Genomic DNA, 144179 nt, shown 5'->3' on the forward strand with positions numbered 1-144179 from the left:
CACCAACAGAAAAGAGCAGAAAATAGAAACAAAAGTTACTCACTCTTATTGTTAACACTGGCCTTTCAAGAATAGCAATCACAATTAAATCACTTCTTTTACTACATAATAAAATAGAGGTCATAATTAAATTTACTCTGAAGGAGGTTGCTTGTCAAATTATAGCTTCTAAAATATGCAGCAAAAGCCCATAGAGACATGCATTTATTTGGTGCCCCACCACTAGGATTATGGACTATTATAGTAAATTAAAGGAAAATAGAGCTCAGAAGAATAAATATAACAATTACAACCATGAATGTTCTTTCATAATTGATCAGTTTCTACTCTAACCTATCAGTGCTACCTTTCTCCAGAAGTTCTCATTTTGGCCCTCCACTGGGGTCTTGCCTGTCTTTTTGTATTTTGTGCAATGCTGTTGCCTTTATTTCTTGCTGATTCCAGCTACTGACACCAAATGACAGCATGTAGTGAACCGCAATGGGACAACCTCTCCAAGAAGAAGACAGCAGATGGGACACCCTATCTACAATCCAATGAAGAGGCATTTACTTATCCCAGTGCAGTTGGCATCCCTCTGGAGAAATACCATGCACATACTAAACAATTTGATGATTGTAGTAAAGTGGGCCATATTTGCAAAATATAAATACTCTAAATGTCCAATAAGAGATTTTTTTAAAAATGTAATGGGGGAAATTTACCTAAAAATCTACTCCATAAGGCACTGGGTTCAGATTTACAAGTGAGTTATTTCAAGCTTTCAACGAACAGATGTTTCCTTTGAGAGATTACTTTATGAATTAAAACATCATTTGATGTCAGAGCTAACCTGATAAAATAGGAGTATAGTTCAAAAACACTATCCCACAATCTTACATATGAATACCCATAAAAAATTAAATGAAATATCAAGTGTAAAAGTATTCCCAATAAAGTGAAGGACAAAAAAAAAACCCCACTATTTTACTATAGCTACTATTTTACTATAGCTACTATTTTGTAATGTTTTATGAAGGGTTAAACCAGGGACATTATTTATTAAAATGAAAAACATAAATATTAAGAATGAAGAGTAGCACTTTTTATTGATCAGTAATTTTATTCTATGCCTAGGAAAACAAAGTTAATCTGAAAAATTATTGTTCGGTACTTCAAATTTAATGGAAGATACAAGGATTTCCCCTGTAGCCCCTGCTCCCCAACCTCCACACAATCACCCCGTTATTAACATCTCCTATCAGTGTGGTACATTTGTTGCAATTGATGAACTCACACTGACACTCTATTATCATCCAGAGTCCATGGTTTACATTGGGGTTCACTCTTGGTTTTGTATATACTATAGGTTCAGACAAATTTATGACATGTATCCACCATTACAGTACCATGTAGAGTAGGTTCGCTGCCCTAAAAACATTCTGTGCTTGCCTATTCATCCCTACCTCTCCCCAGCCCCTGGCAACCACTAATCTTTTTACAATTTCCACAGTTTTACCTTTTCCAGAATGTCATGGAGTTAGAATCATAGAATATGTAGCCTCTTCAGATTGGTTTCCTTCATTTGGTAATATGTGTTTAAGTTTCCTCAATGTCTTTTCAAGACTTGATCGCTCAGTTTTTAAGCAGTGAATAATATTTCATTGTCTAGACGTGCTGCAGTTTATCTAGTTATACACTGAAGAATATTGTAGCTGTTTTCAAGTTTTGGCAATGATAAATAAAGCTGCTATAATCATTCATGTGCAAATTTTTGTGTGGACATAAGTTTTCAACTTTGAAACCATATTCTTTCCAAATGCTAAGGAATATGATCACTAGATTGTATAACAAGAATGTTTAGTTTTGCACAAGACCACCAAACTGTCTTTCAAGGTGACTATACCATTTTGCATTTCTACCAGAAATGAATGAACTATCAGTATTATTCCATATACTCTCAGCATTTGGTGGTGTCAGTGCTCTGTATTCTTGCCATTCTAATTGGTGATATCTTGTTATTGTTTTAGTTTGTATTTTCTTTTTTTAAAATTTAAACTTGCATCTCATTTATTATGAGTAGGGAGACAATACAATTTATTATTCAAATAGGAAATTTTTGAGACTAACAGGTGACACCAGTCATGATTTTGCTAGAGGAGTACATGTAACAAGTACTTTCTCGGGGAAACAAGGCTATATGGTCACCCCAAAAATGACATTATATATATATATTCAATGGCCATTTGAAAAATGAACCATTTTAAAATGAGCAACTCAGTAGCAATTAGTACATTTACAATGTTGGGCAACCACTACCTCTATCTATTTTCAAAATATTTTATCATCCCCCAAAAAGAAACCCTATACCCATTAAGCATTTGCTGCCATTACTCACCTTAACCCAGCCCCTAGAAACCACCATCTGTATTATGTCCCTATGGATTTACCTATTCTGGATTTTTCTTTTTTTTTTTTCTTTTTAAATTATTTTTTGGATCTTCTTTTATATATTTTTTTTTCAGCATATTACTGGGGCACAAATGCTAAGGTTACATATATTGCCCTTGCCCCCACCTCGAGTCAGAGCTTCAAGCATGTCCATCCCCCAGTTGGTGCTCATTGAACTCATTATGTATGTATATACTCATCCCCTTCCCCCCACCTGCCCAACACTCGATAAATGTTATTCCTATATGTCCACTTAGGTGTTGATCAGTTAATACCAATTTGCTGGTGAGTACATGTGGTGCTTATTTTTCCATTCTTGGGATACTGCACTTAGTAAAATAGGTTCCAGCTCCAGCCAGGAAAACACAAGAGGTGATATATCACTGTTGTTTCTTAGGGCTGAATAGTACTCCATGGTATACATATACCACATTTTATTAATTGTGCCTATCAATGCATGAGTGGATTAATTTGTATTTTCTTGATGACACACAATGTGGAGAATTTTTTCATATGTTATTTGACATCCATATGTCTTCTCCGGTGAGATGTTCATTAAGGTCTTTGACTCATTTTTAACTGTGTTGTTTGTTTCCTTAATATTATATTTTGAGTTCTTTGCATATTTGGGATAACAGTCTTTTCTCAGATTTGTCTTTTGCAAATATTTTCTCCTGGTCTGGGGCTTTTCTCTTTATTTTGTTATTTTTACAGTGTCTTTTGCAGAGAAATTTTTTTTTTAATTTTAATAAAGTGCAGCTCATCAATTCTTTCTTTTGTGGATCATGTCTTTGGTTTTATGTCTAGAAAGTAATCACCAAACCCAAGATCTTCTAGATTTCTCCTATATAATTTTCTAGGAATCTTATAATTTTGCATTTTACATTTAGGTCTGTGACCAATTTTCAATTAATTTTTGTGAAGGATGAAAAAAATCTGTGTTTTGATTTTTTTTTTTTTTTGCATGTAGATGCCCTGTTGTTTCAGTTCCATTTGTTTAAAAGACTATCTATTATTCACCGTATTGCCTTCACTCCTTTGTCAAAGATCAGTTGACTATATTTAAGTGGATTTATTTCTGGACTTTCTTTTCTGTTTCATTGATCTATTTGCCTATTTTCTCACTAATATCACACTGTTTTGATTACTGTGGCTTTATGGTATGTTTTGAAGTCATGTAGTATCAGTCCTCTAACTTTGTTCTTCTTTAATATTGTGTTGACTACCCTGGGTATTTTTCCTCTCTATATAAACTTAAGAATCAATTTGTCAATATTCATAAAATAACTTTTTTGAATTTTATCAGGGATTGCCAAATTGTGAAGAACTGACATCTTATCAATATTGAGTCTTTCTCTCCATAAACATGAGATATCTCTTCATTTATTTAGTTGATCTCTAATTTTTTTCATCAGAGTTTTCTAGTTTTTCTTATAGAGAACTTATACACATTTTGTTACATTTATAGTTACATATTTCATTCCTTAGATGCTAACATAAATAGTATTATATTTTTAATTTCAAATTCCATTTGTTCATTCATTTTATATAGGAAAGCAACTAACTTTTGCATATTAATCTTGAATACTGAAACCTTGATATAATTTCTTATTAGTTCCAGGAATTTTTTATCTGATTTTTTTATTTTTTAGATTTTCCACACACATGACAATGTCATCTGGGAACAAATGATCTGTATACCTTTTATTTCCTTTCTTCTCTTATTGCATTAACTAAGACTCCAGGATGATATGGAAAAGCATTGGTGAGAAGGGGGATGTTTGCCTTCCTCCTGATCTTCTTAGTGGAAAAGCTTCAGGTTTCTCACTATTAAATACAATGTCATCTCTAGGTTTTCTGTAGATAGTATTCATCAACTGAGGTGGTTCCTCTCATTCTAGATTCCTGAGATAGACCAGATTTTAAAATTCAACCACTTATATGATATAAATCTTAAAAAGTATTACATGTAAAAGCTTAAAATAAAGTAATTAAAAAAGATATCCGGAAAAGAATGAAAAAAGAGGCAAAAATATTAACATTGAAATAATTCAAAATAGAACTAACACAAAAAATTAAATGGATGTGAAGTATATGTAATTTGATAAATATCCATTCTGCCAAAAATATGCAATTATCCTGAATTTTCACATAAACTAAATACTTAGTAAACATTAATCATATATTAATATCTAATATAAAATATGCACATGAACATTAGTACCTTTTACCTACAAATTGCAGAATATGTAGATAGTGCAGAAATCAAAGAGAAAAAAAGAAAAGAACTTGAAATGAAGAAACTGAGAACTCATTATTTCTAGACAATGTAATTATTTAAATTAAAAAATGCAAAATAACTTACACATAAATGACTTAAGTAAATTAAAGAACTTAGCAATGTTACTGGAAACAAAACAATATATAAATCATGTCCATATAATAAAAAACAAAAACTATTTTTCAAAATATATGAATATATAGGAACAAAATTAACAAAGTTTACCAAAATAAAGCACAGTAGATGAGACCAGTAGCACAATAGAGGAGACAATGTAAAAAACAGTAACTGAAACATAGAAAAATAAAAATTACTCAATCATGAAAAAGAGATAAAATAGATTGAAAAAGGTAAACAAAGGCTCAAGGACATGAAGGACAATAACAAAAGATATAACATTCTTAATTAGAGCCTTAGAGAAAGGGAGAAAGAGGACAGGGCTGAAAATTACTCAAAGAAATAGTCACTGAAAATTCTCCAAATTTGGCAAGAGAAATAAAGCTACAGATTAAAGAAGCTGAGTAAACACCAAATAAGATAAAACAAAGAAATTCATAACAAGATATATCATAATTAATCTTCTTAAAACTAAAGACCAAGAAAAACTCTGTAAGGCAGCCAGAGAGAACTATACATGATCTAGAGGGAGCAAACTATTCACATGACAGTGGATTGCTTATCAGAATCATGGAGGCCAGAAAGAAGTAGCACAATATTTTAACTACTGAAAAAAAAAAAAAAAAAAAGAAAAGAAAAGAATTGTCAACTCAGAAACTTATATTTAGTAAAAGTTTTCTTCAAGAATAAAAGAAAAATCAAGACATTCTCGGATAAAGGAAAATTAAGAGAATTTTTCACTACCAGACGTACTTTTAAAAAAACACACTTAAAGAAAGTTATCTAAACAAAAAGAAAATTATAAGAGAAGGACATTTGGAACATCAGGAAGGAAGAAAAAACAAGGTAAGAAAAACTATGAATAAATACAATAGGTTTTTCTTTGCCTTTTGAACTTTCTATATTATGCTTCACAGTTGAAGCAAAAATTATAGCACCACCTCATATGCTTCTAAAGGCATGTAGAACAATCGTAGAGTAAAGAGACATAAGATAAGGTTTCTATACTTCAATCGAACTGGTTAAATGACAATATCAGTAGATTGTGAAAAGTTATGTGTATATAATACTTAAAGCAGTCACTTAAAGAACTATGTATAGTGATACATTAAAATTCTAGAGATAAATCATTTTTTGATGTGCTGTTGAATTCAGTTTGCTGGTATTTGACGATCTTTGCATCTATATTCATAAGGGATATTGGTCTGTAGTTTTCTTTTTGTTGTTATGTCATTTCTTGGCTTTGGTATCAAGGCTGGCTTCATAGAATGAGTCGGGGAGGATTCTTTCCTTTCCAATGTTATGGAATAATTAATTCCTGCAGTATAGGTATCAGCTCTTCTTTCTAGGTCTGGTAGAATTTGGCTGTGAATCCATGTGATCTGGAGGTTTTTTGTTGTTGTTTTTGGAAGATTTTTTATTATTGCTTCAATCTTGCTGCTTATTTTTGGTCTGTTTGGGACTTCTATTTTTTCCTGATTGAGTCTTGGGGGTTGTGAAACAAATCAGCAAGAAAAAAACAATCCCATTAAAAAGTGAGCAAAAGACATGAATAAGAGTTTTTCAAAAGAAGATAGAGAGATGGCTAACAAACACATGAAAAATGCTCAACGTCACTAATTGTCAGGGAAATGCTACTTAAACCCAAAATGAGATATCACCTCACCCCAGTTAGAATGGTTTTTATTAAAAAGTCCAAAAACAATAGATTCTGATGTGGATGCAGAGAAAAAGGAATAATTATACACTGTTGGTGGGACTGCAAATTAGTACAAACTCTATGGAAAATAGCATGTATGGAGATTTCTCAAAGAACTAAAAATAGACCTATCTTTTGATCCAGCAATCCTACTGCTGGATATTCACCCAAAGGAAAATAAGTCATTTTATCAAAAAGACACCTTAACTTCAACGTTTATTGCAGCAAAATTCACAATTGCAATGATGTGGAATTAACCCAAGCACCTATCAATTCATGAGTGGATTAACAAAAATGTGGTATGTACACACACACACACACACACACACATACACACACACACACACACCATGGAGTACCTCTCAGCCATAAAAATGATTAATTAATGCTTTTTGCAGAAATGTGGATGGAACTGGCAACAAATATCCTAAGTGAAGTATCTCAAGAATGGAAAAATACATACCACATATACTCTCTAATAAACTGGAACTAACCAAGGGATACACATGTCCACAGAGAGAAGTAAAAGTCACTGGAAACTAAATGGGGGGAGGGGAGTAGGACAAGGCAAAAACCTAGCTAATGGGTACAGTGAATACAATCTGGGTGAGGTGCACACTTATAGTACTGACTCCAGTATTACAAAAGCTATCCACTTAACAAAAACATTTATACCCCCTTGATATTTTGAAATAAAAATTAAAAAAAAAAAACAACTAGAGATACATCCCAAAAGTGCTCAAATAATTCACAGTAAGACAGGGGAAAGAAAACAGAAAAACAAAAATCAGAGAGAAAATGCGAAAACTAAAATAATAGATTTAAGCCCTAACCTATCAATAATTACATTAAATTAGCTAAAGACAGAGACTGGCAATTAGACTAAAAACATGACACAACTACATGCTGTCTACAAAAACCTTACTGTAGACATTCCATTAAAAAGTAAAAGGTTGAAAGGTAAAAAGTAGAAAAATATTTCCTGTATTATTCAAATGAAAGTAGGATGGGTCTATGTATATCATATAAAGACGACTTCAGAGCAAAGAACATTACTAGACAGAAAGGGACGTTATAATGATAAAAATGTCCATCTATCAATGCATAGCTATCCTAAATGTGCTTGCATCAAAAATCAGTGCTGCAAAACATGTGAAGCAAAACCTGGTAGAACGAAAAGGAGAAATAGACAAACACACAAATAAAGATGGAAATTAAAAGACCTCTTTCTCAACAATTAATAGAATAACTAAACATAAAATTAGCAAGGATTTAGAAGAGCTCAATAACATCATTGACTAACAGGATCTAATCACCATTTATAACACTCCAGGCAAGAACAGAAGAGTACACACTCTTTTCAAGTTTCCTTGAAATTTACCAAGATAGACTTTACATGGGGCCCCAAATTTAAAAGAATTCAAATTCATACAGATTGTGTTATTTAAACATAATTGGATTAAAATAAAAATCACAGAGATAATTGAAGAAATCCCCAAATACTTGTAAACTAAAAAACACACTTCTATATAATTCATGGATCAAAGGAAAAGTCTCAAAGGAAATTTTAAAAATAAACATAAATTGACTTGAATAAAAATGAGAATAAAATATATCAAAATTTGTGGGACACAGTTCAAGCAGTGCTGAAAGGAAAATTTATAATACTAAATGCATACATTAAAAAAAAGGCAAGAACTCATCACTAATCTTAGCTTTCATGTCAAGAACCTAGAAAATGTAGAGTAAAATAAACCAAAGGAAGCAAATGGCATAATAACAATGAAGACAGATTCAGTGAAGTTTAAGACAGAAAAACAATAATGTCAATGAAAGAAAATCTGCTTTTATTTCAGATTGATAATATTGACAAACTTCTGGCAAAGCTGGCAAAGAAAAAGTAGACAGAGAGAAAACACAAATTACTAATATCATGAATGGAACAGGGGATAACTATACAGACTCCACAGATATCAAAACTGAAAAAATAAGAAATGTGACACCATAAATTTGACAGCTTAGACTAAATGGACCACCTCCTCAAAAAATACAAACTATTACAATTTATCCAAGATGAAATAGAGAACATGAATAGTCCCATGACTTTTAAGGAAATTGGGTTCATAATTTTAAAACTCCCCTTAACCCTGCTGTCAAATCTCCAGGCCCAGATTGTTTCACCAGAGAATTCTACCAAATGTTAAAGAACTGGTTCTATTGCATCTCCTCCAGAAAATACAAGAGAAGGAAACACTAATCAAATAATTTTATGATGATAATATTACTCTGACACCAAAACACAAAACAAGAGAAGTACAGAATAATATCCCTCAATAGTATAAGCACAAAAAGTCTTTAAGAGAAAATTAGGAAATAGAATTCAGTAATATCTATAAAGAGTTATGCATTATGACCAAGTGGGTTTATTCCAAAGATGAAAGCCTGGTTCAATATCTTTTAAGTTAATAAAATGTGGTATATGTATACCATGGAGTACTATCCAGCTATGAGAAACAATGGTGATATAACACCTCTTGTATTTTCGTAGATAGAGCTGGAACTCATTTTACTAAGTGCAGTATCCCAAGAATGGAAAAATAAGCACCACATGTACTCACCAGCAAATTGATTTAGCTGATCAGCACCTAAGTGCACATATAGGAATAACATTTATTGGGTGTCAGGCAGATGGGAGGGGGGAGGAGGGGATGGGTATATGCATACATCATGAGTGCAATGCACACCATATGGGAAATGGACATGCTTGAAGCTCTGACTGGAGGGGGAGGGGAGGCAACAGCAACATACATAACCTATTTGTACCTCCATAATATGCGGAAATAAAAACTAAATTAATTAAATTAAATTAAGTGAAACAAAATAAAATTAAAATCAAGCAGTGTAATCTACCACATAAAAAAGTGAAAGCATATTCACACGATCATATGAATTAATACAGAAAAGGCATTTGATATAATACCATCACTCACTCATAACAAAACTCTCAAAAAAACAGAAATAAAGGGAGACTGCTTCAACTTGATAAAGAAAATCTACCCAAACCCCTACAGCTAGTGTTACATTTAATGGTGAAAATTTCATTCCTTCCTTCCTTCCTTCCCCAGTTGAGAATTAGGCAAGGATGCCCATTCTCACCAAACACAGTACTTGAAATTGCACCCAGTGTAATAAGGCAAGTAAAGAAAATAACAGAAGAACTGATTGAAAAAAGAAGAAATAAAATAGTCCCTATTTGCAGATAACATGATTGCCATTCTAAGGAGCCTACAAGAAAAAAAAAAAAAAAAAAAAAAAAAAACGTCTAAACTTTATAAGTGAGTTCAGTAAGTTTGCAGAATATAAGACAAACATGCAAAAATCACACGTGTTTCTATGTGCTAGCAATGAACACATGGAGGCCAAAGTTAGAAATGCAATAGCCTGTACAATACACAAAAATACTGCATATGAAATACTTAAATATTAAGCTATGAAAACATGTACAAAACTTTTATGCTAAAAATTACAGTGTTGATGAATGAAGTAAAAAATAATAATCTAATAAATGGAGAGATATACTGTGTTCACTGACTGGAAGACTCAATTTGCGAAAGATGTTAATTTTCCCCAAGCAGATAAGGTTTAACATAATTCATATTAAAATCCAAGCAAAATATTTTCACAAGATCATTGTAAAATTAACATGGAAAGGCACAGGAACCAGAATAGCAAAAACAATAGTGGAAAACAATAAAGTGGGTGGAATCAGTCTATTCAACTTTAAGATATTGAAAGTGTGATATTGGTAGAGGGAGAGACACATAACATTGATATAAAAGAGTATATATAGAAATACAAGAGGTGCTATATCAAGGAACCTAAACATTTGTACCCCCATAATATGCTTAAATTAAAAAAATAAAAATAAGAATATATTCAGAAATAGAATCACAAAAGTAACTGGTTTTTGACAAAAGTGAAAAAGCAATTTAGCAGATGAAATAAAATTTTTTCAACAATTCATACTGGATTCCTGCAGGAACAGTTGTAGGTGTCAAAAAAAAGAAAGAAAAGAAGAAATAAAATAATTAAAAGGATATTATTTAAAAATAAATTAAAAAAAAAACAATTCATACTGGAGCAATTGGGCATCACAGGCAAAACAATGAGCATAAGTATTATACTCCATGTGAAAATTAACTCAAAATGAATTAGAGCTTAAATATTAAAAGTAAAACTATAAACATTTTAGAAAAAGGAAAAGACAAACTTCAGAAGCTAGGATTAAGCAAAGAGTTCTTAGACTTGACACCAAAAGCATGGCCATAAAAGGAAAAATTGATAAATAGAACTCATCAAAATGAAAAACTTTTACTTTCTGACAGCCTATTAAGAGAATATAAAGACTAGTTTCAGAGTAGGAGAAAATATTTGCAAACCATTTATCCAACTAAAGATTAATATCTAGAATACAAAAACAACTCTCAAAACTCAAATACATAAGCATTTCAATTAAAACCGGGCAATTAATATGAAGGAACATTTTATTAAAAATGCACTGATGACCAAAAGCCACATGAAATATTGCTCAACTTCACAGGCATTTGGAAAATGCACATTAAAACCACAGTGAGATATCACCACACACCTATCAGAATGGATAAAGTAAAAAAAGAAATAGTGATATTACCAAACTCCAGTGAAATTGCAGAGAAACTGGATCACATTTCTGGAAAAATTGCAAATTAGAAAATAGTTTAGCAGTTAATAAAAAAAAAAAATCAAATCCCCAGAACAACTAAATGTGCCACTATAACATAACCCAATAATTATATTTCTGGGTATTTATTCCAGAGAAAGAAAAAAACTTATGATTACACAAACATTTGCACATGAATGTTTACAGCCAAAAAATGGAAATAGCCCAGATGTCTTTCAATAGGTGATGGTTAAATGAATTGCAGTACGTATATATCATGGAATATTACTCAGCAATAAAAAGGAACAAACTATTGATAAACATAATAACTTGGATGAATCTACAGAGAATTATGCTGAATGGATAAAGCAAATTTCATGAGATGATATGATAATATTAGATGATTTCATTTACATAACATTCTTAATATGAAAAAATTATGAAGATGGAAAACATATTATATTTATCAGGATTTAAGGAATGGATGAAGGTATAAAGGAAGTTGGTGTGACTACTAAATTGTGACATAAAGGATTGTAGTAGTGAGGAAAATGTTTTCTGTCTTGATGAATCAATGCCAATATTCTGGTGCTGACATTGCAGTATAGTTTTGTAAGATGTTGTCATCGAGAAAAACTAGGTAAATGATACAGGGGATCTCTCTGTATTATTTCTTACAATACAAGTCAATTTATAATTACATCAAAATAAAAAGTTTAATTTAAAAAATATTTCAGACTTCAAAAAAGTAGATGGTGAAAATACAAAACAAGTACTAAGATAGTGAACCAAAGCTAAATTATTAGTCATTACATTTAATGTACTATACTTCATTTAAAAACAAAGATTATAAAGCTAGCTAAAATAAAAACAAAATAATTTATATGCTGCTTCCATTAGACATCTTTAAATGGGATAAAAAAGCCAGAAATTAAAAAAAATAGGATGATGAAAATAATATACTATGAAACACTAACTAAAAGAAAGTTGGTTTAGTTTTCTTATCTTAGACAAAGCAGATTTTAAGGCAAAATGTATTATAATAGAACCAGACACAAACATTTTATATGATAAAAGTGTTAATCTACTGGGAAGACATAACAATCCTAAATGTGTATGCACCTACTAACATAGTCGCAAAATATGGAAAACAAAATTTGACAGGTTTAATAGGAGAAATTGCTAAATCCATCATTGTTGGAGATTTCAAAATACCACTGTAGGTATATGATAAAACTGTTAGTGGGGAAAAAAAAGCAAGTTGCAAAATGTTCATAAATGGTACTATTTTTCTTTAAAGCAATGCACATAGATATACATAAAATCATACACACACCAAAAACTCAAAGGAAAGGAAGGCAGTTAGAGAGGAATTAACTTCTTTGTATACTCTAAAAGGCTAAAATGTTAAAACATTTTAGAACAAGCATGTATTACTTTCATCAAAAGATCTAAATATGATTTTTCATTTTTTCCTATTTAACTCAGTGTTTCAACATTTATAATATGAATGATACAAGAAACAAACAGCAATGAGCACATTCATTGAGTTTCCTTCCCTATTGTTACTCACATCCTCCTAATGTTTGTTTGCACCATGTCTTTGTCCAATTTGTCAATATGCCAACTGAGTCGGAACCATGTCTAATTCTGTAATTGGAGGGCTGTGCGTACCATTATTCATGCCTGGCAAATGTTGTGATACAATCAGAGTAATAAGATGGGTTGTGTTTCCACATCTGTTAACCAGATACAGGGGGATGTTGTGGTTATGTGTTTTCGATACTTTTTAGCATTAATCTGCTATTAGATCAAGGACCTACTTAGACTGGACATACAATGAAAAACAACTTTTCTAATATATGTCAAATCTGGTGAGAAGCTGAATCTGTAGTACAGCACTGGTGTATTGAAAAGTAAGAAATAGCTAGGTGGAAAAATTATGCAAAGAGAAACACCTTTGTAGATATGGAGCCCAAACCTTTTCCCAAAGCAAAGATGGAGGTTATGACCATTATCAGTAGGCTTCCTTTCTTTGTCTTTCTTACTATTGTTTCCTCAGCACCTTAGATATTGCCTATAATATAATTGGTGCTTGTAATGGGTTCAACTGTGTCCTTGAATGAGATATATTGAGGTCCTAAACTCTAGTACCTGTGAGTGTGACCTTATTTATAAAGAAAGGTTTTTTCTAGATGTAATCAAGTTAAAATGAGGTTATTAGGGTTGGCCCTAATCCAATATAATGATGTTCTTATAAGAAAAGAAGAAGGCAGACACACACAGAGGAAAGGTCAGGTAACCAGGGAGGCAGGAATTGGAGTGATGCAGCCTGAAATCAAGGAATGCCAAGGATTGATGGCCACCACTGCAAGCTAGGGTCAGGCAAGAAAAGAGTCTATGAAGAGTTTCACAGGAAATACGGCCCTGATGACCCCTTGATTGCAGATTTCTAGTGCTCAAAAGTGAGGGAATAAATTTCTGTTGCTTAAGTTCCCCAGTTTATGGTCCACTAATCGATTGGTATCTGTCAGGGATTGGTTCCAGGACCCACCATGGATACCAAAATCCCCAGATGCTCAAGTCCCTTACCTAAAATGGTGTATGTAGTATTTGTATATAATCTACACATATCCTACCATATATTTTAAATGATCTCTACATAACTTATACTACTTAACACAATATAAATGCTATGGAAATAGTTGTCATACCATATTGTTTAGAGAATAATGACAAGAAAAAGAAGTCTATATATATTCAGTACAGATGCAGCCAAACATCTTTTTTCCAAATATTTTCAAAGTGAAGTTGCTTGAATGTACAGATGTGGAGCCCACACATATGAAGGGTCAATTGTACTTTATTATGACAGTCTTAGTAAACTAATACAGTGCCCAATAAATAGTTGTTTAGTAAAATATAGAATAAAATTATATTTTCATGTTAAGCCCTCATTCAAAATTTATTAGAATATTATTATCAATAAACACAGAAAAAATCTCCTATGGAGCAAATGAAAGGATTTAAGGAAACCATGCTTTCTCATTTCATTTGTGTCTTAGGGAATCTTTATTTTTTTATAATGCTTCTATAACTGATCTTAAATTATTTCAATACAGCTTCATAGGTGAAATAACTTCATGAATACACACTTTGTGGGCAAGACATAAAAATCTAAACAACACATTTAAAATAATTCTGAGGCCGGGCGCTGTGGCTCACACCTGTAATCCTAGCTCTTGGGAGGCCGAGGCGGGCGGATTGCTCAAGGTCAGGAGTTCAAAACCAGCCTGAGCAAGAGCGAGACCCCGTCTCTACTATAAATAGAAAGAAATTAATTGGCCAACTGATATATATATATAAAAATTAGCCGGGCATGGTGGCACATGCCTGTAGTCCCAGCTACTCGGGAGGCTGAGGCAGAAGGATCACTCAAGCCCAGGAGATTGAGGTTGCTGTGAGCTAGGCTGACGCCACGGTACTCACTCTAGCCTGGACAACAAAGTGAGACTCTGTCACAAAAAAAAAAATAAATAAATAAAAAAAATAAAATAATTCTGAGAGTTTTGTTTGTGTGTCTATTTAAAAGCAGAAACATTAAAATCTTCTTGAAAGGTGTCGTTGGTTTACCAGGCAGCATGGATTGGTCTTTACACATAAGATAGCTCATTTAAATTTTGAAATACTCTGAAATCTAAATCCAAAATTTTTGACTGTTGACATGATGCCATAAGTGGAAAATTTCACACCTGACCTCATGTGATGTGTCACAGTCAAAATGCAGTCAAAACTTTTTTTCATACATGAAATTATCAAATATTTTGTATAAAATCACCTTCAGTCTATAGGCATATATGAAACATAAATAAATTTTGTGTTTAGATTTGGGTCCCCTATCTAAAATTTCTTATTATGTATATATAGATATTCCAAAATTAAAAAAGAAATTGAAATCCCAAACACTTTTGGTTGCAACCATTTTGGACAAGGGATACTCAACCTGTACTTCTGTATACCATTTTGCCATTTTAATTCTAAATGTACAGTGAGTGAAATGAACCTTTTTCACAATTTAGAATGATTCATTCCTACTAATAGATCCTAATGTATTTGGAAATCTGTCCTATTCCTTCTAAGATGCAATAAATACAGGGTTATCCAAGTTTATTCTTGTGTTGTTTTTGTCCCTGGGATTTTTTTTTATTTCATCATATTATTGGTGTAAAAATATTGTTAAGGTTACATATATATATTGCCCTTGCCACCTCTCCCCCCCCACCCCCAGGCAGAGCTTCAAGTGAGTCCATCCCCCAGGTGGTGCACATTGCACTCATTATGTAAGTATACACCCAACTCCTCCTCCCCCCTCCTACCTGCCCGACACCCGATAATTTTTTTTTGACAATTTGGTTACATTTTATATCTTTGCCTCTCCCTAGGAAGGGTTAGAGGTATACCCTTCCCCTCAACAATGCTCACCACATCCCTAAGATGTGGGTCTACTCCCACACACACTAGCCTCCAACATGTATTCCCCAAACCCATTATTGCTAGACATCCTTAAGGCTCGCATTTTCTATAGTCTGCCTGAGCATCCAAAAAATGCAAGTGATGCCAAGAAAAGTAGGCCTTTAGGGACCATGATGCTAAGAAAGTCCTCTTACTGATAACCTGAAATTTTCCTAAAATTTTTCTTTCTATTTCTCTCCATTTCCGTTCAAATATCCAAATCCAGTTTTCTACCCCATGCCTACAGCCATCACTGAACCCATGCCCAAACCACTTGCCTACGGTTTAAGCCAATACCTGGTTTTCAGTGGAATGAATACTGAAGAGCATGTATTTATGGGAATCATTTACAGGTCTTCATTCCTGGTTTGCTGAGATGGATACAACCATAAGAGAAGAAAGAGATGGATTTTTAGGGTTTCATTCTATTTTCCATGAGAGACACTGGAACCTGTTTCTGCCATTCTCTCTGTTGCTAGAGTGCATAATAACATACAGAGGGGTGAAACATTTTGGATTAGAAAACACTGCCTGGGCAACAACTTTGAGTTGGGAAAGCTTGGAGAAGAAACCAAGAAAAGTTTTCATTTCTATTTTCTTGGAATATAGAGGTTCCATAAAGTGAAATATTTCCAAACTTGTTCAAGAAGATAAAAAGGACAATTTTAAAAGAATTATACAACAAATATCAAGATGATTATAGTTTTACTATTGATTGATTTTTATAATGCTGACGGATTATTTACTTGTGATTTAAATAAAAACTCCTAAGCACAATACCTTACATAGAAAAGATGCTTAACAATTCTTTGTTGAAAAAAAATGAGTCAGTAATAAAAAGAGGGAACTGTTCAATATGGGGTTCTTTTCTATCAGCGTCACTCGCCAAATTATAAAACATGTATCTCTTCTGGAATTTCTCACTGAGATTTGTTTTACTTTTTATGTACACCAAAAGTCCTTGAGATCCCTTAATATTTGTAGAGTATTTCAAATGTCATCATGAATACTATTGATAGCATAGAAAAATAAACAGTTGTAAATAGTTCAAAAATTTTAAATAAGAAATCCATTTCCATTATAAAATAAATACATGTTACAATTGGATATAACTGGAAGGCCTTCAGGCTTATCCCAACATCTTATATGTCTAAAGATTGGAAAATTGTCAGATGTTTTATTATATAAAAACTAATACATATTCTATGAATAAAAGCTAAAACATATGGGGACAAGTATTATATTCCTAGTAATAGATATCATGCATGAAAACAAATGCGCTTTAACCATGGATTAATTTGCAGTGGCATACTATAAAACTTAGTGAATTCCTCCCAAACACGAGTGAGTAAATCTTAATCATTTTTTTTACCAAAAATTAATTTACTTTTGAATTGGCAGAACTTTACTTATCTACCATGCTGCTCATTTTAAGAAAACTAGTTTAATAGATATGCTGAAATTTTTTGGAATGTAATCATAACTCTTAAATATCTGGCATGGCATAAAATGTACAACACACATATTAAAAAACAGAGCTATTTTCAGGAATCCATGTGGTACTTTTGAAGCCATATATTGTTGAAGCCTGATGTGGGATTTATAAACGTTGATTTAAATCTCCTAATATTTCTCAACTTCTCAAAGATTTTCTTTAAATTTAGATAGAGATGATTAAAGTCCTCTATGAAAGTAACATTACAATTTGTCAGGCATTTCTGTGATACTAAAAATACCCTTTTGAAATGAATTAATACTAACAGATACAATATTTAAAACTTCCAAATTCCTAATATAACTAAAGCTAAAAAAGTAATTTTCTTACAGACATGATAATTTAAACTTAATCCCCTTCAGGGAAAATAGATTTTAAATGTAGATGTATGAAACAATTGTACTGCCCTTTTAAAAACTCCTGAAGTCTTTCAATGACTGAAAATATTTCTAAGTAGGACAAATCATTAAGTGTTTTTCAACAATTTGATCATTAAAGTATGTATGGGAGGGAAGAATGACTAAAGAATCTGAGGAAACATGTCCTTTGGGGGACAAAAAAATGGGTTGGGTTCAATAGATAGAGCTTGCTGGACAATACATGCCACACTGAGAAGACAGATATAGAGGACTGGCAGCAGCAGGACACTTGGAGCCTTAAGGCAAGAGCTAATGGAAAAAAATAAGTCTGTATGAGTAGAGAGGGCACAGTGAGGAGATGGGCCTTGAAAACCACAGACACTCTTTACTTGCACAGTTGCTATCAGAGATATCATCTGATTTCTTTTATACTTTGAGTCAACAAAGAGACACTATTATCTGTGGTTGTACTTTCCTGCAAAGTTCTTTTCTATCACCTGGAGGAAAAATGCATTAATCAATAAAGTTTCTTTATTATTATTATTATTACTATTTTAAAATGTCTTGTTTTAGTTTTAGAATCTGAGATTCTACATGAGGAGTTAAATAGTACAAGCCTGAGATTTGGACTCTCAACACAGAGTCATAGTAGGTAGCCCCATACCACAGCCACAGTTTCAGGTGCAGCCCCCTCTTTAGTAAATAAAAACTCTAGCCTAATCTCTAGTGTTGATATGCAACCAGTGAGATTTTGCCAACAGACTGTGGGAACTCCCTTATATCAAAGTCTGATGCTATGCTGTTTTTTTTTTTTTTTTCCAAACAGAATGAAGAGAAAACAACTATAAATCAAGCTGTTCTTTGTGAATCTAATTCAAGATTCCCTGTGTGGTGAGAAAGTAGGCATGTTTATGTCTAATGGAGGTTGTAACAGTAACTATATCAGATGTAGACTAGCAGAAATTGTTGGATGAATTCTATGTGGGGGAAAAAAGTACTAAAATTTTGCTTTTTAAATTTGCAAAACAAACAAACAAACAAAAAAAAAACTATTCCAAATCAACACCAATAAACAAAATACTCCAGCAGAAATAAAATTGCAAGTGATGATTAAGATAGTCTTACTTTTTAAAATTTAAATTGTATTTGTTCTTAAGAACTATTGAGATAAATATGTCTATCATGTGTCTGCACAGAAATATAAATAGGTCAGCATGATTTGGAGGCTCTTCAAAGCAGAAAATGCAAAACAATTCTTTTCTCTATCTCCTTCTAACTCACAGTTCTTACCAGACTTAAAGAGAATTGAACTTGAGTAATAGCTCCATTAGAGCTCTTTTCCAGGAGCCAGTTCCCGTGGTCTCCCTGGGTCCAGCTGCTGATGACTCACAGAGGAAGTGGTAGAGATTAGGGTGTATGGGGGAAAAATCAGAACAGCACAGAAATAAAGCAAATCAACCAACCATTACCTTTTGTGCCAAACAGAACAATGGCTTAACTACTGTGGTTCAGAATGATCCGTCTTATTCCACTCATTTATGCTATTCCCGTTGGAAGGACCACCAGGAAACCTGTGAACCACTATGGAACACACACCGGAATCTATGGCACATCTCAATTAATATTCCCTCCTGACTCAACTAGAACAATGAAGAACATCAAGCAGTTTAATCTCCGGCAATAATTCCTTTTGTTAGGTTGAGAGGTTTTCCCCTTGAATTAGGTTTTAAGTTCGGATTTTCAAAATTAGTTAGTTATTGTATGTATTGTAAAGCAGAGAGCCCAGATTTTATAAACACATGCATATGTCTAGGTAGAACATAATGAAGTCTGTGTGTTAGTTGGGGCTTTGCTGCTATCAGTAATTTTTACATTCTCTGAAATAAAATCAGTCTTTTATAGCAAACAATTGTAACTAAACTGCACAGTTGTTAAAACTCTTCTTTCAATTTTCCTTATAGAGTTGGAAATGTAAATGGATCCTTTATATCACCCAGTAGAATTAAATTTGATCAGGAAAATTTTAAAAGGCTACATTACAGACTCTTAGTTACCGATGAATTGAAGTATTTCATAGATTTAAAAAACTGCATGTTCCCAAATATTTATGATTTTATATATATATATCATGCTTTCAAACATTTATGATATATATATATAGAGAGAGAGCGAGCATGCAGTTCATATATATATGTGTGTGTATGTGTGTGTGTGTGTGTGTATATATCTATAGAGAGAGAGACAGACAGAGAGACAGAGAGACAGAGAGAGAGAAAGAGAAGTAAATTTTTTTAGGGGGAGTAAGTATTATTGTCTCATATTTTGTGTTTGACCACAATGGTCTACAAACATTGACTAGTGCAGAGGGCAACTTAACTTCTTATGACTGGTTAAAAATAAACAAATAAATAAGATTAACAGCATTAGTTCTATTCTGAATATCAGCAAATTAGTTATGATTTTGATAATATTTAGAATATTAAGAGACAAATATTTCTATATGATCAGGACCAGAAATGGGGGTGGCTGAGAAATTATCTTCAAATTATAGAAATATTAGAAACTTCAGTTTTAGTTTTTGATGGCTGTTATTGCTCTGAGAAAGTAATAGCAGTTTCCTTATAACATCATATGTTTATATTGCTCCAAATAAATGCTGTAGGATATTTTCTAAAAATTAGTCTCAAAATATACTTTCTTATTTTATAATAATAAATTTTATTGAGGCCCTTATGTAAAAAACAACCTTCTAAATGTGTAAAATCATTTATGAATAAAACATTCTTTAGATTCATTCATTTATTGATATATAGATAAAAGATTCATGTTTTATTGACATAAATAAACTTGAAAGAATATTTCACTTTCTCAATTCTAAAAAATTTTTATATTAAATTTTTTCAAATAATAGTTTTTTGGTCTGATTAAATTTAAGAGATTATTTTACCAAATTCACAAAATGTTAATATTAAGAAATTTTAATATTAGTTTTGTAAAGAACTTTGATTTGTAAATAAATCTGTGTAGGTATTATCATTCAAATGAGTCATTATTCTTTATCATTTTGTCAACATGATTGTTGATTCGTTTTTCTAAGGCTACCTCTAAATACATTGTGAAATCAGAAAAAATGAAAAATTAGACACATCTAATATTGGAAACAGTGTTTATTCCCATTCCCGTAGGCAGTAAAAGCCATTTGATAAATTTTCCAAAATTGAAAAAAACAGCTCAGTTAAATCTGTAGGTAATGTCTGATTTGATCAGTCATGGAGAAACTTTTCCTTACAGTAGTAGAACACTATTCTCTGAAGTTTAAAAATCAGTCAGAGTCTTGATGCTTGTTCTCTGTCTCTGGACTTCCAGTTGTACTCAGTCCAGTGCAAAGCATGGCCCTAATGTTTCTGTGAATTGGTTTACCCAGGTAAATATTCATCAGAATGTTCAAAGTGACATTTACAGAAGTATGTTTAGTCATCCTGATACTCTGTATTTACCAACTGCTTCACAGTATTGGCCTGCTCTGGGTCCCATGAGACCTCACCAAGCTTACTTAGATTCTTTGGCTCTATCTAGTCTGGATTTTCAGTTTTTAATTTGGAGTTTATATGCATTTTGAAGTCCAGTAGTTGAGGCCAGTAACTCACATATGGAGTCTGATAAGCTATAATGGAACATTCCTAAGGGGAAAGGAAATTCACTGTAAATTCTCACATATGGGATCTGATCTGATGAGACTCAGGGGGGAATACACTCCAAGTTCCTACAGCAAAACATGTATCATTCATGTAGCAAACTATATAGGTGTTTGGAATCATATCAACACTACATAACAAGTATATTGAATGAAAGTACATGTCTGCACATGCTTATCTATCAGGAGTATACATTTTTACACATATGTGTATGTGTTTCAGCTCACATACCTTGGTATATTGAATGGGTAAAAGCCCCATTGTCTAAAACAGGGGTCTCTAAATTTTTTTCATCAAGTACTAACTTTGCTTGATTTAGCCAAATGCTTGCAAAAATGAATACTTTTCGTTTTTATACATATATGTCTAATTGTACTAATATGTTCTATTGATGTGTATATTATATTTATTCTGTGAATGTATATAGTATATTCTGAAAGTTAGAATGAAATGAGTCCAGAATAAACAAAATTTTAAAATATGTACTGTATATATTAATGTTACAGACTTTTTTATCACTCAATATTTGATAGAAGCAATGTCATTTATAATTATTCTCTATCTAAAATTTTTAATTTAATAGTTTGAAATATAGGTATTAGAGCTCTAGTTTTAATTTCAACTTATTTTTGTGCCTGCCTACTGATTCTCACCATTGCAACAGATACTTCTCAAAGACAAGTAGTCCCAAATGGAAGAAGTGCATTATTCGTCCCTCTTACTAAATTAGGATGCTAATTTTTCAATCTCATCTCCAATTATGCAAAGATTTTTGTTGAAATTCACTTGTATTTGCACGATGAGTACATTCAGCTGCATTTGTTTTGTAGGAATCTTACAAAGTCACTTGTCAAGTTTGTGATGCCTAGCTTAATTAAAACTAAATAACATAGCCCACAAAGTCACTTAACTACATACTATATGAAAAATACATCAAATGCAAACAAATGCCTTGATGATTCCTCCATTGATACCTCCATGGTGTGACCTTACTCTCTTGCCCTGGGATACATTGCACATTGTATATAACATATGTTCTCTGTGTGGGCTCTTGGCACAGGACAACATGAGAACAAGGATTTCAATTATAAATTAAATATTAGTAAATAATCATATATTTCTTATTTTTAGATAAAATATAAATATAATTTATAGTTTGAATTTTTTGTTATTATACCTAAAAGGATTATCTAGTTTATTTAGGTGGATGCACCCCACTTCAAAGACCATGGACCACAGTCACTGATAATGTCAAACTCACTAGCCAATCAGGTAAATAAACATTAAATTTTTTCTTCATAAAATATAGCAATTTTTGTCAAAACATTTACTTTCATCATTTTAGCGACCTTGGATAGGTTAAAAAATCAGTAAAATTTAAAATGTGTCCGTTTACTATGTCCAATATGTGTACGTATAAATTCATCATGGCATAAGGCATACTCAGTACAATATGAACTGTTAAGTTCTTAAATTGCACTTGTTTATAGTTTGTATTTAATAAGATAGAATTTTAATTGCCAAACTGATTATAAATTGAAGTACTTCTTAATAAAATAATGATTCTCAAATTTGGGGCATTTCTGTACATTTTGCTGAGAAAGAAGTATTAAACTTGTTTCTAATTTCATCACCATATTATATGGCATCCACTGTAGTCAAAACTCACTTGATGTTTGCTTTTCCTGCTTTATAGACAAGATAGTCTCAAAAGGCAGAGTAGGCTAAGATTACTGTTACAATCTTTTTTATTAATATTATTCTTAACTTACAAATGGTGAAGTTGAGATAAAATAATAACTTTCCTCAAGTCTCTCAGCTAAAAATTAAATATTTTACTCCCAACTGGTTTATCTACATATTGTCTTTACAAAACAAAACTCCTACACATTAAATATTTAATTCCTCTAAATTATCATCAATAGCTGCTGTGCTTATTCATGACAATTTCTAATTAATTTTAAATGCCATTTAAAAAGCCGGCCATTGTCTCAATAAGTACAGATGAATTAGGAGACATAATGCATTTATTGTGCAAGAGTGGACTGGGTAAACTCTCAAATTAAACCCACACTGTAGTCGAAGCTCATTTGATGTTTGCATTTCCTACTTTGTAGATGAGATGGTCTCAAAAGGCAGAGTAGGCTAAAGATGTGTTGGACAACTCTATAAGTACTGTCTCAAGACTCTTGTCATCTTAGCTGTCTAAATTACTTCAACGGGACTCAAGGGAATTTAAAGGGGAGAAATGACATGACAAACAATTATATTCTAACACTCTATTTATAACAATGCCCTTTCAGATTATTGTTCTCCAGACTGACACATCACTGTAATCCCAGGGATGAATCAAGGGACTTAGAGTTAGATCACGCACAGCTTGTAGGCACAGAAAAAAAAATACGAATGAAGAGCTGACATTCAGGAAATATAGAGTGACTCAAGGATAAATTCAGCTGGGATGAGCTTAATTTATCAATGTCAATAACAACGGTGAACACATCGCAAGAATACATGCATATTAATTGAAAATAATTCAGATTAAATCACTGCAGTTTGACATTTTGAGATAGGCACTTTATCTTTTCAAGAAAAAGAGCACTATAAAATCTTTAATCTGAAAACACATCTTAATTGCATGTTATCACCTCCTAATTGCTTCTATATTATATTAAACATTTTGCTAATTACTAGCCTGATCATGGTGTAAATAGCTAGAGGCAAGAGCTCACATCAGCTAAAGACTACCAGGCACAGGAGAAGGAAGAAGTTCAACACTCAGTGGATTCATGGACTTGTATCCTCCTCCGGGGCCATAAACCTTTAATGCAGGTCTCTGGTGAGATAAAGAGATAAAGAAACCATGGTGAAGATCAGAGATGTTTTATTCAGCTGTCAGATTCTAATATTATTCTTGGAAAAGGTGGCCTTCTTTCAGATATTACAGATATGCTCTTTCAGATGAAGCATGTGAGTGCCTGCCTTTATGATAAAAATAGGCTCAGTGAAACACAAAGTTACATCTACTTTTAACCTTAATCTTTGAGATTTTGTCAGGACAAGGTGCTGCTAAATATCAATTCCTTATATGGGATCTTTGGCTAATAATATGTGTGGAAAATTCACACATATATTTATATACATATATTAGAATTTAGAGTCCTTTTTCAAAGTTTTGAATCATTTAGAATGGGTAAAATGTCTGTAACTGAATGATGAATTCTTCTCAAAATTAACCAAAATAGTGACCAAATTCTTTATATCATCCAAAATATATGCAAGCAAAAAGGTAATAATAAGCCTTGATGGTAATAAAATTTTTAAAATATTTTGAAGCAATGAAATGGTGGTATTTGATAGTGTGCTTGGCAAAGGCTTTCTCCCTTCTTATTGTCCTCCTCCTCTTCTTAAATAATAGTGCCTAATGTTTCCAAGGACTTAAGAAATTAGGATGATTCTATGATATTTTTCATGAGGAAAATTTGCCAAAACACAATAAAGCCTCAAAATGTTCCAAACCGTTTAAGATCTATTCTATTTCTAAGAATTTTTCTTGTAGAATTCATGATGGAAACATATGTTTCAAAAAGTTTTATATTAATGTAATAATTATTAACACAGATTTATTAACTAGATTAGTTATAAAAACAATAATGCAATAAAAATATACATATTGTGGTATTCATTTGGGATATTTGTCAATATTACAGTTTTTCTCTTTTCAGGAACATGATAGGACTGCATCTTTCCTTCACCCTTGAAGTTACTTATGGTCATGTAACTCTCAAGGCAATTATTACAGACTGAATTATGTCCCCTCCCCAAATTCATATGTTGAAGCCCTAACCCCCAATGTGACTGTATTTGGATATTGGGCCTTTACGGAGGTAATTAAATTAAATGAGTTCATCAAGGGTACCCTAATCTGATAGAACTAGTGTCCAATGTCCTTATACAAAGAGGAGGAGACGTCAGATATCTCTCTCTCTCTCTTCTTTTCTCTCTCTCTCTCCACCTCGGTGTGTGTGTCTCTGTGTGTGTGTATGTGTGTGCATGCAGGGAGGAAAGGCCATGCATGTGAGGACAGGGCAAGAAGTCAGTTGTTTACAAGTCCAGAAGACAGGCCTTACCAGAAACCAACCCTGAAGGCATCTTGATGTTGGATTTCAAGCCTCCAGAATTTGGGGAAAATAAATTTCTGTTATTTAAGCCACTCAGCATGTAGTATTTTGTTATGGCAGCCCAAACAGATGAATGCAGCAACTCACAATTGGCAATAATTGCATAAGTGAGAAAAATAAACCTTGTTTGTTTGGTTGTTTGTTTTAAACTCCTGAGGTTTGAGAATTTTCTGTTGTCATGGCACAATCTTCCCTAGCCTGATTAAACTATAGCTGTTTTTGCTTATCTGTTTTACAGAATATTTGCTATATTATATGTGAAACATATTTTGTAATATAAATACAAAACATTTTATTATCAGTTAAGAATTATTAGGAATAAACCAGATTGTTACTGTAATATGGTGTAATAAAATAAATGACCTAATTAATAGAAAAACTTTTGAGTTAAATTAAGCTACTCTTAATTTCTCCTCTACAGTACTTTACTTCTTCTCTACTTTGTGTGTGTGAGAGACAAAAACTCTATTTTTCCACATAAACTTTTGCTGTGACTACATGTTTTTACTCCCATTATTACTAATATAATTGCCTCTAAACATTTGCTTCATTAATACTTTGCAAAGATTTTTTAAGCGATCCCTCAAATTTCTATTTTCTTCTTTAATCTGGTGATACTCTCTGCATCTGCTCTATTGGCTTGCACACCAGCATTGATCTTTCTTTAACTATCCAGAAAGGACAAAAGATTTTCTTTAACAAAGAAAGAGAAAATATTAAAGGAGGATATAAAGCATTAAGAAGAAATTGATCCTCCTATTTTCGTTGAATGATATTTGCATGAGTTTTTCCAGGTATTTTATTATTTTCTCTCTTTAGTAACAGCTTAGCGTTGTTTCAAAAGATCTTTTTAACATTGGCCTATTTTTCTTGTATTTAGTTGTCCATAATACTTCTTAATTTTATGGGAGAAGAGTACCTAAGATTTCAATTTTTATTTTTTTATCCATTTGTAAGCAATTTGCTGTCGTTACATATGTCCACATGTATCCATGTCTCTGTCTGGTCCTAAGATGTGATTGCCTATGATTTGTATTACATGTAATTTTCTTTTATGTTTCATAAGGTAATTGTAATAATGACATCATTGGGTATTTGTGAAGATTAAATAGAGCCAAGTCCATAGTGGATTTCAGCAGATATCAATACTGTATTCTTCCATTTCTTTTTTTCATTTACCTTAACATTTAAGAAAATACTTTAAAAATTAGTTTTTGCATTCAATAAATGTTATCTACTTAAGTTGTCATTAAATTGTGTTTTTAATACTACCACTTTGTGTTGTTTCTTCAAAGCCACATTTTTCATAGTTGCTCCTCTCTTTTTTCCTTCCTTTTCCCTTTCCTTCATTCCTTTTTTTTTTTAAGCATACTCTCTGAGATTCTATTCTAAGGTTTGACTTTAGGTATTTGATAAAACAAGCATTCAAAAATATTTTCAATTCATATTTCTGCATACTTAATTTTTCATCAAATTTGTCTAAACTAAGAATAGAAATCTTTTTAATATTTAAAAAAATATAAATAATTGCTATTGGATGAGACTTGGACTCATCTTTCAACTTTGCTATTACGTACTGACTCACCATAGAATATGGAACTTTGCAGAATGCTCTATTTAACAAGTTTACTTAGTTTTCCCAGCACCAGTGTAGATAATATTTGCTTGAATATTTTACCCTATCTATATTCAAATGTAATATCACAATAGCTAGTAATTCTTGACAGAAATGATACTAAGTAGTAAATTATGGTCCATTAGCTGTGTTCCATATATATAAATATACGTCTATGTGCATGTAGTAATTTTAATAATATAAATTATATTAACTATGCATAGCAGCAGAAGCTATGCCCTTCTGAATAGATGAATTTTCCTCAGAGGACATGGATTAGTTCATTTTTCCTAATGAAGCTTTCATTTAAGTGTAAGTTACTCTTCCTCCCTTCCTTTCTACTCCCTTTTATAAGAGCTAAAGGTATTGTCTGCCTGTTTGAAGGGAAGGCAATTTTGCTTAGATTAAATAAAAATTCTGAATCTTTTCAATCTGGCCTGAGAGAAAAGTACGTGAAGATTTAGTCAGCACGAGACAATGAAACAATTCTCGAGCAAATATAGTTATTTCTATAGAATCATATCATTTTAAGGTAGAAAATAACTTGGAGATCATCTAGTCATATTTATTTTACACACAATGAGGATGAGACAATGAGAGCATAACTTGTCCAAGACAGTTAAACAGAAATATTTAGGCCAGCTAAATGATTTAGTTAGCAATTGTTTTATTTGTCCTTTACTATGCAAACAGAGGGAAGTGGCCCAATGTTCTTTATTTCCTCTACTTAGACAGGCTGTAGAAAAGCTTTTTAATTTATGTATGAACAGTAATATTCAGAATCAACTCAGAGACCATGAAGTTGACAATCTACATGAAAACAAGATGTTTGCAATTATTCAGAAGTGTTAGGCAACACAGACTAAAAATCAAGAGATATTAGCTTTGTTTCAAGGTAAAGACCTTTTGAGGACCTTAATTAGCAATAGTTTTGTATACCTCTGTAAATTATTCCAAAGTTTTGGGCATTTTTTTTCTTCGAGGTATGTATGTAAATCAGCATGTTAAATGGGATAGATTTGTTTAAAACCTACAATGAAATTTTCTCAATTTTTAAAGCATTGTAACTAATGTTTTCCTACTGCTAAAGTCATTTCTCTTTACTCATAAATTGGAATTTAATCTTCCTAAGACATTACTTTCATTATGTTACACTCCTCTTCTTTAAAAAGTCAGCAGAAGCTCCCCATTACACACAATAGAACCAAAATTTCCTCAGGCCACACCAGCCTGTGGAAGCAAATGAGATCACATTAACATTAATAACTCAAATCTCACTGCCTTATGCCCTAGCATGCATTACACAGGACCTGAGCCTCTTGCAAAGTGCACATCCCACTCAAGTATTTCTGGGAGTCCCCAGCGGGTGTTTCACTCTTGCCCCAAACAAGTTTACTCTCACTGGGAAATGTTGCTGCCCTGCTCTGGTTTGTGGTTCTCCCATTCTACTACTCTTGAGTCCCCCAGGCCCTGGAGGCAGGGTAAGCTCACACTACCTCTAGACACTGCATGAAGCCAAATGCTGTGACAGTAAACCATAGTTCCATTCTCAAATTAGCCCTGCTCCATCATCTCTGCACTATCACCTTTCTCTCCTGCTGGGGATCAATACTGTTTTGAAGGACAGAAAAGTCCCTGTGGTGCATGCAGTCCCACTGATGCTCAAAGGCCACCGTTACTCTCATGGACACTGCCTTTTCTGGGCACCATCACCAATGTCCTAGAGCCACCACCAGCTAAACATTGGGCAAGAATCTACAGTAAAGAATGGCACCTGCTGTAGCCCTCTATGGACTATTAGCAATGCTGCCTCCTTCCCAATTTTCCATAAGATTTTCTTCTTCCTTTTTCAGTTTATTTTTATTTTTTAGGGCAGACAGTGTGGAAAAGAGAGAACAAACTTTTGTTTTATGTCAGTGAAACTGCTCTTTTCCCTGATACTGGCCAATGAGTTGCGTGAGACTTGGTCTAAGAGTGGCATCCCACTGCTTCTGCTAACTAAGGCTGTCCCTGGTAAGGTTCATACTGCAAATTGAGCTCTTTGAAGAAGCTCTTCAGATGAAGCCAACATCTAAAGCCCAAGTCTATATCTCACCTCATTACACAATGAAGCCCACTTATTTTATTGTTATCCACAATTTTACCCAATCCCACCTCTTCATCCCAAAGCCTCAATAAACTACTATATAATCCCTTTTTCTCTCCCAGATAATTGTGGTGGTGGAGGTCTAATTATAAGTCATCCACCAGAGCAGTCTCTGTTTTAGCCTGCAACAAACTTGCCAACCGGTGCAATACTTCTTTGTAGTCTCAAAAATAAATGCACTCACATCCAGGCAAGTAGAGAAATTTCTTATGACAAAGGGTGTGGGCAGGGTCACATGCAAAGCCCTAGCCCCACCTCTCTGCCTCTCCTCTTAGTACTGGGACTCCTCTTTCTCACCCTCCTCCCTTTGGCCTAGCCATCCCAGACATCTGGCTTTCCACATTAAGATTTGTCTTCTGACCTCTAATAACTCATTTATTTCTTATGCAAAGCAATTTAGCTTTTATCTCTTAACTTTTACCTCCAAAGGGGTATATATCTGCTACTCACCATATGCTCAGCATTAGTACTTACCCTTCTTAAAGGGCTGTGTCCTATCTCACTTTGCCCTTAGAAGATTATTTGCCACTCTTCCATTTAACCTTCTGATAAATGTAGAGATACAAAATAACATTTTCGTAGGCAACTTACTTTCTTCCAGTTCTGGAGACTAGAAGTCCAAGATGAGATTCAATAAGGTTCGTTTCTTTTGAGGCCTCTCTCCTTGGCTTGTAGATGGTCATCCTCTTCCTGTGTTTTCATAGGATCTTCACTCTGCCTATATCTTTGCCCTAATCTCTTCCTCTTATAAATAAACAGTCATATTGGATTAGGATCTACCTTAATTACTTCATTTTAACTTAATTATTTCTTCAAATACAGTTTCATTCTAAGTTACTGGGGGTTAGCACTTCAAAATATGAATATTGACGGGTTACAGTTAATATCTCATAACACCAGCTTTCCTGCTTGTCCTGGCTGTTTAGATATTCTCTGCCCTCCCTTCAGGGCATTTCTCCCTCCTCACTATACCCCAGCCAGGCAAGGAGCTTTCTAGCATTAGCTTAAAGAACAGTGATTATTTGGGGCCCTGAGGAAGGAATGGCCATAGTTGGAGTGAGCCCTATCTCTCTAACCCACACTGACTGCAGAAAGATTTTCATGAGGAAGACACTCTGATTCCTTTATTCAACCCCTCTAGTAAATTTTCCTCCTGCAAGGAGAGGGATTGAGAAAACTGCCAATCTTTTTTACTTACAATATCCTAGGAACATAATGATAATTTAAAGACATAGTGTTGAGTATCTTCCAAAGGAAGAATTCTAAAGTTGTTAATCATAAGCCAGTGTATTCTAAATATAGCTAATGCTTTGTAATTGCAAACTGTAGATTTGAATAATCTACAGTTCAGATCTTGCTCCATTTGGGAGAGGACCCACCAAGGCAAATTCTTTGTTGCCTCTCATTCTCTGAAGGAAAGGATCTTGAACAGAATAATTCCAAACATGTGAATAACCTAATTACCACTAAGGATGAGAGTAGTTCTGCCACTTTTGATAATACAGTTTTATCTTCTTTCAATAGTCTGAGTGTGTCATTAGATTTGACACAATCTTAGAGAACATCTAATCCATTATTATAGCCACATTGATATAATAATAGATAATATACCCTAAGTGTTATTGTGTCAGGCATCAGACTCTGTTTTATAGGTGATTTAAAAAACTACACAAATTTGTAATGTAGATGTTATCTAATTTTGCAGTGGGAAAAAATGGTTGCTTAAGGTAGTACATAACTGCACAAGGTCACACAGATCAAGTTTGTGTGTTTGGGCCTGGCTGGGTTAGTCTATACTAAATAACTATATCATCTTCAATGGGTATCTTATCACCATTGCTGGATTATTTCCAGTGACAGGAAGTTCCTATTGCATAAAATGCCAGATGTAAAGGCAATGATGAATTTTAGGATTTTACTTTTAATATTAACTATATATATTTTCTCTTATTTTCAATCATGTTTCTTAAGAGGTCTGTGGAGTTGCACAAACTAATCAATTCACAAAATGAGTTTTTACATTTCTAAAATGTTAATAATATTTTTATAAAATATTGTTTGTTTATTATCCAGTATAGTCATCCTTAATTTTTTCAATCAGTCCTACCATGGCAAAATTTAAGTTCTAGCAAAAATCATATTCTACCCCACTTTTAACATATTCCAGTTCATAAAAATTTTCCTCAAATGTGCTGTCCATATATGAACACAACCTATGAAATAGGGTCTGGATTACTACAGAATTAGGTAAAACTACTGCTTCCTGGTTATGGATTCTTCATGTAACTTAATGAAGCCAAAGACTATATTGGCTTGCTTTACAAACATAGACAATAATGGATTATTTTGAGTATATTGGTTCCCAAATCATCACATCTTTACACATTTATACTTGCTAGATTACATTTTCTTCATAGTAATATTTTGGATCCTGAAATTCTTCCTTTTACTCCAAATGTATTAATATAATGCTGTTTCATTCTGAGAATTATTAACTCTTGATTCTGTCACCTAACATGTTAGTAATTGCTTTTGACTTTGTGCCATCCATGCATCCATAAAGTCTTCTATATATTCATGCAAATTGTTGATAACAATGGTGTTAATTATAATTAACAATAATAAAAGTAATTAAAACAATCATTCTTACTATAGGTAAGTGCTTTTTATATTCCAAGAACTGTTATAATAGTATTTATGCATTACTTCATTTGGTCCTCAAAACATCCCTATGTAGCAGGCTCTATTATTTCTTTTTTTCTTATATTGAGGTGAAATTCAAATAGCATACAGACAGTTAACCATTTTAGAATATATAATTCCGCAGCATTTAGTGCATTGACAGCATTGTGCAGCCACCACCCCTCTCAAGTTTTAAAATTTCTTCACATTAGAATACATCATACCCTTAAAGTAACCATTCCGCAGTCCATCTCCCTCTACTTACTAGTAACCATTAATCTGCTTTCTGTTTCTATGAATTTGTCTATTGTGGATATATTATATAAAAGGAATAATACAATATTTATCATTTTACATCAGGCTTCTTTCACTTAGCACAATCTTTTTAAGGTTCATCCAAGTTGTAGCATGTAAAAGTACTTCAATTTTGTGTGGCTTGATAATATTCCATTTTATGTATATTTCTTTATGTATTTATTCATTAATGGGGATTTGGGCTGATAGGCATGTTTATCCATTATAAATAATGATGCTATAAACATCCACATGCAAATTTCTTTGTGGACGTACATCTTCACTTTTCTTGGATATATACCTAGGAGTGGAATTGGTTGAATTATATTGTAATTTTATATTTAACTGTTTGAGGGACTGGTAAACTCTTTTCCACAATGTCTGTGCCATTTTACATTCTTAACACTAACGTAAGATTCCAATTTGTCAACACATTTACTAACACTTACTATTTTGTTTCTCACCACATCTTCTCCAACACTAATTTCATCCTAGTGGGTATGAAGTAATTTCTCACTGTGTTTTGCTTTGAGTTTTCTTAATGATCAATAAATTTGAACATTTTTTATGTGCTTTTTGGCCATATGTTTATTATCTTTGAAGAAATGTCTATTCAAGTTCATTTCCCATTTTTTATTTGGGTTGTTTATCTTTTTGTTGAGTTGTAAGTGTTCTTTACTTATTCTAATTATTAAACCCTTATAAGATATATGATTTGCAAACATTTTCTACAGTTCTATAGGTTATCTTTTTACATTTTTGATAATGTTCTTCAATGTTCAAAAGTTTTTGATTTTTAAGAAGCTTCATTTATCTATTTTTTCTTTTGGTGCTTGTGCTATTGATGTAAAAACTAAAAATCTATTGTCAAATCTGAGGTCATAAAGATTTATCCCTATGTTATCTTCTCATACTTTTATAGATCTCTTATATTTATGTCATTGATCCATTTTAAGTTAATTTTTGTAGATAGAGGAAGGGATCTGACTTCATTCTTCAGCATGTGGATATCCTGATGTCCTAGCATCAATTTTTGAGAAGACTACACTTTCCACATAGAATGATCTTGATATCCTTGTAAAAAATCAGTTGCTAATAGATATTGGGTCTATTTCTAGAGTCTTAATTCTCTTCCGTTAGTGTATATGTCTATAATTATGCCAGGACGACATTGTTTTGAGTATTGTAGATTTGTAGTAAGTTTTGAAATTCAAAAGTGTTGAGTTCTTCAACTATCTTTTTTTTTTTCAATATTATTTTGGCAGCTTGGGGCTTGTGGCTATTCCATATAACTTTGAGGATAGGTTTTCCAATTTTTGCAGAAAAGGCCACTGGAATTTTAATAGGGATTGTATTGAATTAATAGATTGACAAATATTGCCATTTAATAATTTCCATCCATGAACATGTGATGACCCCTTATATTTAATTATATTTCCCTTAATTTCTTTTAGCACTGTTTTGTAGTTTTCAGTGTACAAATCTTTCACCTTCTTTGTTAAATTATTCCTAGATATTTTATTCTTTTGGATGAAATTTTAGAAGGAATTATTTTCTTAATTTTATTCTTGGATTATTCATTGTTGGTATATAGAAACATATTTGATTTTTGTATACCGATCTTGTACCCTGCAACTTTCTTACCTCTAACAGTATTTTTGTGAATTATTTGGAATTTTCTATGTACAGAATCATATCATCTGAAAATAGAGACAGTTTAACTTCTTCCTTTCCAATTTTAATATCTTTTTGTTGCTGTTATTCTTTACTTAGTGCTCTGGCTAAATCTTCCATTACATTGTTGAATAACAGTGGCAAAATCAGGCATCTTTGTCTTGTTTTTGATCTTAAAGGGGAAGCTTTTTTGCCTTTCATCACTGTGATGTTAGCGGTGAGTTTTTCATAAATGTCGTAAATCATGTTAGGAAATTCCCTTCTATGAATAGTTTGCTGAATGCTTTTATCATAAAAGTGCATTGAAATTTTTCAAATGCTTTTCTGTATCTATTGAAATGATCATGCTTTGTTTCTTTTGTTCTAATTATATGACTTATTACATTAGCTTATTTTCTTATGTTGAACCATCTTTGTATTCCTGAGATGTGTCTCACTTGGTCATGGTATATAATCCCTTTAATGTGATTTTGGGTTTGGCTTGGTAGAATTTTGTTGAGTACTTTTACATCAATATTCATAAGTGATATTGGTTTGCAGTTTTCTTTTTTGTGGTATATTTGTTTTTCTTTGGTATCAGGGTAATGGTCTCAGAATGTATTAGAAAATATCTCCTCCTTATCTACTTTTCTGCAAGAATTTGGGAAGGATTGGTGTTAATGTTTTAAAATGTTTGTTAGAAGTCACCAGTATAGTTATCTGGTTTTGGACTTTTCTTTGTTGAGAGGTTTTGATTACTGCTTCAATCCTTTATTTGTTATATGTTTATTAAGATTTTCTATTTTTTTCCTGAGTCACTTTGGTAATTTGTATGTTTCCAGGAATTTATCTGTTTTATCTTTTTTTTTTTTTTTTTTTTTTTTTTGAGACAGAGTCTCGCTTTGTTGCCTAGGCTAGAGTGAGTGCCCTGGCATTAGCCTAGCTCACAGCAACCTCAAACTCCTGGGCTCAAGCAATCCTTCTGCCTCAGCCTCCCGAGTAGCTGGGACTACGGGCATGCGCCACCATGCCTGGCTAATTTTTTCTATATATATTAGTTGGCCAATTAATTTCTTTCTATTTATAGTAGAGACAGGGTCTTGCTCTTGCTCAGGCTGGTTTTGAACTCCTGACCTCAAGTAATCCTCCCGCCTCGGCCTCCCAGAGAGCTAGGATTACAGGCGTGAGCCACCGCGCTCGGCCTATCTGTTTTATCTTAATTAGTAAATTTGTTAATGTACAATTAATATCCTTTTAATTTCTGTAAAATTAGTAAAGAAGTCTCCACCTTCATTTCTGATTTTAATTATTTGCATCTTCTTTTTCTGTTTCTCTCTCTCTCTCTCTCTCTCTCTCTCTCTCTCTCTCTCTCTCGATAGGGTATTGCTTAGTTGCCAGAGATAAAGAGCAGGGACATCATCATAGCTCACTTCAACCTCAAACTCCTGCCTCGGCCTTCTTCTCTTGGCCCCCCACCAAATAGCTGGGACTGCCAGTGTACACCATCATGCCCAGCTAATTTTTTCCAATTTTTTTGTAAAGATGGTGTCTTGCTCTAGCAAGTCTCAAACTCCTGGCCTCAAATGATCCTCCTGCCTCTGCCTCCTGAAGTGCTAGGATTACAGCTAATATGGTTGGCCTCTTTGATGCTTTCTCTCTCTCTCTCTCTCTCTCAATCATTTTAGTTTAGCTAAAGGATTGTCAATTTTTTTGATCTTCCAAAAAACAAACTTTTGGTTTCATTGATTCTCTCTATTAAAAATTCATTTTGAGGACACTCGAGTGATATCTTTTCCCCAAAAAAGTAAAGAAAACTAAACTCAGGAGGAATTTTTTGGACAACTGTTACATAAATTAATTTAAGATTTGAAGAATATCAATTCTGCAGCTGTAGAGAGTAAGTCAATTACTTCAATAACTGTTCTAACATCTTTGTTAGTGTTTGTAAGTAGTAATTTTCTTCTTTTATTTAAGTCCCCGTCAGCCTCTTTACAACTATGTCAATAGGTTAGAGGACAGTTTAAAATGTTAATGAAGTGGAGATATTATAATTAGATGTACATTGTTATTAAGGGAAGGCCTTAGAGTCTGATGGTGTCAGAAAGATATTATAAAAACTGATGATTTTGCCAGCTCTCTAGTGATTCAGCCAAAATGATATTGTTCTCTTGGATTCTACTCCTTTACCAGAGGTAGATAAAACTATTCTAAATATGTACAATGCTCATAAACACACACACACACAAAAACACTCAAACGCTAGAAAAAGGACCTAAACAAGAAACCAGGCCAGCTGGTAAAGCGAAATGGAAATTGTACTGATGCAAATTCCTTGGTTTCCTTCCAGTTATAATTCTATTTTGCTGCCTTAGGTCTGCGGTTATTGAATATCTTCCAGCTGTCAATCTGAAGTGGAGATGGACAATCCAGTCCCAAATTATGCCAAAATGCAAGTCAAATTAGAATAAAATGTTTTTGGAAACTAAGAGAAAAAATGGAGAGCTATGTTAAAATATGTAGTTTTCATTTCCATGGAAGTTTGTTTTCCTAATTCTCTCTATGGTGGATGTGTTGCGATTCTGAAAGAAAGTATGTTCATATAACACATTTTCCCAAGAAATCTGCAAACCAAAATGCAACCTTGGAAGATGCCAAAATCATTTAAGTGCTCGTTTTTCAAAGTGCTCTTAAAAGACTTCCAGTCTCTGTCTTTTATAACAAAATTCAACTGGTTTTAAGTATTACTTATTGTTGGCCACAATTTTACAAACTTTTAGAAGTTAAACATTTCTAATTTAAGTTTACCAAAGTGTAATAAGCATATTCTTTCAAAAGAAGTCAGGAAAAGTATATAAATCTATGTTCTTTTTCTCTTGTGTGATTTTCTCTATAACTTTTTGCCTCCCTCAATTTATTAAATCCAATAAAACAAGACCAAAAAACCCCCAAAATAAATAGTGCATCTAAAATATAAAAACTTTAGAAAACATTATAGGAAATAATTTGAGAATTGGAAGGAGCCTTACTGATTCATATGTCAAATTTATTTGTTTTATATATGAGAAAACTGAAGTACCAAAAGATCACGACTTAGTCAAGGTCAGCTCAATTGTCAATGACATAATCAATGTAAGAAGTGGATTTGAGGTTTCCCAGACCAGGAAAATTTCTGCTATTCCTAACTGATATTATTGTTATTTCATGTCTTATATTAATAAATCTAGAGCTTTTCTAATTAACAGTTTATTCTATTGCCTCCTTTTTATGTATAGATTATTCTAATGGTGATACAAGTTCAATTAATAAAGTTGATTTCAGCATTCATGCTGTTTAAACTTGTACGTTTTTTGGCATATATGTAGTATTTCTTGTTAGGTATGTGGGGAAGGAAGAGAGACAGAATTCAGGATTATTTTCCTTACAAGTTGATTCTGACATTGGAATTATAAAATAATACAAATTTTTAGGAAGTTGAGAAGTTTAAATGAAAAATGTATATATTTCTAAACAATATCCATTTCACTGAGATCTGTTTACACAAAGCATCAGTCATTGATTTAAAAAATTCCTTCCTTATGTTGGGTTATATCGCCTTTCTCATTCTTTATTTATTTTTTTTTTTTTTACAAAATTGTGCTTATTTATTATGATGTAGTAGGTAATTTGTTTTATTTTATTTCAAAACATTATGGGGGTACAAATGTTTTTGGTTACATGGATCACTTTTATAGTGCCTGAGGCACAGTTTTAAGGGTGCCTGTCACCCAGATAGTGTTCATTGTATTATCTAGTAAGGTTTTTTGCCCAGCCCCTCTACTCTCCTCCCCCTGCTTGATTTATGTTGTTTTACTTCCCTCTATGTACATGTGTGCTCACCTGTTAGTTCCAGTTCAATAATGAGTATATGTATTTATTTTCCATTCATTAGATACTTCACTTAGGATAATGATCCCCAGTTCCATCCAAATTGTTGCAAAAGATATTAAGTCATCCTTCTTTGTGGCTGAGTAATATTCCATGGTATACATATACAACATTTTGTTAATGCACTCATGAATTGATGGGCACATGGGTTGATTCTGCCTCTTTACAATTGTGAATTGTGCTGCAATAAATTTCATTGTTCCTTTTCCTATTATATAATGACTATCTTGTCTTTCTTTACTATTGTTGATTTAAAGTCAATTTTATCTGATAAAAGAATGGCTACACCTGCTTTCTTTTTGTTACCATTTGCATGAAATATTTTTTTCTGTCTCTTTAGTTTGAGTCTAAATGATTCTTTGTGGGTTAGATGTGTTTCCTGGAGACAGCAGATACTTGGCTTGTATTTTTTTTTTATCCATTCAGCCCACTTATTTCTCTTGATTGGGAAATTTAAACTGTTTCACATTGATTGATAGAATGGATATACAGGATGCTTTTCTGTTCATTCAGTTGGGTAGCACTTTGTTGCTTTGTTTTACCTCTTGTATCATTGTTGTTGTGTATGAGCTTTAGCTTTTCTGGTGTGTGACCATTGTGCTGATCTATGTATAATACAATTCTGAGTATTTGCTGCAGGGCAGGTCTGGTCTTGACAAATTCTTTCAGTATTGGTTTGTCTGGAAGGATTTCTGCATTGGGGGGAAGGTAGTATGGATTCTCTCCCAGCTGGCTACATTTCAGAAACCCAGTTTTCTAGCATCAGGTCTGTCCACGTGGGCCTCCTCTCCACCTGAGTCTAGCTCCCTGACTTCCACACTGTGTCCCTAGTAGCAAGTGAGTAGAGTCTTGGGTGTACCAAGTCGGCCTACTTGTCTGATCTGCATGTGTGTGGCTCTGGCAAATGCCAGCGGGCAGGGAGCTCCCAAATCAGGCACCCTGGGTCCACTACAGGCCCCCAAGTGGAAAGGTGTGGCACCCGCTGTCCATTGCAACATCAGCCTGCAGCACACGCCCACTGGGGGAAGCAGCTGCTTGCCAAATTTTCAGCTCAAGCTCCAATCCCTGTTGCAGTGGTTGGGAGAGGAGTCGGGGAGTAAACATCTGAATGGAAGAAAGCCAGCTCTCCGGTCTCTCCTGATGCTTTCCTTGAAGGGAAGCCCCATATGGAATGGCCAAGCTCCAGGATCATGCAAGATCTCACTATTTCATGTTGCCACCATGCCTGGACATGTGGGTGTAGAAAAGCCTTCAAGAAACTTAATAGCGTGCTTGTCTCCAGGGTCTCATGGAAAGGAGAGAGGGATCCCCCCTTACCCTTTCTCTGGATTCTGAGCCTCCCTGGATTTGATCCATGTCAATGTAAGATACTGGGCTATTAGGCTAATGGCCACTTTCAGCTTCTGTTTACTGCTTGTTTGCTAACCACAGGGCATTATGGGTGCATTATGGGATGCAGAGAAAAAAACCGCTGAAACCGGAGCCTCTTGGCTAAGACCCGGAACAAGTTAGAGCCTAACAGCTGCAAGATGAAGTAATAGGCTGGGCAGATGCCGTGATCAGCCTGGGCCCACCAATCACTGTAGAGGGCAAATGCATGATCAGTGCATAAACAGGTTAGGTATAAAGGCTCACTCACATGGGGCGGGGGCGGGGGCGGGTGTCCCTGCCAAAGGAGAGGCCACAGCACAGGCACTCTTGGGCTTGGACTCTAGCTCAAGTTAGATGATAAAACTCCTTTTGATAATTACAGCCTCGGTGACTCTGTCTCTCTGTTCCATGGCCCTGCGGATTCCGGCTCTAACATCAATATCTTTTTTCTTTTATCTTCTTCTTCTTCTTCTTTGCTTTGCAGTTTTCCTCTGTGAGGTCCCTGGCAGGCTCCAGCACCTCTCTCTACAATCTACACCTGATTTACATCTCTTCTCCCCTCTCCTTTATGTGAAATCCGTTCTTCCCACGGGTCCTGTAAGTGATGTCTTTAGTCAGCCATCTTCCTTCTCATTCCTAAACCTGCACTTCTAACTTAAGGCAAGTTCATTCTTTTTAAATTTAATTTAATAAATTAATTTTACATTTTCTTGACAATAAATTTATTCATTGGACTTTAGTGTGACCTTCTGACACAATTCATTATTTATCATTTATGTTTTGCCCACTTCCAAAAAGGATATAAGAAAATTGATGACATTAAAAACACGCAGAGAATGAAAAAATAATACATTATGAGAAACAATAGAAAATCCATGTAGTAAAGATAAAATGTAGAAATAATTATGCCATAAGAAACTAGTCAATTGGAGGCTATTTGAACAAAATTTCAATTTGAGCTTCCTGGGAGCCAGGAGGAAAGAAGAAGCATGATGCTTTTGTAGAGCTTTGATTTGACAAAATGATAATATGTCTCCTTTCATTTTGTTTTAGGAAATTTTCATCTAAAACACGTTTTATCAATGTTTTAATGACTTTACTTTTTTCTTTTATCTGTTTTATTAGCATGAACCTCATAAAAGGAATTAACCATATAAATCATAAGTAAAATATAATAAATAGCATAAGGCATGAAATGCTTTTTTAGTCATTTTATTGTTTGTTTTTATTTTAATGTAAATATTTTATTCATATTTTTATGCATATCCTAGATAAAAGTAGTGACATTTTAAAATCAAATTATTGTATGTAACCCTATAAAGGTAATTTTGTGGAAAGCTATGGTAATAAAATGTGGATTTGTAGCTTTCTGATGGTGTATAATAACAATTAGAATGTAGATAGCAATGAATAATTATGTTTTATAAAATGGATACAAAAGCAGAAGTAAAATACACTTATAATTTCCTGTGAACAAAGAACATTTTTCTGTCTAAACATATAATAAAAACTTTTGTTTGATTTTTAAAAGTAGAAAATTTTTCATTAAGAGCTTAATACTTGCAACTTTCTCTGTGTTAACACATTTAGGTAAATTATTATAAAATGAGAAAATGATTTTTTATAATTCTGTACAACTCAAAATATTCACACAATTTTTCAAAAGTTTAAGACCAATTATCATAGTGGGGGGAAAAAGGATTTTAAATACATTATTTAAATTGTTAAGCCAAAAAAGGAGTTTATGCTTCCGCTATCTGCATTCTCTAAAAGCTGCCATAAGAATAAAACCTCTTCTACCCTCCTAAAATTTCATGTCAATTTCTCACATGTTTTTAGGGGTTGGCTTTGGTGACAGAGCTAGGAAGTTTTCAGTCTTACTACTTCTACTAAACATTCTCTATTTTCTATCCTTCCATTTATTACCCTACTCCTAAAATACAAGCTTTTTGCCATCCTCAGAATCACCAGAGCTGCAGTCCTTACAGGTCACCAGAGCCTTTTTCTAGGAGGGTCTTTCCCAAATCCCAGCTTTACACTTGACTGGTTGATTGCCTGAGTCCCAGAGTAGTCTCCCATGGCCTTCTTGAAACTTTATCTTCCTACCTCCTCCTCTCTACCTCCATACACGTTTTTCTTTCCTTATACTGCTGCCTCTCCACCCATTATGGAAACCCACATTTCTGTTCTTGATAACTGCCATTTGAACTTAGTAGCTTTATTAAACCATCTACTTTTATTTCTTTTCCTGATTATTTCTAAATGTAGAACTCCATTCATGAGTTCTTCTTTGTCTCTGTGTCTGTTCTTAGCAGCTTATGAGATAATTCTAAATAAGGTGAGCTGGTATTCAATGTATCCAACAGTGAAATTACCTCTTTCCTTCCAAAACAAACACTTCTTTCAAACAGCTTCATTTCAATCAGAGGTATCAGCATTATCAATCTCTTAAACTAGAAAGCCCAGATTATTTTTTTCATCTCTTATTTAAAACTCAGTTTAATATTGACATCAATTCTTTCAAATGTATCAGAATAAAATTCATACAACCTAATTTAAACCAAATCACCACAGTTGAGCTCAGAATTTATATCTCAAATGCAATAAAAACTAGCTCATTAACATCCAATTTACCCTTTTATTTCATTTTATAGAAATTCTATTCACATTCCTGTAGAGGTTATTTAGGATTTTTTTCTCTATATATAATCTTATAATCTTCATTCTACTCTATTTGTTAGTGGATGATCTCAGGTACTACTATACAGAGAAGATGGACATATGGGACCATAAAAGAAGCAATGGCCTTGACTCTCTCAGGCACTCATCAGGGTTTATTGGTCAAAGACTGGACTTTGGAATAAGACCATGTTATATTTAAATACTACAAGTTATGGAAGCTTAAGCATTCTTATTCCCCAAATGAGTATATTTTCAGTGGTATTCCTCTTACCTGCAGTATTATGTAGTTGCTCTTATCTTTTAGGAATGTTTTTGGCAATGAGTGGTGATACGTCACCCACCGAGGGAGTCTTAAACAAATGAGGGTTTGTTTTTGTTACATGATGTGAAGTCTGCATGAGCAGTTGCTGGTGCTGGTTGAGTGGCTCAGTGCAGTGGCCCCAGGTTCAGATATTCTTTTGGCTGACTCAGAAAGAAAAGGGAAGGGTGAGGAGGAGTAACAGGAGAACAACAGGCTTTCCAGGCAGGAGTCACACAACTGACTTTCACTTCCATGTTATCATTCAGAACTCTTACCCAAAGCTCCTCCAACCGAAAGATGACTGGGAATGGGAATTAAATCAACCAATAGTATCCATATCGTTCCTTCTGTATATCTGAATTGTATTGACTTTTCAACATTTACCTAAGTCTCAGCTCTCCCATGAAAACTTCTCCAACTGCTGCTTACCACATACATCTCTAATCTTCGTAGATTTCCATTTCAATTACAGCAGCCTTCTGAAATAGATCACTGATATTTTTACAATCTTATATTTTTCACTTAATATTTTGTCTTCTCGAACTTCAAATGTGCATTGAAGATAGAGGCTGTGTTATAATCCTCTTTTCTGTCTACACAAAACAGGGCACTGTGATAGGCACATAGTGGTACTCTGTATGATTTGGGCTTGGGCAATTTGGAGTCAGGCAAACTCAAATCTGAAATTAGGAACCACTAATCTCTTATTGTGTAATCCCAAAGAGGAGAACTTTTGCTTCTTCCTCAATAAATGTGTAAAAAATAAATAGTTCACAGGGAAAGTATAAGAACTCAGTATAATAAAATGCATGGAAACTGTGTGTGTGATACACATCATTTTCCTTTATTGGTGCTTGATTATAGTTTATGGCAGAAAGTATCTATGGATATTTTCTACATTAATATGATATGCAGAATTTACATGGTTAGGAGCCAAAGACTCAAAACTTTAAAAACTAATTTCTTTAAATTTCACTATAAAAAAAACCATTGTTTACCTTAAGAATAAAATATATTTCAATTTCATTTAGTACTTAGTTCAAGGCTATTAAATATATATTCACTGATTATATTTTAGAGAGAAATTTAGCTAATCATATCATAGCAATCTTTTAAAGCTAATAACTTTTTATTTTTACAATTTTATTTTTGCTACAGTGAGCTCAGGGGGTTATATCTGGAAGCTGTGTTTGTCAAGAAAGCCCACAGTCTTACTCAGAATATATTTATCTATGGGAGAATCATAAAGATTATGGTAGTGGGAAGATACCAAAATCACTTCTATAAGTTCCTTCTTAGCATTGTCTCTATTTTTTATAATCCTACAGGATTTTGTTAGTGTGACCTTTCTATTAAGGTTTTGTTTTTAGAAAATTGCTGGAAGATGGTGAGGATAATCCAAAGGTATATAAATATTATTGAGGAAACAATTGTAAAGGGATTTAAAAGGATGGTTTAAAGAAAATATCTTTAATTTTAACTAAATTTAAATCCTTCATGATTAAGAAAAATGCAAAAGAGTTTTTTAAAGTTTTATTATGGAATTATTCAAATATACATGAAGGTAGACACAATATAATAGCTCCCAATATTTTTATTATCCAGCATCAGAAACTCAACAGGCAGTGAATTTGATTTCATAGTTATTGGGCTAGTTACCTACTGCTGGCAAGAAAAAGAGAGAAGGTATAAAACCTCTCTCTCTTTATAATAGCTTAAAACAATAGACAGTTATTATCTCAATCTCTGTAGGTCAGAAATTTAGGAGCAGCTTAGCTGGGTGGTTCTGGCAGCTTGGGCCATAGTCATTTGAAGTATGACTAGACTTGGAAGATCCACTTCCAAGGTATTTGTCTCACATGGATATTGATAGGAGGCCTCAGTTTCCCACCACATAATGGCTGCTGTAATGTCTTCATAGCATGCCCACTGTTTTCCTATAGAGCAAGAGAGACAAAGGAGAGGACAAAGAAGAAGCCGTCATACTTTTTATGTCTATGTTGGAAATCATACATTGTTACTTCTGCAGTATTTTATTCATTGGAAGTAAGTTACTAAACACAACTCGCACTCAAGAAGAGAAGAATCAGTCTCCACTTCTTGAAGGGAAGAGTATCGAATGATTTTTGGAAACATTTTACAATATTTCCATCCACTTCTCACACACCATTCCAATTATTTTGGAGGAAATTCCAGAAAATACACCATTTTATCCGTATTTCAATATATATCTCTAAATGACAAAGACTTTTAAAATCAAAACCATAATATCATTCTCACAAGTGAAAAAAATTAATAATTCCTTAGTATCATCAAAGATCTAATCAATGTTCAAATTTCTTTGTTTTTTTCATAAAGTTTTTTTTACAATTAGTTTGGTTTGTTAGAATCAGAATCCTAAAAAGAACCATCTATTGCATTTAATACTTTTTGAAGTTATATTAAATCCTCCTTTAATCATCCGATTTGAAATATATTTACAGCCAAAGATAAAAGGTGGTGTTTTTCATAAGTGGTCTCTTGAATGGTATTTATACACTGTTTTGTTTCTATATTGCTTATTGTTCTTTTCATGAGAAACACTCAAGAAGCAAAGAAGCAGATTTTTCTAGGTTATCTTCGAACCTGGAATTTGTGTTGCCACTTTGGTTATACTCCTAATAAGCCACAGGTGTACACTATAGGAGCGAGTGGAAACAGAGACAGGGATATGATGATAGTTAATTGTCCATAATCTATTTATCCCAAGGAGCACTTATACATCTGTTACATATTCAGGTATTTGCTACTTGTAGTTTTTTTTTGTGATTTTTGAGCAGAGAAAGATCTATAACTAAAGCACCATAAAAAGGAAAAATGCTGTCAAGGGGCTTTAAAGTATCAAGACAAAGAAAGTACAGCTTTTTGTGTCTTGTAAATGAATGGCTTCATTCATTTCAATAGGGATTTTGTTTTACATGTGCTGTACTAGGTTTGGGCACTAAACACTTGACTCCTATTTCCGAATGAATTAATTTGTTAAATGCAGGTATTTAAATAGAAAAGGTACTTTAACAATTAATTTCTTCAATAAGTACTTTCATCTTGTTGCGTAAAATATTTTATAGTGTTTTGTTCTTTCATTAATGTGTACGTATGATATATGTAGGTGTGTGTATATATATGTAATATATACTCAAAAATATTAAAATAGCTCATAAAATTTATCTTATGCCTATTTTTGACACCTATTTTGAGTCAGATGTTTTTCATTGTATTTCTAAATTAATTATGGTTTTCGATCTCTATTAGCAACAGTGAAAATTTTTATAGGTACAATTCTAGTTAATCTTGCTTAAATGATATTCTAAATGTTCAAATAAAACATTTGAAAAGTTCATAGTTGACTATATCCTAGCTGCATATGAGAAATGTGGATTTAATCATATATTGAAAATTAATATTTTAATGAACCATTTATTTAGGAAAGATTGTAAATATTTTAAACATTCTTTGCAGGTGGTTGTTTCTCCAGTCAATGATATTCCCACTTTTTCATTAAAATACTAAATTTTATGTTGCATTTTCTATATATATTTTTTATGTTAATAAATGTCTAACTAATAAATTGCTTCATTATTCATGATTATATGCATTTGCAAAGATTTACTATGACAAACTTTCTGTTGCTGATTTTTGCCTGTTATTTGATGAAATGTTAAGAATATAATTACTAGTAAATTCAAACTACTGTTCAACTTTATTTCATAAGGTATAATCATTAATTCCAAAAAAAGTACACAAACAAGACTCCTATTTGCATCTGGCATTAAACTTTAAGAGCTGTTGACTTTGTTATCTGGGTCCAATTTTTAATGCTTACTGTTAAGTTTTCGCCTTTCTTTCTTTTTCTTTCTTTCTTTCTTTCTTTCTTTCTTTCTTTCTTTCTTTCTTTCTTTCTTTCTTTCTTTCTTTCCTTTTTTTTCTTTCTTCCTTTCCTTTTTTCTTTCCAAACCACCAGAGGATGATTTCCTTAAGAATGTTCTCTCAGGTATGTTCAGAATATTAATTAGGCCCATCTATTTCTGTCGGGTAATAACAATGTCCATGGGCTGAATGGATGCTGTGACCTGTGAAAGAACTATTCATATGCTTTAGTCTGCCCTGGCACATTCTTTAACAAGTGAACATAGACCTTTTTCACAGTCATCTTAAATGTTTCAACTGTGTGTTTCATGTTTGCTTCTTGTATCTCCAACCATATAGCTTTTCTTCCTCTTTTGGGGACGACTTCCTTGCACTACTCATTTAAACACTTCTGCCTTTATGAGGATTTTACTGCCATACCTATGAGGCTTCTTACTGTATTTGTCTGTAACAGAAGGAGATTTTAAAGAAATTAAATTTATACAGACTAAATCTTTTGGGGGATGCAAAGACATCTTAAACAATTAGCAATAATTAAAAAGCATCTATTCACACTGGATAAAAGGTAAATAGATTTCATTTAAATATAGCAGTTAGTGGGGATAGTTTTTCCATTTGCATGTGTTTTTTTTAACCTTCTGTTGCCAAATAACTTCAAAGTAAAAGAAAGAATTGACATTTGTCAGTTTGTATAATTTTTTATTCATGATTTCTACTAATAAATTACTCCCTAAAAATTAATTTTCTTTAATTTAGAGAGTACAATTAACACTATATATGATAGCATGAAAATGATTACTGAGTAAAATCTAGGCTTTTAAAAAAAAATCTTAACGTGTGACTGGCTGAAAGATCTATGGTTACTTAACTTCTGATATATTCCTATAGATTTTATTCTGATATTTATGTACTTCAAACTAACTATTTTTTGGCTACCAAAATGGTTAAATGTTTAACTATTCTAGAAGTCCTCCTTAAATTGTTCCAAATTAGGACTTGTCTTATAAGTGGTCAGAAGAGATAGTTTATATTTTTACTTAGAAACATTTATAAGCACTTGCTAGTATATGTATAAATGTAGTGATGCATAAAGGTATTTATTTATACATACACATATGAGTACATGCAGAGAGAGATCTGTACAAAAAGCAAGTACACACAAATTCTTTACTTCTAGAAATGTATAGTTTAGTAGACTGTGCAATCATATATGATGTGTTTTGAGGAGGACACAAAAGAAGGCATATAGAATCTTGACTATATCATTTGGTCTTTTAATGATATAGCTCCATTCTTCAGAATTTTAAATGGAGTCCTATTTTATTTTAAATATGGCCAGCTAACATATTTAAAATATGACAACCAGCCTGTTGAAAAAATATGAAATGAAGTCTAAGAAAGAGAAAAAAAAAAAAACGACAAGAAATAGTATAGAAAATATTGAAAAAAATGTAGCAGTACAAAGATATATTTTTGCAAGGGCTGCCCAAATTCAGTCATTTAATGATAGTCAATAATATGTATAATGGTTTTGAGTGCAAAAATAGTAGCATTAAGATTAGAGCATAGTGTTACTGAGGTTAAATTTACAGATTTGGTAGCCTTTAATACATACAATTTCATTCATGTATAACTGCCTACTCTGTCATTTTGCAAATGTGTCATAAGAAAAAAGTAATCAGAAATAAAACAGAGGAAATCTATAACCATCACTAGAGAAAAATAAAAATGAAGATAGATTCACTTGATAATGATGGTGGGTTGGTTGTACAATCTTTATACAGAGAAGAACATATTGTTTGAAAGTATAAGTATTCTCAGCTTTGGGGAAACAAAGTAATTTTTTGCATCATGATGAACTGCAGAAAGGATAAGCTTTAGCCAGAAAAATCTGGGTTCAGAAAATGGTTCTGCTTATACATTAGATGAGGAAACTTCACCTCATGAAATACAACTTTTTACAAAGAAGATAATAATATGTTCCTTAAAGAGTGAGGATTGAGAGATAACCTAAGGGTAATAACATAATAAAGTAACAATCTCAGGGAAATGAAGCATTAAAATTTTCATTGTATCTAGTCTCATGTAATATTGCTAGGTAAAAAAATTACTACTGTCTAACTACTGAAAAATAGCCCTCTTGGCAAGATGTAACAAAGACATAATAAATAACTTTAATGAAACTAAAACACCATATAACACAAAAATCAAATCTACAGTGTTTGGACTATATTTAGAAAGTGAGAATTCTAGGGCTATCTCAGTGTGTAAAGTCCCTCCTACCTGAATGTTGTATTCCTTTCCCAGCATGCATGGAAGGTAATGATCTTATTCTGCACTTATCTAATAATTCACATAAAGGAAGACTAGATTATTAAACATGAAAATTGTGTCAATCTGAATGTAAGCTATGTCCTTAAGATCTGGACACAGAGCCTGTGGATGATCAGGTAAAAAAAAATATCTTTATGAAAGAGAAAATCTTACATGTAGTTTACAAAAACTAATACATATAGGTATGAAATAAAATTTTGAATGGCAATCAATCAAGATTTTGTTTTCTCTTTAAATTTTTATTTTTATTTATTTATTTTTTTGAGACAGAGTCTCACTTTGTTGCCCAGCCTAGAGTGAGTGCCATGGTGTCAGCCTAGCTCACAGCAACCTCAAACTCCTGGGCCCAAGCAATCCTACTGCCTCAGCCTCCCGAGTAGCTGGGACTACAGGCATGCGCCACCATGCCCAGCTAATTTTTTCTATATATATTAGTTGGCCAATTAATTTCTTTCTATTTATAGTAGAGATGGGGTCTTGGTCTTGCTCAGGCTGGTTTCGAACTCCTGACCTTGAGCAATTCGCCAGCTTCTCGGCCTCCCAGAGAGCTAGGATTACAGGCGTGAGCCACCGCGCCTGGCCTTCTCTTCAAATTTTTATAAGAATACAAATAAATATGGATGCAGAACTGCTTCTAATAATGTTGGAGTAGGCATTTGGAGTCAACCGTTGCACAGAGAATAACTAGTAAGACTACATAAAACATGTTTTAAAAACCTGCTTGAAAATATCAGAGAACTAAAAAGACAATGAAGACTCATAAGGGTACAGTTCAGGAAAAGTAAGTTGTATTGGGAAGATGTTACCTTTGCACTAGAACCATCTGCTGGCAGGCTGAGAAGTTAATAACCTGATCAATACTTTTAACAGCTTCCAAACTAGAAGGATCAATACTGGATTCCAGTGTCTGCCAAGAAAGAATATTTTAGTAAACACCCTCATAAATATACTCTGAAAAAGGACCCTGTGAAGCTATTATCTAGGAATAAAGGGAAACTCAAAGTAGACTCTCCATGGGAGGTGCTAGAGGTTAGCTTAAAAACATGAAAAAGTCTGAATGTAATTATGTTATCTGGGATTGCAAATGTCCTAACTACTCACCAGGAGCAAAGGCAAATTCTATTTTGAAGATTTAATTAGTACTACAAAGTTTCATATAAATGATTAACCCTTAATAAAAATTAAATTACATATACTGAGAGAAAATAAATGAATGAAAACCAAGGGAAACAAGATTCAATAGAAACAGATTCATAAGATGTCAAAGATAATGGAGAGATGTATACTGTAACATATTTATGGTCATATGTTTAAGAGGATAAACAAGAAAAATTGAAAATGTTGTCAGAGAACTTAAAACTTCAATAAACAAAAATAGTCTACCTGTAAAAATTATAGTAAATTGCATTAGGAAATCAGTGGAAGATTTGTTAGTAGTTATAACATAATTGAAGAGAAGGTTCATAAACTGGAAAATAAATAAAAAGAAAATGTGCAGAATGAAATCCTAACAGAAAGAGAAAGGGAAAATGGGAGACATAAGATGTAGATATAGATATGGATAGATACAGATATAGGTACAAGTACAGAAAGAGATACATAGATAAGCAAAGAGAGAGAAGGAGAGAGAGATCCCTAGAGAGAAAGAAGGATAATTTTCCAAAGGTTGACATGAGACATCAAGTCACAGACTCAAAAAAGTTTCACAAAATACAAATAGAATGGCACACACATGCATACACACACACACACACATACGCATCTGTACAATCATTTTAAATGTTCTGAAAACCAATGACAAAGAGGAAGTATCCAAAGTAGTCAGGGAGAATGGTGGGTGGACATAAAACCTACAAAAATCAACAATTAGAGTGACACCTGAAATCTCAGCAAAATCATAGAAACCAGAAGATAAAATATTTTGAAATTGCTGAATAAAAATACTTATCTGCCTAGAATTCTATTTCCATGTAAAGTATCCTTCAAAAATATGTACACATTAAAGACATTTTCATAAAAAGAAACTATGAAAAAATTCATCACCAACAGAATTTTACCAAAGGAAATCATTCCAGATACAACTCAGATATGCAGAAAGGGACCAAGAACAAAGAAAGAGATAAAAATATCAATAAATCTAAATTAATAAGGGCTGTATAAAGCAATAGAAATAGTGTCTAAAATATGCAGAGAGCATATAGTGTTAAAATAAATGGCCCAAATAACATATAAGTTAGGAGGGAAGTAAATGAAGTGAAAGGGTTATAAGTTTTTGCATTGTCTAGAAAGAGATTTATTATGTTCAATAAAGCTGTTATAAAAATTATAGAGGAAAAAACCCCCTAAAACTAAAAGCAACATAACTAAATATTAATAGTAACAGGGATGATTTAGCTTCTTTGTATTTTTCTGCTTCTTTTCAAATTTCTATGAAGTAAATAAAGTGAAAGTGTTAAAAGTTATTTTCATTGTACAGAAAGAGGATAGATAACAAAGTTTCATTAGACTTTGATAAGTCAAGAATGACTGCTTTAATTCTAGGGTAAACACTAGCATCGGACAAGTAGTGTATTTCTTTTCTTTTTCTTTCCTTTTTTTTTTTTTTTGAGACAGAGTCTCACTCTGTTACTGGGGCTAGAGTGTCGTGGCGTCAGCCTAGCTCCCAGCAACCTCAAACTCCTGGGCTCAAGCCTCAGCCTACCAAGTAGCTGGGACTACAGGCGTGCACCCCCATGCCTGGCTAATTTTTGCTATATATTTTTAGTTGGCCAATTAATTTTTTTCTATTTTTAGTGGAGATGGGGATCTCACTCTTGTTCAGGCTGGTTTCAAACTCCTGACCTTGAGCAACCCTCCCGCCTCTGCCTCCCAGAGTGCTAGGATTACAGGCATGGGCCACTGCACCCAGCCAGTAGTATATTTCTTACAAATGAATAAGGAGACAGAATAATAAGACATTTGATTAAATGAAAATAATAATAAAAAAAAACAAGTTGAACAAATGTAGAATATTCAGATAATAGATTTGAATCTAAATATAATAGCAATTACAGTGAAAATGAATTAAATTTTCCATATCTAAGCCAAAGATTGCCAGACAGGATTAAAAATACAATGAATAAAATAGTAGCAATGAGCACTCAGTTCAGTGAGAACTCAGTAGCAGTTCTTAGTTTCCAAATATCATTCTCAATAAAAAAAGACCTACGTCTTCTTAGAGAAAGGGCTAATACCACAGTTGAGTCAGGGAATATTGAGTGGGGAGCACCTTGCTTTGCCAGAAAGTAAAAAAGTGTTCAAAATACAAGGGAGGAGAGCCAACTTAAAGGGATTCCCAATGGTAAAAACGGGAACAATTCGAACAAAATAAATAACATACTGTTGGACCATAACTACAAGTGTAAAAAGTTACAAGATTTAATCAATTTTTCTTACTGCAATTTCCCCGCATTTGGCCAATTATTTAAGTCATTAAAAAATTTTTTTTAACTACCTCACTGTCCATTGCCAAATGGCTTCCATGATCAAAGAACAATGTAATGCGACACAAGAAAAAATAGAACACATATAACATGATTGCTGGTTTAAGTATAGTCACATACAAAGAGAAAGATTTTTTTAAATGCAATACCAAGAACAGAGACTAAGTAGTAAGGAAATTATAGCTAAATAAAACCTCCTAGATAAACCTAAGAATTGTGTGAGAAATATACAATCTGTAAGATACATTAAAAAAACAAAACTCTCAGGTAAGAAGTTAGCTCTGATATGTTATTTTTAATGTTGCCTTTTACTCAAGAACTAAAGCTGGAGAAAAGTACATGCTTAGACTAAAACTACTGGTTCTTTGCAGGTCTGTGAACCAGTGGCCTAAGTCTTATATGTTTAATTCCAAGCAAACACATGAGTACAAATCATTTTTGTAGATGTGAAAGAGAAGCAAAAAGAAAGAAAAATACCAAATGCATTTAAAAAAATTCTCACAAAAGCAGTATAAGTACAATATTTTCCACTTTTGCAACTAATGTTTATTGAGGTCCACTATATGCTAGGTAATGTCAGAGATGCTTGGGATAATTCAAAGATCTTGTCCTTACGGAACATACATTCTAGCTGGGAAAGACACGTAATAAATAGTACACATAATAAATTAATATTCTACCATGTTAGAAGTTGATGACTGCAATTGAAAAAAGAAAAATTAGTATAGGTAAAAGTAATTGGGGATGTCCCAGGACGGAGGTGGGTGCAAATGAGTGACTTAAATCTAGACTTTAGATAGTACTAGCACAGAAAGAATTGCATAAATTCAACAGTGGGTGATTGTGCTTGGAAGTTGGCAACTGATTTGATGTAAGAACAAGAAGTTAAAGAAGATTTTAAGCTACTAGATTGGAGGCTTAGTGACAATTTCCCTAAAAGGAAACCACAATGAGAACTTAATTTAAAGATAAAAATGATGAGGTTGGTAAGCGACAACCTGAGGTGTGGTACCATTTAAAGATACCCAGGGGAATTGGATTATGTGAGTCACAAGAACAAGCATTGACCATGAAAGAATCCAAATAGAGAAAAAGACACAGTATTTTATAAAATGAATTTTAGGATTTATTAGTAAAGTCTTATGAAATCAATTTGCATATTAGAAACAATTAACAAAACTATAACTTTTTGGTATCTATATTTTGGGGTGAGTGAAATTAAGCTAAAATCAGGATCCAAACTGAAGGTCAAGCCTCAGGAAAGGTGTGATTTTATTCATGAATTGAATATACATATGCAAACCTATACATATATGAATATTACATGCCTGTTTATGCATATGGGCCTTTTGGATCCAAATATATATACATGCCAGTGTCTGTTTTTAAGAATGAATTGCCTTCACAATTCAACTGATAAGGAATATTTTTTTCAGGATTATATTGTAAACAGGTATGAGAGGATTATCTGGAATTTCTAACATGCTGTAGTATTAGACATCTTGAAGGAAATTTATGTTGACTTTCTGTTTGCATATTTACTTGCCCTTATTCCCTATCTCCACTGCTAGACTACAATCTTCTTGAAGACAAAGGCTTCGTCTGTCTCCTGTCTGGTTATATCTTCTACATTCTGTTCCAGCCCTAATGAATAATAGGCACTCAATCCGAACTGAATATATAAAGGTTTGAATGAATTGCTTCATAAGATTAATCAGCCTGATAAATATATTCTCCAATGTTATTCTCTCTCTTCTTATTTGATTTCAAATCTGTGACTGAAATTACTTGCTATTATGTCTAGTATTAACCTCTAAAGTGGGTTACAGTCCTCAAAAATAAAAACAAAATACAGACTTTTTTCAGACAAAAGTGGATAAAAAGTGTTGCCAGAAGCCCTGCCTTATGAGAAATGTTAAACGAAGTTCTTTAAGCAACAGGTGCAATACCAGATTGAAAATTTTATTTACATAATGAAATAAAGAGCTGCCAAAATTACAGAAATGGTAAAAATATAAGTAAATATGTCAAGTCATTTTATCTGATTTTTAACCTTTTTAAAAAATATTTGTCTAAAATTAAAAAAAACAAAGTGATAATTGGCAAAATATTTGTTTGTATATATGACATCATTTTGGTCTCCTTGCTTCATGTAACTTGTCAGAGCAGGAGACATTTTACACTCAATTGATTTGTGTTCACAAGCACATACCAGAAAAAAAAAGCCATATTCGATAGCAGAAATTTAACATAAACCTATACAAGGAGATCATATTAATTGAAAACAATAGAACATATTGAAATCTTAAGATGCCATATGGAAATGGAAAAAAATTAAAATTAAGGCATTAATATTCTTTTAAATTTTAAATAGAATTTTCATATTAAATAGAACTTTCTGAGTCACAGCTAAACATATGATACCCACACTTGTGAAAGCCTACTGATCTATTGTACCTCCATGTACTATTGGGCCTGAGAAACATGGTTATGAGTGTATGATTATTCATGGTAATTGAAAGTCCTTCAAGCTTTCCCTTTAATACTCAGCCTCCCATTTCAAGTCCCAGCAGAATGTTTTGTAATGGATTCCAAGCTTAAAGATGACTATCTATACATTTGGGTTTATTTATTATGTTAAACTCAAAAGATTGCTTTATAATCATGTGGAATTCTTTCTAATAAATGATAACATATGAATATGGTTGAACTCTACTACACTCTGATGATTGTATAAGTAATTGTTCTGGTTTTTATGGCTATATAACAATCTACTCCAAAATTAATTCTATGCATTAACTGAGCTCCGCTGTGTGATTCTTGCTTGGGGTCTCTCATGTTGTTAGTCAGATGGCTCTTGGGAATGGAGTCATCTGAAGAAGGGTCGACTAGGCTCCACATCTGAGATGGCTTCTTCTCCCATATGTCTGGTGCTACAGCTAAGAAGGCTAGAACATTAGGAGACAGGCTGGGCATCTCCATCTTTTCATGCAGCTCTTCCATATGGCTAGCTTGGACTTACTCACAGTATGGCAGTACAGTCAGTCTTCTTGCACAGTGGCTGGTTTTCCCAAGAGAGCTCCTTCTAAGAGAGCAAGAAGGAAGCTACTACATTTCCTATGACCTGATCTTAAAGTCACACAGTCACTTCCAGTGAATTCTATTGGTTATATTGAGCCTGCCTAATTTTAATGTAGAAGAGGACTATACAATGGTACTAATACTTGGAGGCATGGTTCACCAAGGCTGTCTTTGAAGAGGTTATGCCATTTTTCATACCCTCTCAAGCCAAGAAAAACAAACATAGACTACCTATAAAACATGCATTTTCCTTTGCCTCTTAATATCTACTTAGCACTTTTAGTTTTTAATCCATGGCTTCAACAAAGTCCTCTATTACATACTACAAAGGATAAGTTTTAATCTAGGCACAAGTAGGAATGGTATGCAATAAAGACTCATAAATAAGTTTATGCTTACTGTTCTTCTGATTTAGCACATTCATTTCTGGAAAGATTCATGGTATTTTAATTAAAATGTCATACAAAACTCAAAGTATTTCAAGGTATCCTTACTGAACAGCTACTGTGTTCCAGGAACAATGCTAAATGCTAAGGATACACCAATTAGCAAAACACTGTCCTATCTTCAGAAAGCTGAGGATGAGGATGGACAGAGAACATAGCTTACACATTTCAATTTCCCCTTGCACGGATTCTCATATAGTTATCCAAAACTATTTTTTTTCATACCCTCACATTTTACCTGAAATCTCCTTCATGCTGAAAAGAAACTATCTTTCAGGTTCCAAGAAGAGTTTAGTAAATGAAACAGTACAAGTGATAAATGTTAACTGTTATTCCTTCTTGCCTTCCCTTATATGATTTCAGGTGGGATTTATTAAGAGAAGATGTATTTCTTCTTCTAGGTCATGAAGAACATTTTTTCTTTATCCGTATCCTCCAAGGAAGCTCATGGTGAAATAGATAAAATGTCAGAAATAATTAAGAAAAATGCAGGGGTATCCAACAACCTAAAATTACACCTTTTGGTGGTGTCTAGTTTTCATCTTCTTGGTCCCTTGACAGATATAAATACCAACTTATCACATCCTTTAGATGATGGTGTGTTAAATCAATGTTGATGAATACATGGTACAGTAAACAGGGAGGATGAAAAAGAAATTTTCTCAGAAAACAGAGGTCATGGGTTCTAGAAGGTCAATATACACTATGCAATTGATACAGGATCTAAAATCCTCCAAAATGTTTGCATAAAAAGCCTCCTACATCTCTTTTATCATTTTACTAGTTTCAATCATACATTCATTTTATTGCTTTATAAACCTGCTATTTTAACTACAAAAATTGCTGTTTAGAACATTTATTTCAGTATTTCCCTTTAGCTTTCTGCAGCAGGTATTTTGATCGGTATAGTAGTAACCTAAATACACAGAGAAAGTGGACTCTGTGTATCAGAAATGTGATATTTCACAATCATGGGACTCTTCTTTGTACAGACCTTGAATATATTTTTCTATCTCAGCTGAAATCCTCTTATTTCAGATATATAAACTAATTTTAATGAAGTATGCTTAAGTTTTTTTTTTTTCCTGATTGGCTGTAATAAATAGATATGGATCATTTATTACTATTCTATTAATTATTTGAAACACATGCTACTAAAAGTCTTTGAACAAGTAAAAAATAATCTGTAAGCACATTAATTTGCCTATGTAATGTTTTAATTACTAATAGTAGTTAAAACAGATAAAATCTTTTAAATATACCAGTGTCAAGCAATGCTAAATATTTTTTATGTAACCTTAATTAGTTGTTCTAATAACAATTGGAACTGTTCTTATTTCTATAATATAAATGTGAAAGTGAGGCACAGAAAAGACGAATAATTTCCCCAGGTTCACTCAGCCAGTATATGGAAAAACTGGGTTTTAAGCCCAAGTCAGTGAGTTCCATATGATGGGGTAATAGGGAAGCTAACAGTTTTGCCCACTTCTGATATTCTCATCCAAGTGGAGGTGGGTCCACTAATATTAATATAACATTGTTGGCCCATCTCCCCCATACCCTGCCACTCACTTCTCCTTCTTATAGAAGGAATGACTTACCAATTTGGTAAGTTGAGGAAGTTGCCCACAGTAAGTTTAAATTTAGCTCTGCTCTTCTAAGCCAAACATTTTAAACAGGGCAGAGCCATACTTGGACTAATCATGTCTTTGGATGGGTAAATATGCTTAAATATAGAGTATGATATTGGGTGTTTCATTTGCCTACATATATAAACCATATTCTCCAATATTATCTATATAAATAACAGAGGTCTCTAATTGACCTTAGCTTTTCCTTTGTGATAAATTTGGATAAGAAAGAAGTTACTGACTTTCAGGATCCTAGATATGCTAACAATGCTGAGACCTTATCTGAATCACTAACAATTTCCAGTAAAAGAAAAGCCAAAATAACGTTTTATTAGATCTAACTCACATTAAAGTTGCAGTATTTATTCAGAAATATATTTCTGTATATGGTCTATAATACCTTGGATACCTCACACACAAAAAAATCTCCTAAGTAAGAAAGTAAAATCTACACCCTTATGTCTAGAGATATATATTCTGGATACATAATTATGTTTGTACTTGGAAAATGCACTTTGAGGTAATCCAGATCACACTATGGGTTCAATTGGTTCAAATTTCTAAAAAGTTTTAATTTTAGAATTTTATTTGGTGACTATGAGATATAAAAATAGTGGAAACATTTTAAATTAAATACATACTTAAAGATATTTTGGAAATTGAAAAAATATCTGCTTTAAATTAATTTACAATGTACTTTTGAAATTTGATTTTGCAGATACACAAATATATATAGATAAATATTAACATTTCTATTTTATATACATAAAATTCAATATATTGCTACTTAATATAGACTTGATGATAAATGTCAATATTCTGCCAGACCATAATTTATTAAGGTTACAGTTAAACATACATACCAGTATTTGTCATTTTGTTGCTTTTACTTTGTCCATTCCTCTGTTCCTCAGGGGTTGGAGGGTGGGTGGGGAGTCCAGACATTCTAAAATGCAGGTTCTAAATGAACTACCACCTGAGCATATAGTGAAAGGAAGTGGTTGTCCTGGCAACTGGAACAAAATTAATGCTCTCAAATCCTGACTTCTTCTACTCAGGTAACCTTTTAGTTCAGCAGTTTTCAGATATACTTTGATACTAAAAGTCAGATCTCTTATTGCCAGTGGACATTTATCAGCTGATGCCCTTTTTATTTCTTACTCAAAGGTTGGGTTCCTCAAATTGCAATTTTACTTGGTGTACTTGGACCATACAGAAAACTTTTCAATTCTCACAGGTGAGCAAGTTTTGATGCACTTAACAATTTAATCTATAAAGTAAAGTGTTTACAAAAGAAAATTTAGTGTTTATCTTCTGTGTTCTATTCCAACATGTTTATTAATTCTAATATTCAAACCTTTTTTTCTGATTTGATGTAATGAAAAGTTTATAAAATATAGAAAAGTTAAGGAAGAATATAAAAATGATCTAAAAGTTCATCACTTAATTATTTTGCTACATTTTATTCCAGTCTTTCTTTTATGAATATTTGGAGAAGTGCTCCATTTTTCCTCTTTTACCCTTTATTCTGTCTCTCAGAAATCTATTGCTTAATAGTTTATTATATCACTATAATAATTTTTGATGACAATGTACTATTATACCAGTAGTACTGATGTAATATATTTAAATTATTTTACTATTGTTAACTTATACTATTGTACTATTTTAAAACTACTGTAAAATCATAGTATCCAAATATTTTTATGCCTCTGATTATTTCCTTAAAAAATATTCTTTTAAGTAGAGTGTGGAATCAACCATTGTGCCATTTTGCAGTTGTTCTTAACTATTATCAAATTATTCTCTAAATTTTAGAATATTTCTAGAGTCTGGGAAGTTTTCATCAATTTGTGCTCCTTCTAACAAAGTAAAAATGTTCCAATATCATCATGCTCTATTCAATATTGGGATTTGCCAATACTATAAATTCAGTGGGAGGATTTTTATATTCATTTCCTTGCTAATGAGGATGAACATTTTTTTTTGAACTTCATTATTATTCATATTGATTTTTAAGTTAATTATACATACCTAGCCCTTACCCACTTCTTTGGTGATATATTTTCTATTTTCATTTTCCCTTTTTAAAATGTTTAACAATAAACCTTTTTATTCATCTTGTAGAAGTCAAATTAATCTTTCCCCCTTGCTACTGTCTTCTTTCACCCTTGTGCTTAGACAGTTCTTTTAAAACCCAAGATTAGAAAAAAAAAACACTTATCTATATTTTCTTCTGAGCACTTCATGATTTTGTTACATTCAGTTATTTATGAGATTTATTGTAATGCCCAGTTAGAAGAAAATTTATCCATTGCCCCAATATATTACAGAATTTTATTTAACTACCACACCAATTCCGTGAGATACATATTACTATTCTTAATAGAACTCTGGGAAGTGGACAGGTGTTGTTATTACACATGGTCAAACATCTAATAGTGTGTTAAACTGTTATAATCCACATTAGCACAAAAAGATGACTCGGCAGCATTACTGAGATAAATTAGACTTCCACAAGTATTTCCTAAAGTGTTGCTTAATCATACTTAGTTATTAGACCCTCACAATCCCCAGATTACTCACTCCAATCTTTGCATCATGCCTACCAGGTGCTTCCTTTATCTCTAGTAAGTTCGCGAGAGGGCTGCTCTACTAGCTACTGCTTGTCATTAGAGATTTGTATTACCATCTCCCATCTAGTATCAAACACATATCTTCCTATATACTTCTTTTCAAGATCTTTTTCCTTGATTTAACAAAGGCTCAGTAGAGCAGAGCTCAGGAGAGAAAGAACTTTTCATGAAGTTTTGCTGAGGGTTTAGAAATAACGAAAGGGAATGTCAAAACAGAGAATTATAGAGAGATAGTATACAGTTTCTAACATCCAGTGCTGTCACTGAAATGGCCCCTGACTCCAAGGAACCTGAGGCAGATTGTCCCAACTACCAGAAGGAAAACTCAACATTACCACTTGAAGGGGCAACTCACCCCTGAGAATGCTACAACCATTAGTGATTTAAGCATTTTTGTGGTTCATTCTAGGCCAAAGTAACTCCTGGCCCTAACAGGAGAAGGATTTTCCCTTTACTCAGTCATTCGTGTACTTTTTTCTTTTTCTTTTTTATAGTTTCAAATACTGCTTTTATTTTGGAGGGGTTAATAATTTTTTAAGACATGTTTTCATTCATTTCTTCAGATTTTTATAATTCATGACAACTACATACTCCAAAGGAGTGTCATCACCATTTACATTTGTCAAACTCTGTACTCAAAATTTTACCTGCATAATTTTTTTTTATTTCTTACACAACCCTATGAGGAAAGGACTATGGTATTTATATTTGACAGGTTAAAAAATACGTAAGGCTTCTATAAGTTAACTACTTTATTTCATAGGGTGGTAGAGCTTAAATTTAAACCCGTACCTGTCTTATTCCAAAACCTATGTTCTTAATCAATCTCTTAATGCCAGAGACTTGCCCATATCAACTTAAAAACCTTCTCAAGGAACACAATTAATACTTTTAGTTTACCCACAAGATTCCTTTAAAAGCAATCCATTAAATGCTTTCTTTGGGCAATATTTATAGGCAGCCTCACTATTCTAGGCAATAGAGACATTAAATAATTTAATCCTAATTGATGCATGATTCTAGAGATTGTAGCAACATTTTTCTCCTTGTGATTGAGTGGCTTGAAAGTTATATAGCTTGATTCACTGCCAAGCAATCATCAAAGAGTAGAAAGGTATAACTGTATCATACTATGCTTCAATACAGCTAGACTTCCTCATCATCTCCCAACAAATTCTATGTTCTCTCTACCATGAACCACTGATAACTCTTCTCTTCCCCACTTTAAATGTTCTACCCCCTCCCTCTCTGCTTACCACAATCTAACCTGGTCTATGAAACCTCTCTTCGTTAGGCCAGTCACATACATTCTCTTACTGAAGTCATTTACCATCCACATGAGCGGTTGCCAAACATGGCTAATTAAAATTACTTGAGGGCTTTTAAAAATATATTTGCCTAAAATTAAAGGACTCATACTTTGAAAAAGACTGAAAACAATCTAAATGACTATCATGATGGAACCGATTAAGTCATTATAGTACACAATGTAAAAATATGAAACAATCTTCAAATTAAATTAAGTGAAAAACCAAGGCACAGAATAGTGTGTATGGAATTCTACTTACTAAAAGGAGATAGATATGTAAGATTGCACATTCACAATGTATGTCTAGAAAGACTAAAAAGACACTTGACTAGTCCCCTCTGAGAGGAACACTGGCAGAGGATAAAAAAGACCAGCTGCAAGAAATTTCCATCTGTTTGTTCTTTTTTCAGAAACAGGTATATTCATGGAAAAACTTTCATTCTGATGACACTTTTGTACATTTTTAAATTTTGCATTGTTTGTATGGGAAATTTTTTTAATTATTAAAAAAGAATAAAACATAAATGCCTAACACTCAGCTTAGCTGAGGCATGTGGACTAAGCTTTTGAAATATTAAACTGCCTAGATGATTCTGATGGCCAGTCATTATTACTCATGTGATATTTAATGCCATATCCTAAAATGGGGAGGATACCTTACATTTTTGTTTTTCCTATGGTTTCCACTCAGAGAAGATACTTAATAAATATTTTTTTTCATGAGAGTAGTCCAAAAGTATAATTCCATTTTTTTATTACATTTCATTCCAGTGTGGAAGGGTATTAGAAACACTATTTTTTTTTTCTTGAGACAGAGTCTTACTCTGTCACCCTGCTAGAATGCAGTGGCATCATCATAGCTCACGCCAACCTCAAACTCCTGGGCTCAAGTGATCCTACCATCTTGGCCTCCCAGAGTGCTAGGATTATAGGTGTGAGCCACCTTGCCAAGCCTGGAAACACTGTTAACATAACAGCATTATGGGGCAATTAAAAATTGCCACTTTCAATACATGAAGGATCAATGTCAAAAAGGGCCAAAGCTAAAGTAGCCTCACAATCTTTTCTTTTTTAAAAAGTGGTGTGAAGTCCAAACTTAAAACCCTAAATCTTAGAGATGAGTCAGACTGCATAGTCCACCTGAATGAGTAGAAGCAGCTTCTAGAGGAAAATAAAGTATGTAGATATCAAATTGCAAAGAAGCCCCATTTTATTATAGGGAGCATACAAAGCCATTTCCTCATAGGGAAAAGTACTGTTCCCCTTCTCTAGGGTGAGAGATGAGTCTCTTCCCCAGTCTACAGCTTTTTTTTCTACCGGTACTTGTACTGGTTCAATCACCTTTTTCAACCTAGCATTAAAGTCACACAGTGTTGCTTTTGCTGCACTCTGTTCACTGAGGCAGCCACAAAGACCTGGCTCTGTTTCAGAGGGAGTAGAAATAGAATCCATCCCTTGATGGGGAGTTGCAAAGTTTTAGAAGATCTGAAAGTATCTTGGGGGGGGGGGATTTTTGGAAAATATAATCTGCCACAGGATCCAACCTCAGTCAGAAACATTTAATTATACCAGATCTTGTAATTCTAGGCTCAATTTTTAAAGAAATAATAAATATTTTCCCTTTATCTTCCTTCAATATTTGTTTTTCATCCTATATAGCAAGGGTAGGGAACCTGCAGCCTTAAGGCCACATGTGGCCTTCTAGTTCCTTAAGTTCTGCCTTCTGACTGAATCCAAATTTTATAGAACAATTTGTTCCCCACTCCTGCTATAGACTATTCTCTCTTTCCCTTCTGCTTCTTTTAATTCTGCTTTCTCCATTGCCTTTTTCTTCTCTCTTTCATTTCTTAACATTTCATATCCTACCCTCTATTTTTGCTCTCTCTTCTCAGGTAGAGAAAACTTTTTAGATTAATGAAAATATAAAATTCAAAGATAAGTCAATGAATGATATTTTAATAATAAAGGGAAATAGTTTATGAATACACATATAGTCTATTATTTAAAGTATCAACTTATAAATTGCTGATTGATCATTCCAACTATAATGATTGATTAAGCAGTTACCATGTCTTAAATATTGTCATAAATCTATACATAAGAAAAATTACCTGCAATAGCCATTTTTGTATTAAGCAGCCAACAGAACAACTGAGCATGAATAAGTAAATGTGACCTATACTTTGAAAAACATCTTTCATAGTAGAAATTAAATTTAGGTGCAGAAGGAGTAAAAGTACACTAGGTATTTTTCTTATTTAGAGGGTAGTATTATACATGTTGATTAATTCTCAGTGTTTTCTAAAATATATATTTAAATGAAAATGGATAAGTAGTTAAAAGAAATATATATGGCATATGAAAAGATGTGTACTATTCAATTAACAATAAAGGCATAAGAATAAAACAAAAATGTAATGATTTTTTTGCCTATCAGTTTAGAGAAAATTTAAAAGATTAATATTATTCAGTTGGCCAGTTTGTGAAAAACTTGCATCTTTATATACTGGAGAAAGAAAATATTAATTGACAAAGGGTTGGAGAGGGCAATTTAGTAACTATCAACATTTTACATGTTTATCATAAAGTAATTAAATAAATATTACATTTATACATATACTATAAACATAAACCTAACACTATGCAATGGTTTAAAACATAAGTTAGATGTATATGCAATCATATGGAATCTTCAAAACACATTTATAGTTTCAAAATCTCAATATATAGTAAACCCATCCATGGAAAAATGTACATTCATTCATATAAAATAAATATATGTAACATATACAAAGATAAGTAAACTCGAAACTCCAAGGTGGCTACTCAATGAGGATAAGGAAGATTAAAATTGGACTTTTATTTATTATTGTATTAACTTGTTAATACTTAGAATGTATGCAATAGCATGCATTTGAGAATTAATTTTGTAATTATAGTATTATAAATTTGTGTTTTATAATTTAGAAAAAGACAATATAAGAAATTCATCAGGCAAAAAACCAAAATTGATAATTCAGATACAAATAAAGATTTATCAAAATGATGATACAACATAAATAAATTACAGCATAAATTATGAATAAGCATAAAACCAGCTTCTAATTTTCAGTTTGTATTTTAAAAATTAATAGAATATAAAGAGAAAAGCAAATAACTATGGAAGCCATTTTGTTTTTGTTTTTAATTTATACTCTCCTGGGATCTACTAAAGGAATAGGAACTAAATGAAGACACAGTATTGTGTGGAGCATAATATAAGGCACTTAGAGCCCTGGAAGAATGTGAAGTTCTGGGTGAACTCTTTCTCGGAACAGATGAAGATTCACCATGAAGTTATCAACAATTTAAAGTTTAATTAATTCAAATGAAAATATTTATGAAATATAAAATCTCCTGACTTTTTAAATCTAATGTTGCTCAGTTAAGATCATTAGTTTTATTTTAGACAAGTTAAATACAAATAGATAATATTATATAAGATAGTGATATGCTCAGAATCTGTCAAAATATGAAGCTTACCTTTGCCTTTTATCTATGTCTATGAAATAGTACTATTCTTACTGAGTTGTTAAATAAACTGAAGAACAGACCGATAACCTAAATGGAGATTTGAAAAGTTATGAGTAAAACATGTAAACCTGCATGACAACTCCAACTCTGTATTTTGAAAATTAATACATAAACATAAGAAAAAAAACCAAACAACTATGGTGCCCAAGATTATTTTACTTTATCCCCTTCTGGAATCTACTGATGCCAAGAGAAATCATAAAACTGAAAGGCTGCTGTGGTTTTTGAAATTTCAAAAGCTATCGCTTTCTACTAATATTCGTAGACTTGGTGCTGGCAGCCCTTGTCATTTGCTCTTGACTTGGAAGTGAGATAACTAAGTTCAGGGCACTGGGAGTAAGAGCAAAAATAAATCATTTCAAAAAATAAATTAAATAAATCATCTCTGAGCATTGGTTCAGAGGATTTTTTTGATAAGCAATAGTCAACTTGAACTTTGCCTAATTGGTTTCCTTTTGCAGGGGTCTTATTAGCCTAATTCACATTTTGTACCATGTCCCAAATGGGTATTATTGCAAGGGTTAGCTTGGGCTAGAATTCATAATTTGTGGTTGTGTGACTACATTTTTTTTTTGGTAAAATATTTGTGGCACAGTTTTTAAAGCATCATTATGTGATGAGAGTAGTGACAGTGTGAAATAAAATCATGGTCCTTCTTTGAAATTCAGTGCCCCAGACATTTAGTCTTAGAAGGGAATTGAAGCCTGCATTTTGTTTTGGAGGTTTCAAAATTCTTTTCTGATTATCTACCACCCCAATTACACACTGGCCAGTATACTGCAAAGGTGCGTTACTCAGCCCCTCAATGACCACTGAACATCTAGACTGGCTTCACAGGACACCAAAGGGGAAAAGCAGCCAACCTGCATGATCCTGGGAAATCTTAAAAACAACAATGGGAAAGACAGTAATTTATGTACTGAATGCCCCTATGTCCTATTCAGCACATTTTGTAGAGTATCTCATTTTCTAAAGCACTTTGACAGGTCATCTTTAATGAAATCAAAGCTTTTAAGGGGAAAGGACTGATGATATTACAGCCCTGATATTCTCTCTCTTCCAGATGGGCATAGTGTTAGCTGCTTAACTTAGCATAGTGTTAGCTGCAAGATGCATGAGTTCCAAAATGATTCTAAGTGTTCATTTAACATGAGGCTTCCTTTGAGAAAAGGCTGCCAGTGGTGCATAATTGTGCCAAATGTGAAGTAGTTTCATAATGTGGTCTGTAATCCACTAGGAACTAAATCCTGCTATTACTCTCTTTAGGGAGACTTCTAAAATCCTACTCTTCTTATTGTCAATAGTAACCTGAAGTAGTTAGAGGTTACTGGAAATCTCCTTTAAAAATTGGTGCACATGTGTTGAAGCTTCCTTAATGTAAGTCACAGTAATGTGTTTATCAATTGGGCTATCCCTAGAGCCACAAGATGGGGCATTCAACACACCATTTCTGCTCCTCAAATTATTCTTTTATTCCATGCATTATGGCTTTAGTTATAATATAATAGAATCTCAAAAACTAAATAATAATTGCCTTCTTCCATAACTGGAATATTTTTGTGTGCTGACAAAAAGAGAATCTATTTCCACGATATTAATGAATCAGTGATACCATGGAATCTAGTTTCATGAAAATGTAGAAGCGTATAGAAGCATGCCTGCCTTATGGAGATTTCAAATCGCCATTGACATATTCATTTGTGTGTGTGCATGTGTGTGTTGCAGTGTTGACATTCTCTCATCTAAAGAACAAGCCCAGTAACCAGTTCCCAGAGTACAGCCACATTATGTAACTGTTCAGGCAGGAATTGAAGAGCTTCTCATCAAACAGAACCAACCAGGGGCCTTTAAAGGCAGCAGAATGCAATTACCCAAATTGAAATTTGTCCAGGACACTGGAGTTAGTGCCTCCACTCTTCCAGAAAGTACCAAGACTCTGGTTTTATGTCTTATCTGGAAGTTGATGTCTATGGTCAAAAAGTGCCTTACATTCATAAACCGTTAGGCAATCCAGAGCTGAAGCTGCCATTTTGGGGAAACAAAAAAAAATGAACCTGTACAAATAGTGGATTGGTGAAACCAGGATTCATGGGCCAATTGTTTTCTTTTTAAAAAGAATTATGGGTTTTTTCCACCAGACCAGCTTACAGCTCTCTTTCTTATTTCAATGATCAAAAACTATGTTGCCTCTACATGCCTATGATTTATCATGAAATTAATCCTGCCTCTTAATGAAAAACTAAAGCTGAACAATAATTTCATTCTGTATATCTTCATAAAATTTGTATATAGGGATAGCACATTTAACATTTTTGCTATTAGTAGAGCTTCTATACACCATCAGATAATTAAAATATTAATGAATTTACTGAAAAATATATACATATATATTTACTGAATATAATGAAAGCATTATAGTAATACAGATTTAAGATAGTAATTCAGAATTATCATAATTAATAGAGATAAACTGCATGGTAGGTGTCTACACATTGAAGAGGGTATTCTTCATAAAATCTAGTGGAAAAGAATTTTTTATATTACTCAGTGATAATCTAAATATATATCAATTGGTGAAAATAGTATTTCAAAATTTCTAAAAACAGTACAATTTCAGCATATGCTTCAAATAGACCTAATAAATAGATAATAAATGCATCCTTTAAAAAGAAAGAGGCTTAAAGCATTTTTAGTAGCTTTAATTATTATAATAAGATTTGGTTCTTATTAACTAAGGAAACATTAAAGGAAAGGTAATTCTGATGTTAGTTAAAAGGAATGATAATGTAATTCAATTTACCAGTGTAATAGTTTTCAGTTTAAGTTTTATGTTTCAAATATCACACAATTATCTAAGTCTCTCTACTTGTGAGTAGAATTTATTTTCTCATTTATCTTTATACTCATAGAACTAATTTCAAAGTTACTCTTAAATGTACTGCTCAAGCTTTTCTATTTTTGTTTGGGTCAAAGGGTCAGAACACTATTCTCACAGGGTCAGGGTCATCCTCATTAGCGTTGCTCTGTTCTGAGGCTGCCGATTACGCCTCGTACTGAGAAACCTGGGGTGGCTGGAAGGAAAGGCAGATGGATCCAGAAAAATCCATCATAGCCATAAGTGCCCCAACTAATAGCAGGTCAGGACTGCCATTTTCATATACAAAGAATAGCATATTATTACTCTTCAGCTTCTATAGTCTTCTTAGATTCCATCATTGGAAAAAAAAATGTGTATGTCAAGAATAAGCTAAAAAGATGTCAGTAAATTTTAATTAAAAATGTTCCTCCAATAATAACAGAAGAGAATTTGTTAAAGCATTAAATATATAATATAATAATTTCTAAAATGGGTTGAGGTAAAAATTTTCATGGAATATTTAGTGAAATAAAGAAATTCTCATAATGTAATTTTAATTAAATTGTGTTGACAATTCAATGTGAAATGAGGTAGAAATTTATATATATTTATAATTCCAAAATAGTATTGCATATTATTATATACCTGAAGGAAACAAGCTTTAAGACAAGCAAGACCAGCATACAAAAGCAGCAGAACAAGGAACAGGATGAAAGAAGAAAAAGGAGAAAGAGAGATAGAGGCAGGGGAGGTCAGGAGTAACAGTAAATGACATAATTTGATAATTTGACAACGTGGATCCAAGTATGTCTGAAGTAGGCCTGATTTACTCCTAGAATTTTAATTACATGAAACTATAAATCTTTTTTTTGTTTCCAAGTTGACTTAAGGACCCCAAAGAGTCCTTACTAATACATCTGACATTGCCTCAATGAATAAGTAATTAACTAAAGAAATAAGTTATGCAATACTTCAAAATTCAAAGCATGGGTGTTCATGCTTGCATAATGTTTTGAATATCACTGTGTATGTATATCTTAAAGGCAAAAAAATGAACTCATTTCCTTTAACAAAAAGAAAAAATATATAGTTAATATTTTTAGGATTCTAATATTAAAATATATGTTAAATTATTAATCAAATATATAATGAGAGCATTTTATATGGTAGTATTAATGAGATAGAAAAGAGTTTAAAAATTATAAATGTATTTAGAAAAGGCACTGAACACTTACCATGTGACAGACACTGTAAATACCAAAGGATAACTCAGAGACAGATAACACAGGACAGAGCATAGCCTGGAGGGGTGAGGATAAGGAAGGGAAAGTGAAGGAACAAACAAGTCTCACCCAAGAGCTGATACTGTAATGCTCACAGTAGATAGATAGAAAGATAAATAGATATGGCCATGTCTATTTGGTACTTAATTTTTTTAAAAACACTGTTGTTAGCCTTCCTAGACATTCCAGTAATGGCTTCTTTTACTCATTTCAAAAGTATTTTACAAAACAAATATACAGTACTTTACTTGGAGCCTTAAATTGTTTTCAAATATTATAACATTCCAAAGTGATGTTCCCATAAAAACATTCTTCATTTCCTCCTTTACCTAGATGGGATAAAGTAAATAAAGATTAGGAAAGAAGTCAGATAAATAAGGAGTGGAGGAAGGGAAGTTTTAGAGACATAGGTGGATGTGAAAGTTTTCTTGGGCCATTCCTGGCTGCTATCTTCTTGCATGGAAAAACTCGCAATTTTGAAAGGCACCTGGAGATAGAAGCAGTATTCCTCTGCTGTGTCTGAAGTGTCTGGAAATATAAGTTGTCTCCTATGTAAAGAGTTCAGAACTTGCTGACATTACTGTCCAGACTGAGCTCTGTCCTCAATATAAGAGTATCTGAATTTACAAATAAAATAGTGGGCATGAATGATACAGCAGATCTCTCTGCTGCCATCTCAATTTGAAAACATTAGGCAGAGTTTTGGATCAGGCATACACATTCCTTCTCCTGCTTGATGAATCCACCCAGTGCTCTTTCTCTTTCCATCCCTCCTGCTGCTTATATATCAGCAAATCATGACAGTATATGGATGCCTTACTTCTGAAACTACCGAACTAGGGGCCCCAGATCTTTAACTTTCAAAGCTCTGGCTGAGCGTACAGAATTGTCATTGTATGTTAAAGAAAACTTCCAGGAAAACTGTTCTCTGGAGGATTCCTGTAAAATACTGTACTTCGTTCTACTTAAAGGGAAGGTAACCCAAGCAAAAATAACAGACCATTAGAATAAGGAAAGTAGATTCTAGAAATCACAGCAGAAGAAAGATGCCCAGATGGTAAACTCTGCTATTTTAATAAGTTCTATGGAAAAGCATGATTGAGTTAATCAAAAATTGAATTGCAAAAAGGCGTGGATTCAGCATATATGTTGCTAAATGCTTACAGAACGAGAAGAGGTTCTTTTTAAGAACAAATGTATAGAATTATGAATATAAAATTAAGAATTAATGTGTATTTATTTATAATGAGAAAAGAAGTCATAAAAACTTAAAAATTATCAAAAGCTGACCAAAAAAGATAACATACACTATAAGTAAAGGTGCCCATGCAAGCTTCAAAACATCTCAGGAATCTACTTCTGAGTCCAAATGATTTTCCAAGAGCATTCTAAGCAACTCTCCATTCTCAGTTACATTATTTTTGGAATCTATCTCTTCCTCTCAAAAAAATATTTTTCTCTCCACATTTAAATGTACTCAAGTCTCTTCAAGCTTAATTTTAAATAACTTCACTATGACCTACAATACTCTCTAGTAGGATCCTACCACCCTTTATAACCAAATACCTGACTGACACTGCTTCTGGCCTTTTCTGACTCAAACCCCTTAGAAAGCTATCCACTTCCTTTAGCAAAACAGCTCTTGCTAAGATTTACCTAAGATAAACAATAGCCTTGATATTAAAACAAATCCTTGTCTTCACTTAACTTTCCAGCATGATTTTTTCTGTCAATATTCTCTCTTCATCCGAAACACTTTTGTCTTTTGTGATACCAAACTTCCCTTGACTTTCTCCTATCTCTCTGGCTGCTCCTTTCCATTCTCTTTTCCTGGCTTATCTTCTGCTCAGTTATTAAATGTGGATATTCCTCAGGGCTCAGTCTAAGTCATCTTTTTCTTTCCAATTCTATTATTTTTCTCTTAAAAATCTCATTCAGGCCCATGGTTTCATTTGACATCTATAGAGAAAGGACTCACAAATTTATATCGTCAAGCTGGACCTGCCTTTTGGACACATCCAAATGGTATCTCAAAGACCTCAAACTGTGCTGTGATCTTCCCCATCAGGCCTAACCAGTGGCACTGCCATCCCTGAGTCAACTCTGACACTTTCTTCTCTCTCACACCCAAGTTTAATCTATCATCAAATCCTGTCTTCTATGCCTGTTAACTCTCTCCCCAGTTCATACATGGATCTTCCTATAAACTCTGATACTGTAATTCAAGTCACCATCATCTCATAACCGAAATTAGTCTACTAAAGATCTTCCTATATCCACTCTTTGTGCCCATTTTAGTTTGGGTTCTCCAGAGAAACCAATAGGAATGAGATATATTTATATTTATATAAATAAAATTATTTATTATAAGGAATTGGCTCATGTAATTATGGAGAGTGAGAAGTCCAAGATATGTGGTTGGCAAGCTAGAGATTCCGGACAGCCAACGATGTAGTTCCAGTCTGAGTCCCAAGGCCTGAAAAGCAGAGCAGCAGATGGAGTAAGGTCCAGTCTGGTGTCCCAGCTCAGTTGGGTGCAGAGTGCAAATTCTCTCTTACTCAGCCTTTTGTTCTATACAGGACCTCCAGGGACTGGATGAGGGCCACTCACATTAAGGAGGACAGTCTGCTTTACTTTGCTAATTTAAATGTTAATCTCATGTAAAAACACCCTCATGGACTCATCCAGAATAATGTTTAATCAAATATCTAGGTATGTCCTGGCTGGCTGACATAATTAATCCTCATCCTACTGGCTATAGTCTGATCATCACAGAGTAGTCAAAGGGATGCTTTAAAACTGCAAATCTGATCATTCACCCTCTGCTTAAATAATTTCAATGATTATTTGATAAGCTTAGGATACAGACATGATTCCTTCCAATGCATGGTGAGAACTTCTTGTTCTGCTCTTACAGGATTAAACTAGCTGAAATGGAGAAAAAGCAAGTACTTAAATGATCACAAGAGGGAAAAATGTGTATGTTATAGAGTCAGGGTTCTACTAAAAGAATAAAGTTTTCTTTTAGTGCAGTTAACCAAGAAAGCCCATCTGGCAAAAGTTAAATTATATGGATATGATTATTAAATTAAAGAAAACATAAAAGTCTAATAAATACAGAGTAAGATATATATTGTATTGCAGATTTTTCCTCTGTCATATGCTAAGTTTCTCAGGGGGAAAATAGTCATTGCTAACAAGATGTGTTGTGGATTTTCAACTTTCCTAGGACTGAAAAGGCATTGCCTGAAAAGTACTTCCAACATTATGGGATGTGACTAATAAGCCATAGGAATTTTAAATTAAGTCCCTTTGTCTTTTAGTTAAATTTAGCACAATTTACATATAGAGATAGATAAGAAACTAGTCAGCTAGAGTAAGAGTATACACAATTTTCATGGCCAGGAATCTGTTTCAGAACAATGATAGAAAGTTTTAAGCATGCCTTAGGAATAGTATTCTAGAGAAGAAAACATGGAGAAGTGGGAAGGCAGAAAATTTAGATCATTTTGTTGCGTCTCTGGGACCAAGTGAATAAATTTCCTATAAAATTAAAATTGAAAAAATAGAAAAGTACTGATAGGCCTATACCACAGCATAGAGTTTATATGAAGTTGTATTTATCACATGTAATTTTGATATAATTTCTGCTAATACAGGTTCACTACAGCATAAACTCTTAAGTATAGCATTAAAAGGCTTGACTTATTTTATATACTTCACTATTCAATTCTCCAAATAATGAGCACTATAATATGATAGATACACTAATATGAAGTAGCAATATAATGTAGAATAAGACAAGGATTTTATTTCTCCCAGGAGCTCAGAATACATTGTGTTGCAAGGCTTTGGCATTTTATGGATTTTTTTTTTTTTTTGAGAATTCTACAACAGAGATTACTGCTTTGTCAAGATAAGGAAGCTCAAAATAAGACTACTCCCTACCATAATGATTACTTTACTAAAACAGGACAAAATTTACAGAATAAATTATAGTTCTGCAAACTGAATCAATTTGGCTTATGAAAACGCATTATAGTGTCTTTATCTTTCTCATTTTTTCACAGACCAGTAAAAAATTCATCAAGAACTTTACTAATTTGAGAATCACCAACTTGGACACACAAAAAGATTTTGTGGTGTTATATGTCCTATTCTTTCAAGTGGAAGAATATGTCACATCACTGAGCATTCAAAGGGAGGGAATGGAACACACAGACACAGATATGCCTGTATATCATCTATCAATAAATTAGGGTAATAAAATACAATTTTAAAATGCAACATGCTTCCTGGGGATTTCCTGTTCCCTTTTAATATCTACATGTGAATTTTTAATCAAATAATCCTATAACATCTTGATAAGATCTGATGCACTAGTGGAATTTACATTTTTATTGGGAAACTGGGAAAGGTTATTTTGGATTGCTTGAGACATAACTATTAGAAGGCTGAGTCAGAATAGGTTTCAGAATCTCAGGACAGCATGTGGTTGTAGACATCTGGGAGGCAGGTCATAAGGAGAATTGGAAATGAGAAGAGATCAAGGAAAATATTGGGAGAGAGCCAAAGATAAACTCATAAATTCTGATGGCTTTTGATTTTCTTCTAGAGATGGTATTCCAACTTTTTTTGTGAATAACTACCTGGCTTTTTTTAACAGGACCTTAAACAGATGAATAAAATATAAAATTGATAAAAACTCAATGGCTCTGGTGGGAATGGGAATAAACTACCCAATACCCTAGCTGTAGAAGCTATGCCCTCAGAAATCACAGCTGCCTATGTTCAAAACAATGGATTCGAGAGAAAAATAAAGACTGGGAAATAAAGACTGCAATAGGCTGAAACTCAGAGACATGTATAAATATTCTGAACTCAGGAAATGTAAAAGTTATTTGTGTTCTAAAAACACTTAGTTTTACAAGTGCTTACACTTAGCCTGAATTACTCTTCAAGGCCCACATGGAAATTCTAAGATGGTAGAAGGGCTAGTAGAGGAGGTTGAATAAAGATGGTGACCTGAGCATATAGTAGCCTCCCTTTATATGTGGTTTCAGCTACCCATGGTCAACCACAGTCTGAAAATATTAAATGGAAAATTCCAGAAATAAACAGTTCATAAGTTTTAAATTGCATGACATTCTAAGAAGTATGATGAAATCACAGGCAGTTTTACTGTCATTGAAGATGTGAATCATCATTTTATATAGCATACCCACATATACATGTTATCCACCCCTTAGTCACTTAGTAGCCTTCTTGGTTATCAGATCAGCTGTCCTGATATTGCAATGCTTGTGTTAAAGGTCAATAGTAGCCTAACCCTACATCACAATGCCTACATCATTCATCTGACTTCATCTCATCACACAGGCATTTTATCATTTCACATTATCATAAGAAGGGTATGTGTCATTTTCCCAACACACAATTATAGGAGACTTTTATTTAAAAACAGATGCAGGACACTGAGGGGGAAAATGTGATTAGAAGAACTTTTGAAGAAAAATCCTGAAAGATAGCAAAAGAAATCATAGGCAAAAATATCTGTGTAAGACAATCATGGAGGCAGAAGTGGCTCATGCTTTAAAAACCAATACCTAACACAACAATGATCAGATATCAGCCCTACTGGAGTCTCAGATAACTAATTAGAAATAACTGATTGGAATTCAGTGTAGCAAAGCTGATTGATTCTACCTACCAATTTAGAGGTGTGTTCCATAAAGAACTGTTAGACAGAGGATGGGGAGGAAATAATCAAATAAATAAGAGTATTCCTCATTGCCAAATAACTGAATCTCAAAGTAAAAATGGTCCATATACTAAAAATACTTTTAAGTATTTTAAAAATATTCTTTGGAAGTTTATTCCTCAAAACTATAAAAATCAAAATCTGCTTGCTGTTATAAACCAAAATATAGACACCTATCTATCTATCTATCTATCATCTATCTATCTATCATCTATCTATATGTATGGGTGATTTTCCTAATTTTTTAATAGAAAATGGAATCACACTCTACCATATTTTTCTGTAATTTTTATTTATTAATATAATCTGTACATCCCTTTGGATTCATTGATAGAGCTGTAAGGAAGATGTTCATTCTATCTGAAATATTCTTTTCCATTATCTTTGTGAGATAATGGCCTTCCTGCTGTTTGCAGGAAGATTGCGTACTGCATCAGTAATTCTCTGGCTACTCTCTTTGGAATCCAGCTTACAGAAGCTCATGTGCCACTACAAGATTATGAGGCCAGCAATAGTGTGACTCTGAAAATGGTTTTATTGGATGCAGGGCGTTACCAGAAGCTAAATGTAGAGAGTCCAGGATTCTCTCATTTCAACTATTCTAATCAGGAACAAAGATCACACACACCTATTGGTGACTACCCATCTGGGGTGAAAATGTCTGGCCAAAAAAGCAGTGTTCAGGGAAGAAGGATTACCCACTTACTAGAGAGCATCTCCAATTCCTCCAGCAATATCCACAAATTCTCCAGTGTGAGACTTCATTCTCACCTTATATGTCCCAAAAGGATGTATACAAACCTTTCTCTTCCTTTTCTTAATGATGGTACTTTTTTCAATTTCTGGAAAAATAACAGGCCCAACTTCCCTTTTGACTACAGTCATATTAAACAAACAGATCACATCAATGATAACTATCATGATTGTAAAAACTACCTAATTTGTAAGAAAATTCTATTTCATAGATTAAAATTGATTGTGGTTGGAGAAGGAAAAATAAGGCCCATGCTCCTTATATATTTTGATTATTAATCCCTTGTCAGATGAATAGTTTCCAAATAGTTTCTCCCATTCTGTGGGTTTATTCTTTGTTGATTGTTTCCTTTGTTTTGCAGAAGCTTTGTAGCTTGATATAATCCCACTTACCTATTTTTGCTTTGGTTGCCTATGCCTTTGAGGTTTTACTCAAAAAAAATCTTTGCCCAGACCAATGTCCTTAGAATTTTCCCAATGTTCAGTTTTATAGTTTTTGGTCTTATATTTAAGTTTTTATCCATTTTGATTTGATTTTTAGGTATCATAACAGATAGAGGTCTAGTTTCATTCTTCTGCATATATAGTTATCCAGTTTCCCCAGCACCATTTATTGAAAAGATTATCCTTTCTGCATTATTCTTGGCACTTTTGTTGAAGAAGATTAGATATAAAAGTGTGGATTTATATCTGGGTTCTCTATTCTCTTCCATTGGTCAATGTGTCTGTTTTTATGACAGTACCATGCTGTTTTGGTTACTATAGCTTTGTATGAGATTCTGAGGTCAGTGTGATGCCTTCAGCTTTATTTTTATTTTTTGTTTGTTTGTTTACTGTTATTTTTGCTTTATTGTTTGTTTTTGCTCATGATTGCTTTGAGTATTCAGAGTCATTTGTGGTTTCATATAAATTTAAGGATTGTTTTTCCTACTTCTGTGAAGAATATCATTAGTATCTTAATAGGGATTGCATTGAATCTGTAAATTGCTTTGGGTAGTATTGTGATTTTAACAATATTAATTCTTCCAATCCATGAGCATGGACTATCTTTCCTTTGTGTGTGTGTGTGTGTGTGTGTGTGTGTGTGTGCCCTCTTGTATTTCTTTTGTACAAGCTTTATAGTTTTCCTCGTATAAATCTTTCACTTCTTTGGTTAGATTGATTCCTAGGTATTTCATACTTTTTGTAGCTATTATAAATGGGTTTGCTTTCTTGATTTCTTTTTCAGATCATTTGCTACTGGCATATATAAATGCTACTGTTATTTATTTATTTATTTTTGACAGTCTCACTCTGTTGCCCAGGCTAGAGTGCCGTGGCATCAGCCTAGCTCACAGCAACTTCAAACTCCTGGGCTCAAGCAATCCTCCTACCTCAGCCTCTGGAGTAGCTAGGCCTACAAATGTCCAGCACCACACATGGCTAAGTTTTTCTATTTTTAGTGGAGTCAGGGTCTCATTCTTGCTCAGGCTGGTCTCAAACTCTTGACCTCAAGTGATCCTCCCGTGTTGACCTCCTAGAGGGCTAGGATAACAGGTGTGAGCCACCATGCTCAGCCAATGATACTGATTTTTGCATGTTGATTTTAGATCCTGCAACTCTATTGAATTTGTTTATGAGTTCAAACAGTAGAATCTTTAGGTTTTTCTAGGTATGAGAACATATTATCTATGAAAAAGGCTAATTTTACATACTTATTTCCAATTTGGATATCTTTTATTTCTAACCTAATTGCTCTGGCCAGAATTTCCAGTATTATGTTGAATAATAGTGGTAAAAGTGTGTATTCTTGTTCTGTTCCAGTTATTAGAGAAAAGACCTTCAATTTCCAGGGCTGAGAATGGTAGTTCCACCTCCTTGCTTTTTCTCTGCCTGACCTCAAGGATATTTCTCCCTCAGGCAGTCACAATGCTTCCTGCGAGTTTAGACAAGGAGAGAACTTCATCCAGGGAAATACAGAAGGTGGGGAAGCTGGTTGACCACCTCAATTTCATTTGTTCCAGTGTAGAAACTGAATTGGGGGCAGATTTTCTACATGCTTAGTACTAGACAGAATGAGGGGAAGAGGCATGCATCATGGATGTGAATTCCAATACTTCTACTTTCTGCTCAGAGTTTTACCACTTCTCTGGGGCCTCAGTAACTTCTTTATCCTCATACATGAGCTTTGGATTGCTGCTAGTGAAAATATCTGTGCTGTATATTTGGTTTTGGTTTTCTATGGGAGTATGTGAAGCCAGCTTGCCTCTACATCACCATTTTGGAACTGGAAGTCTCTACAATGCTGATCACTGTATCTTTGCAGTAAATTTAAAATCTTGTAGGTCAGGTGCAGTTGCTCACAACTGTAATCCCAGAATTTTTGGAGACTGAAGCTGGAGGATCGCTTGAGGCCAGGTGTCCAAGACCAGCCTGAGCAAAAGGAGCAAGAGCAAGACCCCACCTCTACAAAAAGTAGGAAAATTAGCTGGTTATTTTGGCATGTGCCTGTAGTCCCAGCTACTTGGGAGGCTGAGGTAGGATATTCACTCAAGCCCAGAAGTTTGAGGTTGCAATGAGCTATGCTGATACCACTGCACTCTAAACTGAGTGTCAGAACAAGACTCTGTCTCAGAAAAAAAAAAAAGCAGATAAGAAAAGCACAGAAAGCACAGTAACAGAGCAGAAGAGTGTGAGAAATATAAAACAAAATAATATGACAAAAAAGAAATCAGGCATTTTGGAATTCACAAAACAATAAATGGATTAAATTCCCCAAGTCAAAGGTTTAAAAAAATATAACTACAGTCTTTTATTTATAGATAAATACCTAAAAAGTAATGCTGTAGAATGACTAAAAATTAAGTAGTGGTAATTAAATGCTAGGTAAATGCTAACTCAAAATGCAGGTATATCAATATGAAGATTGGACAAAAGTGAATTCAAGATGATGTGCATTAAAAGGGAAAAGGAGGTATATGGGATGCTGATAACATTACAAGCCAATAAGAAGATAAAGCAGTCATGAAATTTTGCCACACAGCTTTGAAAACTTTTCAAGTAAAAGCTGATGTAAACACCAAGTTAATTCTTAATTCATCAACTGAGACTTTCACAGTGGGAGACATTAACCCAACCCTCTCAGAAATCAAATGATTAGGTGACTAATGATTAAGAAAGGCATGAATCAAAAATAGAAAAATTTTCCACAAAAAGCCAGATAAAAATATTTTAGACTTGTGGGCCATGGGATCTCTGTCACACAACTGAATCCTACTATTGTAATACGAAAGCAAACCTAAATAATGTATAAACTAATGGGTGTGGCTGTATTCTACTAAAACATTTACAGCTACATCTGACAGACCAGATTTGGCCTGTGACTATAGTTTATCAACCTCTGATAGAGATAATTTGAGTAACAAAACAAGAAAATTGAACTTAAATATATTAGACAACCACTACATAAATGATATCCATAGGATACAATAAGAAAGCAACTACTTCCACCTCAAATTACCACTCTATGGAGCTAGTCTTTCTTTTTCTTTGGTGAAAAAGATGAAAAGGTAAAACCTATGATTTTTATGAACACTCTCAAAACTAAAAAAAGTCCCTCAATCCTTTTGAATCACAACACAGACCTAATTCAGTAACTAAAATATCTAGTTCCATGCAGTAGCTGAAACTATGAACCTGATTTAACATTAGAGTCTCTGCTTTGCCACAGCTTGTTTCCAGTCTTGATGGGAACCCTCCATGGGAAATGGGGAGTGAGAAAGAAGCATCATTGACTTCTGCAGTATTTTCCTTGCTTGTGGGGCCATTACTTCTCCCTTCCGCTCATGGGCTTCTGTAATGCTGCAGCAGGGAAGGGAGGGAAAGTAGGAGATAAAACAAGGCCTTCTTGATTGCTGCTGATATAATTCTGGCATGGCAGGTGTTAAATCTTATTTTTTCTTTCATGAAGATTCTGTAACTTATTTTGGAGACACTCCACAACTGGTTCCTTGAGGCATTAACAAGCATATTCACTTGTTGGTAACTTTTCATTCCACCTTGGGTCCTGCTATGCCTCTTTCCTCTCTTTAAAGAGGTCACTTCACACCACTCCATATCGTCATCTTGAATTTTTTCTAAAATGACCCCAGTTGATCACTTTCTATGGTCCACACCTGGTCACTGAGCTTAAACAGGAATGCATGAATATTGATGCTAAACTCCATTCCTGTCCATGGTATCTTGTGTGTCTCAATATATGAGGCTTATATAATTTGCAAATCTACAGAACCTATGGTAACATAGGTAAGGTAGCAGAATGAACATCAGTATGCTGATAATATCTAGAATTAACACACTAGGATTACCTATTACACACATAGCTGATCATAGCAAGTATATGAACAGAAACCACACACATAGGGAACCAATCACAGAAAAGGGGTTCCTTGCTATAGATAAGAAAAATCCTGAGATTTCATAGTTGAAAGGCACTTTCTCCCACTGCAGGATCCCAGCTACTTTTCTCTTCTCCCAACACTTCAAGAATCTGTACAGACGCTCTACATCTGGTTCTGACAACGCTAATTGTTCTGGATTCAATCTACAGTGATGACACAGACTGCTGCTGGGGATAGAAGGTATCCCACTAAAGGTTAAAGGGACTTTTACCACTACCTCAAAGTAATATGTACATAGTATGTGTATTAATAGGAATATTTAGACTGGGTTGATTGAATAATTTAATATTTAATCTTCTTTTTCAGTTTATAATCCCATAGGAAATGTAAGTAGCTTGGAAAGGTTACCTTTAATTAGTTTTCACCTATTGTGACAGAGCCAGTGGGGTGGTATGTCATTCTTAGGTGACACACCACCAATGTTGCCTTTACAATGGGAAATGCACATCTTTGGCCCTCTGTCAGTGGTACTGCTCTTACAATCGACTATTGCCATTTACTATGATGACACAGGAGCTTCATACAATTTACATTCTTTACGTTTTTCAGGAGTGTGTCTGATACTCTAAGGGCCACATATCAAGCTGTCTGATATGTTCAGACAGCTTGCACAGGATACTTGAAGTGAAACTGAAGCACTCCTCATCCTGCCACAGAGGGTGGATGGTATTCAATGTCCATCAACAATTCTTTCCAGAAAAGATCCCTCCTCTCTCTCTGCTTGTTAATTTATCGCTGGCTGAAGTCTGAGTCTGCAGTTTACATGTACTGGGGGTGGTTGATGCACAAAGTTTATAAAACTGCTTTCTAGGACTTTTTTTGAAAGACTTACATAACTTGGCAAATCTCTTATAGTGGAATGTGAGAGTATTTGCTATTGTTTGTGTATCTGTGTGTATCTGTGTGTGTGTGACCTCAGAAAAACTTGAGGTAGAAAGAGTTCTAATGTAACATAATGTTACATAGAAATTTTTTAGTATCCATGGACAGACATTTCATTAAAAAAAAAAATGTAATCTTTTGCACAAGGAAAATCTCAATGAAGACTCCAAATCAGAAATCATTCAGGCTACATTTTCAGGCAATAAGCTTTGAGAATAAAGACAAATATTTACTCAGATACTTATATTTAAGTAATCCATGGGTTAAATTGGGATTAAATTTAAATTCTAACTAAAAATTGAGCAATGAGAATACTATCTAGCTCATCATATGAATGTGATTGAAATACTACACAGAGAAAAATGTATAGTCCTTAAAACATTTATCAGAAAACAAATAGGACTAAAAATTAATGTAAAGACACCTTGGGACAGAAAGTAAAAGACAGGTATGGCTGAGTCAATGTGCCAGGTTACACTGCTCAAAGTTGGTTGCCATAGCAACAGCGAGATTAAAAAGGTGGACCCAGAGGCTGTGACAGTGAGTACACACAGAGTTCAAGATATTATATCTCACTAATCAGGATGATGAGGAAATATTAGTTTTCTTAAACATCTGATGGTTCAAAATACCAATGATAATTACTAAATTTGATCAGTATTTTCTCATTCCCTACTTGAAGCCATTCTACAGTTGAAAATGAAGCAAAAGAACATACAAAAGTGAACGTGCAATTGTTTAAAATAAAAGTAAATTGGTTTAAGTAAAAAGCTAAACAGATTGCAGTTAAATAAAATGGGATATCTAAGGTTAAATAATTCCATCGTAATTCACTTGGTTGTAATAAAACATTTAAGCATACACATTATGGATATAAGGTCACCCACTGTTTTGAGTCTCCCAAAAAGAAGCTCATAGCTAAGTTATAAATTAATTTAAAAGGTTTTATAAAATTGTAAATGTTTTCCTGAGCCTTTAGAAATGCTTCCAAGGGAAATTACTAAGAATGCAATAAAAATATTTTTAGCAGGCTTAAACTGGCAATTTAAACTTTTCTAACATGAATGATGATTAGTTTTCAAAATCAGCTCAGCATCAGAATTTTTTAAAGACTTAAATCTGTTTAAAGAAATAAAATATTCTCTTAAGAATATTCTTTCTTTTCTTCTCCCTGTATTTCCCTTAGTAGAAAATTTAGAATAATTTCAGTGAAACAAAACCAATGTATACTTATTTGAGATTCATTTCAAGCTAATTTTTGAGTTATTAAAAGATGTTGAGAGCCATCGTGTCTTGATTTTAATTCTACTTTATTCACGGTTTCAAATGCACAGTCAGACTCTATTCAGGTTTTGATTATTGATATTTTGCTATCCTTTCGAATACAACATTAATTAGTATATCACTGCAATGCAGACAAATGATTCTTATCCTGCCAAAGAATAAAAAATATATTTAAAATTATACATATAGCAAATAATTTAATCAATAATAAATGTGGTAGTTAGGATCCATTCTTTTTCCTCTTTCCAGGAGTGCAAGGGAGAAAGAAATTAGTTTTAATGGGAGAAGGAGGTTCAGAAAGACTACATAAAATGTGTAAGACTTGAAATCAATCTTGAACGACGTGGTGGTATTTACCAGGTGGACAATAAGACTGCATGCACATTGCCCTCATTCTCACGAATGTCATCTGCTCAAGTGAAAGAGGAAGAAATTGAGTTATAAAAACTGGAAAAAAAAGCTATGTTTTATGTGGAATAAATTACTTTAGGCATGTACTTTGGCCTCCCAGACATGACCCTTATGTTGAGTGTAGCATAACATAAGGGAATAGTTTTCACTGAGATGTGTAAAATGTTGGTTCACCCAGATACATTCTGTGGATATGTATTTATAGTTGTACAGTTGTTTGCTTATTACTATAATTATTACCATACTATATCCATTAAAACTAGTAGTCAACTAACAATGTTTTTAACTTTTTAGGAAAGGGTAAAGAAATTACACTAATAATGGTTTTGAAATAAAAGACAGGAGTAGAAGGGAGGATGGAAACTAGAAAATCTATAACAATATACTAATATGTTTTTCACAAAGCAAAAGGAGAATATTTATTTAAAAATTTAATGAAATACAGAGTACCCACCAAAAATGAGCTCTGAATAATTTATCATTTATAAAGCTTATTCTGAATGACAGTCTAAAAACATTCTATTTTTTTAAAAAACGATGTTTAAAATTGTATATGACTAAAGAAATTTATTTTAATGATAGCCATTTATCAATAATAAAATATTGATACTTTTTTGCTCTGTGGCTTTACCCATACTTCCTTGCAACTTTCCTTCTTGGACATTACCTTGGTGAATCTTGGTGTTGTTTTGATATTTTCTTGCTAAAATCTTCATCTTTCTCTTTTTAAAAATCAACTTACATCAAAGCATTTTCACTCATACTGAAAACCCTCATCAGCTGCTATTTGTTTCTCTTTGGTAACATCACCAATCCCCCTGGACCAAAGCAACCTTAGCAGGATATATTCTTTTCCCATGTTCTCCTATCCTATTTCCTGCAGCATCTGATGTAAAACAGATTTTAAAGTTCATAATAGAACAGAGGTCAACATGAAAGACTCTGGGATCCTGGCCTTTGGTTTTTGCTTCTGGTCTTTATTATTACAGAAAATAGTTAGTTGAACTATTATTTTCCATGTCATATAAAAACATTAGAATAGCAGCCCTTTCTTTTAAATCATAGATCAGCATTTTCAAAGGATTTTGTAATGTATAAAAACAGATATAAGGAAAAATAAATAACAGTAACACAGTAATCAAAATTAACTGTAACATTCTTAAATTTCTAAAATCTGAGAAACAACAACCGTACCATCATTGTACATGCAACTCCCTTTCTCTCCTAAATGTTTTGATCCAGAATGTACCTTCAAATACTCTAAGGAAATCCCTCTTCCTGTGTTTTGGATTCTATTCTCTGCTGCTTCATCTGTGAACATGCTTTGAGAATTTTCTCCTTTTCTCTTCTGTATAGTCAAATTGTATTCTTTTTTTATAACTTTTAAACATACAACAGTCATGCTCCTTTCAAAACAATCACCAATCTTGTCCTACCTCCACAGCACCATCAGATCCTGCCTAACTCTGTTCTCTAGCACAAAGCCAAACTTCTCCAGTAGGTGACCTGCTTTCCCTCACTCCATTTCCTTGCTTGCCTTTCCCTCTTTTAACCCACTCCAGTCTGCTTCCACCAACATCATGTTACCAAAACAGCTCTTGGTGAAGTTATCAAATTCAAAAGCCATTTTTCAATGCTCCTCTCACCAGCAGCCAACTGAGAAGCACCAACCATCCTTATTAAAACACTCTCATCCTGGGCATCAAACTTCTACTTAAAGGGACAAAGAATGATTAATCTCATATCTTTTCTGCAGATCCCATCTTCTCATCCTCTCCCATGTTCTTTCTCTCCACTCCCATTGTCCTCTCCCATGAAATCCTAGACTTTTCTACTCTACCATCCGTTAGGATTTCGAGATGCAGAAGTGGTAGAAAGGGAAGGAAAATAATAAAGGGTCTAAAGGAAATAAGGAGACTATCACAGAGGAAAAGTGTGGCATTTTCATAATAAACTATTGAGTAGACAGGAAGGAGAAGAAAAAATTCAAATATATTTTTTGTGAACAATATCGTTTTATCCTTTATAGTAAAGGTTTTTTTTATTACTCTGAGTGAGGTGGAAAATGACTGAAATGTTTTAAAAAAATGTTTTAAGAACAAACTTTTAAGAAGTAGACTCTGATGGAGATGGAGCAGAGTGAAAAAGGAATTTTATTGAATGTTTAATATTAAATTATAATTGGGTATCTTCAAAGTTATTGACACACTTGCAAGTATTGATAAATGATAGAGATATTTTCAGTGGTTTGATTGATGTTAGGTGTGTCACATTGGGCAAATTATTTAACCTCTCTGTGCTTTTGTTGTCTTTCTTAAACAAGGATAGTATAATAATAGTATTTGTCTAATGGGTCTGTGTTGAGGATTAAGTGATTTAATACAGTTATAAAACTTAGAGCAATGTCTGATAAGAGGTTAATATATGTTAGTAATTGTCTGATTATTAAGTCAGAAACAATAAATAAGGATAAACTGGTAATGTCATAATAAAAACAATTAAAAGTATATTCAGAAGATATAAAAATAATGAATTATATTCTTGTAATTAAGGCTTCAAAATATTTATAAAGCACATTATGAAAGGTTTACAAATTACCCAACTATCTCTACCTGCAAACTACATGATTGTCTCTCAAGACAACTCTAGAGAACTTACATACTATTAATACTAATAAACTAATACATCAAGTTTCCTAGATATAAGATTCATACACAAGAATCAATGTTATTCCTATACTAGTAATTGCCAATTAGAAAAGTTATATATTTTATGATCTATAGAAAAGAAAACAAAGCTTTCCACCAGCAAGTTCCAGGGCAGGTTTGTCAGGTTTCAAGGCTGCTTCAACTCCAGATAGTTTCAAGCTATAGCACAGACCTAGGAATTTACACAACTTCAAGTTATCTTTAAAGAAATCGTGCGTGGGGGTGGGGTGGGGGTGAGGATCAAGATGGCGGATAAGAAACACCACCAGACAGAGTGTCTCTGCAGAAAAGACAGATTCTAGCAGAAATTACAAAAAAGAAGCAAGAAGACGACCATACAGCGGGCGAGGGCTGGAAGGAGGGTACCTGAGACTACAGGAGACTCCATGGGAGGAGGTTGCGGAGGAGAACTGGAAGCTGAGACCACAGGAGCAGCCTGGAGACCAGCGGGAAGGGTAGGTGGATCAGTACCTTTCCCCTCCCCTGCATCTGACACTGCTGGTGGGCTCCCCAGCAGGTGGAGAGACCTTCAGACACCAGCCCAGAGTCGGCTGCCGTCAGCGAGCGGTAAGCCTGTAGCGGACGCAGCACCAGGCTCCCAAATCCCTCGGGGCACCTCCGTGTGCACAGACCCGAGCTGCACGGCAGGCGCCATATTGCCTCCTTTTCCCCTCCGCCGACCCTACCTGCGGCTGCCTAGAGAGACAATACAGCCACCAGCCGGAGGCACCTCCAGGGAACGGGACCTTCCCTTTTGGGACCCTACGCTGACTAAGGGGAACTCAGACTGTGAGCTCCCTACCTGCCAACCCTCCCAGGAGCTGCTGGCACGGTGACACCAGGAGAACGGGGCAGACCGAGGCTGAGAGACATAGACCTAGCTTGGGCTCCCTGTGGGCGAATTGGGACTGGTACTCCTCTCCCTGGTGGGGATATAGTTTGAACTCTGGGACCCAGAGGTCAGACCTGCAGACCAGATCCCATGCACTGAAATCTTGCATTGCCCGGGGCACAGAAGGGATATATGTGAACAGCCTACTGAGGTGTGTGTGCCTTCAGGGGCAGATCAGTGTCCTAGAGGGCAACCCTCCTCCCAAAAGGAGGCCATGCGCCCAGCCCAGGTGGCGTTTCTGCACAGGGAACTTCCCCAACGGCATCACAGGCAGGGGAGGCCTCGTGGCGTGTGGTCTGGCCTGCTGGCAGAGGCCCAGGAGTAGCTGCGGAGTTGGGGAGGGCAGAAAGAAACCAGGCCCGCTCCAGACTGCGGGTCACAGACAGCCCCACCCCCCACACACAGATTTTTTTGATTGAGCAGGGCCATTCCAGCCCCTCCCCTTTTCCTGGAAGCAGAGAACAGAACTTTGACCCCTGCTAACAACGGCATTGGTGGTGCCTGAGGGCAGGCTTACCCAACCAAGCTCCACCCAACTCTCTCCTAGACCAGCCCTCACTGAGGGGGAGAAAAGGACACACCTGGAAGTCCCAGGGCCCCACCGACCACCTGAGGCACTAGAGTGCCTCTCTACAGGAACAAGAGCTGATAATAGGACATAAAAACAACAGCATAGCCTGTTCCTCCAAGCAAGCGCCATCTACTGACAGGGAGGACATCCTGCACAGCCTTTTCATGGCACCTACTGACTCTTTATACAAGGAGTGGTCGAATCTCACCCACAGACACCACCTACGGGCTCACAAACTAAACAAAGCGTGTGAATACACCAACAAAAACCTAAAGAAAAGAAATAACAACTGATCGACATGAGAAGAAATCAGCGAAGGAACTCAGGGAATATGAAGAACCAAAAGGAAAACACACCCCCAAAGAGGAGCACCAGCCCCCTAGAAACGGACACCAACCAAAATCAGGCAACCAAAATGACAGAAGAGGAATTTCATCGGTGGATCATAAGAACACTCACCGACCTGCAAGAACAACTCAATAACCAACACAAAGAAACCACAAAAAGCCTCCAGGACCTAGAACAAAAGTTCACTAAAGAAATAGACACACTAAAGAAAAGTTTAACCGAACTCCTGGAAATGAAGAATCAATTCAGGGAACTACAAAATACAGTGGAAAGTCTCAAGAACAGGGTAGATCAAACAGAAGAAAGAATCTCAGAGATTGAAGATAACATCCTCCAACTAAATAAAACTGTCACAGAGATAGAGCAGAGAAATAAGAGAAAAGAGCAAAGCCAACAAGAGATGTGGGATTATGTGAAGAAACCTAATGTGAGGGTCATAGGGTTACCAGAAGGGGAAGAAGACAACACTCAAGGGTTGGACAGGCTATTTGAAGATATAATAGAGGAAAATTTCTCAGGCCTCGCTTAAAATCTTGATATACAAGTTCAAGAAGCTCAGAGGAACCCTGGGAGATTCAATGCAAACAAGAAGATGTCACAACATGGAGTCATCAGACTGACCAAAATATCAACTAAAGAGGCCCTTCTAAGAGCTGTAAGTCGAAAGAGGCAAGTAACGTACAAGGGAAAGCCAATTGGAATAACACCAGACTTCTCTAATGAGACTTTACAAGCAAGGAGAGACTGGGGCCCAATTCTCACTCTTCTGAAACAAAACAATGCCCAGCCTAGAATCTTATTCCCTGCAAAACTAAGCTTCATATATGAAGGAGAAATAAAGACATTCCCAAACAAGCAAAGTCTCAAAGAATTCACCAAGACAAGACCAGCCCTACAAGAAGTACTCAAACAGTGTTACGCACAGTACGCCATAATAAAAACTCACGAATATAAAAACAATCAAACCCCAAAGATTAAAGGCCAGATAATACAATGGCTCAAGAGAGAAACCAAAGAAACAATATCCAACCCAAAAGAATGAAAAATAATCTACCTTACCTATCAGTTCTCTCAATAAATGTGAATGGCTTAAACTCTCCACTCAACAGACATAGGCTGGCTGAATGGATAAGAAAATACAGGCCAAGTATATGCTGTCTTCAGGAAACACATCTAACCTGCAAGGATGCATATAGACTAAAAGTAAAAGGGTGGAGATCAGTATTCCAGGCAAGTGGAAGCAAAAGAAGGCTGGCGTGGCAGTTCTAATTTCAGACGATTTAGTTTTTAAACCAACAGAAGTAGTGAAAGACAAAGAGGGTCATTATATAATGGTGAAGGGCACAGTTCAACAAGAAGAGATAACAATTTTAAATATATATGCACCCAACTTAGGTGCACCCAGTTTCATAAAGCAAACCTTACTGGATCTAAGCAAATCGATTAATAGCAACTCCGTAATCACCGAAGATTTCAACACCCCACTGATGGCACAAGACAGCTACTCCAAACAAAAAATTAATAAAGAAATAATGGACTTAAACAAAACTCTGGAACAATTGGGTCTGACAGACATTTACAGGACATTAACCCAAAATCCACTGAATATACGTTCTTCTCATCAGCTCACGGGACATTCTCTAAGATTGACCATATCCTAGGACACAAAGTAAATCTCAAGAAATTTTAAAACATAGAAATCATACCATGCCCCTTCTTAGATCACAGTGGAATAAAAGTAAAAATCAACCATAACAGAAACTCACATTTCTACACAAAAACATGGAAATTGAACAAATACCTACTAAATGATTACTTCATAAATGAAGAAATCAAGATGGAAATAAAAAAATTCTATGAAGAAAATGACAATGGAGAGACAAGTTATCAAATCCTCTGAGACACAGCTAAAGCAGTTCTGAGAGGAAAGTTTATCTCCATAAATGCCTATAACCAAAAGACAAAAAGATCACAAATAGACAATCTAATGAAATGACTCAAAGAGCTGGAAAAAGAAGAACAGACCCACCCCAAACCCAGCAGAAGAAGTGAAGTCAACAAGATCAAATCAGAACTAAACAAAATTGGAAACAGGGAAGCTATTCAGGAGATTAATAAAACAAAAAGTTGGTTCTTTGAAAAAATAAACAAAATTGACATACCATTGGCTAAGCTAATGAAAAGCAGAAAAGAGAAATCTCTAATAAGTTCTATCAGGAACAAAAAAGGAGATATCACAACTGATCTCAAAGAGATACAAGATATAATTTGTGAATACTACAAAAATCTTTATGCACACAAACTGGAAAATGTGGAGGAAATGGACAAATTTCTAGAAACACACAGCCTCCCTAGGCTCAACCAGGAAGAAATAGATTCCCTGAACAGACCAATCTCAACAGCTGAAATAGAAACAGCAATTAAAAATCTCCCTAAAAAGAAAAGTCCCAGTACAGATTGTTTCACATCTGAATTTTACCACACTTACAAAGAAGAACTAGTACCTATCTTGCAGAAACTATTCCACAACATCGAGAAGAACGGAAACCTCCCCGACACCTTTTATGAAGTGAATATTACTCTGATACCAAAACCAGGAAGGATGCAACAAAAAAAGAAAACTACAGACCAATATCCCTAATGAATATAGATGCAAAAATTTTCAACAAAATCTTAGCTAACTGAATCCAGACACTTATCAAAAAAATAATCCATCACAACCAGATGGGCTTCATCCCAGGGATGCAGGGATGGTTCAACATACGTAAATTTATAAATGCAATTCACCACATAAACAGAAGCAAAAACAAAGACCACATGATTCTTTCAATAGATGCAGAAAAAGCTTTTGACAAAATTCAACACCCTTTCATGATATGAACACTTAAGAAAATAGGCATAGAAGGTGCATACCTAAAAATGACACAAACCATATATGACATACCCAGAACCAACATCATACTTAATGGGGAAAAATTGAAAGCATTCCCACTTAGAACTGGAACCAGACAAGGCTGCCTACTACTTCCACTTCTATTCAACATAGTGCTGGAAATCCTGGCTACAGCAATCAGACACGGAATATGGAATTAAAGGTATCCAAATAGGAAGAAGAGATCAAATTTCACTGTTTCCTGATGATATGATATTATATCTAGAAAACCCCAAAGATTCAACCAACAAACTCCTGGAACTGATCAATGAATTTAGTAAAGTTCTAGAATTTAGTAAAGTTTCTAGAAATTTGTCCATTTCCTCCACATTTTCCAGTTTGTGTGCATAAAGATTTTTGTAGTATTCACAAATTATATCTTGTATCTCTTTGGGATCAGTTGTGATATCTCCTTTTTTGTTCCTGATAGAGCTTATTAGAGATTTCTCTTTTCTGCTTTTCATTAGCTTAGCCAATGGCGTGTCAATTTTGTTTATTTTTTTCAAAGAACCAACTTTTTGTTTTATTAATCTCCTGAATAGCTTCCCTGTTTCCAATTTTGTTTAGTTCTGATTTGATCTTGTTGATTTCACTTCTTCTGCTGGGTTTGGGGTGGGTCTGTTCTTCTTTTTCCAGCTCTTTGAGTCGTTTCATTAGATTGTCTATTTGTGATCTTTTTGTCTTTTGGTTATAGGCATTTATGGAGATAAACTTTCCTCTCAGAATTTAGTAAAGGTATCCATATAGGGGAAGAAGAGATCAAACTTTCACTGTTTGCTGATGATATGATATTATATCTAGAAAACCCCAAAGATTCAACTAAGAAACTCCTGGAATTGATCAATGAATTTATTAAAGTCTCAGGGTACAAAATCAATACACAGAAATCAGAGGCATTCGATAACAGACTTATACCTAAGGTATGAAACCATTAGAATTCTAGAGGAAAATGTTGGAAACACTCTCCTAGACATCGGCCTAGGCAAAGATTTTATGAAGAAGTTCCCAAGGGCAATCAAAGCAGCAACAAAAATAAATAAATGGGACATGATCAAACTAAAAAGCTTCTGCACAGCCAAAGAAATAGTCATGAAGGTAAACAGACAACCTACAGAATGGGAGAAAATTTTTGCATACTACGCATCCGATAAGGGATTGATAACTAGAATATACTTAGTACTCACGAAAATCAGCAAGAAAAAAATCAAATAACCCTATTAAAAAGTGGGCAAAGGACTTGAACAGAAACTTTTCTAAAGAAGACAGAAGAATGGCCAACAAACATATGAAAAAATGCTCAACATCTCTAATCATCACGGAAATGCAAATCAAAACTACAATGAGATGTCACTTAACTCCAGTGAGAATGGTCTTTATCAAATAGTCTCCAAACAATAAATGCTGGCGTGGATGCAGAGAGAAAGGAACACTCCTACACTGCTGGTGGGACTGCAAACTAGTTCAACTTCTGTGGAAAGCAATATGGAGATACCTTAAAGTGATACAAGTGAATCTACCATTTGATCCAGCAATCCCCTTGCTGGGCATCTACCCAAAAGATCCAATGACACTCTACATAAAGGATACCTGCACTAAAATGTTTATAGCAGCACAATTCATAATTGCAAGGCTGTGGAAACAGCCCAAGTGTCCATCAATCCAAGAATGGATTAATAAAATGTGGTATATCTATACCATGGAATACTATTCAGCTCTAAGAAACAATGGTGATATAGCACATCTTATATTTTCCTGGTTAGAACTGGAACCCATATTATGAAGTGAAGTATCCCAAGAATGGAAAAACAAGCCCACATATATTCACCAGCAAATTGGTATTAACTGAGCAGCACCTAAGTGGACACATAGGTACTACAGTAATAGGGTATTGGGCAGGTGGGAGGGCGGAGGAGGGCAGGTATATACATATATAATTAGTGAGATGTGCACCATCTGGGGGATAGTCATGCTGGAGACTCAGACTTGTGGGTGGAGGGGGGGAATGGGCATCTATTGAAACCTTAAAATCTGTACCCCCATAATATGCCAAAAAAAAAAAGAAAAGAAAACAAATATTACTTAGAAATAAATCTGAATAAATGTGCAATTGTCTTATGAAAAAATTTTCATGACATTATTGAAAGACATAAAGAAACTTTAATTTGTTCATGGATGAGAACACTCGATATCACAAAGATATTACAGACACGATAAGTCCCCTCTTTAAAAAGCAAATATTAAATCAGAAATATAAATTTTCCTATAATAAAAGAATCATGTTTAATTAAAACAAACTTATGAAGCAAAGTATTTTAAATAAGGTGAATGGTCTAAATAAGGTTTAATGTTTAAATAATAAATATTTCCTACTCTTTCTCTTAAATAACAAATTTGTTGTATTTCCTGATATTTAGTATATAAAGTTACACAAAACCTACTGAATTTTAATTATTTTTATCTGCACTAAGATATTTGTACATTAACACTATAAAAACTAAACTATCTTTTATGGTATTTTATTTTCAGCTTAATGTTTTACCTACTTTTATAATTATTTAGAAATAAAAATTGCTCACACTTCCTAATAGCAAAATAAAATACAGAAGTTTATTTCTTTTGCAATGGCAATTACTCAAAAAATAATCTTTACCTTCAAGTGATACAAGTGAATCTACCATTTGATTCAGCAATCCCATTACTGGACATCTACCCAAAAGATCCAATAACACTCTACAAAAAGACACCTACACTCGAATGTTTATAGCAGCACAATTCATAATTGCAAAGCTGTGGAAACAACCCAAGTGTCCATCAATTCATGAGGAAATTAATAAAATGTGGTATATGTATACCATGGTGTACTATTTAGCTCTAAGAAATAACAGTGATATAGCACACCTTGTATTTTCCTGGATAGAGCTGGAACCCATACTACTAAGTGAAGTATCCCAAGAATGAAAAAACAAACACCACATATACTCACCAGCAAACTGGTATTAACTGAGCAGCATCTAAGTGAACACATAGGAACTACATTAATTGGGTATTGGGTGGGAGGGAGGGGGGGTATATACATGCATAATGAGTGAGATGTGCACTGTCTGGAGGATGGTCATGCTTGAAGCTCAGACTTGTGGGGGGAGGGGGGCAGGGGTATTATTTGAAACCTTAAAACTTGTAACCCCATAATATGCTAAAATAAAAAATTTTAAAAAATAATCTGTAAATTTGATACAAGTACAATCAAAATTCCAACAGAGGTTAAGAAAATTGACAAACATATGCCTATAATGGAAAAGTAAGGAACAAAGAAGAGACAAAAGAATTTGAAAATAAAAAGTGAAGAACTACTTGTAGCTTGCCCTACCCAGCTACCAATAGTCATTATAGAGCCATAGAAGCTAATACAGTGTGATATTCATGCACAGAGAAGACAAGGGAAAATGAGCAGAAAATCTAGTAACACACATCTAAAAAAAATTTTTTTAATATGAAATGTGAGGAGTGAGGAGGGGGCTTCAATTTCCTTTTTTTTTTTTTTTTTTTTTTTTTGGAGACAGAGTCTCATTCCATCACCCTGGATAGAGTGCTATGGCATCTTTGTAGATCACTGCAGCCTCCAACTCCTGGGTTCTAGCGATCCTCCTGCCTCAGGCTCCTGAGTAGCTGGGATGACAGGTGCACACTATGATGCCTGGCTAATTTTTCTATTTTTAGTAGAGGTGGGTCTCAGTCTTGCTCAGGCTGGCCTAGAACTCCTGAGCTCAAGCAATGCTCCCACCTCACCTCCTAGAGAGCTAGGATTATAAATTTGAGCCAGTGTGCCCAGCCTAGTAACACACATTTTAACACACATTTGATATATATAAAAATTTATATGTGATAAATGATTTTATATGTGATAAGTCGGAGGAAAAGGTGTGAACAACTGACAAAATGGTGCTGGGACAACTGGATGAATGTTAGAGACAGGTGGACACAGTTACATATCTAATTCATACCATATACAAATGATTAACCACCTATAATGAGGAGCAAAAGTCAATACTTCTAAAAATAATCTTAGGAAAATATTTGTATTAACAGAAACAGGAAAAAAATGATAAATTTGGTTACAAAAACTCATTTTTAAAAATATAAAATAATTTAAAAAAACAATGCCACAGATTGGAAAATGTATTTTCATCACATAAAAACAAAAAAGTAAAAATCAATAATAAAATTATATACTTCATTACAAAATTGGCTAAAGGATATGAAAATTAATTAAGAATCATGATGGCTAATAAATACATGAAAAGATGCTCATGCTCATTAGAATTTAAGAAAATACCAGGAAAACAATAATGAAATATAATCAAATATCTATCATGTTGTCATAATTTAGAAAGGTTTAACATGCTAAATTTTGACAGAATTTGTAGAAGCAGGGAATTCCACTCATTGTTGATGGTAGTATAAAATGGCATGGCTACATTGAAGAATTTGTAAAGCTGACCAATTTCTCTTCTATATATTTGCTATAGGGAAACTCTCATGTGTGATTCAAGAACCTTTAGTGCTTATATTTTAAGCTTTTATTTTGAAACTATTATAGATTCACACAAAATTGCAAAGGTAGTATGAAGAAATTCCTTATATCTAAGAATGAGACAAGATGGTTGATCAGAGATATAAGCTGCCAGAGCATGTAAGTAAGAAGGAGAAGTTTTAGATGAAAAAGATTAAATGAACACACAGACAGAGATAGGTGTGAATTTGAGGGAAGGGTGCCAGAACCTTCAGGAAACTCCATGGAAAGAAGTTGTGAAGCAGAACAGGAAGGAGCAAGATATCAGCAGAGATCAATGCCTGAGAGACTTGGAGACCAGTGAGAAGGATAGGTGGAGTGGTTTGTTTCTCCTTCCCTCATATCTCTGACAGTCAGTGGATTCCCATATTGCTAGAGAGACTTTCTGCCCACATGAGCCCAGGGGTTGCTGATGCCAGTGAGCTGGGAACTTCTTACAGACAGGGCACAAGGCTTCTAGCCCAACCCCAGGGGGTGGGTGGGGGCGTCCACCGCTACAAACCTGAGCCAGGCTGGCAGGTGCCATATTGCTTCTCTACCCACCATGGACGTTTGTCCTCCCCAGGTGGCTTCAATTCTTCAGGTTTTATCTTGCTCATTTTCACATAGACATTTCCCAACTCTGACCCAGACTACAGGACCCACCAGGGTCCAGTGGGTCCCGGCTGATCTGTGTGACTCCAGTGCCTGGACATTCTGGGTGGGCAGCTTTCCAGAGTGAAGGACAGACATGACCAGAGTGCTAGGTTTCTTCCATTTAGATTCTTTTGTCTTTCCTTTCCCTCCCCAACTTGTGACTGACAAGAGACCAATTGAGCCACCACACTGAGGCTTCCACAGAGAGTAGGGCTCAGACCTTTTCTTTTGGGGTACTGCAATAGACTGAGAGGTGCTTGAACTGAGAGCTCCCAGCCTGCCAGCCCTCTCTGGTGCTGCTTGTTGGGCTCTCCATCAGAGTGAGTCATACCCTGAGGCAGAGGGACATCAAACCTGCTTGGGCACCCCATGGGCAAATTGGGACCAGAATGCTTTTCCCTAACATGGTCAACGATCAATCTTCAAGGACCCAGGAATGAGCCCATACGCTAGATCCCATAACTCCCAGTCTCAATCATATGACTCAGGGGCACAGAGGAGAGATTTGTGAAATAGTCTTGGGAGGAGAGGGAGCCCACATGGGCAAATAAGTGGGGCAAGTACAGCATGGGTAATAGCTGTAGGGTGCTCACAGGGCAACCTGCACAGGAGGGTTGTGCTCTTAGCTTAGGCCAGAATCCTGGAACATTCAAGAAAATACAAATCAAGTGGAAAGTCTTAAGAGCAGACAAGACCAGGCAGAAGAAAGAATCTCAAAGCTTGAAGACAACACCTTCAAATTAAACACGTCAATCAAAGATAAAGAACAAAAGATTAAGAGGAAGGAACAAAGCCTATAAGAAATATGGTATTATGTAAAGAGGAAAACATAAGATTTATAGGCAACTCTGGGGGTGAAAAAGAAAACACACAAGGGTTGGAAATCTATTTGAGGGAAAAATTGAGGAAAACTTCCCTAGTCTTGCTAGATATTTAAATTGAGGAAAACTTCCCTAGTCTTGCTAGATATTTAAATATCCATGAACAAGAAGCTCAATGAACACCTGGAAGATTCATCACAAAGAAGCAATCACCATGACACATAGCCATCCGACTAGCCAAAATTAACAGGAAGGAGGTACTACTGTGAGCCATGAGACAAAAACATCAGGTCATTTACAAAGGAAAACCCATCATGCTAACTGCAGAATTCTCAACTAAGACCTTACAAGTCAGAAGGAATTGGGGCCCCATCTTCAGTCTTCCTAAACAATGTAATAGCCAGCCTAGAATTTTGTATCCTACAAAACTAAGTTTCTTATATAAGGAAGAAATAAATACTTTTTCAGACAAGCAAATACAGGGAATTTGTGAAGACCAGATCTACCCTGCAGGAAGTACTCAGATCTACATTATACTTTGATCAGCAAAATAGAAACCCAACAATGTGAAATCACCCAAAAGCTAAAGCTCAGAATCCATATAAAAGAATGGCTTAAGAGACAAAAGAAAGCAATAAGTTTATATCCAACAGGATAAACAGAAATGCAACCCACTTACCAATTCTTTCAACAAACATGTACAGCTTTAATTTCCCACTCAAGAGACACAGCCTTGCTGAATAGATAAAAAATACAAGCCAAGTATCTGCTGTATCCAAGAAATATATCTAACACACAAGGACTCATTCAGGCCCAAGGTGAAGGGATGGAAAAATATATTCCATGCAAATGGAAATAAAAAGAAAACAGATGTAACCATTGGCACATCAGACTTCATATCAGCAGCATTAAAGAAAGACAATGATCATCATTATATAATGGTAAAGGGATTCCTCAAGAAGACGTAAAAATCCTAAATATTTATTCACCCAACACGGGTGTGTCCAGGTTGATAAAGCAAACCTAGTAGATCTAAACAAAGTGATATACAGTAACATTTTAATTTCTGGGGATGTCAACACTCCACTGACAGAAATGGACAGATCCTACAAGTAGGAAATGAATAAAGAAACATTATACTTAATAAGACTCTAGAGCAAATGGACCTAACAGTCATTTACAGAACATTCTACCCACGAACTACTGAATATATATTCATCTCATTAATACATGGAACATTATCTAAGATTGATCATATCTTAGGCCACAAAACATCTCTCAACAAATTAAAAAAATAGAAATTATCCATGTACCTTCTCAGAACATAATAGAATAAAATTGGAATGCAATTTCAACAGAAGCACTCAAATGTACACAAAATCATGGAAATTAAACAATCTGCTACTGAGTTACTAGGTCAAGGAGGAAATTAAGGTGGAAATGAAAAGATTCCTCAAAGGGACATAAGTTATCAAAATCTGTGGGATTCAGCAAAAGCAGTCCTAAGGGGAAAATTCATACCCTTAAATGCCTACATCAAAAAGACAGAAAGTTCAGAAATCAACAATCTAATGAACCATCTTAAGGAATTAGAAAAGGAAGAACAAACTAAACCCAAACCCAACAGATAGAAAGAAATAACTAATATCAGAGCAGAACTAAATAAAATCAAAAGCAAAAAATTAACATAGAAGATTAATGAAACAAACAGTTGGTTCTGTTAAAAGATAGACAAAATTAGTAGACCTCTCACTAAATTAATCAGAAATAGAGAAGAACGTATGCAAATAATCTCAACTAGGAATGAAAAAGAAAATATTACAACTGATAACACAGAAATACAAAATATCATCTTTGAATAGTATAAAAGCCTCTAGGCATATAAACTCAAAAACCTTGAGGAAATGGACAAATTCTTGGAAACATACAACCTCCCAAGGATCAGTCAGGAAGAAATAGAACTTCTGAACAGACCAATTATGAACAATGAAATTGAAGCAGCACTTAAAAATCTTCCAACAAAAAAATGTCCTGGAAGAGATAGTTTCACAGCTGAATTTTATCAGACCTACAAAGAAGACTTGGTACCCATACTGCAGAAATTATTTCATAAGATCCAGAAGGAGGAAATCCTCCTCTACTCATTCTATGAAACCAGTATCACCTTAATACCAAAGCCAGGAAAGAACAGAGTTAAATAAGAAAACTATAGACCAATATCCCTTATGAATATAGATGCAAAAGTCCTCAATAAATTCTATCCAAACTGAATTCAGCAGCACATCAAAGAAATAATTCACCACAACCAAGTGGGCTTCATCCCAGGGATGGAAGGATGACTCAACTTATGTAAATCCATAAATATGACTCACGATACAAACAGAAGCAAAACCAAAATTCAATTGACCATTTCAATAGATGTAGAAAAAGCATTTGACAAAATTCAGCACCATTTTATGATAAAAACTCTTAAAAAATAGGCATAGATTGAATATATCTTAAAATGATAAAAGCCATATATAACAAACCCACCACCAATATCACACTGAATGGAGAAAAGTTGAAAGCATTCTCACTCAAAACTGAAAAAAACACAAGAATGCCACTGTCACCACTTCTATTCAATATAGTGCTGAAAGTCCTAGCCAGAACAATTCGGTAAGAGAGGGAAATTAAGGATATCCAAATGCAGAAAGAGGAGATCAAACTATTGTTCTTTGCTGATGATATTATCTTATATATAGAAAATCCCAAAGATTCCATCAAGAAACTCCTGGGATTGATAAATACATTCAGCAAAGTCTCAGGTTATAAAATTAATGTACACAAATGGGTAGCATTCCTATATATCAATAACAGTCAAACTGAGAATCAAATCAAAGACTTAATAACTTTCACAATAGCTACACAGAAAATAAAATACCTAGGAATATGTATTACCAAGGAGTTGGAAGATCTCTACAAAGAGAACTACAGATCACTGAGGAAGGAAATTGCAGGTGAAGTAAACAAATGGAAAAACATAATATGCTCATGGATTGGCAGAATCAGCATTATTAAAATGTCCATATTACCCAAAGCAATTTACAGATTCAATGCAATTCCCATCTAAATAACAACATCATTTTTCACCTATCTAAAAAAAATAATTCTACACTTTGTTTGGAGACAGAAAAGAACCTGAATAACCAAAGCAACCGTAAGCAAAAGGAACAAATCTGTAGGCATCACTTTACCAGACTTTAAGCTATACTTCAAGGCTATGGTAACCAAAACAGTATGGTACTGGCACAAAAATAGAGACATAAACCAATGGAGCAGAACAACCCAGATATAAAAAACCATCCACATATTGCCACCAGATCTTTGACAAAGCACACAGCAATATATACTGTGGAAAAGAATTCCTATTTAATAAATGGTGCTGGGAAAATTGTGTAGCCACATGTAGAAGATTAAAACAGGATCCACATCTCTCACCACTCTCAAAAATTAATTCAAGATGATAATAGATGTAAACCTAGAATTCTAGAAGAAAACGTTGGAAAAACTCTTCTCTATACAGGCCTAGGCAAAGAATTTATGAAGACCACAAGGACAATCATAGCAACAACAAAAATAAATAATTGGACTTGATTAAATTAAAAGCTTCTGCACAGCCACGAAAACAACCAACATAGCAAATAGACAACATACAGAATGGGAGAAAATACTTGTATATTATACATCTGATAAAGGGCTAATAACTAGAATCTACAAAGAACTCATGAATATCAATAAGAGAAAATCAAACAACCCCATTAAAAACTGGGCAAAAGACATCAACAGAAGCTTTTCAAAAGAAGATAGACTAATGGCCAATAAGCATGAAAAAATGTTCAATGTCACTAATTATCAGGGAAATGCAAATTAAAACCATAATCAGACATCATCTAATCCCACTGAGAATGGTTTTTATCAAAAAGTTGCAAAACAATGGATGTTGGTGTGGATGTGGAGAGAAAGGAACATTTATATACTGCTGGTGGGACTGCAAACTAGTGCAACCTCTATGGAAAATAGTATGGAAATTTCTCAAAGAACTAAAAGTAGACCTATCATTTGATTAAGCAATCCCACTACTGGATATTAACCCAAAGAAAAAACAAATCATTTTATCAAAAAGACACTTGCATTCAAATATTTATTATAGCACAATTCATAATCATAAAGATGTAGAATCAACCCAAGTGCCCATCAATTCATGAGTGGATTACTAATATGTGGTATATGTATACCATGGAGTACTACTAAGTCAGAAAAAAGTGAATTAATATCCTTTGCAACAATCTGGATGGAACTGGAGACCATTCTCCTAAGTAAAATATTATAAAAATGGAAAAATAAACACCACATCTGTTCACTATTCAGTTGAAGCCAAATGATTAGCATTCATGTGCACAGATGGAAGTAAAATTCAATGAAAATCATACAAGTGGGTGTGAGGAAGAGGTGTAGGTGAAATCATACCTAATGATCTGGGTACAGATCATTACCCATGATCTGATCATACACTATCTGGGTAATGGGCACACTTGTAACTTTGACTCAAGCAGTACAAAAGTAATCCATGTAACCAAAATATGTGTACGCCCATAATATTCTGAAATTTTAAAAAAGAAAAAAAAAAAGAAATTGCTTGTACCTTTCACCCAGTATTCTAAAATGTCTGCTTCTCACAAACTATAGTACAGTATCAATGCCTGGAAATTGAGATTGATGTTACGTATGTTTAGTTCTATGCTATTTTATCACACATAGAGGTTTGTACAACCACCACTGTAATTAAGATACAGAGCTATTTCATCATCACAAAAATCTTCCTCTTCTACCTCACAGATTCACATTCACCATTTCCTCCTACTCATTATCTCTAAACAGTGGCAAGCTATAATTGATTTCTCATCTCTCTAACTTTGCAATTCAGTAATATTACACAAATGAAATAATGGAGTATGTGAATTTTTGAGATTGGCTTTTTTCAATAGGCATACTGCACTTGAGATCCATTCAAGTTATTGTATGTACCAAAAGTTGATTCCTCTTTATTGCTGAGTAATATTCTAGGGTATGGAGGTACTACTATAATTTGTTTAACTATTTACTTATTGAGGGACATTTTGGTTGTTTCCAGTTTTGTACTGTTACAAACAGAGCTGATATGAGCAAAAAAAATGATGTGCAGGTTTTTGTGTTTGTACATAAATTTTCATGACTCTGGTACAAATACCTAGGAGAACAATTGTTGGTTTTTATAATAAGTATATGATGTTTAGTTTTATTTTTAACTGGTAAACTATTTTCTAGAAAATTGTAAGGTTCATTATCCTCTTTTACATATTTATACAAGAAAAACTCTCATATGTGATCATAAGAAAGTTCACTGTAGGCTTTACTTAACAGCTAAAAATGGAAACAATCTGAATATCCACCAGAATAGATTTTTTAAAAAATTATTTACTCATATATTGAAATATTATAAAGTCTAAATAAATGAACCATGCATGTAATCCTAGCACTTTTGGAGGCAGAGACAGGAGGATTGCTTTAGGCCAGGAGTTCAAGACTAGCCTGAGCAACATGGTGAGACTCTGTCTTTACAAAAATAAAAATTAACAAAAAAATTACTAGGCCATAGTGGTTCATGCCTGTAGTCCTATCTAATTGGGAGGCTGAAGTGCAAGGGGATCATTTCGGCCTAGGAGTTTGAAGATGTAGTGAGCAATGATGATGCCACTGCTTTCTAGCTTAGGAAACAGTGCAAGATCATGTCTCTAAATAAATAAATAAAACTAGAGATATATGTCAATGTTATAAATTACTTTTTTGAACAAAACAAGGGTCAAAATGACACTTTTAATATGATTTTTACATATTAATTGTGTAATATTATTATAATCTCTTTTGTAGTAATTGTAGAAAAACATCGATGGGAATAGTAAACCTAACATTTAAGAAGGGGATTATCTCTGGAGAAGGAAGGGGTTTAAGGTAGAAATTCAATTGAGGATTCAGCTAGATTTAAAATATTTGATTCCTTAAAATAATTTGAAGGAAGTTTCTAAATGTTAGAACTAGGTAGCTCTGGGTAGATGATACATAGGTGTTTGTTATATGATTCTCTGTTGTCTCCTGTGTGCTTATCACATTTTATAGTAAACAAAAATGAATTAAGTATAAAATACCTTGAGTTGAGTGCTTAAAATACGATTTCATTATTTAGATTTAAGTCTCAAACACAATGTAATTATTAATTATTTTCCAGGATCCTAAGAAAATAAATGCATTAAACCAATGTAAATTGTGTACATCTGCAGTCCCCAACTCCCAGGCTATGGAGCAGCACCAGCCACCTGCATTCTGAGGCTGCCAGGAACCAGATGCACAGCAGGAGGCGAGCACGGTGTGAGCTAGGGAAGCCCCACCTGCACACACTGCCGCTCCTGTTGGTCGCTGGCATCACTGCCCAAGCCCCGCCCCACATCAGATCAGCAGACCCTCACAGGAGCACCCCCACTGCAAATGCACATTCAAGGAATCTGAGTTGTGCACTTCCCATGAGAATCCAACGCCTGATGATTTGAGGTGGAGCCAAGATGGCAAGGCCTCTCCCAAGCCCCCATCCCTGTTGTCAAAAAGGTTAGGGACCACTGGTATACGTAATGTTTTAAAATTTTTTAAATTGTATGTTTTAAACATTTTGAAGTAGTCTCTTTTAGAAACCTATTTGTGCAAACCTATTTATTTGCTTTCTTAAAAAAAGAGAAAGAAATTTAAAAACAATAATGGCATATGAGAAAAGAGCATATAACAAACTTCAATAAATTGTTGTAAAATGAACAGTTGGTGGTGTGTTTGCCAACCAGAACACAGCAAAACACAATCTGGAATACATGCATTAAGGGTTATTACCAAGAATGGAACAGATTGGCTTGGTAGAACTCCAAAGGGGTATCAGGCTTAAAGAAATCTAGTACCTCCGAAGGAGTGAGAAACAAAGCTGAAAGCAGGAAAATCTGCTTGCTGAATGATCTTTCTTCTTCAGCAATCACTGCTTGTCTCCCTAAAGGAAAGTTCAAGCTCTTTTGTAAAAGAATTAAATAAAATGTCTGACGTTAACTAGGAGATTTAGAAGTACCACAGCGTAATTGCTAGCCTACTTACCCAAAAGTAAATCTTACCACTTGCAGAACTCCACCACTGTATCCAATGTGCTCTCAAGTAGACTTCTCTTGCCTTGCATGTAAATATGAATCAACAAGCAACGATCATGTGGTACCTAATGAAAAGTCTGCATCATAAAAAACAAAACAAAATAAACAAACACTGGTGGTCATAAAGCAAACAAATAATTCAGAATAAACAGTATGCTAATTAGTATCTTTAGCAAAATTTGAGACAATTTACACTCACAAAGCAAGAATAGGATGCTATGAAAAGGGAATATAGAATGAGAAAATTCTTGGATGTTGAAAATGTGATTTTAAAAAACTGTGCCTGAAGGGTTACAAAATAAAATTGAAGAACTGCCCCAAAATGTAGATTCCAATGACGAGAAGGTAAAAAAAAAAAAAAAAAAAAAAGAGGCAGATGATCATGTGACTAAAGTCTTTCCAGAAAGAAAAGAGAGACAATGGATGCAAGGCTCCAAGAGAAGGAGGGGTGCAAGGCTGCAAGAGAATATGCATGGTGGGAAGTAGCCCTATGGTGGCAAGGTACTGATGGTAGTGCTGTTGGTGGCACAGGGAGGTGAGTAATGTTCTAATCAGACTCATGTGACGCTGATTTTGATTGTGTGCTCAGCTGTCTGGTCTTGCTTGATTACCGCTCACTGTCAGAGCCTGGTTCCTCAGCTTTTCTGTGCATTTAATGACAGTGTATTCCTTTTCTGTCGAAATTATCCAATGCAATTTCTGTTCACTGTGTATTCTAAGATCGATATCAAAGAGCTAAGATACATGTCATTCCAAAAAGTACACGAAGATGCAAAGCTGAATCATTGTGTCTTAGAAAGGAACTTTTTAATGGCCAAGAGTATGTCACATGTTCCTACTTCTAGAAAGCTAGACTTTTAAAATCTAGTGTGAGACTGGGGAAAACTGCTGTCTCTTTATCTCTCAGGGCAAGAAACAGATTTCTGCTTCTTGTTAATGTCCATATAATGGATGATTCCCCTAAATTAGGAAAAGGGTATGAACATTGGATAGTCAATGTTAATAAAACATTATAAATAAAACAATGTTAATAAAACATAATAGTCAACATTAATAAAACATCTTACTCCACCCTACACACATGGCAGAATTAATCTAGGCTTATTAATAAATGAATGAATGTCAAAATTCAATGTGAAAATATTAAACAGTTATAAAATTATGAAAACCATGTTATGGACACATAAATACAATTTTCACTTCAATTTCTTTAAATCTCAAATTTATTGGAAAGTTTTTATTAATACAAATGTATTGACCAGTTTTTAATGTTTTCTATTAAAATATAGAAAATATATAAACAGATTTGATATATACATGTATACATACAAATATATACAGGTATATAGATAGTGTATATGTGTATGTGAATGTGCATTATGCATATGAGGTCACAAAAGCTAATAGGAAGAATATTCAGACAGAGGTCAGAACTGTGGATTAAATTGTGGCATTAGCCTTGGGGTTCTTCTCATACATAAAATGGATAACTTTGATTAGATAGAATAGTTACTTTCAATTTTAAAAGTCTATGATTCTTAGTGAGTGTGTGGATGAGTGTGTGTATGTGTGTGGGTGTATGTATGTAAAGTAGAGCTGGAAGGCCTACCCAAAACTATCTTGGAATTTATAATGGACCTTTTTAATTTTCATCCAGTTAGAAACTTTTCTCCCTTTTTCTACTAATGCATCCTCTTTCCTTGGGATATTCATTTTTCTTTATTCCAACCAATTGATTCTTGTAAGGTTCAATCACAATGCATCAGTGTGCAGCTGCCCCCAGCCTGACCATAATAATGCTATAGCCCCTGGTCACTGTGCTTGACTCAGAAGTAAGGCACATTACCTGGACCAGGGTAATCAAAACCTTTATTAGCAATCTTAATATTAAAGCCAGAAGGAAGACCACCTTTACTTGGAACTGCTAAACATGCTATGATCTCATCTCCACTCTCCACCCTTATAGTCTGAAGGAAGCTTTCTGAAGAGAGGATGTGGACATAATCCAGAAAAAGGCTAAAATAAGAGATGGAGGGAAAAAAAGGAAGAATCCTGATGACATTGTTAGAGTCTAGTTCTATCTCTTCAGTTATATGTGCCTCTTTTTTTTGGCTTAAGCTATATTAAAATGGATTTCATTTGCTTATAGAGAATAGTGTTCTTTAACTCTGTATCTTGTGGCACAAGCTGATTGCAAACTATAATTTAGTTTTTAGCCTCTAATTGACATTATAATTAAGTCCTTCAATAAGTATATGGGTCTTGAATATCCTTTCTCCAAAGTTGGAACAGCAGATATAGCTCAAAGGACATAAACTAAGTAAGAGTGGGACATTTGCAATTAAACTATATAAGAATAGTCCGGTGGCATTATCCCTGGACACATAAAATCACATATTAATCAACTAGCATTATACCTGGCACAGAATAGCTGTTCAATAAAGGCCTGTTCCCTCTGGTAAACATTTTTGAAGATAATACAAAAATAAAATAGTCCTCTCTCCACTATGTAAACATGTATTATTATCATTAGTCTCCATCTCAGTTTGAAACTTCAATATTTGAGTTTGACAATAAGGAAAACTGAGATCTTTTCTGGTCTTTTTAAAGATGCTACTTAAACTCTTTCTTAATAATTTCATAATTTGTCATTGTATGTATTTGGATTTAGGATGTATTATATAACCACTTGCCGACTATAATTTTATTTTCCCATTTTCTTGATGCCCATTATTTTTAATTATTTAGAATCCTGTTGTACATCATTATAAAGTTTGAATAATCTACATAATACATTTACTTCTGCTATAATGCCATATTTATCTATATAGATTCATAGATATATTGAAGACAAATCAAGAGAAAGAGGGAGAAAAATGAAATAAAATTGAAATCGAGTAATTTAAGAATGTTTATTTAAAAGTGCATAAGAGTAAAGTTTCTATGAATGTGTCCTCACAAACTAAATGATTTCATCATCACCCGGATCAACATCTGACATTTCAAAGAAGATAGCCTAAGATAAAAATTAGACTGGAATCCTGAATCTGACATTGGTGAGCAAAATGAACGATGTTGGATAAATTATATTCTGGACTTCATTAATTTTTCTGATTTGAACTATTACAGCCCCTACGGTTGAAAAATCAAATTCTATATGAGAATTTGGTGAGTTTCACCAGGGCCAGAATCATGCATAGAAGTTAAGTGACAAATTTCTTTTGTGTTTTTCCAAAGTCCTTGTGGGCACCACATGGACTTCCCTTTCCTATTTTCAACCATTCCAGCTCTTAGTGGAGACATAATATGTTAGATTTTTCTTCACTTCCATTTTCCGGTGCCTATGCCTCTATCCTTTGGCTACACTGAGCTTCTCATTGTAGGTTTCACCCAAGCCAAAGAAATTTTGAGGGGAAGTATTCTAAAATTCAAGCATCTCTTTTCCATCTCCTCTATCTATTCAGTGTTACGGTATTGTGTTTTGCCATGTTGGACTTTTGGCTCTATTAAATGTTAAAGTAAATTACAATTTTCACCCTTCTGAAGGATATTTTAACAAGGAGTATTTTTCCATGATTCAAAGGAATTAGTATTTAACAGTGGGACTTGGGGCCCTACCACAGGGAGACTGCAGGCTAGTTAGGGTAATATATGGGCAACATGAAAAAAAGAATAATTTAAGTTTTAATAAAGCCTATCAAACTGTAATCAAACATTAGTTTTTAGTCAATAACAAATCATTATGAAACTTAAAATCTTCATTGAGCATTTCATTAATATCCCTAGCCTATTAACTTTTCCATTGTTTTTATTGTTGTTTTATAAATTGGAATTTGAACTTGTTTTCTCCCCTTTTTGGGGGGAGGGGACATCAAGGGGAGGGTGACTAAGTGAGTGGGGGAAAAGTTGTGGCTCCAGCAAGCATGACTGGATTTCAAAAGTGTTTCTGTAACTGGAGGGAGAATGTGCTTGCAGGTATTCCAGGCCATAGCTCTCTCAAAGATCTTCCCACATGGCTTGCTTAGCTTTTACTTTCATTTTGTATTAAACAAAAAGTCATTTGAGGGCTATTTAATGCTCTGGTTTGTGTTTTCCAATACCAGATAAAAGTTAAACAGATGAACCATTTGGGGGGTAAGGATTGGGAAATCCACGGCTGCTAAAATGCTTTAAAGTTTCAAAATGGTTTTGTTTTTTTAAACCCATTTTCCATGTTCCAGCAGCTGTGGGTTTTCCCAGGGCTCCCCCTGTGGCTCAAAAGGGAGCTGCTTAATGCTTAACAGATGAGCCAATTGAGTTTTTAAATGCAAAATTAAACTTAAAGTGCACAAAGAGCACAGGGGAATCCACAGCCAAGAATAGACTGGAGGAGGAGAGTGAGCTGCGAGCACCAGGCTGCCAGGAGACACAGCCTCTTCTACTGCAACCAGCAGCAACTGAGAGGATGGTACAGGCAGGTTTATCTTTTCATCATCCCTCAAACAGGCTGCGATTATACTCCATATTATCAAAAGGGATTTTTTTTAAATAACTACTGGCTTTAGATTTATTTATATGTGTCTATTTTTCTTTAAGAACGGAAAAGAAATAGATGGATGGGCTCTATAGAATACAAGTACAAATGTATTTTGATCTCCATCAGGTTTGTTCTGTCTGTGATGGTGAGAGAATTTGGTCCCCTCCCTAGGTGCCTTACTTCCTGTGCCTCAGATACTCTTAGCAGATCTAGATTCTCAGGACATTCTGCTTTGAATATGAGGAGCCAGGATGCTTGTGCACTTTAGTTGGGAAATAATTTGCCAAGTCACTGAATAAATTATTTTAGTCATTCATCTATTTGAGCATAAAAAAAAAGCACTGGACTTTGGTACTTAAAAATAAAATCCAGACAAAAAGTTTTTGACAACTTTATGAAAAGTCTTCTCTGATTCAAAATAAATCCCCCTAACACCTTTAAAAAGAAGATCTCCATTTTAATTGTATAACTTCTTTTTTTAAAAGAGCCTCCCAACATCATCAAGACTAAAATATCATTGATGCAATTTCTTTTATTGAAGATGATAAAAAAAAACCATTGGATTCCAAATCATAGACATCTGTTTAGGAGCCAATCTCTTGATTTCAACAAGTTTTTCATAGCAATGTGTACATTGGCATTCCAGATACGGATATATCCCAGCTGATCAGGCTTACAGCCTCCCAGATTTCTGGACAATATATATAGGAAGCATAAATCTTTTAGCATTTTGGGGGGCATATATTCTTTGTCGTCTATTGCATTTTAATTGCATTTGAGGAAACTTAGGATAATATAAACAAGTGCCTGAAAAATGACAATTCCATTGGAAAATTTCTATTGTTTAGATCTTGCATTCATATTCTGCTTTTAAGCTTGGGAAACTTGAAAATTCTTTAGTTGCTTACTTTAAGAGAAATAATTTTAATAGATAACCAAAAATGCTATTAACAACAGCAGAAATGTCTTCATTAGGATACCAAGAAGAGTCTGCTAGAAAGTTTCCTATCTGATATTATTGGAGCTCAGAAAAATTTCAAATTTGATATTATCAGAGCTCAGAAAAAGATACCCCAAAGTATGGTGCTTTGGCATACTGACTACTTTGAACTAAAGGAAACTGGAAGCCCTCAGAAGTAGCCTCAGAACCAAAGTCTCATCGACCTTCTCCTGCCCTTCTGCCTCTCATGCCTCATTCTCCCCTGAAAATGAGTCACAGAAACAAGAATTCCTCTTCCCAAGGCAAGTCATAGAAACTAGAACTTTGCTTACCTTGCTTTACCTTGTTTTTCCCCAAAGCAGGCCATAAAATCTAGAGTTATTACTCTAAACTTCCTGACTTTCTGTGTAAGTGTTGGCCGTAAAGAAATTCTCTGACCTACCTTATCTGACAGATCATAAGACCCTCATTCCAGAAGGGGTCCTGCCCTATAACCAGGAGAAAGTAACACCACATGGAGAGGCCAAGAATCCAAACAGGCAGGCCATGCTGGGTTTTCCCACTCAGTCTATTACTATTAGATCATTCCCTTTTTGTCCAATCACATTTCTAGACAGCTGTCCGCTCTTCATTGAATCTAAGCATAAAAATAGTTTTCCCTTGGGCCTTTCAGTATTCATTTCTGAAGGCTCCTATGTCACATAAAACTTTGATTAAATAAATTTAGTATGCTTTTCTCTTGTTACCCTGTCTTTTGTGATAGGAGTGTCAGCCATGACCTTTGCAATGGGAAGGAAACATAACACACCCTTTTCGTCTCTACAATATGTCGCCAAGTCCAGCAAAGACTAGGGAAGTCACAAGGTTAGATAAGGTTAAAAATGTACACACACATGCACACATATATGCATCTGTAGGTACACACACATCCCTTTATAAGGTTGCCCATTCAATTACAAATTATATTCATTTTTACCTCTGTAAAATTCTCCAAGTAAATCTGATTTTAAGGTTTGAGAACTATCATGACCCACTATCATCCCCTGCAAAAAAGAACAAAACAAACAACCCAATAAATAAATAAATAAGCAAATTATACAACAGATCAGTATCATTTGGATTTAGTCTCCACCTTCATTCTGATACTTGTCAACTCTTAATTGTTTCATGGAACACTTATTTTACCTTAATCATTTAAATTTAAAGTGTTGGTTGTGAAATGACAATTTCTAGAATATAATTTGGGATGAATATTCCTAGTGTGCATTTGTGACTGTATTAGATTTGTACCTTTTAGGTAATCAAATCCACTTGAGTCATTGACTAGATCCAGCATTGTCAGTTTGCCTGAAGGAAAGATACTGATGAGGCTGGGCTCCCGAGAAAGCAATCATATGGTTAATTGCTTTAGTGTGAACCTAGCCATTGTGATTAAAGCCTAGGACTTGTGTTTAGGTAGAGGAGAGCTTCCATGCTTCAAGGCACTCCTTGGCATATCTAGTACTCTCCAGGCCTTGAGAAAATGTGCTGAGGCAACAGCATATTTCCCTGAGGAGTTGCAGTGTTTGGGGGGATCAATCATTAGACCATATTCAAAGAAACTGAGTTAATTTGAATATGTAATCACTGGATCACACATTCATATAAATGCAACCTCTTTGAAAGGGTGATCATCAGAATGCAGATTTAAATAAACAAGAACATACTCAAACTTTGACATATTATGTACTTGAATTTAATGTGAATCTGTGCTCACCCCCAGAGGATTTTATACCTGTCATCTAAGGATGCCTGTATACTGCTACTGGTATGCTTTTCAGGGACATAAATTAAAAAGACACATGCTCTGTTTTTAAATAAAATGTTATAGCTTTTCTTTTCATAATTGTAAATTTAGTTATTTCTTATAGAATGTGATTAGCAACATTTAGGCCATACTTTATAGATATATACAAACATATACATACACACATAAATATATGTGTGTGTAAATATGTACATAGATTAAATATAATACACAAAGCATTTCAAAACTTTTGTTTAATCTTTTTTTGTAACATTACATAGAATTAAAATCATTATTCTTTTCCTCTCCAGTGTAATGTTGGCTTCAGATTTCACTTTTTGCAAAGAAATACTAAATTATTAAGAAAGTAGAGTACTAGCTTTATATTTTTTTTAAATTACCTAACATACTTTTGGGGCTTTCACAAGTGAAGGCTAACATGCATTGATGCATAAAGAAATAGCTATCCATGTCCCAGTAATTCAAATCCAACACCATTTTGACTAGATTTTTAATATACTCATGGGAGTAACACAAGAGTAATTGATGATGAGTTCAAATGACTTGCATCTTATTCGTCTTATAATCTATCCCATAATCTGTTACTATATTATAGGCAATAATATTCTGTCAATTATAAAAACAATGGAGTTTTATTAATTTAACTATATTTATCGTTCCTCTATAACCTCATAAAAACTGACCCATGTGTATATAAAGCATATTAGAAACTCTAACATCTAGAAATAGATGCAGTTAATAAGATTTAGATTTTCAAGAAATGTTAACATAAAAAGGGAATTATATCAGGGTATATTCCTCATCATTTTGCATTGTTCACCGAACAGTTGACTTCATTTTCAGGGTGAATCTCTGAATGTTAATAGCAGATGCATCACATGCAGAAGCTGGGAACACGCAAGCCATGTTTGGCACATACATTCTTTGCAGGGAAAAATGTTACACAAAGCATATTGCATCAAGTGCTTGATTTCAAAAATGAAATCTTTCCTTTCTCTTTTAGACTTGCTTGATTTGTAATTTCCTACTATAGTAAAAATTTGCTCATAAAAAGGTTAAATATTAAAATTGAATGGGAAGCAATAGAAAGACAAAAACCTCTATTCCCCAATGCAAAAATCAAATATGCAAATATGAAAATGAGGGGACTCTGCCTCTTTTCCCCTCATACAACTGATTAAATTGTCACTGCTGGAGATTACATGGGGTTTTATTCCCTTTACAGCCATATTCAATTGGACAGACAGAAAAATATATTGCCACAGACGAGACCCACCACCTGGGTACACTGTGCTTCCAGTTGCTGCAGAGGTCTTGTCCAAAACTTTGCAGCTACCCCTTTAAAAAAAGAAAAGTATTAGATGCAATCATTCATGACAGACTAGATGGTTTCTAAAGTCCTTTCCAACTTGGAGATTTCAGGACAAAAACTCCTCCTCCCACTTCTAGATATTAACCTACAGTTTCTTTCTCATGTAACAAAACCTTCACCAGCACACTCCCTTTTTATATCTACCATACAGACAGATCATTCATTTTCCATAAGACTTTTATTTTATATATATGAGGCCCTGTTTTCCTGTGTTTGTACTTTATTTCCTAGCTAATTTGGTGAATTTAATTCCTGGCTTATCAATTTTAACACAGAACATCCCCCCACTCCAACCCTTTTTTTCCCAGTTGTCTCTTCCAGATGGATATGTTTGATTCTTGCAAAAATTGGTTACAGAAACAGAAAGATTACCTTTGCCTCTCTCCTGGTTTGCTGTGGTTCTGAAATGGTTTTCATCATCTGCCTCGGTGGAATAGAAGTTAGTGCTCAGTGACGATGTTGCCTGCCTGTGTCACCACACTGCAGGCTGAGCAGAGCGCTGCCTCCAACTGCAGGCGAGGGGCCTCAGTGTTAAGGACGCACAGAAGTAGTTTGTTAATGAGATCATTTCTCCAGTGCAAAGAAATGTAGCCACAAGCACAGGGATATTTAACAACTAAAAGAGGTGGTAGGATGATGTTTTTGAATTGGAGAAATCAGAAAAAACAAAAAACTAGGGAGCAGCAGATGCTTCATTGCAATGACAAGTGAATAGAACAAGTCTGTTTGCCTTAAGATTTGCAGTAGATATGCACATGTTACTTTGCTATAGAGAGGAAGAAATCGATCCCCAAAGAATTTTTGGTGGCTTGATGTGTGGATGGAAATATTTTTGTTGGTGTCAGCAAAATGATGCTTATGGATGTTTTTACTACATAAGATCTCTACTGTATTTGGTGATATAACTGCAATTTGAAAAAATGTATCTTCTCTGATTGGGTAGCTGACTAAACAATCAAGTTTCTCTTTTCTGGCATCCAGATGGGTAAATTTATAATGAAATCAAGTGGTTTCTTCATGCCAAAACCCCAAAATTTTTGCATTTGAAAACATGGTTAGATATATCATGTTTAAACAAAATATTCTGTTTTAAATTCAGAATTTTAAAAATCATTGCTCTCTAATATCATGTTATGCCCTTTTCTCAATTCAGATATCTTTTGCTGTCAGAATTAAAAATAGAGTTATGTGCATTCTACTGACTTGAACAAATGTAGGCTTCAACCCTTTATTCTCTGTTTGTGTTTGCTTTTTTTCTGTCTTTCCCATGTTTCTTTGTTTTCCTTTTGTCTTCCCCTTAAGACTTCCCAGGGTTTTTGTTTTATCATATTGTTCCTTTTGCCTTGTTCAATTGTTCTTTGACAAAAGTTTCATATTTAATCTAATTTTCTTGTTTTTGCTTCATTTTCCCCATAGTTTTACATTATTACTTCTTTTCTTCTCTTTTGCTGAGGCATTGCATTTATTTGTGAAAGTACAATTCCAAAAGTCAGAAGAGTACAACATGAACAAACTTTTCAGGTGAGTGTCCTTGTCTTTTAATATTTTGGTTTTTTGAATTATTTATTCCCTTTCCCAATTCTGGCCATTTTTAAATCCTCTTTTCATTTATTGCATTGTCTCTTTTATTACTGATAGCCTTCTTTTTCATTCTACTCCTGATGTTATAATTTCCCAGGCATCTGGTCATTACTAAAATGTGATCACCATTTATTCAACATTTAGAATAAGCAGTGTGTTCAAAGCTTCATACACATTCTCTTAAACTCTTACAATAAGCCTAAAAGGTAGATATTCTCATCCTCATCTGACATGAGGAGACAGAGGCTCAATAATTAAGGTACTGCCTTAAGACCACACAATAACGATGGTAGCAAGGATTTGTTCCCAGAGCTATCTGACACCAAATCACCCCTTCTTTCAACTAAACCATACTGAAACCCAAAATCAAAAATAGGTCTTGAAAGTTTGTTATGAATAGGGGGAAAATGTTCTCATTTATTAATATTCATGGATATGTAATCATGTCATTCTTAGTATGTACTCATACCTGAAATAATTAAATAGAAATTACTCCTTATATCTTCCTTTCAATAACATTTACCAACTTTAGTCTTATTTGTAATAAAAGAAAACCTCTAAACTCAAGTTACTACCTTCAACAAAATTTTTGACTAAAAGTAGGTCCAATTTTTCTTTGTATACATACCAATTTACTGACATACGACTATAAATATAAACAAACTATAATAGCAAGTTTCTGCTACCATAATAAACAAGAAATGACAACACTAGAATCATGAAGAGACTGGTGTTGTCTGCAAACCCCATAGCACTATATCAGCCTTTCCAGTAATGACATCAGCAATCAAATATGTTTTTACAGTTGTCAAAGTAGTGGATCAGACATCTAATCCCAGTCTGTGTGCAGCTGCTTTTCCTCATCCTTCCCTCCCTGAATTATATTTGTTTTTGGAGGATAAGGAAAGTACATGTTCTCTTATGTTCCTCATTTGGATTTAGAAACACCATACTTCTTGCTATAATGATGGCATGCAGGTGTCATTGTCTAAACAGGTCATTTTGCAAGTTTAATAAATCCACTGTTTAATCCTTACCACTTTCTTCATCTTATTCTTGCAATAGTATTTTTATATATGTATATTTACATACATATATTTACTTTTAAGAATCAGACTCTTATATTTGATATTCCATTAGAATTCTCTAAAATTGCTGCAGAGCTCTTCTGTGAAAAAAGTTGTATTTCCAGATTTTGGACAAGAGCTTAATAAAATTCTCTTTGATGGATTGCAGTCCTGAAAGCTGTTCTTGTATTAAGCTGCAATTAATGTTTCTACCCAGCAGTCTCCTAAGGAATTATAGAAGAACAAAGTTAGCAACTAGCAGACCTGAAATAGCTAGAGAGCTTTGACCACAGAAATAGGATAATAGCAATGCAGTGACTAAGAGGAGAGACTGAGGAGTAAGGAAAACCTGACTTCAAACTTCAGTTTTTATCATTTGCCATCTTTGTGACTTGGGAAAGTTACCTCATTCTTCTAAAGAGGAACATGATTCTAGTGCTTCTTTGTCTGTAAAATGGAATAATACCCACCTCAAAGGGATTTTGCAAAAATTTAATCAGGTAATAAATATAAACTATTGAAGATAGCATTTTGTATTGATTAAGTCCAATAAAAATGACAATTGTCATTGTCATCATCATTGATTATTATCTATGCAATAACTAAAAAGTTAATTTCTCTTTCTTTTCTTATTTTGGCATAATGTACTGAGCCATCATGTAGCTGAGTCCTTTATTTAGCTTATGAGTAGCATTTGAGGTCATTGTATTTTCTTATTTTGGTTGTTCTCCCCACACTATAACAACTTGATTATATAAAACTCCAATAATAACTTTAAGATCAAGATCAAGTCTGTCCCAAATAAAGTATACATAGCCAACTCTTCAGCACATATAGCACTTGGAATTTGTGTCTATTGAGAAGCACCTAAGAGTATAAACCATATAACAGCTCTCTCCTTGCTATATCAACATTTACTGGTTTTTTTTTATTTCCCTAACAAAAAATCCCAACACTATAGAAATGTTAAATAAATTACATTAAAATAAGCTAAATTTAATCCAAATATCATATCTGCCTAATGCAAACCATAAATTCATTAATGGTTTGCTTTATTCATATACCTATACATATGTATATGTCTTTATTCATTCAGCAAGCAGTTATCACATTATTTGTCTACAGTATGATAGGCACTGCTCCCAATAAGCTACAAAGAGCAGTCCTCTTTCTTTCCTATATATAGGTATCTGTATCCTCAATACTTAGCACAGTGCCTGGCGTCTGATAGGTACTCAGGCTGAATCAATCAATCAAATTCTACTTTTGAATGAATGGATTGACTTCCAGTTTGGATACTGCAAGATGAAAACAAAAGCAACAAACCAATCGCAATAAGTTCCATCTTTCACAATTACTTGCCAGGTCAAGAGTGATCAGATGTTGAAAGTTTGCTTCAAAGTTTCACTACTGTGACCCAGTATGTTTTCAGCTGGGTATGTCAGGGCTTTCCCAACAACAGTTTTCCCAATCAACAGTTTTACTTTGAAATAAAATTGTTTTAAAAAGAATGAATAGTAGGTGGAAAATAGTGATAGTTGTAACCTTGGCAATTATCCAAACTTTGGCAAACTGATTATTGGGAGTAGGAAAGGTCCAGGTATACCAGCTTTGGGAGTTCTCTAAAAAAGTACTATACTTAGGTAAGAATTATAGAACTTTATTGCTGATAGACTTTAGAAATCAGACAATTTTTACAGATAAAAAAGTAAAGCTCAAAAAGGTTCAGAGACCAACCTAAGGTCACTTAGAGCCCTGTCTCTGATGCCTAAGAAAATAAATGATCTCACCACTATATCACAAGACCCATTAAATACAAATGCTAACAGAGATAATTCCTTGAATGGCTACATTTTAAATTATCTGTAAGACATTAAAAAATACTAACCAAAAGTAGAAAATGTGTAATAAAATATTCAATATGCTTTTATAAAAGCATGTTATTTTCTATAAAAAGGGTTTTAAAATAATAGAAACTTCAGTTGTTCAAGAATAATGTACTTCTCTATTCACTTGAGCCCCTAAATCCAGATTAAGGCCAGGGTTGATTCCAATTGGCATGCCTTTTTCTTTCTTTCTTTCTTTCTTTTTTTTCTTCCAGCCATTCATATTGAATTTTAAATTCATGTTAGCAATGGACTATACAATCCAGGGGGGAAAAGAAGGAAGCAATAGGAATAGGGGTGGTGCTGAAAAAGTTTCTGAATGAAGGCACTTTAATCTTGGAAGATGAGATTTATGAGGAGTTCTTATACCTAAAATACCACACAGAGTTTGTTTGCAAATAATAATTTGGAAACATTAAAAAAAATTCACAATTGGAAAATTGCAACTGATCCTTTACAAATAACCGTTCAAACAGTAACAAAAGAAAGTGATGATCAATTCTATCATAGTTGTTCATTTGAAAGTAAAAGGCACAGGTTTTGGTGGGCCACTTATTGATAATATTGCTCTATGAAGGAAATAAAAAGCAATTATATTACTTTCACAGGAAGTTAACACTTTAGGATAGGCTATAATTAAACATTCATTCCAAACTATATTTTCTTCCTATTACTGGTTAACTGGGTGGTGTAAATATTCTTGAGAAATGAATTTATCTGTATAATATTCTATAGATGTAACAATGAAGGTTTACCCTGAAGAAACAGGATCAAGGCTTTAGAACGACTGATTGTAAGCATGTAATTATTTCTTTCAGATTTATAACAACATTCTTGCTGTTAACAAATATAAATGTAACATTTACTAGGAAATAAGAGACTGCAGACGGAAATAAACAAACCTAGGATATAGTTCATCTAAGTAAACACTGAGGTTATAAACCTTCCAACTCAAATATCAAGAGCCCTGCAAATTAATGCTACACACAATAGACCCTTTGGAAGCTAACTTAATCCACTCCCCTGAATCTACATGAGGGCCATGCATAACAATGCAGGAGCTGGGTTTCCATTAAGAGTTTCCTCTGCAGGCTGTCAGCTGTTTGAAGAAATAACAATTTCCTAGGCATGAAAGCTTTTTCAGGAGGTTCCCACTGATGTGTAATAAAAGTGACTTTCCTTTTTTTTTTCTCCTTCTTCCTTCCCCACCCACCCCCAACAAATGTAACATTATAGGGAGAAAAGGGGTGGACTGAGGCCATAGGCCCCCTACTAGTTTACCTTACGTGGATTATCAGTGCAGGTGTTAATATAATTGAAGGTGTGGTAGCAGATACAGCCCCCTAATAGCTTTTCCTATATGGAGATTACCTAGGTTGAGAATGCCAGAGTACCTGAAGAATAGGCAAGTGAGTACCTTATTAACATATCACCATTCAGCGGCAGCTGCATATCTGGAAGAAGAAGAAGAAGGAAAAAAAAACCTTTAAAGAGCCTATTCATCTATGTTAATGGGCCCATTGCACAGTACATTGTGTGAGAAATTAAGTCTCTGGCTGTGAACTTCCTGTGCTGTGCAAGCTGCCTTGACTCTTTTTTATTGCTTCAGTGTTATTATCTCCTCCTGGAAATAAAAACAATCATGTTCTCACATTTGAGAAGCCAAAACATTCTGAGATAACAAACTGGAGATTCTGGTTGAAAGTTGCTTTTGTCTCCCTTATTAACTGAAAAAAATATGTTTTGAAATGAAAGCAACCCCTAAATTTACATCAAAGCATATCAAATTAACTGAGCTGCCCTGCGAATGACAAAGGTTTTTTTCTCTCTCTTCTTATAAAATACACAATTTAAATTGCTTTCCTAGTTATCATTCCTTTTCTAGAATTAATTTTTATAGACAAAATATGTTAATTTATTCAAATTAAACATGATTTTTTAAAATGGCAAAAGAACTGCTTTCCTCCTGAAAGGTAAGTATAATAGATACTTTTTTTTTTTAAAGTGTAGTATTTATCCTCAGCAAACAATTTCAATGTTAGGACAGACTTGATGAGCATTTCAAAAATAAAAATAGAAAAGTTAATTTAAGATTAAAGAAATTCTTCTTTTAGATTAGTTAGAAGTTCAGAATGTTTGCTCCTACCTTTTTCTTGATTGTTGCAAGGCCACCATGTAAACCCATATATCTTTGGCATAAAAACAAATTCTCTTTAGATTAATAGAACAGATTTCCATCATTTTGTGTGCACATTACATCATCTTCATTAACATCCTTACCATAAAAGGAAGGGCTAATGATCAATACTAACTGATTACAACTCAATTAACGGAAAAATTCCCAGTGTAATTTTAAAAACCTGGTTTCTTTCAGACTTGAAGCATTTTCCAGTTAATCTAATATGTTTTACTATTTAAACAGGTTTAATGAGTATAGGGGACAATAAAAGAATACAACAGTTCAATCTGCTGCTTTACTTTGCCAGTGTACATTCTGTCTCCACTGGCAAAATTTGTCTAAAGACAATAATGGTTATTGTCTGATGTTTCCAAGTTTTTAGCAATTGTAAATCTTTATTTTAATAATTTGGCAAATCAGCCAATGGTGAAACAGAAGAGTGGTCACATCCAGCATGGCTATGTGAACATCATTGAGTTTGTCAAGGAAATTCTTGGAGTATTAAAACTTTAGATTTTTCATTGAGTTTTGTTTGTTTTCTTAAATAAGTAAGAGTTTGTAAAAGCAAGAGATAGTCAAACAGATCCTTCTGTGAATGATATGATGACAAGGAAGTTTCTTTAAATATGTAGAGTAAAAGCTACATTAATTATTTGAAATAATATACACTGTCAAGCTTTTTTCAAGGAAGATGGCCAAATGTTTTAAACCACTACTTACTAAAATTTCTATGTTATATTTATTTATTTATTTACATACTTATTTATGTGAAGCATTGAAAAAGATGAATCTGTTTGCTTTGGAGGCAGTACTTTAGTTCTTGCAAGATGACTGTAAATGGTATACTTTTATTGACTTTGAAAGGGATTGCTGACTTTCTACTGGCTTTTTAAAGAGAAGACTTAAATGATTAGACTACTGTAGGACTGAAACTTGACTATCCATTCTTTCCTTAACTACTTTATATTCATGTTGTTTTATGTAGACTATTAAATAAACACAGGATTTTCTAGAATGAGTTCTTGCCTCTCTTAGATATTGTTATTTACAAACCTCCTCTTTCTATGAAGTTCCTTTCATAAAATACTTTTTTTTGGACAAAATGTCTTCTAGTTTTTTTGGTTAACATTTTATGGGTACAATCTGTTGCTGGGGACACTATAACACAAAGTACTTAATATCACTGTTTTCTACACAAGAGAGCAGTTGATATTTCAGAAATCATAGAAACCACTGATTTAGAGAAGAGTAAAAGTGAACTAGTTCCCTTAAAATAATTCATATTAATGGGTCATTCACAGTCCTGTTAATACATAACAACTGTATGCTTCAGGTAATAAGGGTGGCATTGTTGCCAGCACAAAAGTGACATTAGGACTTGTCTTCATTGGCATCAGAAATGCCAGCCATATCACCTCTGACTGCATGGCCCCACATCTATTAACCTTATTGATTTGGAGTCCTGCTGGGCCTCCCTGGAAAACTACTCCCTGCTGAAAGGTTGAAGTGGATCAATCTTGAACCATGGACAAGAATTCAATAAAACAACACAGTAAGGACCTTTAACCATTAAGTATTCCTTAAAGTAAATCAAATTAAGGACCTTGCCATAATGAAGCTCTTTTAAGATTTTTGAGATGTCAATTGATTCTAAGTCCCCAAAAGTAAACTATTGTCTAGAAGGGGCATCAGGCTGTTTAAAGAAGCACCTTTTATCTGTGGTGAGGTAATTAACTGAATATAATAAGCGGTGCTGGGTTTGTGTATTCAAGATGGCTATCATGTGTAAATAAGTGATTTTAAAGTCAAACATTAAGATGTTATCATTATTTTCATAACAAAATTGAACTTTATGCAGATTCGCAGTAGAAACTATCCCAACAAAAAGAAAAATGTTTTTCTCACTAGCTACTAAAATAAATTTATTTTACTTATTAATTGTTTTCTATAACATGCTACTGAATTTTCCAAAGTTTTTAGTAAGCTTACAGCCATTTTCAAATTCAAAGATAACAAAAAAGACAACTGGGGAGGTTCAGAGCTCCATATTTCTCTACAAAGGCAAAAATGATCTACATATATAACAGGACTGCTATAAACCTCTTCATATTTAAATGCAACTGGATTCCTTAGGAATCCAATTTCCATCTTTCCAGATTTTATATTCTTTGGGTTTTGTTTATACCCTGGTCTGTGCTTCAAAAAAATCTCATACGCTAAAAACTGAACAATGATTTTAACATTTGCAAAGTATAAGGATCTTTATCCTGAAGTCCTAAAAGTCCAAAGTTCACAATAAAGAATATACATGAATATATAGTATTCTAATTCATATATATTTACCTTATATATTACATATATACATACATATATATGTGTATATTATATATATATTTACTTCTGAATGTTTCCACTGTCTCTTAATTACTTTTTTAAATGACTAGATGTTTAAAAAAATCTAATATTAGTGAATTCATTTACCTAAAAGTTTTAAATAAAACACTTTTGCAATGAAAATTGCAGACAGTCTCTGATTTAAAAAAAAATACTGGTTTATATTTTTGTTTCCTAAAATATTTTCTATATGATATGTTAGAAAATTTAGTGTTCAGATTATTTTCCTTACTGGAAAATAAATACTGTATTGTCTTGTTCATTGAAAAATGACCCTGTCAATTAGTTATTATGGTGAAATAATACAACTATAATAATAAAAATTAATGTTCATTTGCTATACTTCATATTTATCTTTTATCAATAATGTATTGTAGCCTATGTGAAACATCTAACATAGACTATATCATATATTATCACTGGGACCTCTAGGCAAGAATGTTGTAAAGGGAAAAAAATCAAAATTACTGTTTTTCTTTATTGACAGCTCTCCAAGGAATACACTGGAATGAGTTCTATCTGCCCAACTAATTGATAATTATTTAATTAGCAATTTATAATGACAATGGGATTTTACCCCCCACTAGTCCATCTCTTCTTTAAGACAGAAGTAGACAACCTTATGCATTTTTCCACTAACTTCTGGGAGTTAACACTGGCCAAAGTGTGCCCTCACTAAGATTTCCAAAGTTAAACTCTAAAAGCACTGTGTGCCACCACCTCCTTTAAATCGCAGTACTTCCTTTTCCCATTACGAGGGATGACTGGCATTTTAACAATGTGTGTGGGTGTACAGCCTTGTTGTGTCACTGTGGACAGTTCTAACAGCAGCTTCATTAGTTCTTTTTACAACAAAAGATAGGGTTTTTCCCCCTGCCTTTTTCTTTCTTTCCTTTAGTTGGCATGCGGGTTGAATTTTCCTTGGACCCCCTGCTTGACTTTTTTTATTCCAGAACTTCTTTAGAATGGTGCTGCTATTCGAACACTAGGAATTGTAACTGATAGACTGTTTGCAGAGGAACTCATGAAAGTTCTCTTTGTTCTCCCTTCTTTAACCAGGTTTACCAGCCCCTCCCTCCCACCATCCAAAAAGGAAAAGGAAATCCACTTTTAATTATACATTGATGGAAATCACTGTGTAGGAAGGGTGCATTCACTGTAGAATGCCCATTATATACTTTATTACAAACAAAAAGAAGTGCTTGCATCAATCAGAACAGTAATTTTCAATCCTTAGCTAAAGCTCAAGTTAAAATATATCTTTCTTTGTAACATTTCTGTTTAGCTTAATGTTTCTCAACTAATGAAAGAGTTCTTGTTAAGAAATAAAAACTGAGTAGTCGCTTTAATATATATGTGTATATGTGTGTAATCTTTGATTAACTATATAGTGGGCTTTGTGTAGATAAAAACAATAAGATTAAATCTATATGTAAATCTCTAAAAACATGTAAAGTAGTTATTTATCTGATTGATGTTTTACACAGTTCATTCTTCTTGTATCTTCTATGCAAAGAAATAGGCTTGAAGTAAAAAGATTTGAAATGGAAGGAGGTGGAGTTGCGAGATTTAGTTGGGAATAATGGAGGAAAATGTATATTTTAATAAGTGATTAATATATGTTTATGTTAATAAGTGATTAATAAGGACACTTCAATATTCTTTTTCAAATGATGAGAAGAAAAAATAAAGTATCAAGAAATAAGCACATTCTTGAGATAGAGTTTCAACAGCAATTGCATTTTAATTTTTTACTTCTAAGGCATACACTCATTGTCTTGAAATTAAAAACTACCTACTTTCTCTTTTGTCTTTTGAGGGTTTGTTTATATATATTTTTACAAAAAGCAGTAAAGGCCTGTGTACTAAAGCAAATACATTTGCTCTGGAGGACCAACATCTAGGCTCCAATGATGGTATCCATTTATGGCTTACACACCAGACCCTTTATCACTGGATCCTCACTACAGTGGTGTGATGCAGGTAGGACAACCCATTTCTTTCAGGCAAAGAGACTAAGGCTTAAGAGAGTAAGTAACTGGTCTTATTAGTCAGAGTCCATAAAGAAAACAAAGCTAGTACACATACTTTGGCAATAAGAAATTCCATGTAGAAATTAGACCTTTTATGAATATGGGAGGAGCTATTTAAATGAAAGTCTGGAAGAGGAGAGTAGAATCAGAGATATAATCAGCGCCATGCTCACATGAAGCACTGGCCCTGGAAAACAAGTGAAAGGTTGCAAGAATATTTGAGAAACTCTGTTCATCTAGGTAGGAAAGTTGTACTATGACTGGGGAGCTTATGGAGTTGTCTGTGGAAAGTGTCCCCTCTGGGGAAAATGTTCCTTCTATAGTGGAGAAAAAGTAATACCTTTTCTTCTTCCATTGCAAGAGTCATGGTTGACACTCCTATTCAGATTAATAAGATAAAAGCATAACAAATTTCATTATCAAAATTGTATGTGATATGAGATGAACCAAAGATCCAGGACAATTGTGTACTTTTATGCTTAGGCTCCATGAAGAATGAACTGTTGTGTAAAAGTATGATTGGATAAAAAGGGTATGACCTAACAGTAATAAACCAGTTGGGGTGGGGGTACCCAGCAAGGCGTGTCTGTTTAGATTCTTCTTGGTTTCTGGGTATAGGATAGGACACCTCTGGACTGGGGCTCTTATTACCTACTTACAGGTGAAATAAGTCAGAGAATTTCTTTATGATCAGCTCTCACAGACAAAGGTAGAGGAGAGTCAGAATGAGCTTCTTGCGTCCGTGGTTTTCTCATTTGGCAAGGTACCATATTTGGAGTATTGTGTCATGCAACACATCTGTAATCTCACAGCCAAGCATGTAATGGTGGGCCTGGGCCTAGCACTCAGAAAGACAAGCTGGACATGGGGCAGAAGGAGAGCAGTAACAAGTTGGGGCCCACTGAGGACCTTTGTATCTGTCCTTCACCATATCTGATGGCCATGGTGTTCCAAGAGTAATGGCTTCTTCACATCTACCCTCCAAATCACATACAAATTCCTTTCTTGGGTAACTCTAACCCAGAACCATGCAGTGAAAGGGGTTCTGGAAAATGTAATTCCCATGCTTAAATCAAAGTGGTTGTGCCAAGTTGACAACACACTATCCAACACATTGGTCTAAGGTTACATGTCTATAAAGTGGCAGAACCAAAATTAGAGTTTTCAACTGTAAGTACAATGCTTCCAGGCTATGTTGAACTATCAATTGTCAAACAGTAATTAGTTGTCAAAGGAAATGTGTTGTTTAATTGAAATATTCAGATTTTAGGGATTACTAGATCCTGGGATTCAAATGGTATTGTTGACACTCAATTTTGTTTTCTTTGCCTCCCTTGGTTCTGAATTCCTCTGAATTGGCTCTATTTGTTTCTGATAAAAATGGTAAAGCAGAAAAATTGAAAAACACTTTTGGTTACTAAAGGCATAAGTTCATCCATGAAAGACACAGGTTTAGGCCCATAGCCTCCCAATTTCAATTTCAACAGAAGGAAAATGCTTCTCTTCCTAATATTTTTAGCAAAAATATTGAAATTAAGTCTCATTGGCCTGGCTCAGTTCAGATGCCCATCGTTGGATCAATAATTGAGGCCTACACACAGAAAGACACATACTGCATGATTTCACTTACATCTGGAATCTAAAACAGCCAAACTTAATATAAGTAGAGAGTAGAATATTGCTTATCGGAGGCTGCTGTTGGGAGGTAGGGAATGGGGAGATATTGATCAGAGGGTACAAAGTTTCAGTTAGAAAGAATAAGCTTTTGAGATCTATTTACTATAGTCACCATGTGCTGTATATTTCAAATGCGCTGCATATTTCAAAATTGCTAAAAGAGTAGATTTTAAGCGTTCTCACTACAAGATAATTAGGCAGGTGAGGTGATGGATATGTCAATTATCCTGATGTAATGATTCTTCAATGTATACATGTATCAAAGCATCACATTGTACCCCACAAATGCATATGACTATTATTTGCAATTAAAAATAAAAATTCAAAAAATAATTGAGGTCAAAGGATGATTATCCATGATTTGGATCTATGTCATTTCCAGGAATCAGATAGAAGGACAACATACCATTCAAACATGGCTAAGAGAAAGGTGGCTTTCCTGTGCTTAAGAGCATGGAATGGACAATATATGTCCACCATGCTTATTAAAGCTCCTTTTTTCAAGGAACTTTGTTATTACATAGGGAAGTGAGGAAGCATGGCTTAATCAACTCTAAACATCTAAATATTCATGAAGCAAAACTGCAATGAAATAATAACTGAGGTAGCAATTACTTTTGATCAATTGGGCATATACTGTCTATGTCCAGTACTATTCTGGTCATTAAAGGAAATATAAAAATGTAGCTTACAGTATCCTTTCACAAGATTTACATTTCATTTAGGGAGAGAAGTTTTATATACACAAAAATTAGCAAGCAGTTGAAGACTACTTTAAGTGCTATGGGTCATACTAGGAACAGACTATATAGAAAGGCCTCACAAAGGGGTTGGTCCTTTGGCCTATCTTTGAAAAGTGATGGAAAGAAGGAAAAATATCACATTCTAGAGAAATAACATAGATATAGACATGGAGACAGGACTAAGCCTATCATGGGATAATATGGCAGATGTTACTTCCCCTTCTTCACTGACAGAATCTCTATGTTGTGGTTGAGCACAGTAAATTGCCAAGCTTATGGGATTAGTAATCATTGTTTCAAGCCAAATATAAACATTTTCTTCTCTAAGATAAATGAAATCTTTGGGGAATGTTTTGGGCAAGCTTTTGCTTTCCTGAAATAAGGGAACAAATGTGGTTGGTAAAGCTTCATCTTTCTCCTTCCTTCTGTCTTAAATATAGACAGTGACTGAAAGTATGACAGCCACATTGAACCACGAGACAACAAACCTGAAAAGGAAAGTCAAGATGCTAAAAATGGTAAAGAAGAAAAAAATGTCCCCCAAACAACCCCTTTTAGCTGTTTTGGGCTTAAAGAAGTCTTTATCTGTTTAGGTCACGGTAAGTATTGTATTATTTGCAGCCAAATCTTTTTTTAACTGATACAGATAGGAAAGAAAGAAACCTGGCGAAAGGTTGGAAAATAGTAGGAAATATAATTTCATTAATCGTAATATACTATTCACAACTCTATGATTTTGTATGATAGATATTTTCTGTCTAAAATATCTCTATCTCTTTACCTAAAACATTATCTCTTTAGGCCCAGCAATTTGTTATTTCACATATGAAATTTCTTCTGATTACTACAGACAGAATAAATGAGGCTCTGGGCTCCCACAAAACATAGCTTGTGCTTATACATAGTACTAAATAAATTTTTCAGTCTTGCAATATGAGTAGGTATTTAGATATGTATCTCTTTGTATAGTTTACAGACTTCCTGAGGACAAAGATGTCATTCATTTTTTTTTGTACGTAAGTGACATACATATGTTATACTTTCAATCCAGTTTTGTCTAAGTGGACCACTGCGTTATAGACTAAAAAAAAAAAAAAAATGGTAGCACTATTTTCTAGCTCCCAACTCCTTCGTCTAGGTGGAATTTATATCTTCATTCTTAAATCTGTATTTGGCCTTGTGACACACTTTGCCAATGAGACACAAGAAGAGATTTGAAAAGTCATGGTGCATTGGGGCTTGCACCTTCTCACTGTGTTTTAGAACTCTGAGGCTCCATGTGGAGAGCTCAAAGTTTGTCCACTGAAGATCAGAGACCACACGAGCTGTTGTCCCAGCTGAGGAGATCTTCTAGCCACCAGCTGGCCTTTTAACTGATCCCTGCTGCTCAAGAGCAGCCAAGACCAGCAAAAGAATTGCCCAACTGAGCCCAGTTTAAATTAATGAGGCTCAGAAATATGAAGTAAATAAAATGATTGTTTTAAGCTACCAAATTTGGAAGTAGATTGCTATATAGCAACAACTATCAAATGCACCATCAATTTTTCAGGATTGCTTTTTAGAACTTTTCACCTCAGGAGGTCAGTTAAAAACATACAAATGATTGGAACAACCGTGTCTTAAAGTAGTTCAGAAGAAATTTATTTTCATAATTTTTTGGTTGACTTACAAGAATAACTTAAATTACTCTTTTGTAATATAGGTCTACCTTGACTCATAATATAAATGGGCTGCTGTTGATTTTCAAAACAGTGCCATAGGACCTACAAAAGTAAAATAAAATTTCTCTGCTTTTTAAGATTTTTTTCAGTGGGTACAAGGTTTTAAGCTGTTAAGAGACTTTGAATATATTTTATAAAACTCATGGAATCTGTGATCCACCCAGTTATGTTTATTGTGAAACTTTTATGTGTTGAGTATTTCAATATTTTAAGCCAGAGGTTAATAAAACTTTCTGTTTGGTCTTAGCATGATTCATATGGACTTGGTTATTCATGAGCAATAATCAAATGCTGAGCATCATAACTTACCAAAAATATACTCATTTTATACATGTATTAGATGTGAATTTCAAAGCCCTAATCAAGGTCCCTTAGTTTTAAACCTTAGTAAACTGCTTTAACCCAAAGGCAGTCAGGAAAATCCAAGTCAGCTCTAAGCCACTGTTTTGTATCTATTTCTTTTGTTCCTTTCCACTTAGAGAACAAATGAGAGACCGCAAGCACAGGAAAGGAAAGGAGTATGGTTGGCTGGCTTATTCTGTCTCCCTCCATAAAAATTCTGCCTTACTTTTTGAGGAGGAAGGTATATGTAAGATGGAGAACAGGTTCACCATATTCTGAAATGTTGAGCATATCAACCAGGAGTAAAATTGCCATTCTCACAGAACTATATAATGTGAAAGCTGTTTGTGCAGCTATTCTTTTGTGATACCTCACTGTGACATGAGAAGTCACAGCTCTTGCTTATACCAGAGAAGACATCTTCTTTGTGAATGGGCCACCACCCATCCATCCTAGCCCTGACTTGATAGACCTTTCCTTCTTATTACAAAAGATAAATTTGGGAGAGTTGCTTTCAGCTCCTCCAATTTCATCCTTAAACTCTATTTTAATACGTACCCACATCTTAGATAGTCCACAGAAAAGAGTATAGGAATAGACATGTATGCATTTTTTATATAAATAACTTCAACTTTATGATCTGCACAGACAACAGACCATAGTTATAAACAATATGTCCTAACATTCATAAAGCAAAGTTGGAATTAATTTTAATGGACTGGTTACTAAAGGATGAAATTTGTGGTGAGGGTTTCTCCCAAATTCCTTATACTGTGGACTAAATGTTTGCGTCCTCCCAAAATTCATATGTTGAAATCCAAACCCCCAGTGTGTTGGTATTAAGAAGTGAGGCCTTTGGGAGGTAATCCGGTCATAAGGGCAGAGTCTTCATGAATGAGGTCAGTGCCCTTATAAGAAGAAACATCAGAGAGACGTGTGCAAACCAGGAAGTATTCCCTCACCAGACACCAGCAGATACACTAGTGTCTTGATCTTGGACTTTTCAATTCTCCAGAATTATGAGAAACAGCTTTCTGCTGTTGATGCCACCTCAGGTATTCTGTGACAGCAACCTGAAGTGGCTGACATACCCTACGGCACTAACAATATAGCTGGCAGAAACTAGGATCTACAAAGTTGTAATGCTAATCTTATTTCCTACTTTTAAAACATTTATTTGAGTTTTTAAATTATATTGTGGGTTGTTATTTCTAGGAAATCATGCTATGGATAAGCTACTCCTGAGGAATTGACCTTTGAGTCATTTGTGCTCATCATAAACACTTAGAAATGTGGTAGAGATAGTAACGGTTAATTTTAAATTTTGAAAAAGAAAATAGATAATCAGAATTTCCAAATCAATTGGGAAAGGTAAAGATATAAAATGACCTATGATGGGGGAAAAATAGTGGATTAAACATCATAGAAGCTTGTTTTGGTGTCATGTAGATACAGGCAGTTCAAGGTTGGCATGATGATTCCAAAATTATCAGGTTTTTTTTTTTTCCTTAATCAAAAAAATTAAATCATGGTAAAATATATGTAATAGAAAATTTATCATCTTAATCATTTTTAAGTGTATAGTTCAGTGGCATTAAATACTTTCACACTGTTGTGCTACTATCACCACTATCCATTAACAGAACTCTTTTTATTTTGTAAACCTAAAACTCTGTATCTATTAAACAACAACTCCCAACTCCCCCCTCCTCCCAGCCCCTGGCAAACACCATTCTACTTTTGGCCTCTATGAATTTGACTATTCTAGATACCTCACATTCATATAAGTGGAATCATACAGTATTTGTTCTTTTGTGACTGGATTATTTTCCTTAGCATAATGGTTCAAGGTTCACATTTCAGAATTTCCTCATTTTCTCAAGGCTGAATATTATCACATTGCATGTATATATCACATTTTGTTTATCAATCATCAGTCTTTTAATGGGTTATTTCTCCATCTTCAACAATCCATGCTAGCTACTAGAGTCTCTTGATAGTTCACTACAGCAGGAAGAAAAGAAAAGAGAAAGCATGACCCTTATCTTTTTGAACACTTTACACAAGCCGAACACTACACATCATTTTACTTCTCATTAACCAAAACCTAATCACATGGCCAAATGCAGCTGCAAGGAGGCTGGGAAATGTAATCTTTATTCTGGGCAGTCCTGTAACCTGGGATTCCCTTAATGATGAATAAGGTGATACTAGATATTGGGGGAACAATAAGAAGTATCTTGTATATTTACTAAAGGAATATACACAGACTTTTCTAAAAGACATCCTTTTTTGGAGTGTAAGAGGAGGCTTTTCAATTTATTAGTGTGAAGTGATAAATCAAGACTTCGTCAAAAGAAAACTTGGGTATGATTGTGTCTTTATATTTTACATAGGGATTGAAGAATCAGGAATGAAAAATGTTAGTAATAAGACTGAGTCATATAACTGAAATTAGGTTAGTTGTGTATGTAGAAATTATTGAAGATTTTTACATTATTTTATTTTTTGAAAATTTTTATATTGTCTGAATCTTATTCTACTCTCATATTGCTTTTATATTTATAAAAAATTGAAACTTTTATTGGTAGAAAGAGAATAATTTTTTGTGGCCTTTTCTTTGCTTTTTGGTATGTTTAAAGCTTTCCAGTGTTAAAATGACTATGTAAACAAAGCAGCCAGGAAATATTAGTATAGTATGTCACATGTTAAATAATGTGGACTTTATTCTAATAGCAAAAATAAAAAAGGAAACAGTGAAGAGTGTTTATCAAAGACCTTAAATGATGAAATTAGCAATTTATAAAATAACTACTCTGAATGCAGTGTGCAAATAGATTGAATGAGATAAGAATGAGGTAGGAAATCTAGTTAAGATTTCTGATTTCTATGTCAGAAAGCTTAAGATAGCCTGAGGAGGAATTTGGAAGGAGAAGAATTAAAATCCTCAGGAGATGGAATTAACAAAACATGTTGACAGATCAGATGATCCATGAGAAAGAGAACAGAAGTTAAGAAGAAAGACTTGGTGTCTGGCATGACCTTCAGGGTAAATGGTAGTAAAATTTACTGAGATAGGGAACATAAGTAGAAGAGCAATTTTGTGTGAAGGAAGGCTAAATTTGGTTTGGGGCCTCTTGGGAGGAAGACATCTGTGGGATTGCCCATGTAGAGCTCAGATATCTATGAGGCAGTTTCACCTCAAGGGAGAGAGATAGCAGGCTATAAAGTTTGCCAGGATCATGGGGCTTCCTATACAACTTTTGCTGCTAAAACCAACAAATCCTGGGCAAACTGAGATGAGTTGGTTATCTTACATACTATACACATGAATTTGAGAATCATAAGTATGTGATATTGAGGAGGTACAGGGAATATCATCCCCATGTTACTGCTACTACCTAAGTATACTTTCTTTTAGTGCACATATAATAATATGCATTTGCATCAGCACTAAGATTTTGTATATACAATTTTGTACACAATATTTTGTCTCTCCAATAAAAGTTTTAACTCCATAACAATAAGAATTATATCCATTTTTTTTTTCATTCCAAGAAATCCCATTCTGGATATTAAGACTAACTTTTAGTAAATAAAATTGACTAATTAGAAAGTTAAACCATATTTGGGAAGGAAATAGATAAAAGATAGAAAATCACAATATGATTTATGCCATGTATTTCAGAGTTTTACGAATTTTTGGTCAATGGCTTCTGTAAGGATTGTAGATGTAAGAGTACATATAATGCAATATTTCTAATTATTAACATTAAAGGGGTTTCCATGTTTTGTCTTAATCAGCCACTGGTAGTTGATAGTCACTTTTCTCTTTGCAGTCATATTTAGAACAAGTCTTTCTCTGAAGATTCAAATAAAAACAAAGCTGTGAAAACAAAGTGGATAAAATAATTTCATATTTATGAAGAATAGAAAGATGCACTATGATGATGTTAGGGAACCATTGAAATGTTAACTCTGATGAACTTTAACCAAACTTGTCTTTCAAATGTTTAGTCCCAGTACTCAAACTCTGCAGTTTGTCACTATTATTTTTAGTTGCAGTATATACACTCCTGAACCCTCTATTCTGGGATGAAAACATTATGTCTCTGAGTTTAAAAGAGCAAAGCTCACAGAATTCACTCTCATCTGATGCAGATGGAACAATTTTTGTTTTTGTTTTGATAGCTCTAGTTGGGACTTGGTGTTGATATTTTACCTTCTTATTAGCATTACAGTTTAGAAAGCAATAATTTAATCCTCACTAAAAAGTTAGGATAAAAGGATTATGCCAACTATACAGAAGAATAAATTCAGACATTTAAAAAAATAAATAATTTAAGCATGTTAATAACAACCATTCATTGAGAATCTATTATGCACCAGTAACTGTGCTAGATCTCATGTACATATCCATTACACTACCATCTCCATTTTACAGTGAGGAAACTAAGGCTTAGGGATGTTAGATAATTTGTCTAAGTTAATACACCTAGAGTTAGTGATGTGGACAAGATTTGAAATGAATGATACCGAAACGTATGTACACTGAGTTGCCTCTATATTTATTATCTATCTCCCTTTTTTAAAGTATTTGGTAAAATGAACACACACACACACACACACACAAATACACAATCATAGTGATTGTCATATAAACAAGCTTAACAACAACTGTATAGATGCTTTCCCTCCAGTTACAATGGACCATGCTCTCCTTCAACTGCCCTCGGGATCCCACCTCTGCCTGACTGAAGACTTAGCTTCTGACACTTTGCTCTCCTACACTATCAACTGCTTTCCGCTCTTGGATCTTCCTACCAGAAATATACATTCTTGTCCACATACTATACCTCTCTAGCAACCACTTCCTTCCCTGCTCTCTTTTAAAGCAGAACTACTCAAAAGAGTTGTGTAAATTTAGATTATCCTCTTCTTCACCTCTCAATTCTCTTTAACCAACTTCCTATAATATGCTGAAATAAAAAAATAATAAATAAAATAAATGAAAAAAGGAAGATTATGAGAAATGAGCTAAAATTTTGAAAACAAGAGTTAAGTAGGATAAAAAACCTTGGCAGTTCATTTAGCTTAGATGAACTTTAAGCTCCCTCAACTCCACTAAAATCCCTTTCTGCCTGATTTGCACTGAAATGTTCTTTGGGTCAGAATTGCTTTCAGAACAACTGCTACTGCTCTGATCAGTTGTGTTTCAGCTTCAAAGCTAAAGCTGGTCAACCTTCTTTCACTTTGTCTGATGTCATGGCTACAGCAAAAGCTGAAAACCAAGGAGAGAGTCACAGAAGACATTTAACTTTGGAGAGTCCTCATATTTCCTTTATCAGAACATTGCTGAGGACAGTGTAGTGACAGACAAAATGGTCCCAGAAGTCTCTGACTCTTGGGCCACAACTCAAAAAAGTCACACTAAACATATTTCTTTAGCTCAATTCTTGAGTTCTCTATACCATAACTTATGGAAAGAATATCAAAAGGCAACATAAAATGTATGGTTAATAACCTTATAGAGCAAATGACTACAATTAAATGAATATTTTACTTCTCATCTCCCTTGATTGGTAGGGAATCATGGAAGTATATGGGGACATTGAGGCAGTTGGAAAATTTTGTGATGCTGAACAAATCCAATTTTAAGGTTCTTGACTTCAAGCTTATTCTCTTAAAAGATATTTGTTCTCATGTCAATCTGCTTAGTACAACTGGGCCTAGAGTCTCTTTTTCTATTAGTTACCAAAGTCAGTTTTTACTGTAAGGTTTTATATTGTTGTCATTTTATTTGTTGTTGTTTTCTTTTTAATGGAGAAAACATGCTTTTGAATAAACACACTCACTAAATTTTAAGTGCTCAATATAATATTCTGTTGAGTGTCCATGTTCAAGCACTTTGTTTAAAACTATTTTAATGTGAAAAAACATTTTGCAAACTGTAAATGCCAGGTTAGTTATTACTAAGTGAGCCATGTAAGTTATCAAAGGCTTTAACTAGATAAACTAGTTTATTTCTTTTAATCTCTCCAGATGTTGACTGTCAACTCTGAGGAAAAATCTGCAGCCAGATCTTTATTTCAATCTGCCTCTTATAGTCTGCAAATTACAACCACACACACTTTTTGAAAAAATATGGTCACCATCCAGCCCCATAGTTTTTGTGATTGTTTTTGTCTGAACAATGAAGAATCGACACGTTTACTGTTGGACAACAGTAGGAATCCATTTCTCATTGTCTGTTTTCTAGTCGCTTGCTCTTCTGTTGGCATCTGTAGCTAAAGAATTTCACACAAAACTAAATAGATTCACTTTTCTTTCCTTCTCTTAAAGATTATCGATTTTCGATCCAACTTGTTACCTACATGACATCTCTCTTGTGAACAACTTTTTGCATCATGATCTACTTGAATATTCACATTAGTATAAAACAAGTTATAACATTGTTACAGTTTCATTTCTGAACACTATGCTGTAATTTACGCTTTTGTGTTATTAGAGATTAAGGAGTAAATTCTTGGAGTACAAATCTATTTATGGAAGCATAGATGAAAGTACATACTTATGAACATTTTACCTATGTGTTTTAAACATGTTAAAGCATATCATTGTTTTAAAAATGTTTTAAATATGACATCATTTTTTAAAAATATGTTTTTAAAGTAATAGGAAACTGGACATTAACCTTTTGAAAGAAAAGCAATCCACATCAGAGGCCAAGATATAGTAGGACTATAATAATAATTATGGTGACCAGACACAGAATGGGAGGAAGAAGTCTGGATTAAATTAACCACTGATAGAAAAATGTAAAAGGCATTCTCTTGTGATTGAAAAAGTACTCATAGGATTTTCACACAGGCTAATAGAATCACTTTGCTCCTTAATTTTTTTTCTTTTTCTTTTCTTTTTTTTACTTTTCCATAAGATGAGATGAGGAAGTGTCTATGTAAGGAAAATTTGAAAAAGCAATATTTGTCCTTTGATCAGTTGTAAGTAAACGATTATCTGGCTTTCCAGCTCAAATACAGTCTAAGGTTATCTATCTCTGCCTATGACTTCCCAAAGTGGTACTCAAGCTGCGCACACATTGTAGCCTGTTTAGTTATGTGTTTACTCTCCTTCTTATTTTACACATAATTAATCCTTGAACCTCCATAACTGGTGATAGAGTTACTGTTGCAAAGTCCATCAAACTATAGATAATCATACCTCCTTTAATATAGAATCTGAATCATTTAAAACTACTTTTACTTGGCTAAACTTCAGGTATAAAACAAATCTAATTAGACTTAGATGATAAGTGACCCGGTCAATTTATGGTCTATAAGCATGTGCTCAAAATAATGATTTGAACAGTTAACAACTCTATTCATTAGGGGGTACAATTGGATTACAGATTCTTTTTAAAGCTTTTCAGAGTTTTTTCTCTTCACCTCACATTGCTTTAACTTTGAATATTTCCCTGCTCAGAAGCAATCACTATCCTGTATGACTTCCAAGTGTTTATTGCTCCTAAGAAGTAATCACTATCCTATATTACTCCCAAGTGTTGATTGCTCCCAAGCTTATTTTAAAATATTTATTAGAAATGTTTTTGTCCTGAAACAACATTTGGCTGGATTGTTCTCAATATGGCATCACTATCATCCCTTTCAAGATCTCCTTTGCAATAACATTTCAGAGTCCTTTTTTTTCTTACGTGGTTCTTGGTTAGAGTTTGCCAATGATTGGTACTCCAGTGAAATTTGGAAGGCAGAAAAGAAGGGAGGACAGATATGATGCTCTGGAAGCACTTTCAGGCAGACCCTGGGAAGATTTCAAATAAGATCAAAACGCCTTTCTAGAAAGCTCACCTGCTTTAGTGCTGCAGGCAGTTGAGATCACAAGTAATGGCTGCTTGAGAACCAGCTTGGCTTGCTGAAATAGTTTTAGGTTCCTGAGACTTTCAGTGCTTTTTGAAGAATCTTTTTAAAACTATCAGCTCTATGGTTACAACTGAGAGTATCAGTAGCAGATTCCCTTATTTATACACCCCTAGCTATTTTAATTATTATGTATACCTCTAATCTCTTGTATCAAAATATACACACATAATGAGTGTGATGCACACCATCTGGGGGACGGGCACGCTTGAAGTTCTGACTCTGGTGGGGAAAGAGAGGAGGGCAACACACAAATGTAAACATTTGTACCCCCATAATATGCGGAAAGAAAAAAAATCCATATGTGGACTATAATGTGGATTCTAATTTTCTTATCAAACTCTGACTAATAGAAACATGAATTTCGTCTTACATGACTTTAAATTTTATACAATGTAAACTTTATATATCCTTCCTCAACTTTCTTTCCCACTCATTTATATTTCTATATTAATCTATGTTAATACATATAGTTTTAGCCCATTCATTCTAATTGATATATAATATGCCAATGTTTTATTTGTTATAATTTATTTATCTATTTTCTTATGAAAGAACATTTAGTTGGTTTCCAAAGTTTTGCTATTACCAATAATGCTAGAATGAAAATTCTTTGTCTCTTCTACATATAAACAATACTTTCTTAGGGTCTACATCAGTAGTAGCACTGATGCCTCAAATGGTATGAGAGTTCCCTATGTTTCACATCTTCATTAAAGCTTGGTAATGTGAAACTTTAAAATGTTGTTAATATTATAAGTGTTTAATAATATCATATTATTTTAATTTTAATTTTAAAAATTCCTGGTTAATAAAGACATACATTCAGCTGCTTTAATGTCATATAATAGTAAATAATACATTTTGCTTATATGTGCATTTTTGCTTAAAATCTAGTTTATAAGAGCTGATGAAAGCATTAAAACAAGTCAGCTATTGAATATTGTGCTATACAGCACAAAATAGTAAGAGGAAATTATCAATTTCCTGAGTATCTTGAGGACTGGCTTCATATTTTTATTTGCTAATCTTTTGACCCAAACTTCCAGTTAAGATTGAGGAACAAAGTCATTTTTATTCTTCATTTTCTCTAAAAGCAGCCAAACATTAAAAAGAACAAAAATAATTATAAACCTTTCTCCAACAAACTAATATTCACAACTCCCAACCACAACTATTGAAATTTGAAATCCAGATTGATTTGAGAGAATGCCAAGTAGAAAGCATACTTCCATATATATAGTGGAAATTTTAAAATTCTGCTAAAGTAGAAGGGCCTAATTAGTGCTTCTGTATTTGTTACAGCAAGATCTGGTGAGGGTCTGAGGGAGTATCTCTGAATCCAGTACACAGTACAAGGATGAAGGAGAAACAGCAGAGATGAGCCATCTCTTTAAGATGAAAGTAATCTAGTTATTTCTCAGGGTGTGTAAGAGATGGGGGCAATTTGCTCTGAAGGTGTTGATCTCAGAGAGCTAAAAATAGATAGGTTAATGTGAAACCATTACACAAAAATGAGTGACATTGGAGATTTTGCTGTGACCCTCACAAATAATCTAATTGCTCTAAGGGGCACCTCAGAAGACTGAATACAGATATATTCCCAAGACAAAGGCCCAGGAATATTTGGCTTGAAAATCCTGAGATGCTGTATCTAGAACAGATTTGTCTGTCTTTCCTGTTCAATCACCTCCTCAGTCTTCTCTTTTTTTTCTTAAACAATAAGCTGATTTGGATAGAATTGACCACATTTAAAGATGAGTAATAACAAGAAAAAATCAGCCATGGAGCTAAGCAAAAATGAATAAAAGGTAACAGGAAAAGAAGGGAGAGGGGAAAAAGGAAGGGGAAAAAGGAAGTTGACATGTAAAATCAGGAGAAAAAATTCTACCTTAAAATAATTATGCCAGGAAACAAAGGACATATTCCTGATCTCAAAGAACCAACTGTAAACATGGCTTATTTGAAACATGAGGTCAAAGAAGATATATATGTAAGAATAAATAAAGAGATGAAAGTAAACTGTCAGATTCAACTTACCTATAATATTAAAATATAACTGAAAATTAAAGTAGACACTTCTGAAAACACAGATAGGGACATGGAGGAGAGACAAGTTAATCAAACAAAACAAAGTACCAAGCCCATAAAAGTTTAAAGGGATTAAAAAAAGAATAGGTTCTTCTTGGAATGGATGAAAAAAAAGGGAAAAAAAAGAAGAAAAAGAATAGGAATGGAGGACAGATACAAGGGATAAATGTACACTTACACATTGCAACTAAAGAAGAATACACAACTAATTGGAATTGAAAATATTTCATATAATAGAATCTGAATACCAAAGAGTATATTATATCCAAGAAATAATTGATACAAAATGATCAATGTGAAGTTACATGTTTGAAAAATCATTGGAATTCAAAGACAAAAAAAAAAAGGAATCCCAATTTTTAAAAACATCTACCTAGTAAGCCTAAAAATCAAGCTGTTCTTGGACTTCTCAATATCTACATTAACTATCAGAAGATGGTAAAGCAATGTTAAACAAATATCTAGCAATTAAAATATAATTCAATAATTTATATTAAGTCAAGTCATCGCTCAAAAATAAAGACAAAAAGCATATAGTTTCAAATGTAGTTTGAACGATGCAGAAACTAGAGTGAACCAGACCCCATATCTCATAGGACATTGTAATCCAGGGAAGGCATTATTTTGCTGTAACAACTAAAAGGATTTTTAGATTAAGTATGGGAGAAAAAGAAGAATCAAGAATGATTCTAAATGTTTGGCTTGAACAGTTTTGAATGGAGTATCACTGAAATGAGGAAGCCTAGGAGAACAGCCAGTTTAGGTTGTGGTTATGTAAAAAGGTTTGGCATATGTTACAGCCTGAATATTTTTGTTTCCCCAAAATTCATATGTTGAAGCCACACCCACAATGTGATGATAATTTGGGAGGTAATTAGGGTTAGATGACGTCATAAGGGTAGGGCTCTTATGATGGGATTTATGCCCTTATAAAGAAAGAAACCAGGGAGGTTGCACTATCTCTCTCCCACTTCCCAATGAGAAGATACAAGTAGCTAGCTGTCTGCAAGCCAGAAAGAGAACTGAATCAGCCAACACCTTGATCTGGAACTGTGAGAAAATAAATTTCTGTTGTTTAAACCACTTAGTCTATGGTATTTTGTTATAATAGCCCAAGGAGACTAATACAGCATCTGTTAATTTTGAGGTGTCTTCTATGCATCAAGTAGGGGTTGGATACATAATTCTGGAGTTTGAGAGAGTTTATTGATATGGGTCTATTGATATGAATTTGGAAGTCATTAACAATTATAGATGGCATTTAAAGCCAAATTGATGGTACACTGCTTAATTCTACTGTGTGTTCCTGGTATAATTACTCTTTATAGGGAAATGAATGGAATCAGCAAATTATGCTAGTTGTCTAATTTATTTAAAAAATTTACATCAAGTACTTCCTCCTCTTTTCTCTGCTTACTTGGTTTTGTATATAATGACTCATTTTGTACTTTCTACTCACTTCTAGATATAGCCATTCCATAAGATACTTCTATTGCTTCTCTTCTTTAAATTCAGTGAGTCAAATCTCAAAGGCTAATATCATGTAATTATTGTGTACAGTCCTGACTACCATATCCACTCCATATCACTGGACTAACTGAATCCCCATTGCTGTGCCCTGTATGTTATATGACAAAAGTTACCACAAAGCCAAATATATACTTAGGGTCACCAAACAACACAGTTTGCATAGGACTGTTCAGATTTATATCTATTGTCCTGATTTAATTATAAATAGCACTACTTTTCACTCTCTAAAGTGTGTTGGTGGTTTAGCGTAATTTTTATGGTCATTTTATAAATAGATATTTCTCTTTCATAGTTCACAATATTAGTGCTAGCTGTTGATCTTAATTGAAATTATGTTGGTCTGTTCCTGTGTCTCACACAGTTGAGTAATACAAAGTTATTTTTTTAAAAATAAATATTCTTAAGGACCCCTAATATTGATTAAAATTATTTAGATATTCGTAAATAGGAACAAATATGAAACTCAATATAAAAGTTTTATTGTCTTATACAACAAAGCCAGATTTTTAAATTAAATATAAAATATACATGTAGGTATATATATATTTTATATTTATATATATATCCCTACAAAAAACATAAATCTAAACTGACAATAATGATTTAATATGAAAGATGATGTTTTTTTTTTTTTTTTTTTTTTTTTTTTTTTTTTGAGACAGAGTCTCACTTTGTTGTCCAGGCTAGAGTGAGTGCCGTGGCGTCAGCCTAGCTCACAGCAACCTCAAACTCCTGGGCTTGAGTGATCCTTCTGCCTCAGCCTCCCGAGTAGCTGGGACTACAGGCATGCGCCACCATGCCCGGCTAATTTTTTTATATATATATCAGTTGGCCAATTAATTTCTTTCTATTTATAGTAGAGACGGGGTCTCGCTCTTGCTCAGGCTGGTTTTGAACTCCTGACCTTGAGCAATCCGCCCGCCTCGGCCTCCCAAGAGCTAGGATTACAGGCGTGAGCCACAGCGCCCGGCCGAAAGATGATGTTTTGCAGAAACTAAATCCCTTTTCAGATTACGACTATGGTGCTTGCGCAGTTTTATTGGGGTTTTCACAGCAACTTTCTGTTTTGAAATAATGATGACATTATTATTCATAGAGCACACCATAGCATTCTTTGGCCTTCATTCATTTGGTATGAAAACATCACTTCGTTATAAGTCTGCCTTTGTTCTTTTCTCATTATTGATTAAATAAAGTTGTGTTATGTGGTTCCTTTTTTACCATAATGAAAACATCTGTACTAAAATCAATTAGTAGTCCTTGATTTTATGATGGTTCTCCAGATGGCCAGAAGATGTCTATATATAACTTTCTTTATTATAACTTTATTCAAATGACAACACAAAACTTGAAAAGTATTGCAGATCTCTAATTATAAATTCTTAGAATTTAGGGATCTATGCATTTCTATTTATAAAATGTCACTGAACAATTTTAACCTGAGGATGTATACAATACAAGGTACAAATGATCAATAAGCATACCATTCTTTCTCACTAGGAGCAAAAAAATACAAATTGGAGTAGATAAAAATTATAAGTACTTTGGAAGTTTCAGGGGAAGAGGTTGTCACCCTTACATACCTCTGTTTGAATTTGAATTAGGTTCAATATTTCCTGAAAGCAAATTGATCATCTGTATTAAAAACATAAAAATATGTTTACCCTTTGACAAAATTACTTCCACTTCTAGAAATGCAACCCTGACAACATACTTAATACAATACTCATGGATACATCAATTAGCATAGTAGTTTGCACATAGTATGCACTTGATAAATATTTGTACACACACATACCATGCATGTACTTGTGTCAGTCAATGTGCTAGGTGCTAGATGCAAATTATGACAAGTCCCTGCTTTTGAGAAAGTACAGTTTACTCATGGAGCTATATTAAAAACCATATAAGCATGTAGCAACTATGGCAAGTGCTACATGGGAAGAAGACATGAGTCCCTTTAACAGAGGTATTTAACATGATCAAAAAGATAAAAAATGCCTTCTCTCAGAAAGGGGTCTCTAAGCTGAAAGCTGAATGTTGGATGGGAGCTAACCAGAAAAGGGAGAACACCGGTTTCCAGCAGAGAAGTAGTATGTGCAAAGGTCCTGAGTTGGGAAGAAGCATGGTAGATACAAGTATCTGATAGAGAATCCTCGTGACTGGCATGACAAGGGAAAGGGGAAAGTAGTATGCAATGAGGCAAGAGGAATAGAAAAGCACCAAAGTTCTTTTTCTCTTTTTATCATAGTTTTGTTCTTTTTCTCAAATAACTAGAATTTCCTTTAAAACCTTTATAGGATTTTTAATTTGGGCAGCATTGTCTTTGGAAAAGACCATTTTATATGCATGGGAGAAAACAGATGGTGGAATACTTGCTAAATGAATAAGATTAATTATGATTTTTTTCTCCACAGTAATTTTAATAGTAATAAAATGTGGAAAATAGCCTAAATGTGCAATAGGGATTTAAGTGGATTTTAGTACATTCATACTGTAAAATATTTTGAAGTTGTTAAAAATGATAATACTGCAGAAGTGTATCTATTGGCATAAAGAGTTGTCCTTAATATACTAAATAAAGAAAACATTTGATGGTAAAATATCTTGTTCTTATCTGAGACTGGCATTGTTCTCACAACAGAATATAACCATTTACACAAAATATTGGTCAAATTCAGATCTAGATAGCAAGAAAGAATAAATATGGATGTTATCAAGCTAATTTGTGGCTTTTTAAAAAAGACAGTATGAAACAAACTAATAGTCTATGCAGCTCTGATGTACCAGCTGATCTGCTTTGGAAGTTTTATTTTCATTGCTCCATAGAAAAATAAAGAAGCACAGGAAATTAAGGATCATCAATACAAAAAATTATTTGACTGAATAAATAAATGTGTAATTTTGTTGTTAGATAGTTACTTTCCTCCATAAAACTGTCCTGTCTTAGCTCCCTCAGAAGAAAGGGAAAAAGAAGAATGCAATAATATGACTTTAGAATAAATAAATAATGGAAGAATTTCAAAACAGAATGAGGCTTTTCTTTGAGCTATCCAATCTTCCTGAGACGGCAAATTGTACAAGAATAGGTAATAGTTTCTCTCATGAGTTTTTCTCCAATCAAGAGGAAAATATAACATGGACCTTTCTCATGGATTTGAACATATCTAATCATAAATCTATTGGCAATCTAGAATAAAGTAAATATATGTAAAATCCATAAAGAATTTATGTACATAGTATGCTCAGCTTAACCTTTATTGTATACATAAATTTTCAAATAAAAATTGTATTTGTTTTGACATAATAATTCATATTACATTTCATAGTGTATAAATGCAACTAACATAAATCATTGTCTGAATTATTCTGTCATGTTAGTTTGCTTAATGTTTTCAATATAGTAAAGATTTTCAATTATTTTCAATGGAGGTTGTTTTTTATTATATCTTTTTTTCTGTGCCTTCATGTTTTGTGATATATTTCAGAGAGTCAAACTATATATACTGATGTAACAGACTCTCTTTAAGTAAATTCAGATATAAATCAAACTTCTAGTTTAGAATTTGATTTAGATAATATCAGACATGGATTGTTACAAGCTCAGTCTTTGGAGTAGAACAGACGTGGGTTTGAATCACAACTTTACCACTTATAAGCAGTGTGACTTTGAGAATTCACTTAATTTCTCCAAATCTATTTCAGATCATATCACTACCTTATTTAAAACTCTTCAAAAACTCTTCATTCCACTGAGAATAAAATTCAAAGTCTTTAAAATTATTCATGACCTTGTCCCTGACCATCTCTGAGACCTTCTTCTTATTTCCTACCTATATTGTGGCCCTGAGGCACGTGTGTATGTTCCTCCTTGAGCCTGCAGGCTTTCCCTCTTTTTCAGTGACAGTCCAGCCCACCCATAAATAATTATTCATTGGTTCATAAACATTTAATTAGCTAAGATATGAAGATAGCACCAGGTGTGTATTGACCCTGCAAACACACTTAAAAATAAATGAGGACCAGCTGGGATAGTCCCACCAGCATACTGTGAACAGGAAGAAGTATGTGTTCAATGCTCCACTTTTTACTCTCAACAATCCCATTCCTCAGGCTGCTGAGTTTTAAGTTAATAATAAATTTGGTCATTGATTTGAAATAACAAAACTATCAATGGTGGCTGCCTAGCATGTATCAGCTTGAATCAATTAATTATCCGGAAAGGTAGTTGTAAATACACAGAAGAGAACTTTTTATTAAAACAGACTTAATTTTTTTGTGTTTTGTGTATTATTGTGTACTGTTATATTGAGTAGCTCATTAATCAGTCAATGGTTGAAATATGTTATTGAAAATAAAAGTAAATACAGGAGTTACCTTACAACTATGAAAAAAAGGACCAGCACAATTTCCAGATACAGCAGCCTTGGCATTATTGAACCCCTACACCAATGCCAGTAATCGTCTATCTACAGACTTCTTACTATTTCTGTCTTAGTCTGTTAGGCTGCTATAACAAAATACCTCAGACGGGGTAATTAATAAGTAATAGATGTTTATTTCTCACAGTTTTCTAGAGGCTGGGAAGTCCAAGATGAAAATGCTAGAAGATTTGGTTTCTGGTAAGGGTTCACTCTGCTTCAAAGCCAGCACTTTCTTGCTGCATCTTCTCATGACAGAAAGGGCAAATACAGTGTCCTCACAAGGTGGAAAGAGCAAGGCAGCCCCTTCAATCTTTTTTATATAGGCAATAATGCTATTAATGAAGGAGGAGCCCTCATGAATTAATCACTTCCTAAGAGGTCCCATCTCTTAATACCACCATAATGGGGATTGGGTTTCAACATGAATTTTGGAGGGGCACATTCAGACCATAGCACTACATGTGAAAAATAAAGCAGTATTTCTCTAAATCTTTGTAAATCTTGTTTGCGGTTATATGCATGTGAAATCATTCCTAGATGATACAATGGGAATTCAATTTCAGATTCATCACAATCAATTCATTCTGGCAGCTACAGTATTTATTTTGTAGTTTGTATCATATTTGATTGTTAAAGTAGTTTTTGGATTTATTGTTGTACAAGGACTAGAGGTGTAAGAAATTTATATATTATTGTAAAGAAAGCTGTACATTACTCAAAAAAATAGTTCTAGAGCATTAAGCTCTGACTGGAGTGAACATTTGCAAAGTAAATAGAACACTTGACCACTAAGTAGGTGGTCACATTGTGCATCCCAGTTTTTCTTGTAGTCATGAGGCTTGGGGATGGCAGCCATCACATCCATAGGCTGTGTTCTTCATATGGAGAATATAGGGTACACATGATAATCTATTCTGGTATTAGAGAAAAACATAATTTTCATATTTTCAAGTCATTGTTTGGACATTTTTATTTTGTATATTTTTTGTGTATGTTTTATAAGCAGC

At 34.0% G+C, this 144179-nt stretch overlaps 1 long non-coding RNA gene across 4 annotated transcripts; it reads right to left on the reverse strand.

Moving 5' to 3' along the window:
• Positions 1 to 40394: 40394 nt before the first annotated feature.
• On the reverse strand, positions 40395 to 112437 carry LOC105881237 (uncharacterized). 4 transcript variants are annotated; one of them, XR_012920073.1, is made up of 6 exons: positions 111943 to 112437; positions 109368 to 111536; positions 102886 to 103012; positions 49183 to 49283; positions 45999 to 46487; positions 40395 to 44073 (listed from the first exon to the last, which is right to left on the reverse strand). It is a non-coding gene; the product is annotated as an uncharacterized LOC105881237 (long non-coding RNA). The 4 variants fall into 4 exon arrangements; XR_002223319.2 differs by lacking the exon at positions 45999 to 46487 and having other exon boundaries at positions 109368 to 109434; positions 111475 to 111536; positions 111943 to 112425; XR_012920072.1 differs by lacking the exon at positions 45999 to 46487 and having other exon boundaries at positions 109368 to 109434; positions 111478 to 111536; positions 111943 to 112423.
• Positions 112438 to 144179: the final 31742 nt, after the last annotated feature.

This window comes from Microcebus murinus, chromosome 1, assembly GCF_040939455.1.
Source record: "Microcebus murinus isolate Inina chromosome 1, M.murinus_Inina_mat1.0, whole genome shotgun sequence".
Classification (NCBI taxonomy): domain Eukaryota; kingdom Metazoa; phylum Chordata; class Mammalia; order Primates; family Cheirogaleidae; genus Microcebus; species Microcebus murinus.